The sequence below is a fragment of the Amblyomma mixtum genome, chromosome 3 (genome assembly GCF_055824585.1).
Source record: "Amblyomma mixtum isolate Tamu chromosome 3, ASM5582458v1, whole genome shotgun sequence".
NCBI lineage: Eukaryota > Metazoa > Arthropoda > Arachnida > Ixodida > Ixodidae > Amblyomma > Amblyomma mixtum.
This window is the reverse complement of record NC_143014.1, coordinates 245,102,404-245,208,440: the sequence shown is the minus strand read 5'-3', so window position 1 is coordinate 245,208,440 and position 106,037 is coordinate 245,102,404. Positions and strand designations below refer to the sequence as shown.

The 106,037-nt window shown below is 46.7% G+C and overlaps 4 protein-coding genes across 6 annotated transcripts; 2 read left to right on the top strand and 2 right to left on the bottom strand.

Annotated features, from left to right (window-relative positions):
* Positions 1–6,430: 6,430 nt before the first annotated feature.
* fwe (calcium channel flower) lies at positions 6,431–9,989 on the top strand. The gene is made up of 5 exons (XM_089583191.1): positions 6,431–6,683; positions 7,376–7,460; positions 7,943–8,068; positions 8,347–8,454; positions 9,034–9,989. Exons 1-5 carry the CDS (start codon positions 6,575–6,577, stop codon positions 9,137–9,139), a joined length of 534 nt encoding a protein of 177 aa, XP_089439317.1. The 5' UTR covers positions 6,431–6,574; the 3' UTR covers positions 9,140–9,989.
* An 8,972-nt stretch (positions 9,990–18,961) lies between these two features.
* On the bottom strand, positions 18,962–27,563 carry LOC149354230 (lewis-type alpha-(1,3)-fucosyltransferase-like). The gene has a single exon (XM_089583190.1). It carries the CDS (start codon positions 27,099–27,101, stop codon positions 26,046–26,048), a length of 1,056 nt encoding a protein of 351 aa, XP_089439316.1. The 5' UTR covers positions 27,102–27,563; the 3' UTR covers positions 18,962–26,045.
* A 106-nt stretch (positions 27,564–27,669) lies between these two features.
* LOC149354229 (suppressor APC domain-containing protein 2) lies at positions 27,670–45,771 on the bottom strand. 2 transcript variants are annotated; one of them, XM_089583188.1, is made up of 6 exons: positions 44,743–45,771; positions 44,546–44,667; positions 44,215–44,361; positions 42,299–42,400; positions 36,472–36,576; positions 27,670–36,242 (listed from the first exon to the last, which is right to left on the bottom strand). In XM_089583188.1, the coding sequence occupies exons 1-6, from the start codon at positions 45,635–45,637 to the stop codon at positions 36,117–36,119; spliced, it is 1,497 nt and encodes a 498-aa protein (XP_089439314.1). In that variant the 5' UTR covers positions 45,638–45,771; the 3' UTR covers positions 27,670–36,116. The 2 variants fall into 2 exon arrangements, with proteins under 2 accessions (XP_089439314.1, XP_089439315.1); XM_089583189.1 differs by lacking the exon at positions 44,215–44,361.
* A 207-nt stretch (positions 45,772–45,978) lies between these two features.
* Positions 45,979–97,059, top strand: LOC149354228 (uncharacterized). 2 transcript variants are annotated; one of them, XM_089583186.1, is made up of 12 exons: positions 45,979–46,102; positions 46,898–47,111; positions 51,339–51,614; positions 62,061–62,186; positions 68,296–68,328; positions 82,971–83,092; positions 87,984–88,086; positions 89,567–89,668; positions 90,555–90,603; positions 91,219–91,334; positions 93,258–93,411; positions 95,332–97,059. In XM_089583186.1, exons 2-12 carry the CDS (start codon positions 46,902–46,904, stop codon positions 95,982–95,984), a joined length of 1,944 nt encoding a protein of 647 aa, XP_089439312.1. In that variant the 5' UTR covers positions 45,979–46,102; positions 46,898–46,901; the 3' UTR covers positions 95,985–97,059. The 2 variants fall into 2 exon arrangements, with proteins under 2 accessions (XP_089439312.1, XP_089439313.1); XM_089583187.1 differs by having other exon boundaries at positions 46,010–46,111.
* Positions 97,060–106,037: the final 8,978 nt, after the last annotated feature.

Below are 106,037 nucleotides of genomic sequence, written 5' to 3'. Positions count from 1 at the left end.
TTATGTTTTTGAAATTATAAAAACTGCTATGGCTATTACTAAAGACCAGCTACAAATTTCTAATTGCAACCAGGTGCTTAACTTTACTGGTTAAAAAGTTAATTATTAAAAATTAGTTCACCAGCCTACTACATAAGACGATTCACCGGTTTTCTGGTGTGTGCCAATACTAGTAATTCTATTCTGCAAAAGCCATAATTTTACCCCAAAAAGCCTATGCTTGAAAATTTCTGGAAGTGTTCGCTGAAACACCCGGTATACTAGATGGCCATCTGACAGTACACATTGACCTTATGAACTCACCATCATATTTTGTGGAACCTTGCAAGTAGTGTGAGTGTACAAGTCGAATTTGCAGACACTCAGTGTAGTGTAGTAGCTTCTGACTTTAACGGTACAACTTTGAACTTTAAACTTTAGGGTTCGAATAATAGCGGATAAATCACACGGGGGAAAAAAAACTGAATAACGATAACAAAAATATTGCTTTGTATTCTGGAAAGACTACATACGTCTTCTTCCGACAACTCCTCTTATCGCACTGGTCCCGCACACCCACCTTTTCGGCCACAAAACCCACAAGACGCTTCTTCTCCCCCCTCTGCACGTGCGCATGGTTAGGTGGCCACGTCCCCCACCCCCACACTTGCACTGTGGCCAGCATCTGCCATTCGGGAGAGGGACCGCTCGCGGGCTTGAATAGAGCCAAACCGCCATTTGTTGTCGCCCGCCTGGCTCCCATCTGTGTCACTGCCAATTAACGGCGCCGTGCTTTCAGTGTCCTTCTGTCCGCCGTCTTTTCGGTGCCGCCATTTGGGTGTCTCCAAGATGGCCATGGTTTCTGCTGCCGTCTGTATCTGATTTATTCCATGTTCCCACGTGTTTGCGTTTCTTCCCAGGGAACTGCTGTTTCTACTTTGTTTCTTCACATGTAGTTTAGTAGGTCACTCTCATGCTTGCTGGTGTTTGTCTGGGACTCTGATGCTGGCGGTGATGGTAGAACTGAAGGGTGTATTACAGGGAATACGACAAAATTATTCAGGTTGAACTATGCTGCATTTCACAGTTTCACTTACTAGGAGCACAACCGAAAGTTGCCAGATTTCTGATTCACCCGGGCAAGTTTCAACTTTCCTAGTTTATCGCTGTTCCAAGTAGGACTGTGTTTTGTTAACTCAATCGCCTTCTATGATGGAACCGAAGAAAGAGCACTTGTATATGATGATTTTTTAGGTTTAAAAGTACATGAAATGAGTCTAAAATTCTCAAGCATTTGCAGCAGTCTTTCAGTAACTTTGCTTGTTCCCACACAACAATTTTTCGGTGGTTTTAAGAGTTCAGAATAGGTGGAACTTGAGAAGAGAACTGTGTGCTCAATGACCACACTGGGTGAGGAAACTATCATTGCTGTGGAAAAAAAATTTTGCTCGAAAATGATCCAGTTATATTTACGGACATAGAAGGCACACTACTGATTGAATAGCTACTGGTGCAGAAAATTGTGCTCAAGTATTTCAAGTCGGGAAAGTGCTATGCTGACTGATGGGTGCCTCGCATTCCAGCAAGTAAGTGAAAGTACGTCCTCAGTAAATTGTGCGTAGAAATGCTTGGCAGATTTAGTGGAAGCAATGCGAGGCATTTCTGACTTTGTTATGGGTGGCAAGACCTTGATTTACCAGTTTTGTTCCAAGAATAAGCATCCCATGGCACTATGAATTTTTCTAGCGGGAAGGTCTACCAACAAAAGTGAAGTAGCCCCAAAGTCTTGGAGAGAAAATGATGGCGGCTTTCATTGACAAAAGTGCTCAGGTTGCAACTGTTCCTCTGGAGGAACAGGAGAATGTTGCTGTGGTGCACAAGAGTATGCCTACCAATAATTTTTTGGCGACCTGCAATGGAAAGTGGCTGAAGACGACTGCAGAAGGTCATCTTCCAAGATTCCTCAAGGGGTGCGCACATCCAAGGCAGCTTTTCAGATAATTCCTTTCAACTTTTAAACCACCCGAATACCTCTACCCGCCCAAGAGGTGGCCCGTATTCACCTGACTTGACTTGGTGGTTAGGGCCCGGTAACCCTCGTTGGGATGTTGAATCAGATTCTTGGGGTAGTGATCACTGCCCTATTTTTATCTTCCTCATTCCTTCGCGTCTACGGAAAGTACGCCGCAGCGTACGCATAACATCATGGGACTCTGTACGCGCTGACAATCGTTTATCTACATTCAACCCGTCTTCAGCAGTGTCTACCCTCTCTGATGTTCTCGCAACTCATACTATTACCAGTACTGTAAATGAAGGCGACCCAAACCCGGACATACACCTCCTGAATCTGTGGGCTCTTCGTCACCAGGCCGATCATTATGCTTCTCGCAACCCTGAGGACCCCTTGGCTCTTCCCTCTCTTCACCGAGCTACCGCCCGAGCGCGGCGTTATGCAAAGCAACTAGGCAGGAAACGCTGGGCTGCATGGTGTGCCCGCCTGTCCTCTACGCAGGGCAATCGACATCTTTGGAGAGTGTTTCACGCCATGGAGCGCCCTTCTCAGGTTGCAGATTACACTGAAAGCATTCGCCTCGCGCTGAATGTGGACGAAGATACATTTGCACAACAAGCGGCCCGTCAGTTTTTTCCACACCATGACTGCACCCCTACATCTCCTCCAGTCTTATCGGTTACAGAGCCTTCCGATGAGGTTACTGCTGATTTAACCATGGCAGAATTGCTAGCCTCCATTGAACGCCTCAAAACTACCACTTCTCCCGGGCACGACGGCATACCAAACTCTTTATTCCGTAACTTGGATGGGTCTGCTTTGCAAACCCTACTGGATACTTTCAACCAAGTGTGGCGTTCTGGTGTCATCCCTGGAGAGTGGAAGCATTCTATTGTGGTCCCAATACCCAAGTCAGGTCAGCCTCCAGTATCTCTTTCGGCCCTTCGTCCAATTTCTCTCACGCCTACCATCTGCAAGCTTTACGAAAGCATTCTCGCCGCACGCTTGTCGTGGTGGCTAGAATCACACGATTGTTACCCAGATTCCCAAATAGGTTTCCGTCCCCAAATTGGAACGGAGGATGGTCTTGCTACTTTGGCTACTGACGTGCTTCACCACTCTCCGCAGAGTCACCTCGTTCGAACAGTGATCGCGACAGATATAACAAAGGCATATGATAACATCCTTCACTCTGCCATTCTTGCCTCCCTTCAAACTCTTGGTCTCCCTCACCGGTTTCTCCTATCCATTCACGCCTTTTTAACAAATCGAACCTTCAGTGTACAGGTCCATGGAAAGCCCTTTGGTAACTTCACTTCCAATAGAGGAGTGTCCCAGGGCTCCGTTCTCGCCCCCACATTGTTCAATGTGGCTTTTATTCCTCTTGTTAGAGCTCTAGAGACCATCCCTTCTATCCGTGTGCTTGCGTACGCCGATGACATAACCTTGTGGTGCTGTCGCCCAGATGCGTCTATCCATCAGTCGGCCCTCCAACATGCGCTAGATGTCTTGACATCTCGCCTCCCACCTCTGGGTCTAACCCTCTCGCCTACTAAGTCATGTTTCATTCGCATTGGTAACAAAGCCGGCTTACGGAAAGCTGCCCCTTTAAACTTTACAGTAGATAGTTCTCCGATTCCTCAGGTAGAAACTGTTCGTATTCTTGGCCTCCTCCTTCATACCTCTGGACTGGCACCCCTTGGCTGACAGCCACACGTAAATCAGCTCATGCTACTATAGGTCTGATTCTTCGCATAGCTATGCGATCTGGTGGCGCACGTGCTCATACAGCCCGCCAGCTTGTGCGCTCTATCCTTCAGCCACGAATAATATATCAGGCACAATTTCAACGTCTCACCCGCAGACAGTGGGACTCCCTTGAAGCTATCAATCGTGAGGCTATGCGCGCCATAACATTTTTGCCTCGTTTGACACACATACCCGTGCTTCAGGAGTTCGCCCAAATTAATACTCTCAGTGAACTCATCGACCAGCGGGTGGCAAACAGAGCTCGCAAACAGTCTCTACAACTTCGTTTAAAGACGCTCCCTCCGTGGTCGGTATCAGCCGCGCATCTGCCTGAAGGGTGCATATTGTACACCGATGCATCACATACTGCAGAGCGGGGAGTTACTGCTGTATATAGTCCCTCCCATCCGCATCTCAACTCTCGTGCGACGTACACCGCAGATACATGTACCCCCCTGGCATTGGAACTTCAAGCCATTTACAATGCCATTGCTTCCCTTCCGCTCGTTCCCACATTCAATGCAGTTCATATTTATACAGACTCCCTCGCCGCCCTTAAACAGCTTAAGGCTGTTCGACGCACATTCCAGATTACACAATCAATTCACCTACTCTGCGCAAAATACCCATGTCCTGTACGCATACACTGGATTCGCGGTCATGCTCACGATCCACATAACATTCAAGCAGATGCTATGACTCACATTGACACATCAGACGACCCACCACCTTCCCCTCTTCCACCAGATCCGTTCCTGTCCCATGTCTCCGATTCACAACCTCTGCGCCAGCAAACGCGCTCTAATTCCTCCGTGTTCGCACCCTCTCCCCCGTAGTCTAACTCGGCAGGAGGAGGTATCAGTGCGCCGGATTCGGGCAGGGGCGGCCCTGACCCCATCTGTCCGTTATCGGTGGGGTGATAAATATCTGCCAGCAATTGATAGGTACCCTCACTGCGGCGCTGCACCGGACATTTGTGATGTGCGGCACCTGTTGTGGACTTGCCCAGCGACGGCCCCTATTAGAAAACGGCTCCTGAGGGAGGTCGGCCTGTGGTGGAACCGCGACGGGGACTATGTGAAGTGGACTATGGACAATCACTTCACCAGCAGCCTATGCGAGTACCTCGCCGAAACTGGTCTACACTCCTTCTTTTAACTTTCTGTAACCTACATTCCGCTCCCCCTTTTCTCAACTTATGCCTCATGGCAGACTTCTCCAAAAAAAAAAAAAAAAGGTCATCTTGTGCTATTCACAACGAGAACGTGCCCACAGTCAACATCACCGTTCAGTTCCTGAAATCCATAGAGGTCAAATTTGTCCCTTCCACATTGCAGTCATTACATATGGGCGACAGTTGGGCCCCGTGTGATTAAAAAAAAAAAGCACTTGTGTGGTGGGGAGTTTTCAAGCCTTGATGAATCTTCATGCCTATGAGAGTTGGCTCATATCATGCGCAACAAGTAGTGTTTTGAAAAATGGCTTACAAGAATGCAATTGGAGCTGTTGAGAAAATTTATTGATCAAGAAGGTTTCGCGCTTCATTTTTGCATATCTCAAAACTTGGCTGGTGAAGCAGACAAGAGCAGTGGAAAAAGCCAATGGGCTCCTGGAATGAGGACCCGCCCAACTATCTGATTTATTCTGTGCATTAAATGTTTTTCACACACAAAAAACTTGCAGTATACCTCGAATGAAGGCAACTGTGGTGTCCGCGGGAGGGGGCTGTTTTCCCGAAATAAGAAGGGATGGGGATGAACCGGAGGATGCCAAACCCGTACTGGACACCTGGTAAAAAAAGTAATGAAACAGCACAGTTGGAGTTTCCCCTTATCAATAGCGGGTGTGCAGATGCATGCATAGGCGTGCACAGGTCTCTGTAAGAAGGGGCCAAAGTTCATGGTAGTGCCCAGTCATGTCTCCGTGATAGAAGAGAACAATGTGGTACAAAATTTGCGTCCTCCTTCCCCATGTACATTAGGTGGGTCACTGCCCCTTGCCCTCCCTCTGCGCACGCCGATGGGTGCATAGGTGTTGGCACAGACAGCAGACTGCTTAGACTCGAAAGTGCGGCTAAATCAAGGGATCGATTTCTGCATGCTCCACTAAGGAGTTCCTGCATGTGGTATTACAAAGAGCCCAGTGCACGAGTACGGGCCTACTCAGAGGGATAACAACGCTGCAAAACCACATTTCAGTTTTCAAAGAATACCATGTGATACAAATAGCTCGTTTTTTTTTTTGGGGGGGGGGGGGGGGGATGAAAGGCGCAGTAATAGCCTCGCTTCTCGGTGGACACCTCAACCGCGCCGTGAGGGAAGGGAGGAAGGTGGGAGTGACAAAAAAAAGTACTGGAGGAGGGCTCCGGAACGATTTCGACCACCTGGGGATATTTAACGTGCACCACCTTCATCGAAACGTGCACCGCCACGGCTGGGTTGCAACCCGGGTATCTCCGGCTCGCGGCGGGTAGCCATAGTTCTCGCTTATTTTGCCTTCATCGAAACGTGACCGCCACGGCTGGGTTACGACCCGGGTATCTCCGGCTCGCGGCGGGTAGCCATAGGCACCATAGTTCTAGCGTTCTAGCGCTTCTAAGGAGAACGGGGGTTCCAGCCGTCACCCTCTGCAGTTCTCGGAAGCGGAAGTACCGTCTGCTGGCATCTGCTGGCGTTAGCGGCGTTCTTGGTGGGCGGTAGAGGCCGCCGCTGTGGGCGCACTGGTGGATAGCCGCGCGGTACGTCGGGATTCAGCAGCTGACTCCGTGAAGCGGCAGCCACGGCCTGCCTTCGCGATATGTGAGCTGCCTTTGACCCCGCCGAGCTGCCAGGAATGTTTCCGAACGTCGGCAAAATTGACAAAGGCCCTGGAGGCCCCGGCGAAGACGCGCCGTGGTGGCTGCGGTATTTGGGCAGGTTCGTCGGTACTGTCAGTGCACTGGGTAAGCCTAATCCGCTTTTCTATCAGTTTAATTTTTTTTCTTCGCTTCGCAGGGCCCTGTTCTGTGTGGGCAGCGTTGTATCGTGACTGCTCCTTGTAAAGGGATGCAGCCGGCAGCCACATACTTTACCGGCAGTGTGAAACCACTTTTCGTGAAAATTATTAGTCTAAATAACTTACGTGGACATACCGTAAAAGCCGCTCGCTGCGGTGTTCTATTCTGTGCTGGTGTGACATTTCTAAACCACTTCAGTAGCATATGCCTACTTTTACCGTATGCTATCTTGCATTCTCGGCAATGCCAGCTTCACGGCACTGCTTTGTACTCAAAAATGTGAAATCGTTTTTGAACTTCGTTTCGGACACTCGGCGGTGGCTGTTACCCATGTCGCTTATACAGTGAAGAGATCAGTGTGGAATATTGTTTTCGCTTTCGTATGAAGGCTTGTTTTTGGTATGCGCCATTCTAATCCAAGTTTCGGCTCGTACCCAATGTCATGCGCAGTTAGTGCGTGACGCACGTAGTTTTGTTCGTCAGCATAGTTGAGACTATCGGTAATTATCAGCAAGCGTTATCCGAATTTTTCTTTTGTTTTTGGACTTCGCACGGCCGACATCTTGTTTAGCACTGATATGAAAGAACCGGGCATGGAGGACGTGGATACATTTTTTTTTTCTCTCTCTCTGTTTCAGTTGCCATTGGCCTCGGCGCACAGTTGGCAGTTATTTCTGCCGTCACCATATCATCGGCATGCCTTTTGGCCGCGATCCTTCAAATGTAAGCTAAGAACCTTCTGGGTGGAATGCTAAGTTTCGATGGCAAATTTAGGTGTAATGGTTCTGTTACTAATGGTTGTGGTGCCAGATTCGCACAGGTCCATTTTATGGTTTGGATCAGTGTTGGCTCAAAGCTTGCAATTTGCTTGGAAGATAATATTTAGTTGACAGCGGACACTTCAGCAAATTGTGTGCATTTTTATTCTCCCTAACAAGCCTTTACTGGGCCGGCAACATTGACATTTCTTGGTACATTTCTTGGTACCCTCTGTATGCAAAATGACTACTTACTGATCTATACTTTCAGGTGGTGAAGTAATTTCTTTTGAGGCAAGGAGTTTCGCTACAGTCTTTTAGAAGGTTCACACCTATTGCTGTTAACTGAAAATTCCACCTGTGGCAGCATGAACTGCTTGTCAGTATTTCTGGAAGTGTGGTTGTGTTGTTTCTAAAAGTGAACCACGTGCTAAATTTCTTTTCCAGGATTGTTGGCATGATGGTGGCTTTGATAGAGGCACCGTGTTTCTGTGCATTTCTCGAGTTCGCCCAGGCTCCAGGAAATTTCTTTGACCGCAAGCCATTCTGGTACAAGGCACTTCTGTATGGAGTGTAAGTGTTCACATTTTATGCTCACTAAAAGTTGTTGTGGAATGTGAAGAGCAAAAGTTGTTCTACTGCATCTTGGAAGTAGAACTGCAGCACTGGGCTTTGCATGTGCATTAGTTCATTTCATTGTTGAGCCTCCTGATTACAAATTATAGGTTATCTTCGAGTGCAGAGACTTTCAGAGGGTTGCAGGTTGTTTTGTTAAGTTGGTGTGAGTGTCCATATTCGTGTTTTACATCTCATAATGGCCTTTGTCATTACATTTATCGTTATCATTACAGGGGTGGTGTGCTACCTGTGGCACTGTGCCATGGCCTGACTACTTTCTTTGGTGGTGGCTTGGTGTTTGTGGCTGGATGCATTTATGGAATCATGGCCATGGGTCGCAAGTGAGTCCCGTAGATGCAGCTATGTAGTTTGGACAGAAATATGCATACATGGGAAGTTGAAAATTTTCAAAAGCTGAATAATGCAACTATTAAAAGAGGCATTGTTGTACTGACATTGAAATTCACAAGTAGCAAAGTGTAGGTTGCAATTTTGGTGAAATAAGTCATTGGTATTACACAGTGTGGTTTGCTAGTGTCAATTGAAGCAATACAATTTTAAGTTAATTTTATAACAGTCTTGAGAACCTTGCAGTGGCCTGTGGAGAGAAATTGCAAAATTGAGTCTGGAGTGTAAGTGTAAAACTAGCAGCTGCGGGGTAATTGAACGCTTTATGACCGAGCATGAATAAAAGTTGATTCCTTTCGGAAGTGCTTAGGCAAGGAAGGGGCTGGTAAATGGTTACCCTATCTACAGAGTTGTAAGCTTCTCAAGGTGCATATTGGGTCAGTTACGATACATGGTAGCTACCAGGATGATGTTCTCCCTCCATTTGCCTCTCTCATGCATTGCTTATGTAATGGTGCTGATACAAAATGCAGTTGTTTTAGTGCATGTTTCAGTGTTCCCACCTCTTACAGAGCCAGCGCTGATGAAATGAGAGCCCGTGCCACAAGTACCGCCAACCTTGTTCCGTCCAGCGGAGATGTCGAAGCACCGTCAGGGGACAAGTTCACGCCCAGCTAAAGGCAGCTCTAAACAGGATTTCACCATCATTTTGTTGAGGTCTGGAAGCTTTCTCCTTGCTTCAAACGCCTCCTGATTCTGGTCTGTAGCTTGTCCAGGCAGCATGATAATCTGACATCATTCCAGTGAGAACAAATCTTCCATTGCACACCATTTTGAGGCTGTGCACTGTATGTAAAGGTTTGAAGAACCTTGATGCATAATGCTTAGGTCTTGACTGGCTACGTGTATGGGGTGTGCAGGACAATTTTTGTCAGTTTATATTCACTGTGTTGCCTAATGCTATTGTACTGGCAAGTCACTTTTTGTGGGTTTCCAAGTTGATAGGCACATCAGTTTCTCCTTGCTTCTTCAGGTGTTTAGATGAAAAGGCACCCTGCTCAAGTTGAATTATGCAACCTGTTGCAAAAAGGCTGTTAACACATTTCAAAGCAACACCGTACTCTCATTTCGTCAACCTACATTACTGCCACTGGGCGCCTGGGATAGTCTTCTGCCTGTGCAGAAATGTGTTGTTGTTGTAAATTGTCCCATTCACCTGAAACATTGTTTTTTAACCTGTATTTATGAAATGTCTGTGTATGAAAGTGCAGTATAATAGTCATTGGGGTTACACAACTTGGTCTGACATAACCAACATTTTATGCTCTTTTTTTGGAACTTCGTGTATCGTGTAATGTGAGCAGATATGTTTTAGCTTGCATGAGCATATAAACTAGGGCACTGGAGTTGCAGCTACATCTGTTGATCAAGGTTGTTGCAGCCCCAACCAAAGTATACTGTTCCACTTGCAATGGTTTACTGAATGTGCTGTGTATTATGTGGTGAATAAAATGTGCCAGCATAACAACATTGTACTTTTCATTGGAAGCTGAAGTTTAGCTTATAAGTTGGCTGTCTGGCTGGGCCTTTCTGATCAGGCTAGAGGGCAGGTCTCATACTGTTGGGGACAAGTCTCCAGACCACGTGTTCCTCAAATGAAGCTTATAGCTCTACTATCAGACAGTGGCTGGAGACCGCACTTGTGGGGATGAAAGAACAAAAATTTAACTTTTACCTCCACAAGTGTGGTCTCCAGCCAATAGCAGAGCTATCGGCTTCATTAGAGGAACATGTGGCCCGGAGACTTTTGTCCCCGACTGTACATCCATTAACAGCTTTTAGCCTCACTTCTGCAAGGCTGAGAATGCTGTTGTGACCTTTCTAATGAAACCACTGCTCTGCTGAAGAGTGGGCAATAGTGTGAAAGCTTCTGTAAGGTCTTGTACAGGACAAAAATACTTGATTATTTAACATGAATGCGAGGTATTACTGATCACTTCTGAACATATAATGTTCTTGACACCAGTTGCCACTCTGGTGGCAGTTGCGTCTGTATATCGGGGGCAGATTTGTTGGCAACACTTGGAGGAATTGGTCCTTTTAGCATAATACACTCTTGAACTTTCTTTAAACAGTGGGGGCCAGTGCAAAACTGCTGACAGTTTCTGCCCCTGCTTTATGTAAACATGGAAACTTCTATTACGAAAGCAATACTACTTGCACTTTCCAGGGTGACCACCATTGACCTTGATTGCATTAGTTGGATTACATTGGATTGGACTGTATTTGATTGGATTAGATTAGAGTAGATTACATTGGATTGGATTGTATAACCGATGCATCACCACAAGTCTAACCACAAGCACCACCACCAGCTACACTACCAGGTGTACCATGGCGTAGGTACGGATATTGCTTTCGCAATTACCGGGCTTAACCAAGCTAAGCCACAGCGAGTTTTTTTTTGCCCTGAAAAAATGTGTTCTGGTTACCGTATTGAGAGTATCCATGCTCAGATGCATGCTTTCGTGCTCTTGATTCAGCTAGCCCTCATTTATGATGTGTTGTGCTAGAAAAGGGCCTGTGATCTGAAACTGTAAAGAGGTCAGCTGGACACGTTTGACCTGCTACTCCACACTGGGGGAGAGGAATGGGGTAATGACAGATAAATGAAAGTGAGTGGATGAGTGAGTTACAATGAGGTGTGTCACATGCATCACATTGTCACATTTGCATGCTTCAGAGAGAGTCTGGCATCCAGGCTGGTCTTGTGCATGGTGGGCAAAACATAATGCATCCAAGCTCGCATTGCACATATTCTTGAGGCACTGGTGTCTGACCCCGCAAAAACAATAGGTTCTGCTACGCTTGGCACTTGTCAGATCTTTGCCTGGGCGCTTCAGGCAGTCTCGTCTAAGAGGCGGTGACTGTCCAGTATGGCTGACCAAATCTTTAGCTGGCGTGCGTGACGGCTGCATTTTCCGTGCTCCTACAGCTTATGAGGAGCGAACTTGTGAAAATATCAAATTAAAGCACGGGCTTAGTGAGCCCGTGCTTAAGCGGCCATTGCACACATTAGCTAAAGATTTGGCCAGCTGTACCTCTCCTTTCAATCGCATATTGAGTGTGCACCAGGGAGTCCAGAACAATGGGGGCAGTCACCCCACCCAATATTTCTCTAGGGGGATGCAGGCCCCCCTCCACCTCAACTGTTAGTGCTCAGATCGGCTTTTTCAATTCTTAAAACTTTTCATTTGAGTCTCCTAAACCAATCATGTCCCAACAGAAATTGTTAAATGACTGAACCCAGTTCATGAGCATGGTAACAGAATTGAAATTGAAACAGCATGCGTACCCCCAGGAGACTTGTACAAGCCAGGCTTGTCGTATTTCTGGCTGGTGGCAAGTCCAACTTACGTGTTTTCTGGCACTCTTGTGTTTGGTTTAAGGTATGAGGCCACCTTTTTCAAAATTTTTTAAACTTTTGACCACTAAATTTTTATTTCATATTTACCTTATAAAGCACCACTTTATATGATATTCAAAAGCAAAAAAGAGTGAAAAAAGGCATGCTGGCATTTATTATTCATAAAAAATTGCCCAAACATGGCTGTTATGCAAACACTCGTAACTAGTGAATGAAGGGCAGGAATTGTAAACTTTTCGGCACAGAGTTAGCCAACTAACCATAGAGTGCAACCAACTAGGATCTTTGCCATCCGATAATTGAGAAAAATGTTATAGCAAAAATGCTAAAGAAAACAAAAAAATGTGTCATTTTTGCCTACCTTCCTTGACATAAAACATGATTATATCAAAACTCACCATTCGATTTCATTTATCCTAGTTCATTGCACAGGCTAGTAACAAAGGAACTAGCGTGCAAAGTTTCATTGAACAATATGTATTGATTTGGAAGTTATCACTGTTTGCGCAACACGAAAGTGCGAGAAATAAAGTTTTGAGAAAAACAAGATCAAAGTTTTTCAATCCTTGTAGAAACACGATCATCATGCCCTAGGAAGTTAAAATCCTCCAGGTTCATAGCTAGGGCCCTCCTTAGCTGACACGAGCTCTCTTTTGGCATTTGTTGCTGCCCGTCTTTTCTTACGGAGATGTTTTGCCTCGCCCGTTGATTGACGCTGGGCCTTCATCTCATGGCAATGGTGACTGGTGCAACATGCTAGGAGAGTGTGGTGGCCAGATTCGATACCTGCTTCCCTCAAAATATCTGCTGTACTTCTGCTGCCATCATTGAAGGAAGAATCAGGTAGCATTCAAAGCGATAGCGTGAAGTGCGCGCAAAGTAAACAACTGAGACGCTTGTAGCCATACTTGTAGCGTCTTGCATCCCCCTTGCGGAAATTTAAAGCAATGTTTAAAAAAAAGGAAGCCTTACAAATTGCCTTTGAATAATCTTTTACATATCAGACAAAAACAAGAGAAAATTTCCAATATACGCCGCTGATTATCGCTGAATTATCATTTTCTGTTACCAAACCACATCAGTTTCGGTTTCAGAACTGTTGACCACCTGTTCGAAAGTTGGCTATATCTTTTGAACAAAATAAGATACGAACATTATTCTTGCTGCAAAAGATTTTTGAATGTTTGGGGACTCGCGAAATATAAAAAAGAAAAAATGTCATTTTTACAAAAAAACGATTTTTCAAAGGTGGCGACATACCTTAAGGCAAGTAGGGCTCGTCCACATTTTTACGCAGAAGCGTATACAGCTCGTTCGGTCGAAAAGCCATCATAGTAGTTGTAGTTACCAGCACCGCGAGTCGGAAATATTCGGGGTCTGCGTAAAAATTGCAGGCCATGCACACTAGGCGAATAAAAAAACCGGGGTCTAGGCCGGGAATCAAACCAGGGCCTTCGGCATTTGAGACAGGGGCGCTTCCACGACGGCCCGGCGTTTGAGTATCAATAAAGGCGCGTCTAGTGAATGCACGGGTTTTTTTTGGAAACGTATCTTCGAGAGCTGTACGTAATTTCCTCCGTGCTTGGCGTGCAGTCGTAGCGCCATCATGTGGCGCCCACTCAAACCCCCTTCACCATGCACGGCGCTGGCCCGGCAGATGGTGCGCGCGTAGTTTCTACGTCTATCCAGCCAGGGCACCTTTGGTAGGTGCCCACCCGTTACAAAGGGAAGGCTACATCATCATCGTCGGAGTAGTATCGTTCGTGTGTGATGGAACCGCAGCCGCCTACGAGTGCTAGTGTGCAGCAGCATCTGTATTGCAAATGCCGAGGATATACTGCGTCGGAGTAGTGTTCGTTTTTGAACAGGTGTGATGGAACCGCAGCCGTCTGCGAGTTCTAGTGCGCAGCAGCGTCTGTGCTGCAAATGCAGATATTTTGAGAGGCCTCCTAGAAACTCCGAACGATTTGTCCAACGCCCGTTTCACATGCTGCGACTAGAACGAAAATAGTCGGCCTAGTCGGTGACGCCGCAGTGCGATTTTCGCACAGTGCTTTCACATGCAACGCGTACCCAGCGAATTCGGTCGGAGGGACACGCAAGGTTGCTCGATGTTTGCATGGGCAACCCACGATTAAACGCGACAGAAACGCTGCACGGAATGTGTTGACGATGTTATGACCAGCGTGTTTTTAGGTGCAAGGCAATATTTCGTATGTTTTTATTAGAATAAACAGTTTTGCTTACGCCGCAGGAACAGCTCCCACGTGACCCCACGCCGAGACGGCGCGTGACGTCACGTCACGTGCGAGTTGTTGCCGCGGCCGGTCTCGACGCACGTGCGCTCTCGCTCGCGCGCCTGGAGACCGGTCGTGGCCGCGGCACATGGAGGAAGAAAAACTAGGAGGGAGCATGACGTCACAATCGTGAAGCCTAGTCATAAAAAATATAATGGAAAGAATCATGGGAAATAGGCCCTCACGTGACAAGGCAGCGGTAGCTCTTAACCGGATTTCGGTTTCGGTTTCGCTCTCTCGCTGTACGAGCAACTGCGCGACCATCTGCTTGTGTTAACTGACGGCTCCGTGGTGAGCGCAAACTGCTCGCTCGCCGCAGCGGTAGCAGCGGCCACCATCCCCGAGCGACGCGTGCGCTGACTGCGGCGCAGTGGAGATATTGGAGCACATGCTCCTTCGCTGTGCCGCTTCTGCAGTGCCGCGTCGCGAGATGCTAGCGGCCTACAGGGCGCTGGGAATCATCCCGGACAGTCTCGAGGCGCTCCTGTGGCCTCGCGGCAGTGCGCGCACCCGTGACAGAACAATGGTGAGCCTCTGTGCTTTCATCGAGCAGGCGGGCTTGACTTTGCTCTTCGCCAGGTAGTGCACGAGCAGCGGCGTGAGCCCACAGGACCGCGTCAGCTCCGAGCATCGGCTCCGAAACCGACAAACAAGCTAACGCCGAGGGCCGGGAGAGCCCGCGCAGGGGCAGACGTAAAGCCGCTGGCACTCTCTCTCGACAGCGAGAGAGAGAACATACTTCACTGCTGCATTTCACGTCGGAACCGCGTATGTGCGCGAGCGCATGGAGCCTTCCTCCATGGCGCGAGCGTATTCGGCGCGACTAGAGCCTCGAGAATAGCGGAGAACGGCGGGCCGATGGGCGGGCCGAAGTCCGCCTGCCCGAGAAATAGAATCTTGCGCAGCGCGCCGGAGCGCTCGTTCAACACGTCCGTCCGCCGTGAGCGCTCTGGAAGCCGCTGCGCCCTTTTTTAGAGGCTCGTTTCTTCGCCTACTCTCGAGTTCTCCGCTTATAGCATGCGCTGAAATAAACGCTCTGTATGTGTGTATAACGACGAAAGGAATTCCTCTCCATTCTCTTTATGAACCACAGTTAAACAGTGACGAGGTCGCGGCCGCACCCTTTGATAAAAAGTTTACCTGCAGTTTTCTACAGTGCACCCAAAAACTCAAGAGTGTAATCAACAGAAGTGTTGAGACGCGGAGCCTTCAGACAACCTCGAGCTCGGTACGCATTCCGCCAAAGCTGCAACACAGGCGCTGCGCTTCTGCGCAACTTCGGAGCACGGACGTTCACTAAAAAGCACCGCTGGCTGGCAGTCTGGTAACTGTGGAGGAGGGCCTATTTCCCATGAGCCAGTGCGCAAAAGGGCCCTCGGCAGCGGCGTCAGAGGAGGATGGCTTGCAGAGGCTGAGCGCACTCTCTCCTAGTTTTTTTTACCTCCATGCCGCGGCAGTTGCTCCTGCGTGACGTCACGTCACGTGCCGTCTCGGCGCTGCCCATTGGTCAGTCGCAGAGCGACCACACCGACGCTGCGACTGGATTCCAACCGGACGGAACTTGGTCGCAGGCCGCCTGCGGCTAGACCGACGGCCCTCTCCAGTCGCAGACCGACAGAATTCGCAGCGTCGCAGGCGAGAATCGCATGCATGTGAAACGGGCGATGACGTTCCGTGGACTCCCTGGAAGCGCTGCAACACGCTGTCGCGCTCCTCAAGCGTCCTTCATTTTTTTTTTCCGGTTTGCAGCCACATGGAAGTATGACCATTTCGGTAACATTTTCGACAAGTGTCTGTTAGGTGTTAATGCAGCCGATCACTTTTCTCGGTGCGAATTCTTTTTAAACCCGCCCTAATCATTTTAAGGCTTATATGCATAAAAAAGGTACCTTTGAACAGTGCAGGATAAGAAAAATATTTAAAATAAATTGGAAGAAATATTTAAAGCAAAACTAAATAAATCAAACCATAAAGTCTTGCCCCCCCCCCCCCCCCGGGTCATAAGCATACCCCGGAAAAATGAGTGCTCACTAACAAAAGCTTGGTCAACCTGTGTGCTCACTTGAACTCGTGAACTCAAACTCAACTCATTTGGACTCGCTCCGACTCGCGACTCATCCGTGGTGAGCCACTCGTTACGACTCGCGACTGATTTGGGCTCAGCTGGCTACCGCCGCGCTGCGCACGGGTTTTCGCCTTTGGGCTCAGCCTTGCGCGCTGCTTCACGTACTTTTCCTTTTCTCTCTTTTTTCCCTCTGTACGTGCAAATAAAGATTATTATTTCTACTCACGACTCATAGAACTCTCCATGGAGGAGAACTTAACTCAACTCACGATTCAGTTCGGCTCACTCACTCGTTTCGACTCGAGACACACGTGGGCTCACTGAAGCGCCCAAGTGGCACGGCCCCGAGCCAACCGATCGCCACATGCTCCACACGGCTTATTACCGCACTCGTGTAAACTAGCAAAGGGGTAGGGACGAAACGCCGTCTTCCTCGCTTCCGCGAAATCTTCGGTCGCCCACAGAGGTCGCCAAGCTGCCTCGCCCTCGAGCGTCCTTGGTCGCGGCAGTAAATCATTCCTCCCCTCCGCTGTTAGTAAACACAGAGGCAAAAAAATCAAGCGCACACAGTCGTCGCGAAAACACAGACCATGATCCGAGCCTGTGTCCGGACTCACTATTCTCGGGTAATGATCTGAATGCGGGTCCGGACTCACCACTCGGATCATGATCTGAATGTGAGCCCGAGTCCACTCATGAGTCAGTCCGCCAACCTACGGTCCTAAGTTCCGGACTCTGGTGCGCACGCAAACAGCGTTAAATATGGTCTGGTGTACTGCAAGGAGAACGTTCGAGGTACTTGGCTATGGTTTTGCATGTGCGAGAGAAACGGGCCCACGGTGTTTTTGCTTTGGTGTCGCACTGCTGTGACACCTGTTGGAATGTTAGTGTACAACTCGGAAACTCCGAAACTATATGGTCGAGCCCGGATACATGGAGCACAGATTTATCCCCTTTAGAGAGAGAAAAGAATTTTAATGAGAGGAAAAGGTGGAGAGGTCGACCGGTGGTAACATGGCCCTTGTCTGCAAATAGCGCTTTTCCTAATGGCCGGTGCTATTTACTTTTTGAGCACATAAACTGCTCGCCGCCGCGGTGGCTCAGTAGCTATGGTGCTCGGCTGCTGACCCGAAAGACGCGGGTTCGATCCCGGCCGCGGCGGCTGGAATTTCTTTGGAGGAGAAATTCTAGAGGCCCGTGTACTGTGCGATGTCAGTGCACGTTAAAGAACCCCAGGTGGTCGAAATTTCCGGAGCCCTTCACTACGGCGTCTCTCATAGCCTCAGTCGCTTTGGGACGTTAAATCCCATAAACCAAACCAAACCAAACATAAACTGCTGGCAGCGGTAGCGCTTTGCAACCGCGTCTTGAGGTGAACGTGGCGTGTGCTTGAGGATGGCCTTCGGTCTCTTGTACTCATTTACCATGCCAAGTCGCTGTCGTGTCTGAACCTAACCTAACGAAAGCATAGCGACCCTTGCCATGACGTGTTTCGCTGCCGAAGGTATTCCGGAAACTAACTTCTGGGAGTACAGGCACATGATATTCGTTGAACGTTTTCTTCTTTGCAGTGCTGCGTAAGATACATTACATGGATCAACGCGTGATATTCGCCTACGACCGCATAATTTATAATCAAATTTTTTATCGCATGCTGTTTCGGTTCCAACAGCGCTGTGACGTCAAAGTTCCGGTAAGGTCTCGTGAGGTATAAATAAACCAATGTAATCGCTGCATCTACATTCATTGTAATTGGTGCTCACGAGGAAGGCTGGCTTTAGCGTTGTGAATTGAAACGACGAAGCAGCGATTGTATCGCAGTTTTTTTCATGCATCGCGTTGCCTATAAGCACCGTCACAGCCATCGTTCGACTGTTGAAACCGAAACAATATGAGAAAGATTCGATTTTAAATTATTTACCGGTCATAGGCGAATACCAATGGTGGTGATCCGTGTACGCCAATGTATTACGCATCGTTACAAAAGAAAACACGCACTCAAAAGTTAGGTGCCTACAAATACTCTTTTAATTGCTGTACTGTACCGATTATTCTATTTATAGTGTACTCGTAACAGAATGAGACATGATAGGCAGCGGCTACTTCGAATGCACTATCTTCTGCGGTTTCGATGCTAAGCAGGATAGGCTTAGCAACGCGTAGTCAGCGGTTGCCAGTATGCTGGCGGGTGGTACGTCACTAGCGTGCGTGCAGTGTATTCTTGCTTCTAGGTTAAATATAAGCTTACCTATTGCCGCTTTTCATATATCGAATTATTAATATATCGAGGTATCTCGCGATCCCCTTCGAGTTCGACATATCCGGGTTCGACTGGCGAAGCTCGAGTAGTATAGTGCGTATTACGCTCTGCTGAAATCGCCAGTGGCGCTGCTTGTGAAGTCGGCGCGCGCATGCTCGTAGTAGACACGAACAGAGCGGTCGTGTAAGTATGAGTTCAGCTTACCGTTCCTGGTCCCAATACTTATGCGAGTAAACGCTGCGCACCTGTCGTGCACTGAGCCGGTCTGCTGCCAGCGTAGCGATAATAGTGGAACATGCGACATGCGCCAAACGGGCATGAACAATTGCTCACGAAGCCGGATACTCGACACATGTTCTGCTGCTGTATTTACACCGAGAACCGTTTTACGGAGCCAGCCCCCCCCCCCCCCCCCCCCCACCCGTGAGCCGAGCTTCCGTGTAATCCGACGAACGCTTTACAGCTGTGGCGGCGCCAGGACCTTCTCGCGGCCGAAGTTTGATCTAAGACGAGTAGATGGTTGTGCCGTACGCGCGCGCTAGATGTATAATATCTTATAGTTCTGCTAGTGCACCGCAGAGAAGCCCCTGCCTTCCGTGCGACCAATGAAGAAACGAAAGAAGTTGCAAAATATCGCCCGTATAGCAGCACAGAGCTAATAAACAGGCTCTCGGCGGATTTTATGCACTAAGCAGCAAAGTTTAGCATTGCCTGGTTTTATTCGTACTGTTCATGCGGAAATAAGATGGCTCCGTAGTCCGGGAGTAACAAGTAATGCTAGGCAATAATTTTGTATAACGGTCTGTTATAGGCCTTTTTGCGTTGTCGTGCCTGCCGGGAGTTGCCAGCAGCACGAGCAGTGTCCCCCACCTTTGCAAATGACGGCAGCGGACACGCTTTGCAACAACATGCAATAAGCGCGAGACGACTACACAGGGTGGAGAAAGTAAACACGAGCGCTGAACTCGCAGCGCTTGTATGAGCCCGCCCTGATTCGTGACGTCTTGCGGTCGCCATGCCATTTCAAAGACCTGACCAACTATATTCCAGTATCGAGACCTTCGATGTGTGTGACGATATGTCGGGAAGTGGGATCGGTTGTTTTCCCAGCTGGATTTTGAAGAGTCAAGTTGATTGCCAGTTAATTGCACTTTGAACCACGTGCACTCCCCGTTAATATTTTTACCTATGCATGCGTTGCAGAGCAGAACCTGCAAAACATCTCGCATATAACAGCGCAGAGATGGGTCACGCCTGTCTCGGCTGCTTACGTACCTTAAAGGAGCTCTATAAAAGTTGCGGCATGCCTGTGACAATAAAAGACGCTGCTTCACGAATATCCTCCGGCATGAATTTTTCAATGCGTTTTGTAGAAGCTGAGTTATCTGTAGTCAAAATTTGAATTTCCGCGTCTTCGCGCCTTTCCCTCTCCTCTCGTCACTCTTTGCACTCTGAAAGGTCGGCGATCCTCCGCTGGGCCAACAACACCCTCTAAAGAAGGGTGTTGGCTGGGCCCACCGCCGGGAGCGCAGCTTCCCGACCCGCCGGACCTATGCTCCGCTTATTGGCCACAGCCATGGTAGCTGCCTGACGCCATAAAGAATCTAACCAATAGCACCCCTGAACTGGTATACGAAGAAGCGGTGCGACGAAGGAGGGCGCGAGCTCGAAAAAGAAAGGGCTCGCCAAATTTCGCGCGTGATTGTGGGTTCTCTGCAGCGTGTAGAAGTGTATAATTGGCTCAGGTGTCCATGACAACAAAATGCAGTGACTGAGCGAGTTGATGTACTCTCCTCGGGAGGTGTTTCAGAGCCACTTTAATATTGAATAAAGCAGTTCGTGCGACATAGCATTTTCAAAACAGAATGCGATGGGCAGGAGCACATCCCTCTATCGGCTTCGCGTTCGGTCAAAGGCTCGTAAAAACCGCGGAATCTCCGTCAACATTCAATTTCAGCTTCGTCACGTACTATTATAGCTTGCAGTCACGCAGTTCTGGTTTCCGAGAGGAAGCAGGGGGTCGGCAGAGGTTCAGATGGGCGGATGAAGTTTGCCGGGAGATAGGGTGACCTCAGCTACCGTAGGACAGCTAATTAACATATTACAGTAACAGTGAGAAAGGCCTTGGTCCCGCAGAGGATGCAGTCGGGCTGATGATGATAATGCCCTGCAGCACCGTCTAGCTACGGAGCGGAGCTTGTAGCCGGAAGCAGTAGGAACGCGGTCCTCTCCACAGTGGGCGCATTTGTTTTTCAGTCCCGGACTGTCCGGGACTACTTGCGGACTCGAGTCCGGTATTTGTTTTTCTCGGGCAGCCCGAAAGCTCCGCCCACCTGCTTGCATCGCCATAGCAACGCGTTCGTTTTTAGCCTATGGCAGTCCGCGGGCTGCTTGGGGCTGCTGAGAAGGCAGCAGACGATAGCTGCGCGCCGCGCTGGCAGCCATATTAAGTTAGACTCCGTGTGCATTTTGAGTGCTTTTCGTGTTCCTGGAGGTCGATATCATGCGTTAAACCTTCACATGAGCTCCGTAGCTCCTCTCTGAGCCATCGCAAGACTTTTTGTTCTTGCATCTTCGTTTAATTTCTTGAAATCCACCGCACACGGACGCGCGTTCGGAGCTGCGAGCGCGTATTGTTTGCTCGTGTCGTCAAGAGGTTCTTGTTCGCTTGTTTTGCCACATGCTGTCTGTACGTTTACCTGAAAGCATCGCAGGTGAACCACTCGTATACTGGAGCAGCTATAGAGCTTGTTGTCAACATTTTTGCGGAGGCTTTCGTCTATCCGCCTTTCCGCAACGAGTTGGGCTACTTTGTGCGAACTTCGCCGTAAGCAGTAGCGGCGAGCATACCTCCGAAGCTGAGTTCTGTAATGCACCTACGCTAAGCTGACAGTACAGTCTTTAAATCGACTCAGTATCATGATTGAGCGCACGGCGTTGCTTCGGCGTTGCTTCGGCGTCGTAGTGGCCGTGGCTTGCATCGTCTGCTAGCAGATGACAGCGTCCTTGTACGGTAACCGAGGGGGAGCCCGGCTCTGGCGCCGTGTTCGAAAGCAGCCTATGGCAAGTAGGTCATGTGACCATGACGCTTTTCCTGTCCGAGAGACCTGCCAGCAAGTAGTCCGGGACTGGAAAAACAAATGCGGCCAGTGTCGGACCAGCGAGCAGACCATGGCACATGACTCTGTGATCACGGGCCACATCTGCTGGGCAGATGATGATGGAAGCTCAAAAGCTTTGCTTCCTGCCACGATTTTTACCGAGACCATTTTCACGAAACCGGCTTATCGTGCTCTAGAGAATAGGAATAAACTTTTATTGGCAGAGAAAGGCCTTTGCTGAACGAAGCGGCAAACATTCCTCAAAGGAGGCCCTCCAGCCAATGGCGTCGACCGTTTGTCATGACGTCACGGTTAATCACGTAGCGTGACATCGCAAGTGGCTGGCAGCTGTGTGGCTGGCAGGTGCCTCTGTGGCTTCCTTTGGGTTGCGTTTGCCGCTTCAAGTTATCCAGCGCTGCGGGCGTCGTTGGGCCACGCACTTTCGGTGGCTATTCAACGAGCGGCTCCATGTTTCTTGCATGCAAACGTTTTGCTTGCAGCTTTAGTTAACTGAGACCGCGCCCAAAGCTCCTGCTAGTGGCGTACGCGGCGTAACACCCCTTGAAAATCCTTAACCGACTAGGTTTTTAAAAGTGGATGATGCACATGTCAGTCACAGGCATGGTTCTGGACTGTACGTACATAAATGTTCGGCGGGTAATAAAAAGCTCCGCAAGGGTATTTAGCAGGCTAAGATGCCTTCGCTTGGAAGCGCGAGACAGTGCAAGGTATCGCATACAACGCTCCACTCATCTAGAGCGCGAGTGCGCTGGCGTGCTTTGTACCTGTGGCACAGGATTCAAACCGATGCGATGCATGCGCTTTCACATGGGTTATGGCTTCGCTTCATATACTGCAGAACAGTGGCAAATATATCAACTCGCGCTGGAGCGCGCCGTTCGAGGGCTCTAGAGAAGCGTGTGGAACACTACGAGTATACATCGTGCACAGCTGCATTTTTCTGCGGACAGTCCGATGCGCGTCGCTGGCGGCTCATGTGATATGCAGATGAGGTAGGTAAATGCCGATTATTACGCTTACTGTCCCACTGCAGCTGTGAAGGAAGTGATAAAGCGCAGCGTAACCAGTGGCTGACTCTCAGCTGTGGGACCCCAAGACAGCGGGAACCAGGCCGCGTAGGCTGCATTTAGATGGCGTCGAAATGCAAACACGTCCGTGCGCTGTGCGATGTCAGTGCTCGTTAAAGAACCCCAGCTAATCCGGAGCCCTCCACTGCAGTGTTGGGACGTGAGCCCTTTAACGCTCAGTGTCGCGACATGCCGTCTGCACGCCTCCTATTCATTACTTGCATAAATTAAATTGTATTTTTGGGGAAAGGAAATGGCGCAGTATCTGTCTCACATATCTCGGTGGACACCTGAACCGCGCCGTAAGGGAAGGTCAGCAGGAAAAATGGCATTTTCTAGCACGTACTCTCACAATTGTAACAGCAAAAAAGCGCGTTTTGCAGCAAAATTTAAGCTCTTGCGACCTGTGAAAGAGGACTTAGATAACAAAAACTCGGCTGTTAGAGCAGGCAAACCACGCAAAACGTAAAACCCTGAACTCGAAAGTGGTCTTTGCAGCATTGTTATTTTCTTAAAAATCCCTGAATTCATTAATCATGAAAGGTCTTGCCGGAAAACTTTTCGTTGAGGGTGAGCAAGAAATGAGCAGTTAAACTCCGAAGTGCAAAAATGTTTACATCCTTACAGCTAGGAACTGCAGGCATTACTCCCTGCCTGTTTTCAATGATTCTAGCTCGTACACTGCAGCTGCAAGCAGTACAAATGGCGGATTGACGTCTAGCATTGCTATCGACGGGCCCGAAGTGGCGTATCCCTAACGAAACACATGACTGCTCGCGAACCTGACGCAGATGGCGGCTCAATCTAGAAGTCTAGACAAAAGCAACAGGAGTGGAACGCCGCGCCCCACACGTTGCATTCTCGACGAGTATAGTTCATTCACGCAGCGTATCGGTTCCGCCATACTCTTACAAGCTCTGCGATGAGCCCATAGATGTAATATAATTAGAGCAGTGGCTCTGGCAAATATCTTTTTTTTTAACTGACGCAAAATTGTCTGAATTGAGACTTAAGCTTCGGCAACGAATTCCGCGTGCAAATTTTCTTGCTGTTGAAAATCACATCCGATGCGGGCTTTCACAACAGAGCTAGCAAGTTAGTTTGGAAAAAATCCAAGGAAATTTCCCAAATGACGCTTCGTGTGCTCGCGGGCGGCGCTATACATGTTGCGTCTGCAGATACAGTTTCATCGCTGCCGTGAGGAGAGCGGGCGATAACGAAACTAAGCCGCGCGAGCGCGCGCCCACCCACAGGCTGTGCTCCACGAGATGCAGCTGCAAGAGCAGGGTTCCGCGGCTTGCGTTTCCGTCATGTGCTTTGTTTCTCAAACAGCTAATAGACTAAAAATTGGCGGTCTAATCAGTGCTGCGCCTAGATTACCTCACTGGAGGAATGCATGCGTGCTGTTCAATCATCCACACACAAGCAACAACACAAGGAAGGTTGTTACTAAAGAAACCTTTATGCATTCATTCCGTTACGTCACTTGCAAGCGCCCACAGCACAACGGGATGACAGAGTGAAATATAGGCCGCGGGATCAGCGTTGCACACTTCAGTCTTTTTAAAAGGAAACGGTTAACCCGTATCTGCCACGACGCTTTCCCACTAACAACGCATCAATGAAAAAGACAACGAACTAACAAGCCCCGTCGCCATACGCACCGCGTCATCTATACTCGTATAATTGAAAACGACAGGCGCACGTTTGCTTTCTTCGCTGGCACGTTCATTGATAGTCGTCGCAGTGACGTGCCACAAATTTGGCCCTGCACCTCCATTTTACAGTCCGCGAGAGCCCTTTTGCAGCGTGCCAGCAATTGGCCATATCAAACTAGCGAACCACGGTGTTAACTGGAGTAGTAGGGAAATCCATATTTTCAAATAATCGTTCGAATGGGAAAAGTGCGGTCCGAATTGAATGCTGTCCACAAACTAATATAAATTTCGAACACGCGCAGCCCCCTACTTCCTGCGGCACTGTCCTGAAAGCTACGAGTGTACGCCGCCAATACATCTGAAAACACCACGGCCTCTTACGAACGCGTGAGCCAACAGTGCAGTGCAGCTGAGGAGGATCTGCGTGGGGAATCAATACACTGAAAGCAATGCATCGACGAACACTAAACAACTTCGTGAGCGGATCATGTGAGCCAGAGCACAACATTCAGTTACGGTTGCGTTCTCGCCCACGTTTTTCAGAAGCCTCTGGCTCGGAAGTCGGCAAAAACTGGATTTTCTAGTAGCACCATTTGCCATTTGGCGCAGAAGTTCCACCACTGTACAGCTCTGCTAGGGGCACGGTGCTCGTGCCTTTGTCGCTTTTATGTCAGATGGGGTCGAGCGCAAGCACCGTCTGTGAAACCAAACACAAGCCAAACAAAGGCACAAGCTCGCGATACGCATGTTACGTAGTATTGCGTACGCTCAGTGTGCCGGGCCAAGCGGGCAGAGGCGCTAGAGAAACGCTTCCGCTCCTACAAAGACGAGGACGTGGTCTACGTGGATGCCGCTGAGTATGGTAAGAACACGATGACCGTCGCGGTCGTCAATAATAAACAACTCCTCAAAATAAGTGCCTCCATACTCTCGGGTAACCCAGAGACTGCAGAGGAAGCTGCCATAGCACTGGCTTGTGTAGGCACAAAAGCGAGATACATCATCAGTGACTCCAAAGTTGCCATACTAAATTTCAGCAGGGGCCGGGTCTCCCCTATAACGAATACAATTCTAAGCCGTCATGTAATAGACCGGAAAATTACACTAGTCTGGACACCAGCACATGCATCCCTGCCTGGTAATGAGACGGCCCACGAGTTCGCCCGAGGCTTTTCTTTCCGGGCGGACCCGAGCGAGGTGGTCTTTACAGACAGGGATCGCATGGTGACCTACAGATAAATTACACAACACTATCGTTTGCAACGAGCTAGACTTCCTCCAGCGGATAGATCCTTGACCAGATACCAAGCCATCAACTGGAGCCGGTTACAAACTTACACCTTTCCAAACCCGGCCCTCTGGAGTCTTATGTACCCAGGGCAATTTTCAGAAAAATGCGCAAACTGCGAACTTAGGGCCACCTTGGACCACATACTATGGGAATGTCCTCATGCCCCCCGGGAGGGACGAGGTATAGACACAAAAGATCAGTGGGAGACCTTATTACTGAGCTCCGACCCGGCGACTCAGTTACAACTCGTCCGACTGGCCGAAGCCGCCGCCGAGAGTCAAGACCTTTCGGCCGTCGTCTAGGCGGGTGGCCCTCTGGCTATACCCTCTTTCTGTTGGACAATAAAAGTTTTCCTATCCTATCCTATCACACAGGCGCGCCCTCGCACAACGGATGCTCACTGTGTGGGCGCTTTTCTCCAAGTGTAACAGCGAGCTTGTTTGAACCACCAATCATTGAAGTTGCCGTAGGCCTTCGCCGGCGCCGAGGAATTGTGCAGGAGGCGGCAAAAGCCGCACGCAAAGTCTTCCCAGGCGAGCGTGTAGTGCAGCCTCCAGGCGTGGTAGCTGTTATAGAGGCGCATGTCTGCCGCAGTGCGCTTCATGTGGTCGGCCAGCTGCCGGACGTTCCTGAAGGCCAAGGCGTCGATGTAGGAACCGGGCGGTGCTATGCGGCTGTAGTTCGCGCCGCCAAGCACTACGGGCACCATGCCCCACGTCAAGGCGTTGAAGAACTTTTCCGTGACGTAGTCGGTGCAGATGGAATTCTCCAGGGACAGGTAGAAGTAGTACGTCCTGGACGCCTGGCGGTAGCACCTATCCGACATTTTGGGCAGGCACGTGGCGCCCTTAGCGCCGCACGCGCCCACCACATCAACTGGGACAAACTTGGAAAGCTCGCGAACGAAGCCCTCGCGGTTACTGAACGTCTTGCAGTTGCTCACGAGCCACAGGGCCAAGCGGGACTTGTTTGCCCACCAGTTGCGTGGGGGCTGGGGGCGCGTGGTCACCTGGTATCGCGGCAGCACATTCACGTCCGAGTCGGAGCGATACGTGGCCGTCCAGTTGAGTGCACCCTGCAGGGCGTCCGGCAGCCACGTCTCGTACGCTGGCGACTCGTGAGTGAAAAGTGCCCACCGCTGGCCCCGAGGTCGCTCGGCCGGAAGATCGTCGGCTCGCACATCCCGCAGGTGGAACAAGACCAGTGCGCTCGCGTTCAACGCGCTCCGGTTCGAAGTGCACACGCAGTGGGACTCGCACGCAACCGGCCTCAGGTCAGAGCTCCACAGCTGACTGCGGAAGAACGGCGTCCACATGAGCATGATCGGGGGCCCGCCCGCCTGCCGGGATGGCGAGGGCTTGGTGCCGGGCAGCAGCACGTACAGCCCCGCAAGGCCGGTTCCCACGAGCAGCACCAGCACACACCGCAGAGAGACGCGCATCGTGTCGCGCATGGCACCACTTATCGCGCGCGTGCCGCGCAGCCTGCTCCTGGCTCACATGTCAGCGATACGCTGCAGCGGCACACGGGTGTGTGGCGAGGCGAAGAGCGCTAAAAGAGCCGGTCGGTTGACGCGCTCAGAAAACGAGACCCCACGCTTTCGCCCAGCGCTGCGCCATGCGCGTACAAATACGCGTATACAATCGCCCAACCCACCAAATGGTTGCCAGACCACGCGCCCGTCGGGTCGAAACCCGGCGCCGACGGGGTGCGCGCGCCGCTTGACTGGAAAAAAAAAAAAAAAAAAGCCTCTGTGCGCTCTGCCGCAGCACTGCGGTCAACTGCTAGGCAGCTCGCCCCGCAGGTGGTAGCACCCTTTCACGTTCAAAGCGTCTGGTAAAGCGGCGGTTCCGCCTCTTAATTGACGGAACGCTTGACAAAATATTAACAGAGTGCTGTGGGCCGCAAGAAAAAGCGCTTGTCGCGGGCCATTCCGCGCGGCCACTCGAAGTTCTGGTTAGCCAGTCATACATATTCATAATCAAACATAAATTAAACATTTCTTTCATGGCAACAGTGGCTTAGCAGAGTTATTTATTAGACATTTTGCAATTACAGTTATCAAGATAAGTAAATTTAAAAAGGACTTGTATGTACAGATATATAACAAAATTTTTCCAGCATTCAAATACAGCAATACCTTACTGAAGCATTCTATGCCAGGCACACCTGTGGCACTCATATATATATAACTGGGACATCTGCACTTAATACATATTGAATAACCATGCTTAAGACAGAACCTTTTTTGTTTCATGCATTACTTGTGAACAATGTTCAGGAACAAAGTTTCCCTTTCCAATATGAACTATGAGGACAAAGTTACTTTAACAGAATGGGTTTCACAAAAGATCATTAGAGAACAGAGTACCAGAAGAGGTCTCTTCAAACATAGCTGCATCAAGCATTGGCATGGACGGCATCAGGCTCCCTCTTACAGTGGAGAGGTGTGAAAGTTTTATGGAGGTACAGTGCAGTAAGACACTAGCTAACAAAAAGCAAACTGTGTAAAAAAAAAAAAGCAAATGATCTTGTAAGCCATATTTGCTTCCAGCAGTATTTCACTGTAAATTAAGAAGATATCAGCCACTTCGTTTTTCAGCCTTTCTTAATATGCTTGCAGCTTGGCCACCATCAAAATCTGACGAACATTACGTACAAGCCATTCACATACATTAATTTACACAAGGGTGCTTGTAGAGAGAGCACGGGGATTTATGCCAGCAGGTAGAGCTAGTCTGATTGTTGCTGATTGATACAACTTGCTCATTCACCATTACAGCTTACTCATTAAATGGCATTATATACAATACATTTAGCAGGAGCCCAGACACCTCTCTAGTTTCAGCATCGTTGCATGCTGTCTACTGTAGCACGTGATGCCACCTTGCTCTTCAGTACATAAATTCAGTTTGGGCAGTGCTTTCATCACAGTCACCACCACAACCAGCCTGGTTACATCCACTGCAAGGCAAATGCCTCTTCTATTGATCCCCTACCAGTCGAGTTTTGTGCAAGCAGTGGCCACTCCGTTCCCCTGCTACACATTCCTTCCCTTGGAATCCACTCTGTCACACTAACTGATCCATCTGTTGTTGGTTTTTTGCAGTGCATATACACACAAATGCATTTCCCCTTTTTGTTTTTAGACAGGATATCGCTCATGTTTGTTCTCTATGCGCTCTTCCTATCTTCCTATCAGCTTTCATTTCTCTGCAGAGCTTTTAATTCTCAGCAGCTATACATGATGTTTTCTGTTAAGTTCATGCACTTCTACTGAACACTATTTCATGGTAATGTCTTAGCCACAAGCAAGCACGTTAATCTACAGGGTGTGTAAAAAGTTCCCAGGCCACACGATTTGCTTTTGAGCGTTGCAGTGGGGCATTTACGATATCCCAAACCTCAAAGTCTTTTTATTAGGTAGCAGACATGCCATTCTCACCTCTGAGGACCTTGGTAGCTTCATAGGCATCTTAAGTGCCAGAATACACTGCTGAAAACCAGTACCCTGTGGCCTGGAAACTTTTGATGCACCCTGTACATTCACAAGGGGAACTAGGCATGTAGCTTTATAGCATGGTAGGAATGACAGTAGGATTCAAAAAATGCAATTTAAAATTTGCCTATTTTGTGTAACACTGACTGACAACCGCACTGCACTCTAAACACACAAAAACTTTTACAAACAGGTTGACAAAGGGTCACAGGTTGGTTAGTGGCTAGCCAGTAGCATTACAAGTTGAATTTTGATGCTGCTGAAACACTACACTGCCTGCAAAACTTGCATCAAGACCGGAAGGACCTTGGGTTGTTGACAGTGTCAATTTTTTGGTGAAAGAAATATGAAGAGAAGTATTTCCACATTTCGTACTGGCCTACAACAGTAAGGCAAGCAAAATTTCAAGGGGGGAGGCAGATGTCTGCCAACCCTCATCTTTTCCTAGCTCAGTCCCAAGGCAATGGCACATTGTTAACACAATTCACTGTGGCCAAATAGTTGCGAGAATGCAATTTAAACTATGTATTCGAAGAAGAAAGAAGAGTGAACCATCTCAGAAGAAAATGAGAATGATACCAATGCTTCAAAACAACACCTGAGCAATATATGCGTCTCAACACAGTACACCATAGCAGGTGCTACAAGCTTTTGCGGTTATCACACTGCATTAATCAATTATACCTGTACTCCTACAGGCCTTTTATTTAGCAAATGCACAGCGCTTATACTCAAGTCAGCAAATGATTTCCATATTTAGGAAATCCATGGCACATGTGCAAAAACACCTTTAGCAGCAAAATGAGCTCTGAGCATCCACACAACAACCCACAAGAGCGCATAGCAAAAGACATGACTTTGTTATCTTTATCCAGAAATGCTTGCACTGTAACAAACACAGCTTATTCTTTTTCACCAAATGATGTCAATATATATATATATATATATATATATATATAAACTGTTAAATATTAATGCATAAAAGTGTTATAAACAAAAAGGAAATTCAAAGTTTCAACAATAATGCATCAATAATGGTTGCACCTCCACAGTAGTACCCAATAACTGGGTTAAATATGCAAAAACAGCATTTTACAAGCCCAAATTTTGCAACAAGTCAGTGCATAGTGTTATTCATGCCTGTACAGCCATTCATAGTACCAAAGCTTTTAGCACATGTGACCAATAAAATGGAATAGCAAAACTGGCTCATAAAAAAACAGTCCTCTTATTAGATCACTTGTTTGTTTGTAAAACAGAACTGAGTATGGTAAATCAAACACTCCATAGACTTCACCAGCAAAACTGCATCCACTGCCGGAACCAAAACTGTGCAAGCAGTTCTCTGTTATATGTACCACTATCAATACTAATACCAATGTCCACAACATTCCTAGCATAACCGCAACCAATCTTCACTAAATCTACCTGCTACAACCAATGTACCCCACACTGTGTTCTGCGCAAACAAGGAACTTTTTTCGCACCAGGGATACAGAACTCTCCGTTGTGATTTCATGCCATTACTTACAGCAGACAACAGCACACTGTGAAAAGAAGCAGCCAAAAATGATGCTGAAAATACTTCACCACACTGCATGTAGATTTTTAAATGTTGTAGGCAAAGCACTGAGCTTCAGTGCCAATCATCATCGTCACCAACCTGAGTGCACCCACTGTAGGGCAAAGGCCTCTCCCATGCCTCTCCATTTTAACCCTGTCCTTAGCCAACTACAGCCACCGTATCCCTGCAAACTTCTTAACCTCATCCACTCACCCAACTTTCTTCCACCCCCTGCCACACTTGCCTTCTTTTGGAATCCACTCAGTTACCCTTAAAAACCAGCGGTTATCTTGCCTTCGCATTTCGACTAGTATGTCATTAACACACCTTTGTTTCCTAACCCACTCTGCTTGCTTCTGGTCTCTTAGTGTTACACCCATCATTTTTCTTTCCATAGCTCATTGTGTTTAAGCTGAACCTTCTTTGATAGCCTCCACGTTTCTGCCCCATAGGTGAGTACCGGTAAGATACAGCTGTTGTATACTTTTCTCTTGATGGATACTGGTAAAGTGCCATTCATGGCCTGAGAGAATCTGCCAAATGCGCTCTACCCCATTCTTATTCTCCTAGTTATTTCCCTCTCATGATCTGGATCAACGGTCAATACCTGCCCTAAGTAGACGTATCCCCTTACCACTTCCAGCACCCCACTACCAACTGTGAACTGCTGTTCCTTTGCGAGACTGTTGAACATTACTTTGGTTTTCTGCATGTTAATTTTTACACCCACCGCCTTGCTCTGCCTATGTAACTCATTGACCATGCTTTGCTGTTCATCTCCTGAGTGCCTTAGCAAGCCAATGTCATAAGCGAATTACAAATTACTTAGGTATTCTCCATTAACTGTTATCTCGAACTGTTCCAATATGAACTAGTTAAAAACCCAACAAGTAAAGTACTGTGTATCATGCTTTTCCTACATGAGAAACATCACATTAAAATGCACTTTTGGCATGCTCCGAACATGCATATTACAGGTGTGCTACATTTAATTTGTTTAAAATTAGATGGGAGAAACCAATTTAACAGATATTTTTGCGTAGTAGTACTGCTTTTGTTGTCAAGAAAAGAAACCTGTATAAGCAGCCAGTACAGTACAGTACAGTACAGTACAGTAAATTGCAAAACAGTGCAGTACAGTGCTGTACAGTCACGTATAACAGTACAATACAAGTCAGCCTTAATGTAATGCTAAAAATAAATAATAGAAGATTATGTGCATGAACAGCAAATAGAAGTACACAAAATGTGCTTGCAAAGGAATAGCATTCACAGTAAAGGCTAGGAGCTAATTTAAAAAAAAATAGTTTACTGCCACAATGGACAAGTGTGGCAAAAAAGGCACAGTATAAGCAGGGTTACACCGGTGTTGTTTAGTGCAGCTTACAAAAATAAAGTGCCAAAACAGAAAGGCGGACCCTTGTGATGCACAGCTCATGCTTTGCAAAACAGTTCTGTAAGCTTTCGTGGCTACTTGGAACACTTGCTAGACCCTCCTCAACAGCTTGCAGGACCTGCAAACTTTACCATTTAATCAGCATGGCTTTTTAATGGCAGGTTTAAAACTCACCATTTCTAACTTGGTGGAGATAACACTTTTTTGTGCCATCTCCAGATGAAAATAATCATCGCATGTGCACAGAACGTACACCTTGCGTAATGCTGTATACTTTTTGACGAAGTTTGTTACCTAATGTACTCAAACAGCTCATTAATGTTCTACATTCACTGTCCATTCTGGCTGCATGAGTTTGCTTCCTTCCATAGTTTCCAGAGGCGACCGAGAATTTGGAACATCCTTAGTGTCACCAACATATCCAGTTAAGAGCATCCAGTTGAGAGGGTATGTTATATTTGAAAGAGCAGAAGTAACTTGCTAACATTTTGGCCTTCCCGGGGATAATGCAGTGGCGATAACTGCGCCATGACCCCCACCCATGAGAGGACCCTCCCATTGGAGTTTTCCGTTATGACATATGCCAACAGTACTTACCTCAGAAAAAGTCCCTCACATTTCTATCGCTGTACAAGTCCAGTCCCTGGCACAGTCGCGGCAAAAAGCTACACTAGTGAGCACTCGGCAACAGTGTTATCAAATCAAAAACCAAAGAAAGTTTTCATGAGCAGTGTCAATTGGAATATCAATCGCTACAATTTTAATACAAGATCACTGACTTCAGCAGGCAAAATCACATCATTTAAAGAGACCCTAAAATGATTAGTACTACCTGTGCATTCAGGAAACTTTGCAGCCATGACCACATGACTGACAATCAACTCGTCTTTATAAAATTCAAAGAATACATAATGCTGCGTAAAGCACTCGACAAGGCGGTGAGATTTTGAAATCAATGTCGCGTGCCAATATCACTGGTGCAGTGTCTAGCATCACAACACAAATAACAATGTGACAGACATTCAAGAATGAGAAACATAGGACTGACACGACCACCATCTCTTTTGCGCTGTCCATGTAAAATTACGCATTGCTAACTAGCCCAAAACACTGTTGCAGGGAATAACTAATTCTTGTTTGCAATGTCACAGGCCACGAGATACTTAAAAATGTTCTTCATGTCTACAGCTAGTTTAGAGTTTTCTGTATTTGGAAGAACATCATAACATCCAAAATTAGGATTAAAACAGAATTATTTCGGACTTTATTGCATAGGAAACAAATTGCCACATTCTACACGTGCAGTAATTTGCCATAAAACTCTTCAGAGAGGAAGCATACTGTACATTAAGCAAACGTCCACTTATTCAACAATCAGCCAAGAAAACAACCCTGAGTGGCAATAGTGGCAATACTGTAATTCCTTTGTGCAGGAAAATTGCCCATGAAAACAGTTCCAGAGTTTGCAACATATTTGCAATACCATAAAGTGGTAGCAATAAAAATGAGCTTTTTTTTTTGTAGCAGCTTTCTTTTGTTTCGGAGCTGATATATTGATGCTGAGAAATAAGGCAATCATATGTATGTATTTATACTCTTGTTTTGAACCTTTAGTTAAACCTTGCCTAATCAGGCTGCTGCCTATCCCATGTACTGTAATTCACATCCAGAGCTACTCCGCACTGTAACACATATCAACAGCAGATCAAAGAATGATGGTGATGTGTGTTAGTCCATGAACTTCTGTATCTATTCCTTTCCAATACAACACAACGATCCAATACTTTTTTCAGACATGCAGTGAACAGAATCAGAGAGATTGTCTCTCTGGCCTGATGCCTTTTCCTTTCAGAACTTTTCGCTGTTCCTGCAGAGCCCCATAGTCATCGCGTAGTCCTTGGCATATTTATGTGTCCTTCCTCCATGCCTGAGTTACACAAATGCCTGCATGACTACCAATGTCTTGTTACCCATGAAGGTCATATAAGAGAACTCATAGAAATCTGAAGAAATTCCAACAGATTTTTCTATAATATCACTAATTTCATGGATGTGATCTAGTGTCATCTACTGCCTCTGAAACCACCCTGTTTCCTGCGTGCACTGAAGCCCTGTGTTGCACTGATTCGAGCAGCTACACAACCGCAACTGCATGAACAAGGGGGCACCAAGTAGCTACCACTACCATGTGGCACCAATAATGGCATTGTCAAAATTAGGCATTCGCAAAGATATTCTTTCCTCCGTTTTTCATCTGCACATAAAGCCTCAGCAAATAAAGCTATTTGTTTATTAAAAAAGGCTGATAACATTCCAACTAAGCCATATGCTATGTATTCAGTAAACATGAAGTCTACTTATTTATAAATTAATATGCAGAATTGCAACATAAAATATACTCCCATTTAGCTTGATGTGGTCTCCAAAAATGTTATGCTAATTTCACTCTTGGGCAAGTTGTGCCGAATGGGCAATATCCGACATGGATTTTACTGTGCAGTTAACACTGCCAATCCCTTTAAGACACTGATGACAGTGCCATGCAGTTTTTCTTCCTCGAAAAGTCGATTCTATGGCTCTTTCTGGGCAGGCTGATGTTTGTCTTGCAGTCAAGACACTTTTTGGTGAGAAAATTGTATTTAAAAATTTTTCCGCCTTTGATTCAAATTTATGTCTACACCAAAAAGGACTGCATGATGGCCATTTTGAAGCGAATGCCAGTGTAGCCTAGCCTCTGGGATCTGTGCCCCAAAAAAACTGTGTCAGTGCACACAGTTCACTTGCGAGATCGGCTCGTGATGGCAACACCTGTACTTCATTTTATGGCCTCTTTTAGTATACAAAAGCTCAGTTTTCAGTCAAAGTAGCGTCTCTGCCGTTAGAATGTGGTAATTGATCAATACAGCAAACTTCAATTTCTCCTCAGTGTCCCTTTAAGAATAGCTTATTTACCCTAAACTTGTAGACTCAGACTTACAAAAAGCTTTAGATGTCTGCTGAATGCAGCTTTATTTCAAGCCTCATTCCAGGAGCATAACAGCAAAGGACTTTTGTTAGTACTTCATATTGCGATAGCAGTAGGTTTCTTAAAATTAGCCAGAGCAGAAATAATTCCCCACAAACTCATGTACACATGTTACAGCCAAAACAGCGAAGACTACCTCACAGTTCCTGTTGGTCCCACGCTATATCGGACAGATTAAAGCAAAATGTTTATTCGCTGTGTGTGCCCGGGTGTCATAATCATGCTTCTTCTAACGTGCATAACATTTCTCACAAACCTAAGATGGTGGAAAGCAAAAGTAGTGTGTTGATAAGACTTTCAGTTGCACTGAAGTTCGCAAGAAGTTCGCACTCTGGAAATAGTTGAAAACTGGCACTAATTGTCTTAACCTGCTGTTTGCTAACCCTATGAGAACATAAGAGAACACAAGAGCATTCAGTGAAAGTACCCGTTCACTACACAAGCCCGATCACGGCCCAGGCCCAGCCCGGGCCTGGTAAAAAATTGCTGCACCTGGGCTGGGCCCGTGCTTTCAGGTAAGCCCAAGCTCGTGCAGTGCTGTAGCACATGTATCGATGTCTAGGCCAACCTAAATAGTTTAAGTGACCTTGAGGTCACTGTTATAAATATTGTACAGAATATTGTATTGAACAAAACTCAGAATATAATAAAATTGAAAAAACTTTAAAGCCTTGTTTTCTTTTCTTACTGATACCCTCCATTTCTACTGTGGCTAGCTATTGTAAACAGCCAATCACAGTACAAAGGAAAGATATCATGAAATGTGGTGAGTTTGAGCACCACCCTTCTTAATGTCATGAACGGTGAAGAGTGCTGGATGATCTTTGGGCTTTTGAAATGAGCAGTGGCATTTTGAAAGAGTAGTAACATTTCAGTACGATGGTCATGTCTGAGCACTGTTTTGACTACCTTTGTCTGGCCATGAGTTTCAAGAACAGTTCGAAGCCCATTCTCAGTAATGAGGTTGAGGTGAGAGAAATGGATTCACATGAGTGTTGTCTCATCAGCTGCAACAGTTCTGTGCTGCGACCGAGCCTGGAACAGTTCCCGTATAAGCGTTGCTTTCTCCCTTTCCAGCTGTGCAATCACTTCACTCTTTTGGCTGACTTCCTGGAACCAAAGAAAAAAACAACAAAAGGCACACTAAAGTGAAATGTCTTTGGAGAACCAACAAAGCTGCAGTACAGCAGTTTGGCTCTCTCTCCACATAAGATATGCGAGTGCTACGAAAAGAAAAAAAAAATCAATTGAAGCTATAGCCTTCTACTGAGTAAAAAATTTACCGGAGTGAAATATGAATTTGAAGCTTTGTATTCTTTCAGGTTCATTTTATGTATACCTCAGTTAACAGGTGGTTTTGTTCCTTCAACCGCTGAACGATGGAGTTTTGATGAACTTCATAAGGTGGTGGCTGGACAGCCAAGTTCATATGTGTTGGAAAGCCCTGCAAACAAAAAAAGAGCACAAAACTGAGCAAAAATAACGGCATGATTCATTCTTACAGCTACCATATGATGCTAATAAAGTGCTTGCATTCAACATGCTTCTTACCATCAGGTTACATCAGACGCATTATCACCTCAGTGTGGTGCAGCATACACTGCTGATCAAGAGAGAGTGCAAAAAAGCCTACACTCTGAATTGAATTGGTACTTAGTGGTTACATTGTTACATATTGTACAGTCAGGCTGGAATGAAATGCGAACAGCGCCTGTGAACAAAACACAATATTTTACCTCCACACATTCAGCTACAGTATACAACCAGCCTTATTCATGTTTCTGGGAAAAGGGTCTACTGAAGTACACGTATAGATTACTAGTTGTAAAGGAATATCTCACTGCAAAGTAGAAAAGTATGGCATATGCGTGCTTGCGTTTCATTCCACATGTTAGCAATTCCCAACCTTCCCAAGTTTGTGCTAATAATGATAATATGGTTACTTGCATAACAGGGGTACCCTCCTCAAAGTGGACACCAAAACTAGCAAAGCCAAACCAAATCAAACAAACCAAAACAGCACAACCTGATACCCAGAACAAAGGAAAGTAGATTAATGTGTATACTACTATTCCTTCACTGCATCAAGTATAAAGTCCAGTTAAAAACCATGCAACTTTGTCAACATGATAAAATGTCTCTGTGAAATTACTCACATTAAAAGTGGCAACCTTCATTAAAATGAAAAACCCCACTGCAGTTTGACACACACTGAGAAAAGATGTATGGAATCCAATATGTGCAACAACAAAGATGGTGGGAAAGAAAACAGAGAGAGGAGAAGAACAGCTGCCAGCCAAGTACCCAGATGAGTGAAACAAGTGCAAACGGGTAAGAACTAAGCACATGCACAAGTGAAGACACAATTTTTTTTTAAAATGGTGCCAAAATGCCATTTGTCAACACACACACACACACAAAAAAAGTGCTTTGGATAAGTCCTACTTGCCTTAAACCAGACAGAGTGCCAGAAAACACATGACAAACTGGACTCATATGAGCAAGAAATAACAGCTGGCTTGCCTGGGTCGTCAAGAGGGGTCAATCAAAAAATGCACTGGAATATAGTTGAACATAAGCTAGTCATTTCAAACTTGTTGGAGATTGGGTGATCAAGTGAATTATTTTCCCTCAAATGTTATCTTCATGTGCTGTATAGCATTAACTAAACTGAACAAGCTATATAAGCAAATTAAAAAGTTATTAAAACTTTCAGATGCCATTTGCAACTTCAATTCTCTTTTGTCGATAGGGTGCACAGTAGACAGCGCTTCTAGTCATGTGGCATTGCTCTTCTTTCAAGATACCACTGCAACACCATCACTGGCGACAGGAAGAGCCTACAATCTGCACTTCTCCCTCAGCATGGACACTGTTGCACTGCGGGGGCTTGAGCAAATTTGATATCCTGGCTTTACAGAGAAACGGGCAATCTTGTAGATAACAGCAGCATAACTCGCTGTTTTGGCCGGAAATTAAATTTTAAATTGGAAAAGAACCGACAGTAGCGCTGTGCTCAAACTTTGCAGCTCTTCAAGTAATTGGGCAATGTTGCCTGGAGTCAATTTACTATAACCTATGAATAGAACTGAGTGCCATATGGAGGGATACTTATAGAAGAAGAGAGCGGTACAGAGAGGAGGAGAAACAGTGGATGGCTGGTGGCCACTTTCAGTGTGGCTTGCTCTTCTTTTGCACTACTGTTACCAGGGAGAAGACAACTGTGAATGGAGGAAGCATATATAGAGAATAGGAAACTCTGACAGTCTGATATATTGAGACGAAAGGTGCCATCTAGCATTATCGCTGAGCGCTCCATAACAAACAGCCACTTTACCGACTACGGTCATGTGCACGTGTTGGTCAATGAACATTATTGAACCTCGTACCTCCACGCATAGTCCTTGTTAATCCAGACTACAGCCCATACATTTGATCACAATGACAGCAATCTTCCACCAGTCTACATATGCTGCCTTCCCAATCTTTACAAGCATATCTTAACGCCTAGTTTCCTCCCCACTCAGAATGAGGACCTAAATGGGAGCATAACCATTGCTTTTTCCGTTGTTTTGTGTTCTGCATTTTCATTTTTTTTTTATGTTTGACACAATCCATTTTGACCAGACAAGCTTTCAAGTAAATTGCGTGGTTTAAAACGTCAAGTGGGTATTAAAATGAAAATTTTTATCATTAGAGATACCTTAATAAAATTAGGTGTGTATATGAATTCTTCCGTTTTTAAAAATATATTTGCTTTCAGTATGTCGCAATTAGTTCCCATATTATGAGAAAATAACTGAAGCCTAATTACGTACTTTCTTACAGGTGAGCAAGACACTTTCCCTCAATATTTTTTTGGTTCTGCTTAAAATGAAACTGCAGGAAAAGACCTACCATGTGGAGCTATACTATTTATATTGTCATTGAGGTACATCATCATATAAACATTTTCAATTATATAGAGGCACCATAATTATGAAATATAATAAGCCGACATTATCGTTCACAAAATTTGGTATGTTCAGCTCAGCCATAAAAAATATTCTGAAAGCTGCAACCAGGGTAAAGAAATGATGCCACCAGTGCCCTCATGAATGAAGCACTACCAGTTACTGCGCTTGCAAAATGCCAGGCTGCAAATGCCAGCTAGTCTCCTCGTGTACTAAGTGCAAAATGCCTGCTTACACAAACACAAAGTCTAATTGCTTTATCTCCTTCCACAAGAATTGGAATAGTGAATGTCACTGGTAGACAATATGAGCAATACAAAATCTTTTGAAAAAAAAAAAAAAATGTTTATTTGCAACATAGCTACAAATCTATTTCTACTGCAACTTCTTCGTCATTTGCCTAAGCAGTACTAAAGAGTGAACACACTAAGCAGCACCTTCCAGTACAATCAGGTTTTTTTTCATAAGGTACCCCCAATTCATGTCATGTCACAAGAGGTTAACTCTTTTCTTGCGCGCCTGTTTAAATCAATTTGAACGATGCCACAAAATGTCTCATTCTGGACAAGCAATGTCATTCAGTATGTCGCAAAGAGACTGTTCTTCAGTTAGTCTTTTTTTTTTTTTATCAGCCGCATGAGGGAATATGTTTAAACTTCGCACGAAACCTGTCAACACAGAGCGATCGTGCAAGCATGCTGCCCAAGGGGGTGACCTCCTTTCTTATTGACCCTGCCACACAGTAACTGCATTCTCGCAATTTTGCAGCAGTGGTGCTTGACTCTGCAGGTGCAAGCGACAGCTTTGTATGAAAAGTTGAAGTCCATTCATCTTATTTTAGTTCGGACTGAGATGGTTCCTCTTCCCAGCCAGGCTATTGACTGCCAGGGGTCCACATTGGCAATGCAATGCAGAGTAGCCCAAAGTGCTACGCATGAGCAATTGTTTTTTTTTTTTTGGGTGACCAGAAAGTTAGCACGAAGAGTTCTGCAACCCTGAATACTCATTTTTGGTGTAGTAACATACAAAACGTATATTCTAAATTTTTATTCTCCTGTTGTCCAACTGGATATGTTTAATATTCATGCGACTTTTTGTGCAGTTCTCTCAGATTTTGCCAATAAAAATTTTTTTCTTCATATAACTGAAAAGAGAATTCTATTAGCTACATTATGATTTGCTGCAATAAAGAAAGATTTTTTTTTAATTAATGGTTGAAAAAAATTTTACGCACACCACCCTGAAATTTCCTGTTTTCCTACAGCAAGGAAAGAGTTAAGCTCCAGTGGCTTTTGATGCGACTTCCACCACACACCCAAAATGAATGATTATTAGTGGAATACACACACTTCACTAACTTTGCTAGCAGCTGCAATCACAAATGCAAGGGCTGTAATCACAGACAGCACTTATTTCCCTCAACACAGTTGAACGTGGAAATAACAATGTACAGGGTCCGTCAAAAGTTCCCAGGCCACATGGTCCGCTTTTCATCGGTATATCCTAGCACTTATGATTACGATAGAGCTATCGAGGTTCTCAGATGGTAGAACGAAGATTCTTCTATTCTCTACAGATATTTTGAGCTTCGAGGGTATCTCAACGGCCCGACTATGCTGCTCAAAAGCAAACCCTGTGGCCTTGGAACTTTTGACGGACCCTGTACCTTTATCCTGCCTTTATGCGTCGCTGTTAATGGATAACAAAGGTGTGCACTATACTTACTGGCTTAAAAAGGTTGATGTGGAGGAGCCAGTTCACAGTGTAAAAGGCACCAGCTGCACTGGTAAACTGAAAGTCCCAGTGCTGCTTTACCTCTGTCTAAGCCGGTAAGCATTGTGCACACCTCTGTTATCCATTAACCCTTTCACTGCCAGGTTTTTTTACTGACATCTGCACACACCTTGCCGGGTTTTTTTTGCATGTTAGTTTCCTGGAACTTTTTTGCTAGTAACGCACTAAAATGCTCTGCAGCACATGTAGACATGTTTATTCAGGATATTCTTATAGATATTATTAGTTGTAATGAATCAAATCTTCCAGCACCAATCTGGCCTGTCGGATTTCCTCTTCTTACGCGGATTTTTCGGTGGCAGGGGGACTTCATCGCTGTCAACACTCGACAAGGCACTTAGGTGGGCTCCTTCCTCGTTCTCATTATCATTGGACTCCGAATTCACAAGCAATTTTGAATTTCTTCGTCCGTCAAAGCGCGGACGAGTGTGGCACATAGCCTCGTGGCTGCTGTGCGCAGACCAAAACGAAGTGACTCGGATGTGGAAACATGGGCGCCATCTGTTGTTTAAAATTTACCCTACGAAATCTATGAATTTACGGTGTCTCTCCATAGATGGCAGTACATGTTTCCATAGTTTTCTTTTACACGAGTATTATCGGGAGCGGCAGGTGGTGAGTTAAAAAGCCAAAACGAGTTAACTCGGGAGAGGCAGGGGGTGTGCATATGTGGTAGCCCGAGTTATCTCGAGAGTGGCAGATTAAGGGTTAACAACAACACATAAAGGCAGGCGAAAGGTACACTGCTATTTCAACGCACGGTTGGGTTTGAGTAAAGTAAGTGTTGTCTGTGCCATTCCTGGATGCTGCAATTACAGCATAGCCTATGACGCCATTCTCCAAAAACTGAAGCTGAACAGGGTTCAAGCCACAGTAAAGAACAGTGGTGTACACCCTGACAAGAAAACCTGCTGAGCTGTGGCTGGCAGTGTTTCTTTCACAGTTAGTAATAGTGTAACACAAAAATTATGACAAATATGTCCTGCAGGCCGAGTTCTTAAGTGTGCTAGGGAATGCAGACAGGTGGTAGTGCCAACTGAACCAGTAACAAGTTCAACAAAGGGAGGTGGCAAGCAGAGTATTTTACGCATGGGACCTGGAAAACAAGTTCTTTTAAAGAAGACTTCGGTTTGGTTTGGTTTTGTGGGGTTTAATGTCCCAAAGCGACTAAGGCTATGAGAGACGCCGTAGTGAAGGGCTCTGGAAATTTCGACCACCTGGGGTTCTTTAACGTGCACTGACATCGCACAGTACACGGGCCTCTAGAATTTCTCCTCCAAAGAAATTCTAGCCGCCGCGGCCGGGATCGAACCCGCGTCTTTTGGGTCAGCAGCCGAGCACCATAGCCACTGAGCCACCGCGGCGGCGTCAAGAAGACTTCAATCTGAAAAAAAATTACAGTGTAGTTCACATACTGACCTTGTCTGAGCTGTCAATCAGTGCATTAAGGTGCTGATTAGCATCCAAGATTCTTGCTATTTGGAACCTGAGTCTTTCATCTTGAGCATCCATGGAGTACTCCTGTTAGAGGACCAAAAGAGAAACATATGGCCTGCTACAAGCCGCTTGCTGGGCACGGAGGAAAGTAGCGCACCCTACAAAGAACTGCTTGTCTGCAAGGATGTACCTGAAATGCTATTTCTTTTTTATATCATTCAGAACCCACCAAAAAATTTAAACAGCAAGCATGCAGTCTGAACTTTTAATTATGCACAGAGAACTAAGTGAGCTGAGCGAATGACAGAACATGAACTATTCAGCGAGCGTTGAATAAACGATCCAATGAATTCTACAACTATTCATGCATTCCGGAAACAGCTAGCTCCCTTGGCACAAATGTGTGCAAGTTGAAGGCATTACTTCCAGTCTACTTCCTCAGTATGAATGTCCCCTCTAAACTGCAAGGCTCCAAACTGCCTTTCATGCAGTCATTACTGTGCTTAATAGCACCACCGTATAATATAACGTACACAGGTGCCACTTGGCTCCACCGAATGCCTAGCAATACTTTCATTTGAAAGAAAATTCACTAGACACTCCAGGTGGAAAAATTATCGGAAGTACTGCTCATTACACTTTCAACGTAATTACCCACAAATGTGAACAGCAATATAAAAACACAGGCAGAATGAAATACATATCTATCCACACTGTGTATGGCTGAACTATTCTGAAAATACTGACGTGTAAAGCTTAGGCTATAATATATTGCTTTTTTTTAAGGCAGCTATGCCGTCAAGCTTGCCTCCATAAAGATGGGATTGATAGTGGTTGCTGGAAAAGTTGGTATTGAAACTTAAGAGGAGTGCCAGCACTTGAAAAGAATGGGCAGAAAACAGTGCAATGTGATGTCAGTTTTTTGCACTTTTTTGCCACACTGAGGTGTACCATATCATCCAATATGGGAATATTTTTTTTAATGTACTAATTTGCAGTGCACAGCACATGAAATCTTGTTCATTAGGCTGACTTTAACACTAAAAAAATGTACTTTACACTTCTGCTAAACAAAAAGTAGTACAAGGGTTTTCTGATACTGTTTTGGTTATGAAACTTCCACATAACTTTACAGGAGGACTCCACACGTCACCTAAAGTGACCATGCCATGACACCAGGGGGCACAGCCTGCTATATAGAGTTTGGCATCGCTGCAAGAACCATAACACACAAGGCACGACTCAACAATCATGAGAGCATTCGCGACTGCCAGTGCCATTAGCTGCCAAGAATGATTATGTACTAAGATTTTGGTGCACATTTAAAGAAACTCATGTGGCTAAATGAATCTGGAGCCTACCACTATGGTTTGCCTCATAGCTCTCAATGGTTCTTTCGAATGTCACGACCTAATAAACCATTTACTTCATTTAGCACATCATTGAAAATGACTAGTTCGCCAAACAATGTGCAGAGTTAAATAGCCGACTGAATGGCAACAGCTCGCGAGAACAGCTTAATGGGACACTGATATCAGCTCCAGTCAACTTTTGTTAAGTAATACTTGATTGATCATGAGGTTCACCATGTGCACTTGATCAATTTGTTTTCTATTATTTATTTTAAGTTCACTTCCAGAAGCTCATTTAACTCTCTCACAACAAGGCTCTACACAGAGACAACAGGCTGCACCCCCATCAACACTGGTACTTCCTGAAGTGAAAGGTCGTGACACACTTTGCGAGAAGCTTCTTGACCACCAGGAAAGTATCAAACAATCCTTAAATAAAGCTCTTGTAGAGTGTCCATTAATGTCCTACTAAGTAAAGCAACCCTATGGAATATAAAGGCTGGGTTAATTAACTCTGAAATGCCATGGGAAGTATACACTGCTCACTGGTGTTGCGTGACATTTTCCAGCCTGCTGCATCTTTTCCTGCACAGCACTGATGCGCTGCTGGTACCATTCTCTTGCTCGCTCAGTGGCCCGCAGACCCTGCTGGAGAGCATCCTTTTCGTGCTCTAATTGCTTCATGCGACGCAGCTGCAAGAAGCAAGCAAATCTGGTTACACACCGCAGTTCAGCCTACATGAACTTTACACTTTCAAGGCACAAAGTATTCTCAAAACATTTACCCTATTTTCCATCACTGTGGGCTGCAAAGCCTCAAGTGCTACAGGAACTCTGTACATAAAAGCACAAAACCAAAACAATGAGAAGTTATTACCATGTTATACTCTATTCCATGACCAAGTGTGTGCCTTCGTGGTTCTTTCTTCTTTGGGAACTTTCGCTCTGGAGCTGCATGGCCTGTCGAATTTGGTAGAACATTTTTCGACTTGCTTGCGCCTGCAGACAAAGGCACAGTGAATCACAAAACTCTCCAGAGTCTTTTACTCCACAAAACAGAAAACGGGCGCGTACTTGCGGCATCCTCGGAAACCTGCTGAGGATTCTTGTTCTCCTTCTGTGCATCCGGATTTCGCCTGTGTGCCTGCGATGGCGGAGCCTTGGCCATTTCAGAACTTGGATCAGGCGTTTTGCTGCGCACTCTGCTGAATCTCAATATCCCTGACGACTCGGCAGCGGCTTGCTGGGATCCATGATGCAGCCTGTTGTCACTGCGGTAACCTCGCAGCTTGCTCGGCAACTCGCGAGCGTTTGTCGGCGCCCTCCGCGGCTCAGCGGCGGGTCTTGACGGCTCAACGCTGGACGTATTTTGAAGCTGCGGAACACTTATGGATCGCTGCTGCGTAACCACATTATTAGGTCGCACCGTAGCAGTGTTGGAAGGCGGCCGAACCGCTGACAACCTATTAAGGGACCGGTCCGAGCCACCGTAAACCTTGGCCGAGGGCTTCGAGAAGCTGTTTCCTTGCCCGCTTGACCTTTCGACACGGTCAGGCAGAGGTACGGAAGAAGGCCGTCCCCTTGGTTCGGCGACCTGACCTAGAGGTTGCGGCGGTGCGGGCGGTATGACGCTACGATGTCTTTGCAGCACGCCCTGCTGGGCAGGTTGGCGGTGGCTTGAAACACGGTGACGAAGCAAGCAAATCTTGAGACCAGCACAAAAGCGTTCGAAGGTTAGTTGGCCATTCGGAGGAGTAACCTTTTGCAGGGCCTCGATCACGCCGTTGGGAACAACCGAAGACGTACCTTCGTCACGACCGCTGGCCCACCGTGCTTCAATATCCTTGAGGTTGATGTGACCTGCCTTTTGATCATCCATAATATCAAATAAAGTCTTCATGGCAATCACGAAGCGTTTGGGCAAGTCATCCAAGGAAGGCTTGACATGTCGCTGAGCTGGGCTTGTCATGCTTACGAACTTAGACCAAGCCACTGAGCGCCGTTACCGCTGCTGCTGACCGCGCACGACTTCTCGATTACCGAACTTCGCGAGGAACCACCACGGGCGGTATGACTGCCCCACCTGCTCTGCAAATACACAAATAGAAAGCGTTCCCTCCTCTTGGCTTATGATTGGCTAGTGGCTTGTTTGCAAAAACAAACTTTATAAATTCACGGAGCACTTACCTAGCTCAACAGTAGTAATTTAAATTTAAAAAAAAATTAAAAAAAGAATTTTTAACAATTTTTGACGACAAAAAATAAAAACTTTGCACTTACTGCTATCATCATCACCACGCTAAACAACTGCTCATTTGGTATTTTAGAAGACGCTTTTGTTTTTACGGTTGGTTTCATTGGTGCGGTGTGCAGTTATAGCATAGTGCAGTGCCGGTGGACACGTTCCTGTGGTTGTTACGTCGGAGCACAACGGGTAGGAACGGTAAAAATTGGGATGACTGATAATAGTACCAGGTTTATCCTTGTCAGTTGCAACTTAGGACAAGATTTGATGCAAAAGTGATGTTCTATAGTGTCAAAGCCCACTAATGCGTGGTGCGCGAAATATGCGCTAGGCCTAAAGAAATTTTTTTTTTTTTTGCTTTTTAAACATTATTTACTTTTGGACTAAACTGATAGTAGATGAGCGGTTTGGTCAGCGCCTTTCTGATGAGCCGGGTAGCGTTTTGTGGCTAGCGCTCTTTCATAAAGCCCGCTTTGGGCAACTCGTTTCATGCGCTTAGTTTCATGCGCTTAGTTTCAAGTTTCATGCGCCTAACGGTAGGGACTACATGCAGATTTCTCGCCGGTAACATTCACTGACTGCTGCTTTGATCGACGGCACATTCGGAATGCCGCCGGCGAGCTGCTGTATCAGCACTGTATTAGAACTTTTGCGGGCCGGCACTCAACGAGAGACGCGTCCTGTCAACCGATTCTTGCCCTGTTCTTGCTTCAAGACGGCGCACTTTCATCTCCCTTCTAAGTTTTATGACCGTGGTTTTGATTTATTTCCAGGGCTGCCCGCTTTATTGCCTTTTCAGAAGCGGTTGAATTAGAGGGGTTCACGTCTGTAGTAAATAACAGCGGAAACAATGCCTGCATCTCGCAAGGAAAAAACCTTTTCAGAGCGGCCTGTTTTCGCCGTCTTAACTTTCTGTTCTCTTTCTCTGCCTTGAGAGTCCAGTCTCGTGCTGCACTTGACGTCGGATCACGCTTCTGCTTGCAGTATCATGTCGAGAAGAGCCGCGCCTGATAGCCCCTGGCAGAATGGAATGCCACCGTTTGGTCTCTGCCAGCAGCAGTTCAATCCAATGATGAATTGTGGCCCCATGTGGGCGCAGCCTAGCCTCCCCTTTATGGGTGGGAGCATGACTCCTGACATGATGAGGTTTGGAAGCAACGTTCCTTCGCGTTCAAACTTTAGACGCAACTATGACCAGGTGAGAGCAGACTTCACAACTGGTATTGGCCCATCTTTTTGCCATTGATTTTGGTATGGTGTTGTCTGTTGTATGAAACTGTTTTGTCTGGAGAAAGAATGGGACGGGCCATTTGATGTCCCTCGCTTTGTGGTTGCATCTTGGGAAAAATAGATGGCCAAGGAGCTGACTGCTGTTTAGGCGGCCCCCCTTGTGCTGCTCTTTCTGATGGGCATTTCACTGGAGACATCCTCTGGAAATTGGTTTGGCAGCCTTTGGAGTGGCTGGCTTTTTTCAAGACATGTTCTGCATTGACTTTTTGCGGCACCTGTGCATCACAAGAGGGACGTCAAGACCTGGAGGAACACTCTCGGACCCAGACAAAAACCTGCTGCTTCCTCTCTCTAGCACATGCATTGTATTGCAGAAGATTAGCCACTTGGGCTCATTGTGTTTGTTTCGGCAATTGTATTACACGAGTGCAGTGCCAGAAGCACATAGCATGACAAATTTCAGCTCCAAGGACAAGGTTGAAGGAGAGCATCGTTGATATTCTCAGAAGGGCAAATCACTGAAGAAGATCTGCAAACAACAACATTGCGTTAAGCCGAATTGTTAGTTTCTTTTTTTTGTACGTGGCATAAAGTGTGATTTGCCCATTCCGGATATTTTTGTAGTTGAATGCGTGGACATAATTGGCAGACCTTCTGGCTACGTGCAGTTTACTTGTGAAAACAGCACACACAGCTTTTGCTGGTAAGGTCTCAAATGTATGGAGTGAAGATGTCATTTCTTTGTGCGCCTGTAAATTGCCAAAATTATAGTCGCTCAGAGTAAAGGACACTTTCCTTTAATGTCATTTGTAGAGTGAATCGTGGCAATTTTTAGTGACACTTGGTATAGAATGCACTCCCCTTCAGCAAGTTATTTCAGCAGTTTTGCTCCACTACGCCTGCACACACTTCTAGTGTGTGGGTCGCCGCGGTGGCTCAGTGGTTATGGTGCTCGGCTGCTGACCCGAAGGACACGGGTTCGATCTCGGCCGTGGCGGTTGAATTTCTATGGAGGCGAAATTCTAGAGGCCCGTGTACTGTGCGATGTCAGTACACATTAAAGAACCCCAGGTGGTCGAAATTTCCGGAGCCCTTCACTACGGCGTTCCTCATAGCTTGTGTTGCTTTGGGGACGTTAAACCCACTTAAGGTGGGGTGAGACTTTGTTTGGCCAAAAATTCAGTTTTGAGATTTTTCAATCATGTAATAGAGAATTTCTTTATCTTTCAGAAAATTTATTACACTTGGGTATTCGCTGTTTCAAAAATATATATTTTTTCCTTTTTCTTCGACACGTTCACGGGAAAGGTGGGTGTGTCTCGGCCACTAATCTCCAATGTGATCCGACGCAATCTCTTCGTTTCCGATACGTGCAGAAAGTCAATGCTCTGAAGGTTTCGGTTTTGAATTTATTCTTGTGAGTAGTTCATTTGTAAGCCACTATGGCTCCTTCTGTTGCTCTTCTGTTTACGGCTGCGCGCTAATCTTTGACGCTGTCCCCTTGTGCTGTTGATGTACTAACAATTATTCTGGGTGAGGTGTCCTGAAACCATCTTTGCCAGTCTCAAAACAGTTGAGACAGCGGTCGATGATGCAATTACATGTTTTAATGATGAAAATGTAGCACGAGCAAGGGTGCTGAAACATTTGGGAGCCAACCCTGGGCCTCTGTGTGTGTCAACGCTAGCATCTATAGACAGACGGAGGGTAAAAAAAATGATCTCAAGCTGAGATCTGAAGCGAACCAGGAAGGAAAAGACCGAAGAAACAAAGAGAAAGGGTATGGTGATGCTGCCACTTCAAAAGACTACAGCCCAGGGAATTTTTGAAGAGTAAAAATGTTTTCAAAGACTTTACCGGCGTTTTTCTCAAAACAACATTTCTGGATGTTTGTGTACCTTCTTCTCGGGAACTATAGGGCACAAACAAACAAAATTTCTCTGAGGTGTTAATTATTGGCAGTTACATAACTGGAACTAGGATCAATAGCCTAGGTGTATTTTTATGTTTTCTAGCAAAAAAAAGCCGGTCATAAGTGGCAATTTTCATGCATCGGCAAAAGCAAAAAAATGTAAAAAATCTAGTTTTTGTTCTAGGAACATAATTCTAGTTCCACGTCTGTGAAGCATTTGTTGCTAACTTTGTACAAAATTGGAACACTCTGTGTGTAGAAGATCTTAAATAAAAGGTACAAACGTATAAAAAGGCAAAAAACAAAAATAAAAAAACTGCCTCAAAATTTAAAACTAATTTTTCACTCCGCTGCAAGCTGCGTCTATGTTTAATATTCCTGTCAAATTTTATGACCATAGCTTTTATTGCTACCGCTATACAGCCAAATTTTGAAACTCTATTTCAAAGTCTCACCCCACCTTAAGCAATAAACAACTTCACATGTCTAAAAATGCGAGTGCTGATGTGCTGCTTAACATTAAATTTTGCCGCTACATGGGAGTTTTTTAGTTCACAATAAGTGCACCAAGCATGTTCCGTTATTTTTTTTGACTGGATACTGAGTGTGCTTTGTGCTTGTCTCTGCTTGTAATACTTCGTATTGTTCGTAAAGTTCTGGCAAGTGGTTTTTTGATAAAAAATATATAGCCCTTTAATGGAAAAAATAATCTCGGTTGAAAATTTGCGCATGCTGTGAAAAGTTTTTAAGCGTGCATTGGTTTACCGGCTGTCATCGAAGCCACTTCCAGATGATGCTTTCCTTCCCTTTGACATTTTTCTGAAGCGCTAAAACAACATGGACGCAGAGGGAACAGACAGGGACGAGCGCTACTTCCAACTGTTTATTTTGTAAAATCGCAAGTGCTTTAAACAGTTCTCGAATGCTTTTATGACACGGCAGAAAACTGCACGTGCGAGATTACAGTATAGCTGCCGAGACTAACAGAACCAAGAAGATAAGTGCACGATTACGTTGATACCCTGAGGAAGGAAAGTTCTTTTTTTGACAATGAAATGGACGTGAGCTTACACAAGTGCTACCCAGTGATGGTATGTTCTGTGCTTCTATAATCTCTCGGGTTAGTTGATCACAACTACGTCTGATGATGTGGCACTGATTTAACAATGGAGCACAATTACGGCACTTACTGCAGTGAATGGCTAGGTTGCTTCTGCAGGAATTTTTAACATTGTCGTGCTGGCTTAGCCGGTCATTGAGACAACAGCCCGTTTGCCCAACATACTTTTTGCCACAAGATAGAGGGATGCAGTACACAACACAGTCTACACTTGATCTTGGGAACTTGATCTACACGTTCCGAGCATTCTTAGAAACCTCGACTTATTGCCCTGTGTGGCCGATTTCCCTAATTAAATCAGATTAACGTCCGGCTCCTGCCTTTATTTTTTGAATTCTCCCCGTACGGTGGGCGGAATCGACCAGCGCGTGGAGTGCCTTTCACCCAGTCCCGAGGCGGCTTGCCGCTCTGCCATCGGCGGAGTAATACGCAGTAATCCGTAGTAGCAAATAGTCCGCGCGTAGTTTTATTTCTGCGGGCTTATTTTACGGCTATATTATCTGCGAATAAAACTATTTATTCACGGCCGCCGCGGTGGCTCAGTGGTTATGGTGCTCAGCTGCTAACCCGAAAGACGTGGGTTCGATCCCGCCTGCGGCGGTTGAATTTCTTTGGAGGAGAAATTCTAGAGGCCCGTGTACTGTGCGATGTCAGTGCACGTTAAAGAACCCCTGGTGGCCGAAATATCTTGAGACCTCCACTGTGGCGTCTCTCATAGCCTGAGTCGCTTTGGGACGTTAAACCCCATAAACCAACCAACCTATTTATTCATGGAAACCTAAAAAACAAAATAAAGCGAAAGCAAAGCCTCCACGGAGCTGGCTGAAAGGCACTCCACGCGTTGGTCGACTCCGCCCACCGTACGGGGAGAATTCAAAAAGTAAAGGCGGGAGCCAGACGTTGATTCAATTTAATTAGGGAAATCGGCCACACAGGGCAATAAGTCTATGTTTCTAAGAATGCTCGGAACGTGCAGATTGAGTTCCCGTGGCAAAAAGACGAGTTCAGATTCCTCTTCAGTGCTCCTTTAATGCATATAGGACTACTGTGTATGTATAAAGTGAGCTTAGCACCTAAGCTTAAACTGCTTTGTGAGTGCATTTGTGTGGTACCATATGTATGCCGAGTGTAGGTGTAGCTTACTTCCGCACTGGGTTCTGCAGCCGGATCGCTACAGGCCACGTCAAGGCTATGGAAACCGCCAGGGCACATTTGGTCGGGGTGACCGCAAACGCCCTGCTCCTGGTCACCGCTCTCGGTCCCCTGGTGCAAAAAGAGCAGCACCACGTCGTGACGGTGGCCGTAAGGCCGCACAGGATCGGACAAAGCAGCAGGAGAATGAAGGTGAACAGGCCTCTGCTCAGGAAGAGGAAACAGCTGGCACCCAGGAGGATGACCTGTATGACCCTGCAGAGCCTACTCAGGAGGATGCAGATGGGGTGAGCAATTGGATTGGGTGTGGCTGCTTATGTCAGTTGAATGTAGGCTTGATTACTCTAAACTCCTGTTAAGACTCTGATGGTTGAGACGAATTTGTGCAGCGCAGAGATCTGATGAGCCAGTTCTCAGTATCGCATGTGTCACGTGCAACGCATTCCCTCTGGCGGACCAAAAGGCACAACGACACTGAGTGCACCTGCTTTTTAACCTGGGCTTAAACAGTTGGGAGCTGAATTTTCAACTGACACGGTGTCGCGGCATGCATTATTGTAGCGCAGAAACTGCCAAATATTGGCATCCTGAACATGTAGCGCAGACAGACAAGGGACGAAGGAGAGACGAGACACAAAGCACCCTGTGCGTCTCGTCTCTCCTTCGTCCCTCATCTGTCAGTGCTGCATGTTCAGGATGTCAAACCAACTTGCCCAGCAACCCACCCTGCTCAAATATTAGCACCACGTAAGTATTGCTTGCGATGGATGGTAAAGTGCATGGTGCACCTGCTTTTATGATTGGTAACAACCAGTCACTGTGGAACAAACGAGTTGAGAGACACATGGCTACCCAGCTGGGCACCTTTGGAGCACTCGGAGCTGGAGGAAAAAGTGCTGAGTGCTTTTTGGTGGAGGAAAGAAGCTCATTTTATTCATATACTTTCATGCTGTTTTCTGTGCTGTTCCTCATGCTTCTTTGCTTGCACTGATGTCGTATGGCTGCCATATTTGTGACCTGAAGTGCGGAGAGAACCTGTGCATTTTTTTAATCTGCTTATCACCACCTGCTCTGACCTGCACTGCAGAAGCCAGGCTCCGTGCTTCACCGTGACGCTTGCGACATCGCATGCAATTCATCTGTACTGTCTTTCCTGCATGTGTTGAGTAAAAATGTTTTAAACATTTAGGCGGAATATACCAGATGAGGATCTGGGCATACTGCTGGGAGACCCCTGGCATTGCTTGGCAGAGTGATTGTGATGTTTAGATAAACTACAAATTTAAAAGCAGTAAATAAATATGTGAAGTGACATGAAAGGTGTACATTCAGTCAAAATTCTATCGTTTCGAGTTAACACATGTGCCACTTATATCAGTAACAAAGATCAGATAGCAGTAACTTATATCAGAAGTGAAATGTTGGTGGTGGCTTCTTGAATTTTGCAATTTGGAATCAACTCTCACTTGCATGCACAGTGGGGAGCAGATTTTGTGTATACCACGTGCGCTGTGACTGAACTGCATCGTACTGCTACAGCACGACCTTACTTGGCGTTTGGGCAGGCAAAAGTGGGACTGTTTTTCTCTGCAGGCATGTCAGTTTCGTTTTGACCCATCAGGCTCTGAAAACTTTGCTTTGCAATGTAGTTTAGTCAAAGTACAAGAAGGGCCTGGAGTGGACGTATCCCAGATGCAGCAGTTGGAAGCTTTCTGTTCTACATTAGTTTTTCGCTGCTTTGTCAGTTTAATTTCTGGAAATTTTCTGCCTCTGAAGCGGGGGTTTCTGAGTCACAAAACTGTCCAGTGATATGTCGTACCTTCTGTGTAGATGCAATGACGCTGTGATATTGGGCAAGAAGCTGTCTGATCTTTTACTTCCTCGTGCACCAGACACCAGGCAACATGCCTTTGCCCTTTGTGCCCTTGACTACCAATTACTATTAGTGAAACAAGGTTGCTGGCTGTTTGTTCCATCATTTTTTTGGAGCCCTGTGTTTCCAGGGACATGTGCTTGGGGCCAAGCTTCTGCTAAGCATTTGCGTCTGTAGTGGGAGCAGCGCTGGACTTAGTGTATGGGGACCAGTCAGGATTCTGGCAGTAGCCATCTGCTGTACATGCATAAAACATAGGTGTTTGAAATTCGCAATGCATTCTTAGCCGAACTTGATTACCTTTAGGTTTCAACCTTTGGTCTTTAGCCATTGTATGTGTGAGTACAGCCGTTACCTCCTAGAATCTTAAGGCCTGTAAGCTCTGAATGTGATGTCTCATCTGGTATATGCATGGCCGCACTGCCCAGAACCGCCATCATGCTGCATGCCGTTTTTATTGCGTAGGTTACTCTCCGTGCATAAGCAGTCAGTAGACATGCGTGAAAGGGTTGCAGTTGCAATGTAGTTGAGCCCGCTTATAACGGCACCACTTATCACAAACGCTCGCTTAGTACGAAGAAAGATGATTCGACTGTTGCAATTTACATTAGGGCTGTAGTGTGGAATTTAACGAACGTCTGTGGAAACAAAATTTGGTTACAGTGAACATGCAGACGCTGAACTCCAGTAGAACTTGGTGTTGGGCCAATTGTTTACTCATTCTTTGAAAGTGTAGGTGGCACTATTAGGAAGACCACAGGTGGCATGAGCTCTATCACAACAAAGAATGCCTCTTCTTTTTTGTGTCGTCCTCCCGCACCCTGTGGTCTTCATAATAGCAGGAACTCGCTTGCTGGGGTATGTTGCATGGCCTTCATTGCAGTCCTACATGGGCATTCGTACTGCTTTCACCCTTCATATGAAGAGCGTGAAAAGTGTGTGGGTTAAGCAAAGAAAGGAAAAAAAGAAGTCCGCTGCTGGTGCTAATCCCGCAAGTTGATTCGATTAAATACTTGGGTATAATGATGACCTGCGTTTAGACTGGAGGCCCCGAATTAGAAGCGTTGCACTTAAAGGTGAGCATGCCTTTGACCGGTTGGTGAGGACCGCAACAAAAAATTCGGTGTGCGTCAGGACACTCTGCTCTTTCTTTGTGAGACCTATGTATGGCCAGCACTTAAATTCGGCTCCATTCTTTTTTCTGGGTGCCCAAGGTACAAGCTTGAGCCCCTGTTTGTTATGGAGCGATGCACTCTGCGCATTTGCTTAAGTCTGCCTAAAACAGTGGCTAATGCTGTGTTGTCCTTGGAGGCTCAGATACCTGATCTCAATTCGTGGTTTTCAGCTTCTCACTGTGTGGACGTTTTTAAGGTCTTTGGAGCCTGTTCCTGGATTGGCTAACACTATATTTACAATGAACCCAACTCTCTTCTTTGGTACTGTTTGGCCTAGGTATAAGCTCCTTCAAGTTGTGTTCACTAATTCCGTGCTGTCCAAAATTTCTGTATCAATATATTCTTTAGTACAAGTTAACCACAGGCGAGCTGATACGGCAGTCTCCTTTGACGACACCCTCCCATGGAGTGCCAAGAATCTGCCTGCCATTGTGTTAAATGGGCTTATAGAGGAGTACCTAGATAATTTTCCCGACCATATTGCCATTTTTACAGACACCTCCCAGCAAAATGAGAAGGCAGCGATTGGCATTTACTCAAGGGCTCTTGATTGGAGTTATTTTGGGGCCCAGGCTATACCCCTATTTTTGTCGCAGAGTTTCTGGCCATTGAGTTGGCCTTAATAAGGATTCCTTGCTGTATCTCTCAGGTTATTATACTTTCAGACAGCCTTTCCGTGACAGCGCTCGAAAAATCGAGGGATACTCGTATGAGTCGTTCCCTTAAATTTTTTATTCCACCACATATTACAGAAGTACGCTTTCACTGGGTCCCTGGGCACTGTTTCTAATGAGAGGGTTGATTTTTTTTTAGCTAAGTCCGCCCTTGGTGTACCTATTTTCTTGTTCGTCCTAAATACTGTCTGCTTAACTTTAGCACCCTTTCAGCATCTCCACTATTTGATCCATGAGCCTCTCCTTGCTGCAGCAGATTTTCAACACCTGGCATTTCCTTGGAGTGTGCAGATGTGCAGTTCAAGGCAGTGTGAGGTGTCTATGGCTCTGTCTATTCCAATTCTCCTCTCCTTCGGGGCAAGCGCCAAGGGATATGCCCTGAAACCAGTGTGCGACTATATAAGTCGATTCAGGATATATCTAACTCGAACGGGAGCTCGGAAAAGCTCGATATATAAAATATGCCTATTAGATGCTTATCACAAAATTGTGCACATCTCGGACAATTTCCCCAGGATCGTGGCAAGTGGGAACTTCCCCATTTGCTCCTCCAAAGTCCACAAAAAACGAAACCACAGCTCCACGACCACTGCACTTTATTTCGCAAGAAAAAAGTCTGTGAGCTTAACTTGCCTCTTCTTCAGCACCGTAAAGTTCATTAAGTTGTCCTCAAGCTTGTTGATAGTATCTAAATAAGTCCAGTGCCTTCCATTGCGCCACAACAGCGACGAATGACGCTGAATGCAGATGCAATTTCAGCCGCAGTGCATGGCGGCTGGGTCTCTTCGCCAGAACCTTCACCACTGCTTCTTCGGTATCGATAATGTAAGCCACAATCTCAGCATTAGCACGATCCGCAATAGCTTGCACGTCGTCAACACTGACAAAATCTTGTGCTGTTGCGCCGTCTGGGACGGCGCCTGCGAATGCTGAGGGCTCGTGAAACTCGCTGTCCAGGCATCCAGCGCCGTCGTCGTCTGTGTCTAGACATCTGTCATCTGAAGCCACCACAAACCCTGCTTTGCAGAAGCAGTTCACGATTGTGCTTTGCTTCATGTCATTTCAAGCACCAGCCAGCATCTGTATGGCTCCGAGGAGGTCCACCTTGAGTTCCAATTCTCAACCGAAGGTTGATTGGGAGCCTTTGCACCAGTCGCCATCTGTAACTGACCTTAAATGCCCTATGCACTATGCCTTAAATGCACTATGCCCTGATCGAGAGGTTGAAGCTTCGCTGTGGTATTTGGCGGCAGAAATTTGATGGTGATCTGCTTCAACTGGCAGACGACACGATGGGCAGAACAAGGTCTGTTCGATTCGTCTGCACTTCGTGAACTGGTTCTCGCGGTGCTGCACGACGCCATTCGTTTCAAAAAAAGTGCAGGCGTTGTGCAGGTCTAGTTCAGGAAAACTGCACCTCCTCAGTGGTCGGTGCCATATGGTGCAGCTGCAGCCGCCATGGAAGCAGACGACGGCTTGAACGGCAATGGCTTGCGCTTTGCGATAAACGCGGAGATAAACTATTCCACTCCTCGTTGAGAAGGTACCCCACACGGGAGCAGTTCTTATGGAACGTGAGTGGCCACCCGAAAAGGCGGCGACGGAGGTGGGGACGGCGACCCTCGCCGGCACCTTGCATCTCTCGACCGCCGTGCTGTCCACGGACCCGTCACCAGCGTCTTCCATTCGACTAATAAAGTTATAACAGTACTCGAAGGTGGTTAACTAAAAAGTAAGGACGTGCTTGCAGCATGATGCACGTTGTTGCAACAACCGCTTAAACGCAAGTCGGCGCGCGCACACCTCAGTCGATCGTGTTCAGTAAAAGAACACACGTGCATGTCGCTTAGCTGCCGCGAGGTTACATCGAAGCTGAGTCATGGCAACACTTCGCTGCGATGTGCTGTTTTAAAATTCTTCACGCTGTTCGGGATGTTTTGGCGGCCGTTGATATGAGCGCCAAGCTGCCGGCTGGGTGGCGACGCCAGGGCTAGCAAACGACTAGGCCTGCACTTGTACTGAGAAATTGGTGCTGCACGCTCGCGGAACTTTACAGAACTGGTGCAGGGAGTGCAGGCGAATCAAACGGACCTACAAGGTCCGTTTGATTCGCCTGCACTCCCTGCATCTCGCGTTCGAAGCCTATCGATGGACCCCATAAACCAAACCAAACCAACCGAAAGATCGTGTGTCATCCCAGCATTCTTATTAAATACGTACCGAACCGGGAGCCCTTTCCGTGTTTTTGAAACGGCGTGGTGACCTGCTTTTGGCAATAACCACTAGCCACAGTTTGCATGACCCATCCATATTTGCAGTGAGCAAAATCGAGACGCGCACTTCGCTCTTTTTTCCACCATGGCATGCACTGCCCTTCAAATGCAGTCTAATTTGGCAGCATTTGCGAAAACAATGCTGTCTCATCTGCGTTGAATGTTTACGACGGCGAAAAGCTATCGCAAATCTCTGGCCACTCTTCGGACAGCCACTTCTCCGTGTCAATGCTGCTGGTCGCCTCGCTTTCACCCTGAGAGGGTCTTTCCGACGATGCTGTAGCGATACTTAAGACGCTGCTGCCAACCAGTGCCACCAGTGAAGCTCACCTCGGAAGGCCATAGCAAACCATTTCGCTTTTTCCATGAGCATCGGGCCGTCGACAGGGATGTTTCTGGCACGTGTCTCTAAGAACCAGGCGTACAAAGCTTTCTCGACCTTGTCGTAGGTCGGAGCACGCATACGACACGCTCCAGGGCGACTGGATTGCGCTGCCTTCAGCTTCACGTCGGCTTTGTTCTTCAGTAATGTACTCGGCGTGTTGCGAGGAATTCCGATCGTATCGGCGACCAATGCCTTTATCTCGCCGGCCTTCATCCGGCGAATGATGTTCGCCTTTGTTGCCAAGTCCAAATTCTGGCTCCCGAACACGCGACCAAAGCGAAAAGAACGACCACCGCACCGCAGTCACTACCACACCAGTCACATGCGCAAGCAGCACCGACAGCAGTAGCCAAAATGGCCAGAACATTGGCGACGGTTAGCTGGCGTCGCTTGTTTTCGCTACGCCAGCGGAGCCAGCCAACTAGCATGAGAAATCGGGCACCTGCGGGCCTGCGGCTAGCACTGTTTCCCGCTTTCGAGCTCCTTACATGCCCCTTTACTGTACCCCATAGAGGAAGGACCCCTATGGCCATTCCCATTTCCTTTCACCCCCCCTTCACACACACACACACACACAAAAAAAAAAGGTCCCATCACTTGACTTGTGCAGCTCCGCGAGCTCCATTAGGAGAAGCCCATTTGCAGGGGCGCGCACCAATAGGAGAAGCCCACTTCCAGAGTGGGGTGTACTGGGAGAAGCGCACTTGCGGGCACGGCGTAGCACGGAGTTCGATATATCAAATATGGGGTGCACGGAAGTTTGATAAATGCAAACTGATTTTCAGTACTTTGGATGAGATTCCCAAGGGGATTTTGCAACTGCTCCATATAGGCAATAATTCGATATATCCGGGATCGACTGTTGTTACATCAGGTTGATTCCTCTGCTAGAATGAGAATTCACTGTTTTTTTATTTTCCGTATTTTTTTTTGTACAAATTCTAGTCTGAGTCACAAAATAATCTAAAAAGTTCAGGGGGCACTTTTGCTTTCTAAAGTGCTGCAAGGCGAAAGCCTTTCCTTGCGCACTGGTTTGCATTGATTTCTTTATTTTGTATTTTTTATGCTTTTTACTTTATTATTCGTTTCTTATTTTTATTTTTCCTCTAATTTTTCTGTGGGGGGGGGGGGGGGGGGGGTGGAAAGAAGATGGGAGTGAATGAAGACACCGTATTCACTAGATACTAGACATGCTTTTGTTCATTCCAAACCACCGAGCTGGTATGGCGGAGTGGTTAGCGTGTTCGTTTCGCACTCCGGAGACCCTGGTTCAATTCCCCAACTCGAGCAATTTCCTACTCGGTTTTATTTATTTACTTTACTTTGAGCATCACTATACCATCCCTTTAATTGGTTTCATGGTTACTAGCCAAAGTACAATTGGCCCCTTTTGAAATTCGCGCACTGTGACGTCACGACCATTTCGACCAATTGAAAAGCGTGACATTTCTGTCGACAACTCCTGCTTGCAATGAGGAGGCATTAAAGGCTTCTGCCTTAATACTCCACTCCTAGTACATAAGTGTGTTTATATCCGCTATGCACCCTGGCCAATCCCCCGCCATGGGTATGTGCCATTAAGCCTGAGGTCATTGTCATTGTCATCACCTCAGCTTCTGCGCAGTTAACCGTAGAGCTTGGTCGCTTCGGGAAACGACCCCATGGCAGACGGGGAGACATTGGTGGATGATCAGCGGTACCTGTATTGCCCTTCAAATGCCGGGACCCTGCGAGTCATTGTGTGGCGGGTCACACACACAAAACCAAATCTTATCACGCCTTATCACAGAAACATTGGAAGAGATGCGATCTTGTGCTACGCTGGGTTGCATGTGTCAGTTGCGCCAGTTATTGCTTGCATGGCATGTACTAATTGTTGAATTCTTAGAAGCCAGATTAAACTTTACGAGTGGAGAGAGCTCGAGTGCCTGCTTCGTCAAATCTGTGCACTTCCATGGCTTCCGGCCAAGCGCAGATCGGGAGTTCCGCATTGTGGACATCAGCGCTCCATACAAGCTTGCGGTGCGCATACTGCGTGATGCGGCGTGATGCGTCTGCGCATTATTTGGCCCAAAAATTTACTCAAGCTAGGACTAAAGCTTTGGACGGTGTGGAACATTTTCTGTACGCCAAAACTGGCCGCCGCCGCCACTGCATCCACATGCTGCGGGTTGGCATGAGCTTCTGCGAAAGGCTGTCACTGGTTGGCACTCAGCAAAGACCATGTCCTTACAAAAACTAAACACGGTAGATGCGGAAATGACCATATTTGCGGGTACAGAGTTTGCTTCTGTCTGGTATGTACTCCAGAATTAAAGGGTCCGAGAAAAGGGTGGTTGGGGTTGGCTGTAAAATGCTTGCATTATGTTGAGTACAGACCACCAAGCGTTCATGCCGTGTACAAGACCTCAAAAACGAGCCGATAATGTACAATGCAATTTTAAGAAATCCCACTTTCGCGCCTCGCGCCGACCAGCGGTGCCGAGCTTTCACCGTAATCCGCACGCATTGCGTCATGTAGCGCTCTTTACGTCAGCAGCGGAATACCATCATTGGTTTGCCGCACCAGCGCCGTCGACACTAACACCAAACCAGTTTAGGAGGCGTTGGCTCCGCCTCCTGGGGAATTCCCACGCATGTCAGTGGTCGGCGGAGGGGCTGAGTGCGTGGAGCCGGCGGACTGGCATTTCAGCGTGCAAAAAGTGAGAGCTGAGGGAAAGATGTGGAAATTCAAATTTTGACAGCAAGTAACTCAGCTTCTACAAAACGCATCAAAAATATTTTTGCTGGAGGGTATTTGTGACGCTGCGTCCTTTAGCATCCTAGGCATATTGCATCTTTGTTGAGACCCCCTTTCACAGCCCCTTTAAAAGTGGTCTTACGTTGCGCGATACATTGCGTGGTGCTGATTGCCCCATTGATTGCGTTGCGCGAAAGCATTCCAGCCGGCGTGAAAACTTGGCCAGGCTGATGACGACTTGCAGATACCGCCTAGACAGCACACCATGAAAGTTCGCCTTGCGTTATTCTTTCATGTTACTACCAGTCTTACTATAAACATCCGGATTATAGGAATTGCGGATGTGCGCCCTAGACCTTAACAGAGGTTCATGGGCCTAGTAAGGACTTCCATAGGATTTGATAGAAGTACGTGATGGTCATGTCCGTTATAAGCAGGCTGACTGCACGAGCATGACACTAATAATTGCGAGTGGTTTACAGCTTTTAAAACTCAGATCCTGAACCTGAAATCCTGAATGCATTATGACATTCAGGATTTTGATTTTTTGAATTTGCTTTCAACATGATATATAAAAGAATGCGTAGGCTGAAATGGACACTGCCACAGTCGGGCTGTGCATTTTTTTGCTGTCAGGTTATTTTATATAGCGAATATTACTTGCCTGGCATTGGAAGTTCTTGTATCCACATTAATGACTCAGGTTTTGCCCAAGGGCACCTTTTGCACTTCTTTTCTTGACTTTACCGAGCACTAACGTTGAACTGCCTTGACTTGATGCTTAAGAAGCAAAGCCGCAAACCACTTTTGTGGCTACTTGTGCAATATCCTTTATTCAAAACATCAACGAGGTCACAGTAAAAGATGTAAAGGATGGCAGTGCCGGTGGGTCATGCTTGACAACAAAAAAAAACACTGCAGAAGAAAGTGTTTGTGTCCAAGCGTGATGCTTCGCTATTACTTGGAGCAGAAATAGGCCTAACGTCAAATCTCCACTTGCTTTCTCTGCTGTGTTCTTGCTGAGAACCCCATCCAGGTGATATCCACAGATGCTCGGGGCACTCATTCGTTGATGACAAAACGCTGTCGCCAAAGCACACAACAGAAAAAAAAAAAATCCTGAACATAAATTCACTCTGCAGCACTGCTGGAGAGCCTACAGCCACCACAGCTCTCCAGTCTGCCTGCACTGTGAGACAGGTCACCTGCCAGAAGTGACACTGCTCACCTGAGAGCGGCAGTCCTGGGTTCGATAAATTTTATTATGGCTGTGCTCCTGTGGGTGCTAATGAGTAATTAGTGCTTTCATTTAAATCTGTTCCACATTGAGGGATCCCTCTAAATATGTTGGGACTAACGCTCCTTTTTGTGTGTGTTGCTGACTTTTTATTGCGTTAATGTGCCTTTCAGTTTTGTTGCTGTGAAAAGTTTGAGACCTATGTATTCTAGGTGCCTGTACTGCAACATCTATGATGACATTTCTGTTCATTTGCATCACTTAATCATTTCACACTCTAATGCCCCAGCACCATGAATGCATCAACTTTGTGTGCCTTGTTGACTGCTTGGTGCAGCTAATGAACTGAGTGATATTTTCTTGTGCACTTTGTCAGATGAAGTCGGAAGGCAATGAAGATGAGTCTGCCAAAGCTACAGAAGAGACCTCCGGTGATTGTGGAGAAGGACAAGGTGGTGGCGGCACTGAAGATGCTGAGCCTATGGATGTGAGTGGAGATGCGGTGAGTACAATTGAAACACATAACTGTGTAGCAAGCACTTTACTGTACAATCTCCAGCATTCAGAAATGGGATATAGTAAGCTGATAGGCTCTATACTTCCCAGATGTTTTAGTGCATGTCGAAGAATCTTAGTTTCGGGAACTTCTATAAGTATTCCCAGGACCTAATGCTTTGCTCTGTATTTTTTGCTTTTGGTTTTCCTTTAGAGTTGGCTGCTTTAGAGAGTCGACTAGGCAAACTGAATTTTCAGTATTTTTCTCTCCAATTGTCTCTAAAAATAAACAAAACTTCTGTGACTAACTAACTCATAGTGATAGAGTCATAGGGATACAGTAACTCTGACGTACTGTATCCCTATGACTGTGTGTTATGCTGAAAAAAAAAAAAAACACCCCAGGGACTAAGAAGTGGTAGTTTTCAGGGGCGACGCAGGTCTTGAAATGCTCCCAGGCCCTTGATTATGTGGTCACAGGTGGTGTATTCACAAAGTGCCCATATTTTGGCCCACATGGGTGTAGCATTATCATTTTCCAGCAGTGAGTTTTTGATTACAACATGTGCCAGACCTGGAAGAAAGTCAGATAATGTGCTAACCCACCATAACCATTTATTTTCATAGATGCCAGCTACATAGTTGCTACCACCAGAGTCAGTTTAATGCTTCTCTGTCCGTTTCCTTCCTTCCTTGGGCTTGCTCTAAGCTATGCTTCTTGTTCAAGACAAGTGACTCAACAGTGGTCAACTTCTCACTGCTGTTGGGCAGTGTTATGACCTGGCATTCACTAGCAGGACTTATGTTGGTGCATTCTGTGATGCCCTCATTAATCAGAACAACAGAGTCTGTTGTTATGCTTAGCATCTGCAGTCCTCCAAACACTTTCTTTGTAGCACAAAAATGGACAACACTGCTGGATTATGTTGGAACAGAAGCTTGGGCGAGTTGGTATGTCATTGAGATAAACATCAACTGAGACAGGGACAAAAAGAAGACACACATGGACACTGTTCGTCCATGTGTGTTTTCCTTTTGTCGCTGCCTCGGTTCACGTTGTTTTCCTCAGCTGCTAGAAAACTCGTTTGTGTTTAGCACTTGTGCACTGGTAAAGTTGTCTGGAAACTGTGGCTGAAAATGTGGCTGATACACGGGCTTTATGCCTCATATGGCGCACTTGCCCTCAGGTAATTAATATGTCTGGCCCTTAACTTTGAAAAAAAAAAAAAGGGGGGGGGGGGGGGGGGGGACAAACGATGAGCGTTTACCTCAGTGGTATGGCAAATGATCAGTGCTAGGTGGTTCATGCAATTGCTGATGAAGTGGTGGTGCAGTGCATAATGACTTGGTGATTGTTGATAGTGATGGTGTACTAGTGATGGTGTGTTTGGTCCTGTTGCGATGTACACTTCTGCTCCACTTCTTGAGTTCGTACCTGGGGATCCTGCAGAGCCTCACAGTGGTGGGCTGCTTCCCCAGCACATTCTCTGTCAATTCGGCCCGCAGCACGTTTTCAGGCTCTGGCCTCCTGATTACGTGCTGCGTCCCGAGCACGAGCTTCTGCTTGATGTTGCTCTACCTCTGCATCAGCTGTGTTGATGTCCCATTCACTTTGTAATTTCCACTACTGCAGTAAAGCCTCTATATATTTCAAAAAAAATTCTGGGTAAAAACTTATTATCTAGGAAAACTTATGATCCAAACCACCTGCTTTTAAGTAATGTGTCTGTTGAAAGAGGTTCACTTACACTTTTTTTTTTTTACGCAATTTTTTTGTTGAAGGAGGTACAGTGTTAGTCAAATATTTAGGGGAATCCCCCAAGGTGGAGTAGATTTGTAATAAGGGAGTAATTGCTCATTGACATCCACCCGAGCGCAGCCATACGGCTACAAAGGAAAGCTATACAGCTTTCTGGGAAACTTCGCAAGGAAAGCTGTAGCCGTATGGCTGCGCTCGGGTGGATGTCAATGAGTAATTACTCCCTTATTACAAGGAGGTACAGTGAAACCTTGCTATAGCAAACTGGTTTAAAATCATAGAATTGTTCGATGTAGCTGAAGTTCGTGATATAAAATTTCACCAAAAACTCGCTGTAAAAAAAAATTTAGTCAGCAAAAGAGTGGCAACTGGGTGAGGCCTCTTGCGTATATTTAGCACCGTTTCGGAGCCGCTCGCGGCAGTTGCGGAGGACGCAAAAAAACAAAACAAAAAACAAGCGGCAAACCCTTGTTAGGGCGATGGCTTCCTTGCATTACAGCAGTGTCCCGTAAAAGATTGAACTCCAGGATAAAAGCTCTCGCTGTTTTAACCACCTCCGCTCCGTGACAGCCGACAGGAGCAAAGGATAGCTGCTGGAAAGCTACAACAACGGACTGTATCGCTGGCTGGTTCTGGGGCACTATCCATGGGTGCAAGAGGCGCGAATGGGTGCCGACCGCTTGGCTAGCAGCTTTTCTTGTGGCTATATTTTCTGTGGCGCTGTTGGAAAGTGACAGATAAAGCGTGAACCGTGGCGCAAACTTGACGCACCACCACCAGTCACCCATGTAGTGAGGCAAAGCCTGCCGCCTGCCATCCAATTGGAACTGCCATCCGAATTGCCAAGCACTAAGCACAGCGTAGTGCTTGGCAGTTCGATATACCCGTTTTATGGGGAACCGCGTTCCATATGTAAATTAAGAAATGCATGTGTTTGTTAAAAATATTTATGAACAGTTCGATGTAGCCAATAATTCATTATATTTGTGGTTGTTGTTACGAGGTTTGAATGTACCTTTGCCAAAATAAAATCAGCTTTTTATCCATGTAGTACAGCATTGTATAATCGAAAATCTCACATAAGTGACACATTCGCACGACAAACGCATCTGCTACTCAGGCGTTCAAAATGTTCTTTCCCCACTCATTACGAAAATGCCTGTTTTCGTTCTGCGAGAATTAGTTCTGATATTGCAGGCAGCCAGGCTTTTCGGCACCAAAGAGGCGGCTTTACATGAGGCGCATGAACGTTCTTGACCTTGTACGTTAAGTAAATGCCACATGTGCTTCGAAAGCGATTTGAATGACACTCCAGAAATATGGTTGCTACGACTTCGAAGATATTTTGCGGTGCGCAGTACGACCATGCCTCTGTTCAGACTTCCTCTAGAACCACTGTCACTCTGTGACAGCAGGCAGCGTTGTCTGTACTAGAAATTCATGTCATAAAGGAAAAAAGCTAAAAGAACATGTTCGCCTGCAATGCGAATGGGCCTACGGCGCACTTTCTGCAGCGATGTGCAGCCCATCGGGTGACAGCGCGCTACTTGCTCCTGGCTCACTCCGTGTCGATGGGCTCCGCACTGAAGCTGCAACAGAAAGTGCTTTCGAACTAGCCGCTGATGATCATAGAAATGTCAAATATTGTTACCGCCTCTGCAATAACTTCATGCTGGCGTGAATGTACAGTTGATTTCCCTAACGCCTTCGTCACTAAAGCGAGCGGAAAATTGAGCCAGGACAAAATAATTAGCAAGAATATGTATGACAAATATACAAGTAAAAGTGTTGACTGCAGAACCTCGTTGATATGTTCCCAGTGTTACAATTTCCTGGATCACACGTCCAAAATTGTAAGAGTTATTTCGCTTTTTTTAATATGTTTTTAGATAATACAATTTCTTAGTATGTTCATAATTTCACTGAGTTCTGATTTAATGGCATGTTTAGTGACCAACCGTAGGTGTGCATTGTGTGAGCGGGTGGAGGCTGTGGGCACGTGACCTCAGCCAAAGCCCGATGGCACTCAGCTGCCAGGGTGACTTCTTTGCAGTGCACCAGTGTAATGAGGAGAAGCATTTAGAATTTAAAAAATGACAGACAATTTAGCATGGTTGGGCCAAATGCAAAATAGATGCTCTAGCACTTCAGTTTTGGTTTGAAGGTCAGTTTTTAAGGCCAAGTAGGCTACAGACAAAGATTGGTGAAATCGATGAGTGGGGGCCTTAGTGCTTACTAAAGCTGGAGACACAAGTTCAGCCTTAATGACATGATGCAATAGCATTAATGCGTTAATGCCCACATGTGCGGAATTGGTCATTCTCTACTTCACATTCATAGATCGCTGAGAGTCCCCATACCACTCCTGTTGCTGTGGTGAGACGGCGAAGCGATGCACCACTGCCCTGCGATGGCAGGTGCTTCCACCGATTCGGGCTTGTGAGGCCCAGTTTACTCTTTCTGAGCAACCTCTTGCGACCAATCATTAATTGAATGGCCACCTGCCATGGTGGGCACTTTGCTCACAATCTGGTGGGCAGCAGGTTGCGGTGAACTCACAAAGTCATGACCTAGGTGGCACACATGCAGCCTACGGGGGCCACCTGGACAGTGTGGGGTTGAGATGGGGGGTAAATGCGTTCTCCCAGCTAAGCTGCGGCTGACATTCCAAACCGCCAGACCCCACCGCGTTGTCGTGCTCACTAACAAGTGCGCGCCGACCACGGTTGGCCTAGCTCTGAGGAAAACTAAGGAACAACAAGGGCCGACACAGAAAAGCGTTTATTGCTGCAACAAGAGAAACGCCAGCTAGCAATAAAATGTGCTGAGGAATCGAGGCCATCCGACTCATCAGCAAGGTTAGAGTGAATGTTGCCCATGCTAGGGCAGGGGAGGAGCTCCGAGGCTGGACGGGACAAGCTCGTGAGAAAATGTTCCCATGAGGCCTCGCTTCGCTGGCTGATAGCAGGGAGCCGTGCCGAGACGCCTTCAAGCGACGAGTTGTTGAGCCGAAGAGCAAGGGCTGCCTCCCGCCTGCACATGCAGCAGTCATGCTGTCCGTGGTGCTCATGTTGTTGCAGCGCAGGCACCCTTATTAAGGCAATTAGGGAGGGCGCATCGTGGAGAAGCAAACCAAAGGGTACAGAGCGGGGCGAGTCCCAATTATGCTTGAGCTGTTTGTTGTCACGCATTTTGTTATGATGCCTCTTTCCATTATGAATTTTTCGTATTATGTCATTTTTGTTGTAAAATAACTGATTGCTCTTGCTGACCGTCTTGTGTTTGCCGATGTCATGATTCATGATTTCTGCTGCTTATTATCCCCCTCTCCTGCTTGGGCACGTGACATGTCCGCAGTATTTCATAAATGAATAAATTAAATAAACAAGCAGACAGACAGTGGTGAGATGGGTGAGTGAGGTTCTTAGTGCTGATGCACTAAAAAAAAGGCGACAGCAAAATTCTAGAGGCCTACCTACTGTGTGATGTCAGTGCACGTTAAAGGAGAAATATCCGGAGCCCTCTACTAAGGCGCCCCTCATAGCTTTAGTCGCTTTGGGACGTTAAACCCCCATAAATTACAATAAAAAAAAGTCGACAGTGTCTCACATACAAATGACCCTGGTCTGGGGGTGCGCGAAACTAAAGAGCAGGGATGCAGCGGCAGTCATCCGCCATGGTGGCTTCTCTAGAGAGCATAAGTCTGATGGACTGAAGCATCTGGGAACATCGTCTATGACGAAAAGGTCCCCGGGAAAGTACATTGTGAAGTTTCTTTTCCACTAAGGGCCATGCAGATGTGGGCAGAAGCAACCACCAGAAAAGCTCTCAGATTTTATATTTTCAGCTCATCAGATCTAGCACTGACCGGCCTTTATAGGAAATGAAAGTGCAACAGATTCCTTTGTACTTATTCTCAAGTCACATTTTTCAAAATCTCAATGGTTTGTGGTTGTGCGTTTTTCTTAATAATAAACTTGTTCACAGCATTTGTTAAGAGACGTATCAGTGAGGTTCTCTGTATTTTGATGAAGAAATTAACATGCATTCATGATGCAGGTGTATCCATTATGTGAGAAATGTGGTAGCGCCATTGCCATGACTTACTCTGGAAAAGGGTCAGTAGTGGAGCCTAGAGATTAGCCCTCACATGGAATGGCTTTTTTTTTTATTTTGCTAATTAAAATGAACTTTACATGTCAAGAACCTGTGCAAACATCATTTTGTTGCATTGTTATAGGTTTTAACTGACTGTACATGTTAGAGGTTGTAAAAGGAGAAACGTTTGTATCTACTAAGTTATGTATCTATGTTATGTATGTACTAAGGCTCATTTTTCTGCTGCTTCTCTTTCAAGGAGGGGAATGGTGCCGCTGCTGAGGGTAAAGAAGTAAGTGTGTTCTCATTTTTTTGTTCTTCCATTTTCTTAATTACTTTGCTCTGCTCATGTCATTTTTTTGTTGGGAAGTTTATGTGACTTCACTACTGTGGTAAGCCTATACAAAACACCTCTCTTTGTAATTTCAAGCCTGAGGATAGTGTGTGGCCTCTTGTTTTTGTCATCTCTATCAGCACAAGGGTTTGGTTGAAACTGCACAGTGTCGCACAGAATTGATCTAATGGTGCAGACCACCACTAGTGCGCTTTTTGGTGCGTACTGTGAGCATAAAGTCTGTTGCTGTGGTACTATCACGGGTAAAAGTAACAGACCCCCCCTCCAACTTCCAATCGTTGCTGCTCTGCATGGGAGCACCACCTCACAATGCAATTCTAGTGTCGAGACCACCATAGTGGGCCGTTCTCGAAACCAGGAGTGCCTTGTCGGATGGAGCCCTCAGGCATAGTGGCTTGGATCAGGGCTTGGAGGGGGGGGGGTCTCTTACCCACAGCAGTACATATGGTGATTGGTGCACACATGCAATGCGTATAGTCAAAAGTGCAGCTAATGGCTGTTGGCAATGCGTGGCAACAGCCATTAGCTGCACTTTTGACTTTTTGTTGGCCATGGCCTGACCTTTTGGATTTCAGAGTTGGCAAACATATATTTGGTCCGTCGTTGTTTTGCAATTCAGAGGTAAAGTGGAAAAAATTAGTTTTTTGCACTTCCGATACTCATTGTTCAGTTTGAGTTTGAAAATGGAATATGCGCACACTCCTAATCTCTGTTGAAAAATACACAAGGGTGAATGATACTGATTGCTGAGAGCATGAAAGGTAGGTTAAGTGACGCCGTAGTGTTGCTTTTATTTTAGTGCACAAACTTCTCCATTCATTGTATACTAGGGAACCTTACCACAGTACCTCATGTACAGGTAAACTGTTTGAAGTGTTCAATTCTAAAGTCAAATGCCTCAGTGAATTCAGCCTCCTCCGTTATCATGCACTTCTGAAATGTAGTTTGTTTTGTTTCTTATCAGTTTTTAAGGCATACATAAGTATGTGATTGTTGCTTCTGGGAAGAGTATAGCAATTGAATAATAAGCATTTAACCAATGAAAGGATAATGCTGCATGAAAATGATTGCTGAGTGATAAGTGCGTTCACAGAGGTTAAAGCACGATTTTTTTTGTTGAATCAGCAATGTGTTAGAAATAGCAGGGGCCTCAAACACATGTACTGCAAGCAGCATGCAGCCCACCAGGACTTGCTGTGCGGCCCACTGACCCAGGGGAGCCTTATTGCACTTGCTGCGTGGTCCACTGCCCCTAAGGATTTCCACCATTATTCCAGAGGAGCCTCATCAGTTCCTGCTTTTTTTTAGTATTATTAAATAATTCCTCTGGTGTCTGGTTATCCCTGCCTATGTTAGTAGAGCAGAATCCCGCTTTTATGTTCCCGGGTGCTGGTCTTCTCTGCTGCTACATTGTTGGGAGCCACTCCTACAGGAACTCCCCATAGAAACCCATGCAATACAGTTGCCGACCGATTTTTCGGGCTCGACGGGGTATGAATAAGCGGAAGTCTGAAAAATCCGTGAACCTCATAAGGATCCCTCTGCTGCAGAAAAATCGGCTTCAGAAATTGCGAACTTCGCTGTTTGCTGCATCCTGATTTCAGGAGATACTAGGTTGTATTCAAGCCAGAATCAAGCTTTCGTCATGTCAGCAGGTCACTTCATCAATACCATATCTGTGCGACGTGGCCGCAGGTCATGCCATGAACGTGCTGCGATGCACGCTCCGCGCCACATGAAGCGAGAGCAAAGTTTTCTGGGGAAACAACGGTCGCAATGACCAAAAGAGGGAACCCATCGGAAGAAGCGAGATCCTTCAGCTGCACCCCCTGGCCTCACTTCCCCCTACTATGTGCGCCGCTGTCAAAGCTGCAGCGGATGCTGCGTTGTCGCACTTTTTATTTGGAGGCCATCCCATTCGTAACGAGGAGTGTGCCTTCCTTCAACGTGACCGGCTACAATGAGAATGAATAGCCAAGCCTGTCCATGCCAGTCTGTCTGATTGCCTTCATTTAATTCCAAGATGGTGCTCGAGTGAAGGGGCTGGTTTTTTGTGGTGGCGATGCCTGCTTGAGTCTATGTTGGGTCGAATACGATCTGCAGAGAATTTTTGGCGTGCATTTAAGTCTGAAAAATGTAAATTTTTGGCTCCACAGGGTCCAAAATATCGGTCGTGAATGTGCACATGTTCCTATGAGGTGCCCGACTGTTCCTCAGTAAAGTCCGAATTATCATGCAACTCTGAATTATTGGTCTGAAAAATCGGTCGGCTACTGTGCAAACGGCTGTTACATTGCAGTGGTGGCAGCATTCCTGCATGTTACGTCATGAATGTCGCCTTGTGTCACCGTGCTGTCGGAAACTATGCCATGAGAGAGGGCATGGGGAGTGCTGCACTAGATGTGCTTGTGTGGGTTGGCTGCAAGGTTTCTGCCTTCTGCTGTTTTTCTGACCCCTGCAGCACTGTGAAAACAGCGCTGGGGTGCATGCGTGCTGCAGTGTGGCCAGCTTCGCACATGCTCACTCCTTATTGCCACCTCCCTTCTTACAGACAACTGCTCAAAGGCGTTTTGGACACTATGCGCATGCAGAAGGATCATGAGCCACAAAGCTGTGAAAATTCTAGAGAAGCATGTTGTGCTTGAAGGAAATTAAATAGGCTAAGCTTAGTGGCTTAGCTCATTAATCCGCAAGATCCGATTGGAATTTGTGGCTGAGAGGCCTGGAGTGGTAGAAGGCCCCTGTATGACCACCTCATGGTTGTTGGCCAGCAATGCAGGTGGTGGCCTTTTCTCCTTTCTCAATGCACGCAGATACAGCTGCTGATAAAGCACACAGACCAGTGCAACATGATCCTTTTCCCAGCGCTGAGCTTTTGACCTCACCCACGCCATGCATGCTCTTATGCTCCGACAAGCTGCTTGACCCGTGCATGCGCAGTAATGGTGGATAAGCTGTGCCCGCTCTGCTCTTCTACCTGATGCTGCGCATGCCTGTTCTCTCGACCACCTGTGCTTGGCTCCACCTCTTCTCCTCCGTGGTTGATTCACCCGAGGCGAGTAGCATGGATAGCACCCTATTAGCCTGGTGGTGGTATATCACGTGGTAAAACTATTACTGCTCTCGCTGTACACTGTAATCGGCTGCTGCATTTCCTGGCTAGTATGTTGTTTTTCTTCTTTGGTCCAGTGGAAAACGTAATAGTGGGGTTCTACTCATAAGAAAGCTTGACGAGTAACTTTAGATGGAGCTTTAGACTTGTTTGGATTGGCTTTATATTTGTTAGAATTTGTTTTTGTCTACTTTTGCTTACTTTTCTGCATTAGTTTTTTCTTGGACCCCCTTTTTCTTCTCTCCTCTCTTCTGGGAGACAGTGCCAATGTGGCCCGTGCGGCGAGATGTGTTTGATACACCCGATTTATACACGGGTGGTTCCATGTAAGATCGAACAAAGGGTGGTTCGTTGACCTCTTAAATTTATTTGAAACTTCTATATATTGTTGCCTGATGACTGGACAGAAGCCATCCGCATTGGTTTTGTCCCCCAAAATTTTTTCGAAGCGCGCAAAATTAATGACTGTGAGGTGGAGTTCTGCACTTAAGTGCTCTGCTGTTTTGGCGAACTTTCGTTGTGAATTACATAAAATATATTAAAGTTAGGTACCTGAAAATTGTTGAGTAAATATATGGATGTTTTTATTTGTGCTCCGTTATTTTTCTCTGCCTGCAGGCAATAGATGTTTTTACAAAATTTGTCAAAATCCGCACAAAGAACGTTTTTGCATCTAGTTTGCAGTTCGTTATATCAAAGACCGCTTGTAGCAGAATGGCAGTAATAGTGCATTATAATGTGTGCAAACATACCTATCAAACTCTGAGTTCATATTTGTCTTTTTATAAAGAGGTAATGGCGCTAACTTCAAGAAAACATACAATAAAAACTTCTGACAATTAAAAAAAAACGTTTTTTATATTTTTTAAACTTTGTCCACACGTTCTCCTTTCCCGTATTCACGCAAATCTAAGGCGACATTTTTTGTTTTAAATATGGTGCACAGTTTAGGGGGGGTCGTCTTAAAGGTGCACTGAAGAGGAATCTGAACTCGTCTTTTTGCCGCGGGAACTCAATCTACACGTTCCGAGCATTCTTAGAAACTTCGATTTATTGCCCTGTGTGGCTGATTTCCCTTATTAAATCGAATTAACACCCGGCTCCCGCCTTTTTTTTTTTTTAATTCTCCCTCGTACGGTGGGCGGAGTCGACCAACGCGGACAGTGCCTTTCACCCAGTTCCGTGGCGGCTTGCCGCTCTGCCATCGGCGGAGTAATACGTAGTAGTCTAGTCCGTAGAAGCAAATAGTCCGCGTGTATTTTTATTTCTTCGGGCTTATTTTGCGGTTATATTATCTGCAAATGAAACTATTTATTCGCGGAAACGAAACCTAAAAAACAAAATGAAGCGAAAGCAAAGCCTCCACGGAGCTGGCTGAAAGGCACTCCCCGCGTTGGTCGACTCCGCCCACCGTACGAGAGAGAATTAAAAAAAAAGGCGGGAGCCGGGCATTAATTCGATTTAATTAGGGAAATAGGCCACACAGGGCAATAAGTTGCAGTTTCTAAGAATGCTAGGAACGTGCAGACTGAGTTCCCGCGTCAAAAAGACGAGTTCAGATTCCTCTTCAGTGCACCTTTAAATTCGAGGCCGTCAGAAAACCAGGTTGAAGAAGGAAGATCGGTCTGTGCGACGAAAGGACAAAGCTTACGCGGGAAGTGCACGAAAGGCTATGGTTGTAACCTGGCGACTGAACATTGCCGAAAAAATTTCCTCCTGGTGTGATTGTCCGCTGTAATGAAAAGGGGTGGATGAATGCGGACATGTTCAACGACTGGCTCTGCACCATTTGGTTCCTTCATCCTGGAGCACTGCTGAGGCCACATTCGATGCTGGTTGTGGACGCATTCGAGGGGCACACCACTGACGCTAGCAAGGCTTTGATGTCAGTGCATGTTAAAGAACCCCAGGTGGTCGAAATTTCCGGAGCCCTTCACTGCGGTGTCTCTCATAGCCTTAGTCGCTTTGGGACGTTAAACCCCATAAAACCAAAACCGAGCCAGATCTTTTCTAAGGAACTGAGATCCAATCCTCCATGCAATCTATAAACATAGCAGGCAAGAAGTCAAATATACTGTATAAGGAACGACTGGCAGCCGTTCAAGTGGTGGGGCGAGGAGGTCGATGAAGTGCAGTTCTGGTTCCTGAGTGACTCCTGGGAGTGTGCCTGTTGTGACGCTCTTCAATAAACGACCACCTACCTGCGCTTCGAAGACTCACCTTTACACTTGGTGGAGGTGCCTCGATCCCCGTTCCGGTCCTCAACATGGAACTTCGGAGTGGAACGTTACTCGCCCCGGCCACCATGCCAAGCGGACCGACTCAACTATCGCCGCCCATCTCTGCCACCGTCCTGTGTTCCGGGGTGCAACGCCAGCGCGACCCTTCTCCATTCAGTGGTACGGACGACTATGACGTCGACGACTGGCTGGCTGGCCTCATATGAGCGCGTCAGCACTTACAATCGGTGGGATGATTCCATCAAGTTGAGCAATGTCCTCTTCTACTCACAGACGTTGCCAACCTATGGTTTCATAACCATGAAGCCCACCTTCCCACCTGGTCCTCATTTAAGACTAGCTTCACTGACGTTTTTGGCCATCCCGCTGTGCGGAAACTCTGCGCCAAGCAACATCTCCGTGCTCGAGCTCAACTACCGGCTGAAACTTTCACGAGCTATATTGAAGACATCGTTGATTTATGCAAGCGTGTCAACCCATCAATGTCTGAGGCAAAGTTAACCACATTCCTAAAGGGATAGCTGATGATGCTTTTCAAATGCAAAAGAACTCCACCTCCGTCAGTACCATCATCCAGCTCTGCCATAACTTTGACGAGTTGCGCAAGCAACGCGCTTCTACGCGGCAGTCTGGTGCACCTACAGATAGTCTTGCTGGCTTGGCCCTTGGTCCCTCGTCTTCGGAGCAATCCCTGTTCATGGAGCGCGTGAAAGATTGCATACGCGAGGAAGATGCCTGCCAACTTTCTCTTCTGCATCATGTTCAAGACCCTGCCTGCCCTACTGCCGACCTAGCGCCCTCCCTTGCGCCGACTATGCGCCATGTTGTTCAGGAGCAGGTCGCTGCAGTCCTGCCATCCAGCCCCCTGCCTCCTCCTGTCGCAGCACTGCTCACCTGTGCTGAAGCTGTCACCCGGACACCGCGCTCACTTGCCCCTCCCACTTACCGCAGCAGTCCTGCCTGTTATGCTCCACCCTCGTCCATGCCACCTCCGCTAGCCTTGTTTCCTCGCACATGGCACCCTACGAACCCTTGGCGCACTGCTGATAATCATCCCATCTGCTACGCTTGTGGGCTTCGAGGCCACGCAGCACGTATCTGCCATCAGCGCTTGCCTCGTTCTGGGGATGCTGTCCGCCCGTACGGATACGATCACGAGCTTCCCTTGCCCATTGGCTCTTCTGGCTCGTCTAGGCCTCGCCCCCAGTATCCGACTCGCCGCTCGCCTTCCTCTCAACGCCGTTCAATTTCCCCAATGCTTTAGCGGCCGGATCCCCTCCCAGAGGAAAACTAAACGGCGCAGTTCCAGAGGAAGAACTGCGTCTTTTGAGAACTCGTTAAGTCCTCCGTTTCCTCCTGCTAACGTGATTCAGGCGTTTGTCGAAGGTGTCCCTGTTCTCGCGCTCGTTGACACGGGCGCTGCCGTGTCTGTGATTAGTGACCCTCTTCGCCGCAAAATTCGTAAGGTGACGACATCCCGGTCTGACTTTTCGCTCTGTACAGCCAGCTTGCAGCACATCTACCCCATCGCAGCCTGTGCGGTACGCGTTTCTATCAACAACGTAGCATATCCCATTGAGTGTGTTGTGCTGGGTGAGTGCTCTCACGATGTCATCCTAGGCTGCGACTTCCTCTCAATCCACCGTGCAGTGACTGACTGTGCCCGCGTTGAACTTACGCTCTTCTATGTGCGCTCCGCTAAGCTTCTCGTAGCTGCCGACACTGCCATACCTCCCTTCTCTTCTGCCCTCGTTCTGCTCCGACCCGACTCTGCCTTCAGCAGCCCTGTTCTCTTCACACCCACCACAGCTGCCACCCACCATCACCATCTTCCGATTTCTTTCGTCGTTCTCTCGATTTTCGATGGTCACTGTGTCACCTATGTATTGCCGATGGTCACTGCCATCTATGTCTCCAGGGGCCAGATCCCACTGCGGTTCCGTTCAGGAACAACGTTGCAAGAACCCTCCCCGCCACGAACCCGCTCCGTTACAGCCGTTACCCTGCCCTGCCCGCCCCTTTGATCGCGTCGGCGTTGATCTTTACGGTCCGCTTCCAACCAGTTCAGCTAACAACCGCTGGGTCATCGTGGCCATTGACCACCTAACCTGCTACGTAGAAACGTCGCCTCTCCAATCTGCCACCGCCCAGGATCTTGCTTCTTTCATCCTACACTGTCTTGTTCTTCGTCACGACGCCCCGAAGCCATGTTTTCTACCGGAAGCCGTTGCGGCGCTGCTAAAGGAATGCCAAATCGCTGTACCAGCGCTTACCACCCCCAACGGCATGACTGAGCGGTTCAACTGCACACTCGGTGACATGCTCGCCATGTACGTTGATACCGCTCACTCCAACTGGGACAAAGTACTTCCTTTCGTGACTTACGCATATACTACGGCTATGCAGACAACGACGGGATTCTCCCCTTTCTTCCTCTTATATGTTGAGAGCCTACATCCACCATGGACACCATCCTTCCTTATTGCCCTGAGCCTTCCGAGACCACATCCCTTTCCGAAGCTCACATGTATGCTGAAAAATGTTGGCAACTTGCACGCTCTTTCACCACACAGCTCCAGCGGCACCAGAAGCACTGTCGGGACTCCTCGAACCCTCCCGCATCATATCCCTCAGGCACACTCGTTTGGCTCTGGGTGCCTTCCTCCACTCCCGGCCTCGCCACGAAACTGCTTTCCCACTATCATGGCCGGCGTGAAACTGTATATGTCGGCTGTCTTAAGCCCTACTATGACCCGACCATCCTTTCGTCCCCATATGTCGCCAGGATGGCTCCTTTATTCTGCGGGGAAGTAACTGTAATGGGAACGACTGGCAGCCGTTCAAGCGGTGGGACGAAGAGGTCGACGAAGTGCAGTTCTGGTTCCGGAGTGACTCCTGGGAGTGTGCCTGTCGTGACGCTCTTCGGTAAACGACCACCGACCTGCGCTTCGAAGACTCACCTTTACAATACATAATTTCCAAATTCTTGCTCAAGGGTCTCATTGGAGGGGTCGTAACTGCAAGAGAAACAAAATTATGCAACATATTTTTATTGATTGTGAAATCTGACATAAAAGAGAACATGTGGACAAAGTTTAAAAGGTGTAAAAAATTTTTTTTTAATTCTTGTCGGAAGTTTTCATTGCCCTGTGTTTTCTTGAAGTTAGCGCCATTATATCTCTTTATAGAAAAGACATATAAATATGAACTTCAGCAATTTGATAGGTCTGTTTGCGTAGATTATAATGCAGAATTGCTGCCACCCTGCTACAAGGCGTCTTTGATATACCTGCAAACGAGATGCAAAAACGTTCTTTGTGTGGATTTTGACAAATGTTATAAATCTATAGCTTGCAGAAAGTCAGAAAATTAAAACATCCATATATTTACTCAATTTTCGTTTCCCTAACTTATTGTAATTCATAACCAAAGTTGCCAAAACAACAGAGCACTTTAGCACGGAGCTCCACTTCTCGGTCATTAATAATTTCGCGTGATTCTAAAAATTTTTTGGGGGCAAAACCAATTGTGGATGACTTCTTTCCAGTGATCAGGCAAGAATATAAGAGGTTGACCAGCCACTCTTTGTTCGATCTTACGTGGAACCACCCACACTGCTTCATTTGGCCTGCAGGGGCACCTTGTGTAACAAGGTGTTGGTGCTTGGCGCCACCACGGACCCTTAGCCCCCATACCATAGCGATAGGTTGAGAGGGGGAGGGAAGAAACCATGAACGGTGGTTTTCAGGGCCGTGGTCAAGCCTCGGCCGATGGGCTCCTCGTCTGTCTACCAGGCGGGGTGTCCCGGGGCCTTCCTCTGTGTATAAGGGTGAATCAGAGGCGACAGAATATTAGGAACCCTTAGTCTGTATGTGCCGTATGGATAAATCTGCAAAAAAAAACCTGATCGGCCCCCAAAAAGGGTTCGCACTGATGTCGAGAAACTGATGCCACAAAAGCCAGAAGCATTTACAAAGTTTTTCATGATTCACTCGAATACTGATGAACCTGTAGCCAACTTGTCTGCATTTGTCATTGCCAAAACTTTAAAGAATTGTGTAGGCAAAAACTACAAAGCAAAAAAAAAGCAGAGAACCGGAGATCTCTTGCAGAAATCGACACAAAAGAGCAAAGTAACAAACTTCTGTCATTGCAAAATCTTGGTGAAATGAGTGTAGAAGTAACTCCGCACCGCACCCTGAACCAATCTAAGGGCGTCATGTCTGATTTTGAACTACTACAAAGTATTGATGGGGAACTAGAACTAGTCGAACAAGGAGTAATAGCAGCCCGACGAATAAACATCCGGAGAATGCTGAAATCAAGACCAAACACATAGTCCGAACTTTCAATAGCACAACTCTGCCCGATTCCATTCATGTCGCATACCTACATTGTAAAGTCCGCCCATACATACCGAATCCGAGACAATGTTTCAAATGCCAGCGCATTCGACACAGCATGTTGGCTTGCCGGGATAAACCCACTTGTGTCACATGCAGAGCAGAGAGACATACTGAGGAGAGATGCAAGCGCACACCGAAATGCATCAACTGCAACCGCGCACATGGCGCGTACTCCATGTCATGCCCAGTCTGGAAAACAGAAAAACAAATTATAACTTTGAAGACCGCAGAAAGCCTGTCCTACCTTGAGGCAAAAAAAAAAAAAAAAGTCTGTTTTCAACAAAAAGAGACATACTCTGAAGCGGTGACGCTGGGACCGCTGCCGCCTTCGGTTTCTGTCGGCACACAGGTCGATCTGGTGGACCTGGCGTCGACATCCAGTCCCCCACCACAGAAGCCGGTGGCACAGTCCACAGGGCTGAAAATTTCGCAAGGCCATGTGATCCTCGCTGGAGGCCCTCAGGCCCCACTTTCAGCAGCGGCATCCTCGGCGACAGACACCCAGAACAGCTCTGCTGAACTGGACCTGTCGCTCCACCCCGCTAAGAAGGCAACTGCTGGTCTAAGAGACTGCCGCTGGAGCAGGGCCTGGTTCAGTGGTGCCAGCCAAAAAGACGAATGCGAAGGCCACGGGCCATCGCGACCGAGAAGCATCCTCCACGCCCACCGTGGAGGATACGGATGGCAGCGAGAGCCCGCCGACATCCAAAACTCGCACATCCGTGGCGTCTCCACGAAAATCCGGTGCCACGAGAGTGGCGAGGGATTCAACTCCTGGTTCGACACCACAGCAGCGGTGGCGAGACTCCCTAGAGAAGAAAGGGAAACCATGAATCACTGCTCCTGGAAATAAGCTGGCGATTGGGGAAACTTATCACAATGGAACTGTAGAGGTATACACAGAAACTACTCCTACATAACCGATATACCGATATACTCAAAACAATGGTACCTACAGCTGTGTGCCTACAGGAAACGAACCTTGGGCCACAGCACACAAACATCTTAAAAAAATATAATATTTTCCGGAAAGACCGAGTGCAGGCTAGCCGACTCTGAGGAGGCGTCACTATCATTACGTAAAGCGACTTCCCCGCAAGAGAGGTACCATTGAAGGCAAACTTGGAAGTGGTCGCAGTGAACATCATTAGCCATAAAACAATAACAATATGCTCCGTGTACATACCACCACACAACACAATTACCATGCATGCCTTAGAAGAACTTCTTAAGGCACTGTTTTGATTTTTCTGAGAGACTGCCTTGAATGATGGACTGTGACTTTGTCTCTCTTCCCTTTTTAATCCCCTCATTCCCTTCCCTAGTGCAGGGTAGCCAACCGGAAACCTTTCTGGTTAACATCCCTGCCTTTCCCCTCTCTGTATCTCTCTCTCTCTTTTAAACAATTGCCTGAGCCATATGTGATAACTGGGGATTTTAAGGCACACTCCTCATTCTGGGGAAGTGAGCATGCTGATTCCAGGGGACAGCTCATCAAGGATTTTGTTCTTTCAAATAGCATATGTTTAATGAATACAGGAAAAGCCACGTGTTGCTGCCCCAGCTTTGGAAAAATGAACTGCCTCGATTTAGCATTTGCATCTCCATTGGTTTTCAGTGATTTTATTTGGGATGTTTTAGACGACCCTTGGGGAAGTGACCACTTACCTACGGTTTTAAAGCTACATCAGCTACATCCATCATCCCCACGAGGTCATGGCGATGGAAAATTCATCTCGCTGATTGGGCACTTTTCAGAACAAAGGCCACAGTGGAAAATGAATATGCCGAAACCCTTACTATAGAAGAAATAAATGAAAAATTTGTGACATGCCTAATCTTTGCAGCAATAGAGGCTATCCCACGGACGTCTAAAATTGCATGAAAAACATGTAAAGTTTGGTGGTCAAATGGATGCAAATTGGCTAAAAAGCAGCAAAACAAGGCTTGGGGCAACCTTCGCAGATATTCCACTGCAGGAAATTTGCTCACCTTCAAAAGGGCTAGGCCGAAGTACGATATATTAGACGCAATGCAGAAAGGGCATCATGGCAACAGTACATATCCATGATAAACAGCTCATTATCATCAAAGAAAATGTGAGAACAGGTGCAGAAATTCACTGGGAGTTTTACTCCTTTCACATTTTCAATGCTAACAACACCCGGTACTCAAACAACATTAGAAGAGCAGGCCAACATATTAGGTGTGCATTTTTTCACAGTTTCAAGCTCATCCAACTACACACACACACATTCCAAAAGCATAAACTACAGTAGAAAAACAAAAACTTCCCTTCGGAACATGCTTACATGAAGACTACTATCGGCTTATACACTGCAGGCATACCTCGGCACCGTAAGAGGTGGCTCAATCACACTCACGGCCACTCGCACTCACATCCACTCATTCGCACTCATGTCCACTCGCTCTCACAACCACTCATTCACACTCACATTTATGACCACTTGCACTTACAACCAGTCACTCACACTCATGACCACTCACACTCGTGCTCACACTCACAACAACTCACTCACACTCATGACCACTCGCTGGAGAAATCCCTCAAGCATGGAAAGCAACAATCTAGTACCCTTCCTAAAACCTGGCAAACCACCAACTAGTCCCATCAGTTACAGACTAATAGCACTCGCTAGCTGTATAGCAAAATCATTCGAAAGCATCCTAAACATCAGACTAGCCTTCATACTTCAGTCCCAGCGACTTTTAGATATACACCAATGGGGGGGGGGGGGGGGGGGGGATCACTTTGTCCGCTTTTAGAACACAGTCTGGGAAGCGTTCATCCACAACCAACACTGTATCGGGGTCTTCGACCTGGAGAAGACTTACGATACCACGTGGAGGTTTGGTATCCACCGTGACCTAGTGGACCTAGGTATCCGTGGTAGGATGCTGAGCTGTTTGAGCGACTTCCTGGCCAACCGCACGTTCAGAGTCCGCCTGGGCGCAACCTTCTCCGACACTTTTACTCAACAAAGTGGTGTACCCCTGGGGGTGCATCCTCAGCACGACCTTATTCATCATCAAAATGAACTCCATAGGAAAAGTAATCCCAAAATCCATAATGTACTCAGTTTACGTAGGTGACCTGCAGATAGCATGCGCGTCTTCCAGCATACCTACTTGTGAGCGACAGATACATGTGACAATAAATAAACTGGCTACCTGGGTAGATAGAAACGGATTTAGATTTTATCCTCAGAAAAAAGTAGCGGTTCTATTCTCTTTGAGGCGAGGCCTATAGCCCGACCCCACACTATATCTAAACTAAACCCCACTACCAGTCAAGCGAGAGCATAAATTTCTAGGCGTCACCTTGATAAAAAACTCACTTTCTTACCATATATATACAACTTAAAAAAGGTTCCCAGGCCCAATGTGCTGAAACTACTGTCAAGAAAACGCTGGGGGTCTGATAGGGCATGCCTGTACATATATATATCGTTCTCTGCTTTGCTCTAAGTTATACTATGGGTCCATAGTATATGGCTCAGCAAGACCATCCTACATAAAACGACTAGATCCTATTCATAGTCTTTGTTTACAGTTATCTTCCGGTGCTTACAGAACGTCCCCAAAAGCAAGTCTGTATGTGGAAACTAATGAACCTGCCTTGGAAGATAGAAGAACTGCACTGACTTGTTCATACATCCTTAAAATCCTTTCTCAGCCTTAACATCCCTGTTACCCTATTGACACGAAATGCCGATCCCGAATACTCAACAAGCCTCACGCCATTGAGCCGTTGCTGTTGTGCTTTGAAGGAAAATGCAAAGTTCTGAACATACTGAATGAAATACGAACCGCTACCACCGTGGTACTCTCTCCCTACATCGTGTGACGTCACACTAACGCGCTTTCGGAAAACCTGTACACCACATGAACATGTGCCCCGCCGCGGTGGCTCATTGGTTACGGCGCTCGGCTGCTGGCCTGAAGGATGCGGGTTCGATCCCGGCCGCGGCGGCCGAATTTCGATGGAGGCGAAATTCTAGAGGCCCGTGTACTGTGCGATGTCAGTGCACGTTAAAGAACCCCAGGTGGTTGAAATTTCCGGAGCCCTTCACTACGGCGTCCCTCATAACCTGAGTTGCTTTGAGACATTAAACCCCAATAAACCAGAACCATGGAAATAAAACATGCGAACTTGCCATCTAGGGATCACATGAAGTTAGTATGTAGCAAACTAAGATCCAAATGGCAAGCTTCTTGGGAAAATGAAGGAAACAACAAGCTGCATTCTGTAAAGCCCATTTTAAAAGAATGGAAATCATGGCACTATGAAGAGCGTGTTATCGAAGTAATTTTATGTCGTTTACGCATAGGTCACACACACATCGCCCATAAAAAAACGACAAACCTGTGTGTGAAATGTGTGGTGATGAGCTCACAGTTAATCACATTTTAATCTCGTTTGCATCTTGAAGGACTTAGAAGATAAGTTTTTACTGTATTTTACAATGAACACATTTCATTTCATCCCGCATTGCTCTTAGGCGAGCAAGCAGTCGTCGATTTTTCTCTTGTTTGTAAGTTTCTGAAGAAAACAAGTGTTTTAAATCTAATATAACATCATAGCATCTGTACACTTAATATAACGGACCATCTAACCTTGTGTTTGGTGCATGATAGCCACAGTTGCTTATGCGCCATAAAACCTCGTATAACTAACTGCTTCAGTTGTTTGAGTACAGTAGGAGACACACGGCCTCATGGTAAAGCGAATGCTAGTTATGTGCTAATACGAAGTGTGAACTGGGAGCTGCCCTTTTTTATTTTTTTGTCTCTTGTTAGGGATTAGGCAAAACAGGTTCAAAGCCTTCTGGCAAGCCTACCAAGCCTGCAGGTTCTGGTGCCAAGGGACAGCCAGGAGGTAGATCTGAGAAGAAGAATGGCAGTGCACGTCAGGATCAAGGGTGAGGACTTTTTCTATTGTTCATTGCAGTGTTATGCATGCCCATGTAATACCACTGCACATACGTATCCGTTCAGACAAATTGCAGCTGTTGTACTAAGGCACAGTTGCAGTGTGTTTGCTCAAGTGTGACTATCATTTAGTGACAACCCTTGCTTGTTAACTTCATATCATTGGCAAGCTAGTTCTTAATTTCATGCTTCTGTGGTAGTGGCAGTTCAGTTGCATTGTGCAGCAATGCCAATCTTGCATCAAATTCGCTGAACTGCGCCATCCTGATAAAAATCTGGAAGATTGCGCCAAACTGCTCCGAACTTGCTGCTTTCGAACTGGGCGGCACTGTGTGCCGGCTATGCAAGTGCACATAACTTCGTCTCCTTGATTTGGCTGCACTTAGAGCACAAGTTCACAAAAAGTGCCGGGCCAGTGCAGTGCCAGTTCTTGCGGTGCAAGGGTAGCCTGGCATTAGTGTTTCCGGTGCAGCAGCCAAATCTAGTGCAGAAATGCTCGTCTGCTGCAGCCATGTACTGCAGCCGCGTGGTTTTAGTATATGTAGGATTGTTTTCAATTTTTTTAATGCTGTGCATTTGCTCGAAGTGACGAATTTTGCAGGGCGGCTATGAAGTTTGTTCATTCCAAAAGTGAAGAATTTGACATCGCCCTTTCCATTGCGTTGTGCAGAGTGGCACGGGTCGACCGCCGCAGTGGCACAGTGGTTACTGCGCTCTGCTACTGACCCGAAAGACATGGGTTTGATCCCGGCCACGGCGGCCGAATTTCGATGGAGGCGAAATTCTAGAGGCCCGTGTACTGTGCAATGTCAGTGCATGTTAAAAAACCCCAGGTGGTCGAAATTTCCAGCGCCCTTCTCTACGGCCTCCCTCATAGCCAAAAAAATGACCAAAAAGTCAGTTTTCAAAAAATGGCATTTGTGGAATCTACAGCTATTATTTTCCAACTGTACCAATTTTTTTCCTTCATGAAATCAGCATCTTGACCATAATATTAAATTCAGATCATCATGTGGGCTGAATTTATGCAGGAGCAGACAATTTAATGGCTTAAAAATTTTGGACATCTGGCTGTCTTATTATGTCGATATGTAAACAATACGACAGATAGAGATGTCGTATTGTTTGCTAAGGGACGCTGAAGGCACAGTGTGTGCAATAATCGAAGCAGATTTGTTTAATCGCACTTCAGAAATTTATAATTTCACAAAGTTTATTGATGTATTGCATTCACACCTTGAATATTGATTGATATTCCAAGTGCTGTAAAATTACTAATGAGGGTAAAATGGAAAAAAGGTTTTGATTAATGCGCTCTTTACTCACCATACTATGTAGCCATATATTAAAATGATTTTTTATTGAGCAGTTTTTTTGCACCGAGGTACTAATGAATGACTAATTGAAATAAATTATCTTGGAAACCGACTAATTTATGAGAAAGGTAATTTCATTGTTGAAATCAGTGTAAAAAACTGCGCAAGGTGGTACAGTTTAATTAGGATTGGACTGAAAGTAAGGAAAATACGTCGAAGACCAGTCTCCTCCCCTTAAGCCCCATTAAACCAAACGTCACTGAATCAACAGGTATTTTAAAGAGGAAACGAACAAAATACTTGTACTTTGAATTCAAAAGGTTGCTGAGAATGTTGCTCAATACTACCTTTGACAGTTTGTGCGCATGGTTCAGGCAGTTGCCAGTCTATCCGAAAAGCATCTGTGGTTTTCCAAAGGCAAAGATGTGGGCTGACTGGCGACCTGTAAGTGGAGGAATGGATGTTATCGCATCGAGTCATCGCAAAACGTTGCCACCGCCCACATATTAAAAACGTCTCAACTTCTGTCTTATACAAACGCTCCATGGTGCTGAGTGTAATAATTTTGCACACAAATGAGAGATGGTGTAAAGCAGCATGCGAGGCTGAACAGAAAGGTCAGAATACATACGCAGTGTGCCCGCCAGCCAGTCGCTTACACGCATGTACACAGACACACACTCATGCGTGCACGCATGCACAATGTAATTTCAGTTGTTTGATGGGGGTATGGAGCAGATGCCGCGTCTAGCGCGGGTATGCGGCCATCTCAACACCGGTCACCTAAAACAAGCATGGCCGCGGAGCTGTGTGCGACTTGTCAGCTATGGAGCGCGTCAAGCACCTTGTGCTACTTGCACGAGAAGAGTACTCACTGGGAGGCTAAGCAGAAGTGCTAAAGAACTCGTGCAGCACGAAGTTGAAACGAGTGCCAAAGTGGCACTCGCTGCACTGACACTGCTGCAGAAAGTGCAGCCAAATCGAGGAGACTTTTTAGTTATCGTCACCATTTCAAAATGTTAAGGTCCGTTGAAGCCCGAAGTTCGCATGCAGTTTTTGGGGTGGTCATTCAATAATTCGACATTTGAATAATGCTGATGTGTTTTCCGAATTAACGAGGCTTTACTGTACTTAATCAAACTCCCCAGTGCCAAGTGGTGCTGCACCGCTCTGATGGCGGGCGGCAAGTGTTCCCGTTATGGCTTGCATCTTTGTTTCACCTTGTAGCACGTGCCACAGTGCTACAGGTGTTAAGGTGCAAAGGGTTGGTAGCCAGGCGGGCAGTCTGTAAGCATTCACGCCTCTCGCATCTGTCGACAGCATCCCAGAAGGAGCAGAAAGGATGGTTGTATGACTTTTTAAAATATCTTTGTTTTAACCTTAGCATTTTAACTAGGGATGTGTGAATATTTGAAATTTCGAATGAGAATAGAGTATGTTTCTCATTCGCTAGGTATTCAATTCGAGGAACTGATATTAGAGAATTTCTGAATACTGATTGAAAATTTATGAACATTCAGTGGCAATCAAATGCGATGCCGGCTTTCATAAATCCTGCCGTGTCAGAACCACAGTATCTGGACCGAATATCCAGAGATCGAGTTTGAAATGTCAGGAAAACACTACAAAGGCGTTGTCTGCGCTTTCTTGTTGTTTATCATATGTACTGACTACATTCGGATGCTGCTAGGCTTGGACCTCAAGCGAAATTCCCCAAGTGGGCTTTGCCTTATATCAAACATGGTGAGAACAAGATGGCCGACCACCTGGTTCAAACAATTGCGACACGAAAGCGCACTGTTTTTCAGGGCGCAGCTCTTAAGCTCATTCCTGGCTTGCGCATTGTCTGTGTAGTTGGCAGACCTATAGCAAAAGCGAAGAGCATGGTGAAGAATGAAAGTAGGGTGAATGATGGCGGCCGGTGAGAGAGGTCATGCTCAGTTTGTGCTGGCTCTTGCGTAATGACTTCCTAATGCGTATACAAATAGCTGTCGTGCTTAGGACATTCACCGCAACCACATGCTCAAAAGTGATTGCGGTGGATGCGGCAACAAGCAGATTACCCCAGCAATCCGTCTGTTTCAGGCGGCACACATTGGAGGGTTTGCTAAAAACGACAAACAACCCACTGCCCTGCCCTGGTGATGCGATTCCTTGCACAAAGATTGGGGGCCCCTTAATTGTTGCACAGGTGCGTGGCTGATTATGTTCAAATCTGCATAAGATCTGTCACAAAACTGTTAGTTGCAACTTGAGTCAGCCATGAATCGGGAGTCAGAACTGTCAGGTAGCATATATGTGGGCATCGATAGGGGCAATTTTGTGGAGTCCACACCGCTAGTTTGTGGGCATGCGCTACTCTGAATGTGCGGGGCATGCCCGCTACGTGGCCTGCTTCAAAGAAAGACGTGTGCTTTGTGGCATCAGCATTCCTCCTTGAAGCACTGAGGCAAGCACATTGCAACGCGTTCTTGCAGCCAGCAGCAAACACAGGAGAGGACGCCACAGCTGAGCAAGTATTGTACCATGCTGCTGCACACCACTGAGGAGCGTTCGTCCAGTGCGATAGTTGAGGCCTTGTGCAACAAAGCGCGAATGCTTCGCATTGTACTCTTAAAGGTAGCTTAAGCGTCGTCCAAATTTTCTGCCTCAGTATATCGCAAAATCAAGCTGCATTCGAATTTCGCCCGCCGCTGTCTGCTGCTGCTGTCCCGTGCATACGTCGGTTTACAACAATCAGAGGACAGAGGTGGTGCTGGACACAAACACACGGAGGGCACAGTGCGTACGCCTCGCGAGCGTCCATCAGATCACTGAGTCAAGCGCGAAATGCAGCGCAAGTAAATTCTTTCGGTGAGCTTTCCTTACTCGCATTAAACGTGTATGAAAGTTTTTTTTTTGTTATCTCCAAATTGCATCTGGTATTTTATGAGAGTCCAGATTATATGTGGGTTTTTACAGTAATTCAGGCATTTCTTCCGGTTCCTTGAAGCTCGAATTGGTGAGGTGTTACTACCCATCATGTTGTTTGTCAATTGATGGATTTCATTTAATTACTCATTTGCATGACCACATTACAGGTTACATACTTTAATGCTGTCTAATCAAGCAGTTTACATCTGTCTGGACGTCGTGTTTTTGTTTTGTGTGATGATGAGTCAGTCTAGTTTTTGTTTTTGGTTGCAAAGGCTGTATCTGAAAAAAAAAAAAACAATTATAAGGGACGTTTTCCTATCTACTTTTTCCCCAAATTTTTGTTCATACTGAACGGTATAACTTAACCTATAATGGTATAACCTTCATAACTGTGCTGAAACTGGGAAAAAGCCTCTCTAGACCTCTCAAAAGGCCTGCTCTTTGTTAAGGATTACCTGAGTTGCCATCTGTTCACTGACTAAATTGTGCTGCTGTTGTGTGCGTTTTTGATGGTATTTAATATTGCACATTTTGGCCACACCAAACTATGTTATGATTTTTGACCTGTTTGCTATAAGGAGGCTTGACTGGATTACTGCTGTTTACCATCCTTTAAGGGCATTTTACCTTATATTTTGTCATTACACAGGCCTAAGAAGGGTGGCGCTAAAGCAAAGGAGGGCTGGTGCACTGTTTGTGAGGTGCACTTCGACGGCAGCTTCCTTGACCATCGGCGGAATGAAGACCACAAGGTAGGCTGGGCCTGAGTGCATATCTGCTAATTCGGCTATGAGGCTGTGTAGGATGCAATGGCATAGTAAATGTCGAAGTCATACCCTCAAGGCAGAGCTTCAGTGTTCCCTCAAGTTTTTCAGTGTGCAAAATTAGTGCCCACCTGACTTGCCAAAATGTCACAACACAGTGACGTATGCCTCGTCGATGGCAGTTTTAGTTGAGCATGGTTACCTCTTCGATTACCAAATTCAGAATACTGTGGTGCCGTCTGGTAAAAACATCTCAACGCAGTGATGCGAAGGAAGTGTCGCTTTTCATGGAAAGCTGGATGGAATAGAGTGTAAACCATAATAAAATATCACAAACTCTTTTGAAAGAAGAAAAAATTTTTTCATCTCGAAGCAAATGGGTCATATTTTACCGAGATGAGGTACAAGGTTTCACCACAAAAATTAGGAGTATGAATGTTAGTTTTATCGCTCTTACAGTGTTCAAGTCTGTCAGTGTGAGACAGGAGCTTTTCATTTTCACTGTAATCGTAGAACATATCTTGATTACTACTCAGTTGCTTTAAAAAAAAAAAAATGAATGACTACAGTAATAACGCGAGCTCGACCTAGTGAGGGTAACTGTAGCCAACAGCTATATGTGTGTACATTGCGTCTGCTTCCATGCAGTCAGTGTAATTTAAGAGGTGGTTCTGAGAAATGTGTGGCACTATTATGTGTGGCAAAGCCTTCCACGTGTTAACATACGCAGTTCTGCTTCTTGCCACTGATACTTTGTGTTTTGCACTTCCCAGTTCTGTGCCTGTTTGCTCCTTTTTTTATCTCTTCATTTCTTTCTGCATTTGTGGCTACTGCCTGGTCCGCCTGTGTGTACCACACAGCATCTACTGCACAAGGCTGTCTTAAAGTTGACTTCTCCTGGGTGCAGAAGAGCCTATTGGTTGAGTTATTTAGTAGATCAGTGACATAATATATACATATGTGCTGTATTTGTACCTTGGTTTCCAATGCAACACTATGTACGTTCTGAGGCAGATGATTCCAGGGGAAAAAAGCCGCCGCGGTGGCTAAGTGGCTATGGTGCTTGGCTGCTGGCCCGAAAGACGCGGGTTCGATCCCGGCCGTGGCGGCTGAATTTCTTTGGAGGAGAAATTCGAGGCCCGTGTACTGTGCGATGTCAGTGCACGTTAAAGAACCCCAGGTGGTCGAAATTTCCGGAGCCCTCCACTACGGCGTCTCTCATAGCCTTAGTCGCTTTGGGACGTTAAACCCCATAAACCAAACCAACCAAACCAAACCGATTCCAGGGGAAAAAAATTTCATTATGTTCCTGCAAATATGATAATTGTGGTATACGTCATGTTTGCTGTACCACTGGCAGTTAGTGCATTTCATTCTGTATGGGGCTTACAAATGATGCAATGAAGTTGTATTGGTGCTTAGAATCGTTTTCTTGATATCTTGTCAATGCTGTTGTTTTCTTGGGTAGGTGAAAAGGGATGAAAAGTACCCAAAGTGCCACCCTTGCAGCATGGGCTTTAACAACCGCAAGCAGTATGAGCAACACTGTGCTGGTGACTTTCACCGCAAGGTGAGTGGGCGCGTGAATGTCTGTAGGTACGAAAAAGGAAGCCTCCTTGTGAGATGTGGCCCCTAAGCAGTCTAGTGTCCCAGTGACAACAGCTACCCTCTCGTGTCTGGTTGATCAGCGAGGACAGTGGAAGTGATCCGCTCCTTCCATGAAGCACAAGAGGGATATAAGGGATAAGGAGGACACAAGCCGTTGTTTTTCTGTACCATGGGAGAGAAAAGGATGTTCCGCACAAAAAATTTGTAGTGCTGAGCTTACTGGCTTAGTGCATTAATCAGCAAAAGCTGTTATACCATTTAACCATTCAAACGGTTTAACCATTAAACCCTTCATTTGATCGTGGAATCTATTATTAGCCGTAAGGAAAAGCCTAGTTGTGCTAATGCGATTCGGCGATTGGATCTGACCACCATCGCCTCTGGCAACCATAGCAAGTGGCTGCTACCTGCCACGGTTGCCAGGGGCCAACCGTTGAACTGAATTAAATTTAATTAAATTGCATTCAGTTCAGTTCACTTAATTTACTAGTAATAAGGTCTTGCAGCTGACGCTGTAGAATTCTGGGCTATAGGGCTAAACCAAAGCTATAACTGCTTTCGCTGTAAAAAGGGATGTGCAAGGAGGACCAGTGGAGGAGTGAATGTAGGAGTAGACGAGCAGGTAAGGAACAGACTGGTCTACAACTGCCTGAAGACATTTACTTGCTGGTGTGTGTGGTAGTGTTGGGTGACGAGGCGCATGGCGTCGCCCAGAGCAGTGTAGGGCAGCATGAATACTGGGAGGGAGAAAGGAACATCACAGCCGGCATAGGGTCTTTGTTCATGTAATTGCAGCATGCATCCTCCGTTCATATTGAGTAAACCATACTTTCTTTTGATCTTGGCAGAATGTGGAAGTACTTGACAATGAAGTGGATGAGACAGCTGGTCCTCTAGGTGAGTGTTGTGGCTGTGCATATTAACCAAGCTTTAGTGTTTCTCTTGATTTGTTCGGATTTTTGTCTTGCCTTAGATAATAGCCAGCACCATTGGCCTTCAGCTTCACATATACAGAAAAGAAATATTCTTGCAGTGTTATTCCATCAGTAGCATCAGCTGAAACCTCATTTTACGTGCTGGCTCATGCTATTGCTCACCTGCAAAGAATCTTAGGAGGAACTTTGCAGATCTTTTGTGACCTAGTTCTGCTTGTGAATGATCCCGCTGTGGTGGTTCAGTGACCAAAAGTATTTGGCTGGTGAGCACGATTTTCAGTTGGGGACAGAGTGCAAAACCACTCGAGTGCTGAGATTTTGGTGTATGGTAAAGAACCTTGGGTAGTGGACATCTCTCTGGAGCCCTCCATTATGACATGCCTCGTAGCCCAAAGTGTTGCTTTTGCATGTAAATATCTGTCGTTAACTGTTACCCTTATGAGTCTGGAGTTTATCTCAGCTAGTACCTGAAGCAGCACTTAACTGTCCATTTCAATGCCACATGGTGCTATGAAGCTATTATCTACTACTCCGAGCATTGCACGTGTCTCATACTGAGCGTTGTATATGGATGCAGGGGAGGAATACCTCGAGGAAGTCCGTGCCTACTTTTGCACACTTTGCAACTTGTTGCTGAAGACTGAGCTGAAATCTCATCACTGTCGCACACAGGGTCACTATAGGAGACACAGAGTAAGTGCATTCCATTCCTCTGTGCATCTTTTGAGTTGGAGGTTTCACGGCTGGTTTCCTTCTTGGCACCTCTCATGTAATGGTGATTTCATGCTGGCAAATTGACCTTTTTTTATCACAGTCTCGATGGCCTGACAGGCGCCATCTGCCACTTTTCCTTGTTGTTTTTTTTCCCCCATGGGAGTTCTTTCCTGCTGCCCACAAATGTGTGCATTCCCACTTTGTGTACTGAACGTACTCTTTGGCTTGAGTGGAGAAATAGTGAGCCTCTTTTCAGCACAGGCTTCATGAACTCGCTGACTAATGCGGTAGCATTTAAATTTGGTCATTCCAGCATGCCACGATATGCAGTCCACAACTCAACTCCCCTGAGGTTGCTCATCATGGTATGGGTCATAATGCTGGTTCTCCAGTGTTGGCTGATTGATTTATTTTTTCTGAAGTCAATATTGTGTTTTCTCAAACTCCTTTTTTGAGCACAAAACAAAGTGCTCATAACAATTGGGTGGTTGTGAAAATCAAGGAAGTGCAAAGTGATTTGTCTGACACTAGCTCCAGTTATAACTAGCTACCACACGAAGTCATTGTTCCCGGACAACTTGTGTATGTGTACTCTGTGAGGGAAATATCAGTGCATAGGAGAAATGTGTGAACTTTGAAACACCCGTGTGGTAGACAACTTAGTTAAAAGGGACAGTGAGGAGAGCTCTATTAATATTTTTTTTTTAGAGCAAAATCCGATAGTTCGGCATTTCATGGCTTCGTTGCCACTTGGCCGGCAGTGAAAGATGCATTTATTTCTAAGAAATTTGGATTCGAAGTTGAAAAAGTTTTTCCCGCCACTCTGATTCAAACTTGGGATTCTCTTATGACGACACAGGACTAAGTGACGTGAAACATGACGTAACGCAGACTCCGTGATTTCTGGTGGCCAGCAGTGCGGCCTAGCAGCAGCCGAAAAGAGAGCTACCGCCGGCCGCACGTTGAAGGCATCTATTGGCTATTGCAGCCGTTGCTTCGTTTACGTTTGCACCGGCGTTTTGCCAGGGTTACGATGGATCCCGCTCTCGAAGTCGTCAACGAAGTTTTCGCAAATAGACACCTTTAGCATACCGTGTACCTTGTTGCCGTTAGCGGAATACTGGGAGCCCGCCTACCACCAGTGAGCAGGCGCTGATTAGTCCCGTTGCTGCCGGGTACGTGGCACCATCTGGCGACGTCAAGGGGATTTGCGCGTGCATTGGCTGCGCCTCAGTGATTCGTGGCTTCTCGTGTCCTAGTGTTACTAGAACTATTGGTTCTAGCAACACTGCTTTGTCCTATGACGTCATCACGCTTGTACTTGTGAGTTTGGCCTGTGGCGGCGATACCTGTATTGTGGTTCTTGCTCTTTTCTATGTTACAAGAGCTTTGTTGTCAGTATGAGTGGCGTTTTTGCAATCAGGAGCTGGTACTCTGTCGATACGAGCCAACTTCAATTTCTCCTCAGTGTCCCTTTAAGTGGTGAAGCAGTAACAAGTGTCAGTGGTGCAAATTTCCTCACGAAATATGCCTGTGTAGTCTACACGAAAGCATATGGCTGATTTTTTAGCTTTGAACTGACCCTGATTTGTGTTCACATTCGGAAATTGCAAGCACAGTGTATTGCTTGCATATTGGAGTTTGTAGACGGTCATCATTATACCGCAGGCTTAAAAGTTTTTTTTTTGTTTTTTTTTTTTCTGGATAGATTCAGTTGTTCTGAATGTGATGAGGTTTATAAGCCGCACTGTATATTAATTAGTAAGCCTTTTCCTGGATTAAATTGTTGTATAATTTGCATTGTCTGTTGCCTAGTTTTTGCGGCATATTCCAAATCAGGAAGCATTAGCATTTTCTCACCTTGTGAAGACCTTTAAAACATGAGTAATGGTCATGCTACAGGATATCAAGCGCAAAGAAGAAGCTGCTGCGAAGGCCAAAAATGGAAAAGAAAAGCAGACTGAAGAGGAGGAGGAAGATGTTAGCCAGATGGCCTTCACTGTAACTGATGAAATATTTAGTGACGAAGAATCAAAGGCCGCCACTGATGCAGCAGGTGAGTTTGCCTGTGTTGTGTAGAAAAATACTGATTTGATAGCTTCATTGTTGACACCTTCAAAACTGTTGTTTCCTGTCATTGCAGAGTCAAAGTACACTTTGCACAAAAGTGCTGGGTGGTCAAAAGTTCCCAGCCCGCTCCGATTGAGCTATGACTGTCTGCAGCGGAGAGCAGACACGCAACTTCGAGGGTGCGCGCTAAGAGGGCGTCAGTCCCTCTCTCTTTTTCACTGTCCTTGATAACAAAGCCGCAAACAAGCTAGTACGGCGTGCGCCATGTCTATGTCGCGTGTTCTTTGCTGTGCAATACAAGGGTGACGATGCCGTGTTTGTTTTTAGAGCCTGTTGTCCATATACAACGGATGCGTCAGATAGGCGGCAGAGGGGCAGAATGATTCGCTCCATGTCATGATCGAAGCGTGACATTTTTGAACGCCAAGAGTTTGACAGCATGAGCACAACACCAACTATAAACATGGCCGGGCCTAGGCATAGAGTCACAGCACACCAACTATTTCTCCCGCTCCGATGAATAATCGATATGGACATCACAAGAGAAGCACACAAAGAGAAATCCAGACAACAGCTGCAAGAAAATCACGCATAGCCTCAACACCTTAATTGGCCATATGATGGCGGGTTGTGAAGCTCATACCCTTTGGGCGCTTATTTTCTGACATTATGGCGCATAAGTTCTCCGTCCCCTGAGCACACAGGAACTCGCGTAAGCGCTGAAAGCATAGTTGTAATAAACCCGCCGCGGTGGCTCAGTGGTTATGGTGCTCGGCTGCTGACCCAAAAGACGCGGGTTCGATCCCGGCCGCGGCGGCCGAATTTCGATGGAGGCGAAACTAAACTAAGCATAGTTGTAATAGACCATGGGCGTCCGGAAGGGGGGGCAAGGGGGGGCGGTTGCCCCCCCTTGGAATTACGGATATTATTTATGCCCTAGTAGAAAACAACTACAAACCTACCGCCTCCCCCACCCCCAGACATCGGGTGCACCCCCCTGGAAAAAGTTCTGCGGACGCCCTTGTAATAGACTGAACGTTCTGCATAGGAGCACACAAAATACGTTGTGAAAGCCTCAACAACACACGCTGACTGTTCCAGCACATCAGCGACTTCGCCAGCATTGCGTGCGTAGAGGCTTCGAATTCACTCACTAACACTAAGCTTAGGACCGAGCACTGCAACATTGCAGTGAACAAGAATTCTTCCACAGCATAAGCAAACACGCTGGACTCTGACAAAGTTTATATGTTGCGAATCTCCAGGGAATAAAATGGAAATTCAAGAAAACAGCTCTTGAGAAAACACGCAGATGGCTTAAAGAGCCACTACAGAGTTTATGTGAACGTAAACGCATGGTATCGTACGCCAGGAAGCCGAAAAATACGGAGAAGCACACGGAACCTAACTAAATATGGCCGCCGGCATGATGCGTTACTTTCCGAAAAATTTTCTGTAAAGTAGCGGTAGCAGTTTTCTGTAAAGTAACGCTTCATGCTGGCGGCCACGCCACGCTCTGAACCACAGTGGAATTCAAAGAGTGAAAAGGGAGGGCGCATGTCACATTAGCTTTTTCTCAGCTTTGTTGTCAATAAGAGCAAGAAGGAGAGAGGACCTCGCACCCTCTCAGCGCACACCCTCATAGCCGGCGTGTGCCGAGGCACACCAGTGATGGCAGCGCCGCAACAGCGGAGAGCAATTGCTCCTGACTCGGTCGTAGCGGCGTGGGAACTTTTGACCACCCCTGGTGGTCATGTCATTTTACATAAGTGAATGTTAGTGGGGCTGTTACATGCGAGCTCAGCTCTACGCCTGCCCACTTTCGATTTAGGAGAGCTATGGAAGGTCATTGCATATAGGTTGTTGTGTAGAGTTCTTCTGCAGGACCACGTATCGTTGTTTGCAGCTGATGCAGCCAAGGAGCCCAAGCAAGACAAGCCTGCCGAGGTGTCGCATGAGGTTGAACCACAAAAAGAGGGGCTCCCAGACAGAGTGAAGGAAGAGCCTCCAGCTAAAGAGCAGGCAGAGCCTGAAGCTATGGTTAAGTCTGAGCCACTGGAGGATAAGCACTCGGCAGAAGATGGCGCTGCACTCAAGGAGGGTAAACAGGGGTCCGAGAATGATGCTGGCACAGCACCAACTTCTGGTGAGGGGGAGTTAAATGTTCCAGACACAAATGGCTGCAAGAATCTGGAGGAAGAAGTGGAAGAGCAGAAAAAGCCTGTCGCAGCTAGATCTGTTCCAGCAGCTGCATCCAAGGCAGCTGTGTCTAAGCTCTCTAAAGTGCCCCCTAAGAGCGCTCCCGTTCCCAAGGCAGCAGCCGCGACACCCAAGTCAGCAGGGACTGCCACCAAGGCGCCAGCTGCGAAGACTGGCACTGCTGTGAGCTCATCTGCTGCGACCTCTGCTCCTGCAGTCCCTGCTACCACGGCGACTGCTCCCGTTAAGAAGCCGCCAGCTGTGGCAGGCACCCAGGGATCAGCAGCAGGAGGCAGGGGCGGCATGGTGAGAGGTCGTGGCAGGGGAACACCAAAAGCAGTGCGGGCGCGCAAGCGCTAAACTTTGCTTTTTCTCTGGCGGTCTCTTGGGTGGCAGGCGATCAACCCCGACGCCCCACTCCTCGCGCATTGTTTTAGAAAAGCTCAGCTGTCACAAGGCTGTCACAGCATTCACTTGTTGAAGTGGTCTTTGGGTAGCATATGTTGCTACAGTTGTGATGAGCATTTTTTTTAGAAAAGCTCAGTTGTCAGTGAAACTGAGGCTGTCACAGCATTCACTTGTTGAAGTGGTCTTTGGGTAGCATATGTTGCTACAGTTGTGATGAGTGCTCTTGAAGATTGTGCTAGGATTGCACAGTGAATTCCACCAGAGGACTTGAGCATTTTGCTTTGCTGTTGTGAAGGTAAACATGGCAATTGTGAAACTGTTGGAAATCAAAGAATTGCTTATTGCACAGTGAATTCCACCAGAGGACTTGAGCATTTTGCTTTGCTGTTGTGAAGGTAAACATGAAAATTGTGAAACTGTTCGAAATCAAAGAATTGGGCTTTTTGGAGTGCAGTTTAATCATGAATAAAAGTCAATTGTGTTTCATGGGGCCATTGCTGATTAACATAACCATAACGTTTAGATCTGTCTCGTGACTATGGGTGAATTGTGTGTGACGCCTGACTGATTGGGACTTTATGCATGCACCTGAGCTGTTTTGTTTTCTGTGACAATTTGTTTGATTTGCATTTTTCCTTTTATTCTTTTTATCCTAGCTCCTTTTTCACCAGTGACATTGAGGGCTATTTCATGTATACTTGCTACAGGGAAGTATTCCTGCTTGAGGAATTGCTCTCTGTGACATTTTCCTCCACATTGTAACTGTCTAGCATCTCTGGCCATACTGGTGCATTCACACTGTGATTGGGCTTGAATGACAGCATTTTATCATGTGCAGTGGTGGCAGCAGCAACCATTGTATTCAGCATGGAAAAAGGTGTGCAGATTCTACCAGTGTTGCAGCAGTTGTGTAAATATAATCACCCATGGAAAACATCAACATTTGACTTCCGTAGATAGCTGGTACATAGTCTTTCTTTTTTTTTTTCCACTTCTGGTTGAATGGAATAAAGTGTGCTGTATTGTTCACCTTAGCAGTGTCCATTACTTGCTGTTGTGCGAGGTGTGTGTGCCGCCTGCTCATTGGACTTGGAGGAAGGGAAAGGTCTCAAGAGGGTCTGATATAACTTCTGATAAAGCGGGTTTGCCACTACCTATGCAAGTGTGCTTTTTCTCAATCTCCTAATCTTTCCTTGCACTCCTTATCTGGCTGACATGTCTTGGCAATGATGGCTCCACTGCTGCTACAGTTGGCTGAGCAAAGTGGTTTTCATTGTGAAATAAATCATTGCGACCTGTGCCATGCTTTTCATGGTAGACTTGGCATCGGGAAAAACGTGTAGCATTTTCCTTCCTCTCTCACCTTAGTTTTGCAGGGTGCAGAAAGAAGTGCTTCCACTCCTACATCTTTCAGCAAATGAATGTCTTGAATCATGGGGCAATGATATCTGGCCTTGAACATAGACCGTTTTTGCGGAGAGGAGGAAAATAACCTCGAACCCGGTGCACACGGAGACTCACTCTTCTCCCTGGTATGTGTGGATGGCGGTGGCTGGTGGTGATGCCTCTGCACAGTATGCATTCTTTTGAGCAATGAAGTGGTTGTATACTGTTTTCCGCTTACAAATCACCGTGAGTGAAGACTCAAAGTTGACAGGATACCACTGCATTGTTGTCTGCTGCAAAAGCAAGTATCACAAGCGCAAGAAAATAACTGCCGAGCTGTGTGCAGTGCATCAACAGCCGCGGAACGAGTGTGGGTGCAAACTATTTCAATTGCATCGCTTTCCCTCAGACAAAAATAAGTGACGACTTTGGATTGCAAGCATAAACGGAAATGGTTTCATCCCATCGGCCAGCTCTCGTGTGTGTTCCAAACATTTTGTTGGTTAAAAACGGATGGCAATAAACGCAGTACCCACGCTGAAGGTCGACTATGAGTGAAAGGTACGCTTGCATCTGGCTGTGTCAAAAAGCGCCTTCCCTTCGAACACGTGCATTTATGCACATTAAGAGGGCTAGGAAATGATAGTGCATGATGCAAATTTTCGTTCAGGTGAAAAGCTTGACATCAAAACTGACTATGTGCTGACGAAGAGAAGGAAGGTGAATTAAATTCCATGCACAGATACTAGAGTTTGTTCTGTGCATGACAAAGCACCTTTCCTCATGAAGTTTAGCACGCGAGATGTCAGTGCACTGTTTCATCGCTTTATAATTGCACAGCACAGTTTAATACACAAATTGAATGGGCTAGGGCTCACTGCCCCACATTATCTGTTCTATACATTTGAATGAACTGAGTAGTTTCACCTGGAAGGAGCTGAGTGTGTCATCTTGTGTAGTACCTCATCTGAACTATCATGGAAGTGTTTGTGCCACTGCCACTAGTTGTATGATAATGTGCACAGGCGATAAAAAATACGAAAAGCGCGGCGCCTACGTATTCCGCGCTTTTCGCTTTTTTTTTTTCATCGCGCTTGTACCTGTATGGCAGCGAAAAACAGCTTGAGTGGTCCATGGTACAATCACGGACGCCTATGCTAGTAAATGGCTTTAGTGAACTAGTTTTTGAATGTCTGCTACAGCAGCGTAACAATCGAAACAAACGGGAGTAACTACAGCTGCATGGGTACCAACAGACATCAAAGACAATAAATGCGCGCTGACATCAAAAGCTGTCAAAATTGAAATGCCTGAGATTTATCAATGAATGCTTACGATGAAGCTATCGCGGGGAAACGCGCGGCTGGCTTAACGAAGATGGCAAAAGTGCATCTCCTTCGCCGAAACATCGCGGCGTTTTTTTACTGTCTGGCTGTAAGTGCCAACTCACTTAGCTAGCTTTCAATAGCCCTAACTCGTTTCACAAGTCTAACCGAAATTCAAACATCACGGCAATTATAATTTTGCAGTTGCCCCGCGTCGCTCCCTCGATCGCCGTTTGGGCCAGTGGTACGATATCGCCGCTTTGCACCACATTGGGTATCCAAATTTGCTTACCTATGTAAATCATCGGCATGACGGTGGACGAGCCTCCAGCCCCATCGTCTGTCGAAGTTCCCGCCATTTTTCGAGCGAACGGCTTCACTGCTGTTTGAAGAACTTTCTGGCGTCCCAGAACCTAAATTTCCAGGGGCTTTACCAGAACCCTCCTCGCAGCGCCGCCCCTCCTCCTCCGCTCCCCTCCTCCTCTTTTTTTCTTTCACGGCTGTTGCGCTCTTCGGTCTATTCTTCCGGCGAGTCTGCCTCCGCGCACCGCCGCGAATCTGCGCGTCTTCTGGACCACGCGGTCTGTGTTCTTTAATATTTTTCATGTTTTATAGTTTAATTTCTTTATTATTTTGTTTCTTTTCATATTTGCATTTTTTCTTTGTTTTATTTCACTCACGAAACCCGTGCGTTCACTAGATGTGCCTTTATTCTTGCTCAAACCATGTTCGTGGCGGCGACTACCATTGAACTGCCAAACGCCCTGGTTCGATTCCCAGTCTCAATAAAGTTTTTTTGTTTTCTTCGCCGGAACTCGAACACACTTGCTAGCATTCCCTGCTCACGGCAGTATGAGGCATTAAAGGCTTTCGCCTTAATAAAGCGATTCTGCTCGTATTTTCTTTCACAGCTGTTCTGCTCCTGGCGAGCGTCTAGGGTGTTCGGCTCGCGATTTTCGCGTTGCCCTTCGAGCCATTTGTGTGGCCGGCACGTTCCTCGCGCAAAGAAGGCGACTGCGCACGTACTTAAAATGGCGTTAAAGGGCGATTCACATGACGGTCCGTTCGCCCGCGGCCCGCGCACTACCTGGTCTCCTTCCGTGACAGTCTCTCGTATTACCGAGACAACCGAAGAGAATACGCGCCCCCCGCTCCGTCCCTCACCATAGCGCAGGCTGCACATTGGCGACAACTACAAACCCGGACTGCTCAATACCCAATACTGCTGCATGCCCGATACCCAGACCAATTCTCGTCATCATGCAAACTTTTGCGGCAAACCAGGCGCCCCTACGATTTACATCATTGGCAATAAACGTTTCCACCACCACCTACGTGTTCATGCGTCAGCGCATTGTGAGGCGCGCTGACCAGGCCGCAGAAGACGCGCAGATTCGCGGCGGCGGTGCGCGGAGGCAGATTCGCCGGAGGAATAGACAGAAGAGCGCAACAGCCGTGAAAGAAAAAAAGAGAAGGAAGAAAAACAGGAGGAGGAGGGGCGGCGCTGCGAGGGGGGTTCTGGGACGCCAGCGAGGAAATTGCCGAACTTTTGCTGTCCGAATGCGGAACCACATAAATACTGATTTATGCTGCTTCCGTCCTAGCCGGTATGATGGATATCGCTATCTGTTGAAACGCTAGACGGCGTTACCTTTTTAAAATGGCGGCGCCCTAAAGAAAACGGTCTAGACTTAGAAGAAGAAAAAAAAAACAGAAGAGGCGGTTGGGTGACATTTTTTAAAGCCACTCCCCTTCCCCCCCCTCCCCCCTCCCCCACCTGGCCACCATGGAGGAAAAAAAACTCCATGCTGGCCATGGAGGAACTAAGGAGGGAGCATGACGTCACGCGGCCAGCGTTCGCAAGCCGAGTGCTTTGAAGTCGTTTTCTCCCTCAGTTTTTCGCTCTCCGAGCCGGTCCTTTATGTTTCGATTCCGGTATGTTTTAGTGCGCGCGTATGCGCGACCCGCGGCGCGGGCGTCTACAGCAAGGAAGTTGATCTACAGTTAGTCTGCCGCGCTAATCGGCGCATGCGCGCGCGCAGCGGGGCTAGACTTTACCGCACGCTATCACGTGGTGCGATCACGGGGGGACACACTCTTTTTTTTGCTATATCTTTACTTCTTAAGACTAGGCTTCAAGGTTGTCGCCGGACGCTCCCTCCTCAGTTTTTTTTCCTTCATGATGCTGACCACCGTTTCTGCGCGCTTGCGCATGCGTAGTAGACGGAAAGCGCGTGACTTCCGATTCACTTTTTGGCGAGCAGCTCGGGTAGCGAGGTTACAGGTAGTAGTTACAATGTACTATAATCATGGAGGAAAAAAAACTGTTGGTTCGCCATTTATTTAAATTCTTTTTCAGGCAACTTTACCAGCTTCGACTTTTATTGAACTGACCGTATGATTTCGGACTTTTCACCGTAAACAAAACTAGAAGCAGACGAAAGCCAGTCGATGTATTTTTCGCGAGCTTAGCATTTCGGTTTGGTTTGGTTTGGTTTATGGGGTTTAACGTCCCAAAACGACTCAGGCTATGAGAGATATTCGCACCCGTATTATCGAAATGCTGATCACCTGGGGTCAGTGCACGTTAAAGAACCCCAGGTGGTCAGCATTTCGATAATATGGGTGCGGATATTTCGAGAGTACGAAATTTATCGAAGCAGAGGTTGTTTGTGGGACCAATTCTGCGATTTTCGAGAAAAATCGTTTACAGTATCTGCCATCTGGGATAGACGCAAAGAATTCGTCGATTTAATTTGCACGTTATTTCATACGCGCGAAATCACGGTAATTTTTTAGTGCTCACGGTGAGCAAGGTTTAAAACGCGACGTCAACAAGAAAAAGAAAGCGCGAAACGCGCCCACTGCTTGACAAATTTTATTACACATGCTTTTCCTGTTCTTCAGAGTAACACAAGGAGAGCAAGAGCATGCAATACATGGTTGCAAGGACTGTACAAATATAGCTAATTAAGTCTGCTCAGCTTGAGGTGTTCCGCTGCCTTTTGCTTTGGCAGCATATTGGACTTGTTCAAGCCCTTGACAAAAAAAAAATGAAGCCGTGTGGTTAAATAAAAGCTGACTACGCGAAGAGTCAAACTTTCTGCATGCAATCTGCATCCTACCTTTAAGGGAGCAGCGCAATGTATCGTGCAAGATGTCCGTCACACTTTCACTGTGTACCTTTCGTCCTCTGAAACAACTTGTGAAAATGTCCTCTAGCCTGGTTATAAAATGAAACAGTTCAAGCGAGGGGTAGAACAATTCCTCCTCGATCATTGTGCTGCACAAATGCTGCAGCATGCATGCGGCGCCGTTGCTCTGCTGGAAGTAATCGGCTGTCGACACGAACAGAGCACTTGCTTGGAAGCACACATTTCTTTGCCACATAGCCAGAGATATAATAAATTAGCCTAGAGTCACTTCGCTGCGCATGGTAATCATGTTCCACTGCTTCAGCACTGTCACATGAGCCCGAAGGTCCCGCGTGCAAAGCTTCGCTGTGTCGATAAGCTGTTGCTTTGGGGTTTCCTCCTTGTCCCCAGTATCAAGAAAAGAACTGATGACATCGCTGTCCGCATTCCCACCTGCAACACTGTGAGCCAAGTTATAAAAAGGCAGACAGTGAACTGTGAAACTGTTGCGGCGTCGGGTGAGACCGTTGCAGCCAGATGACAGTCTAACAATCCTGAAGTTATCCGCTGTATCCTGACTAAGCCAGGACGTCAATAAGTAGCTATAGGTTTATGGGGTTTAACGTCCCAAAGCGACTAAGGCTATGAGAGACGCCGTAGTAGAGGGCTCCGGAAATTTCGACCACCTGGGGTTCTTTAACGTGCACTGACATCGCACAGTACACGGGCCTCTAGAATTTCTCCTCCAAAGAAATTCTAGCCGCCGCGGCCGGGATCGAACCCGCGTCTTTTGGGTCAGCAGCCGAGCACCATAGCCGCTGAGCCACCTTGTTCGTGCAAATAGCGAAGGAGCTCAAGAGTAATTCTCACGGTGACTGTTAAGCTCTCCGCTGTTGTCTCACAGAGGAAATGCTTCTTATGAGCATGCTGCTCCCAGATCTCCAAGAAACTAAAGCATCTCCTTTATTTTCTCAGCACCTGCAGATGTATGTCTCAGTGCTTCCGCTGGGTACCTTGCAGTCATTACATCAATTCTCATGAAGAAATTTTACGTGGCTTCAATATTACCGCAGCTCTTCTCCAGCTGAGTCCGGTACAGAAAAAATGCTGGAGGACGCTTTTGCTTCGCCCTTAAGAATGGAACGCGACAGCGTGTCGCAGCCTGCCAGGGAATCCGCGGAACGCCATCGCCCGTTCGGCGCGACGCCCAGCCCGTTGGACAAATCGCTCGGAGTCTCGAGGAGACCTCTCAGCAAACCCGATGCCACGAACGCCAGCATAGCTTCTGCGCCGAACGAACGGGCAGCAAGCCGCAAGCTTCGTGGTGAACGCGCCGTGCGCTGCGTTGTTCGCCGCTCACCGCGTGATTACTGCGTCCGCGCACGGCCCCACTCAAAGCCACCTTGCCCCACTGCGCCCGAACGAGACGCGCGGGAGGCGCTAGGAGGCGCTGCCGTCGCGCGCTATCTGTGCATCGAGGCACCCTAGCGCTATCTGTTGGGGCAGTGGCGTAGATTGCGAGGAGGAGATTTTAGTGGGCGCCTTCTGATGGCGTTACGTGCGCGTGGCCAATAGTGGCCAAGCGAGGAGGGGATTTTAGAAAGCATAACTTGCCCGCATTTACTCAAAATTGTTGGGGCTGATGTGCACGCTTATTACCGGCATTGCCTTCATTGCGACAGCTACTGTCAAGTTTGAAAGCCTCTCGAGCAAACTGCATGGAAACCAAACCCTCAAGGGTGTCAAAATTTGTGACGAGGAGCCTGTTTCAGACATTTTTGACCAGGTACGGGTAATCGAAAAAAAAAATGCAAAAAACGGCCGCTGTCGACAGGATGTGGCTTCTTACAGACCACTTATTTCGATGTTGCTCGAATGTTGAACAAGCGCCACAATTTCCTGCTCCAGGATGCTGCGTCGCACGTTACGTAGTCCACAAAGAGACCAGCTCTTTCTGTCCGAACTGTAGACTCGAGTACAATTTTGGCCCACAGGTCACCTTTCACGTTCTCATTGCTCCCAAAAACGCCAATAACTTGAGACCAGCTACCAATAAGCGGCGCGAATATCGAAACGAGGCCATGATTGCACGGTAATGTTTTTCTTTTTTTGGTGTATATGGTCCCAAGTCAACAAAGCCTTCGATCTTTGTACTTGCTGTCACTGACAGACGTTCAGCCAGCTTCATCTCATCTATGATTATTCCACCGTGTCGGTGGAACACGTCCAGTTGAACAACTTTCTTTTTTAAAACATCCAGAACCTTTTCATTAAACCCGTAGCCGCTCCTGTACTGGGCTGTGCAAGGGCGTACGAAGAACTTTTTCCAAGGGGGGGGGGGGGGGCACCCGATGTCCGGGGATGGGGGCGGCGGTAGGTTAGCACCAAAAAGGAACTAGTGCATAAATAATATCCGTAATTCCAAGGGGGGGGGGGGGGGGGCAACCGCCACCCTTGCACCCCCCTTCCGGACGCCCATGGGGTTGTGTACTTGCGTAGGGTGAGTTCACTTGGCAGAGCCAAGATTTTCTGCCTCCGCATATATTGATAGAGCTTCGGGCTTCTCATTTTGAGAAGAATGCATTCCAGCATCCAGCCTTTTTCATGTTTCATGTTTCATGCCCTGTGGACTCTTCCTTCTGGCTGCCTCAAACCACTGCCTGACAACGAGCTGCTGCTTTGAAGACAGAGCTTATTTTTTGAGCGAGTACTTCTTCAGCTGTTGTAGCGCGCCCACTTTTCATTTTTTTTTTTGAGGTTCAGCGCGAGCTTCTGTAGCTTTGATACAAGTCGCTGGGTTTTTCGTGAACTTGCTTGCAGCTTCCTCGTAACGCTGCCGCGGTTCCTGTTACTTTTCTTCGTCCCTTCACGCCTTTTGAGGCGTGACTGGCGCTTAACTAAGGCTTGCTGCCCTCGAAGCGGACAAATCTTTACCGCAAAGGACCCCCATTGACGTTCCGGATCTTCGCAGACTCTTACAGTTCTGCCTGGACAACACTTATTTCGCCTTCCAAGGCTGTTTTTACCGACAACTTAAGGGCACACCAATGGGCGCCTCTACTCTGTAACTGTCACAAATCTCACTATGGAATCTGTCGAACGCCATGCCCTTGAAACATTGCCATCACCACCAAGAATTTTTCTTAGATACGTTGACGACTGCTTTTCACTTATTCGGAAAGATTCTTTGCTCGCCTTTTCGTCCCATTTGAACTCCATAGAAGAAGCGATTGATTTCACCCTTGAAGAAGAAGCGAATGGTGCGTTGACCTTCCTGGACATATTGGTCAAACGCAGCAGTGGAAACCTATCATTCAGCGTCTACCGGAAGCCCACCCACACCGGAATCTGTTCACCCGGTCACCCAAAAGAAATCTGTTGCCACATCCCTCTGAAACGTGCCGCTATTCCGTACACACCCGGAATAAGCGAAGCCTTGGCGCGTATTCTGCGCACATTCAAAGTTCACGTTGCCCATGTCCCGACAAGGAAACTACGACATGCGCTGGTTAACTCAAAGACGTTCTTCCCATGGAAAAGTCTCGTGGCGTTGTTTACAGCGTCCCGTGTTCCGAATATGACAGCGTCCACATCGGCGAGACTGGTGATTGTAAAAGGCGCCTAAAAGAACATTGTAACGATGTTAGAAAACAAAAAGTGAACTCAAATGCTATCGCCGAACACTCCGGATCAGCCGGCGACGACATCGACTGGGGTAGGGCACACGTGCTGGCAGCTGAAAAGAATTTGTTCCGTCGCCTTCACCTCGAATCATTAATCATTGAAACGAATAATCATACGCTCAATGACAACACTGGAAATCTAACCCCGGTATACATACTCTCCTTGCGCCCTCTTTTCAAGCCTATTTAATCCCGTTGCTTTACCTAATTCATCTCACTGTGAACAAGGCTCTCGTACGGAAGCCGAAGCGTCTTTGTTTTTTTTTTTAAGGCGAAAGCCTTTAATGGCTCATTCTCCCGTCCGTCCGTCCGTCCGGCGTTACATCCAGCGCCTGGGGTGACTCATCGACGAGCGCAGCTGATAGGGGAAAACGAATGGTAGCATCAGATAGAGGGGACAGAATGTAACCCCGACGCCGTTTGATGGCTGAAGAGTGAATAGTTAATTAATTATAGCCAATTATTGCGAAAATACAA

What these genes read in the sequence shown, in the direction of transcription:
- fwe (XM_089583191.1), top strand. Translation starts at nt 6,575, where the DNA reads ATGTTTCCGAACGTCGGCAAAATTGACAAAGGCCCTGGAGGCCCCGGC. An exon ending in CGGTACTGTCAGTGCACTGG is followed by an intron (nt 6,684 to 7,375) that starts GTAAGCCTAATC and finishes TCTCTGTTTCAG; the next exon opens with TTGCCATTGGCCTCGGCGCA. An exon ending in TTGGCCGCGATCCTTCAAAT is followed by an intron (nt 7,461 to 7,942) that starts GTAAGCTAAGAA and finishes TTTCTTTTCCAG; the next exon opens with GATTGTTGGCATGATGGTGG.
- LOC149354230 (XM_089583190.1), bottom strand. Translation starts at nt 27,101, where the DNA reads ATGCGCGACACGATGCGCGTCTCTCTGCGGTGTGTGCTGGTGCTGCTC.
- LOC149354229 (XM_089583188.1), bottom strand. Translation starts at nt 45,637, where the DNA reads ATGACAAGCCCAGCTCAGCGACATGTCAAGCCTTCCTTGGATGACTTG. An exon ending in TGATTGACAGCTCAGACAAG is followed by an intron (nt 36,577 to 42,298) that starts GTCAGTATGTGA and finishes TTTTGTTTGCAG; the next exon opens with GGCTTTCCAACACATATGAA. An exon ending in AAAACCACCTGTTAACTGAG is followed by an intron (nt 36,243 to 36,471) that starts GTATACATAAAA and finishes CTTTGGTTCCAG; the next exon opens with GAAGTCAGCCAAAAGAGTGA.
- LOC149354228 (XM_089583186.1), top strand. Translation starts at nt 46,902, where the DNA reads ATGTCGAGAAGAGCCGCGCCTGATAGCCCCTGGCAGAATGGAATGCCA. An exon ending in TGGATGTGAGTGGAGATGCG is followed by an intron (nt 62,187 to 68,295) that starts GTGAGTACAATT and finishes TTCTCTTTCAAG; the next exon opens with GAGGGGAATGGTGCCGCTGC. An exon ending in TGAGACAGCTGGTCCTCTAG is followed by an intron (nt 90,604 to 91,218) that starts GTGAGTGTTGTG and finishes ATATGGATGCAG; the next exon opens with GGGAGGAATACCTCGAGGAA.